The sequence below is a fragment of the Erinaceus europaeus genome, chromosome 1 (genome assembly GCF_950295315.1).
Source record: "Erinaceus europaeus chromosome 1, mEriEur2.1, whole genome shotgun sequence".
NCBI classification, from domain to species: Eukaryota; Metazoa; Chordata; class Mammalia; order Eulipotyphla; family Erinaceidae; genus Erinaceus; species Erinaceus europaeus.
Window position 1 is genome coordinate 117,587,999 of NC_080162.1, and position 139,226 is coordinate 117,727,224.

Sequence of the window (139,226 nt, forward strand, 5' to 3'; positions counted from 1 at the left end):
GCAATCTCCACCTGCTTCTCCTCCACAGAGCCAGGCCTGGGTGTGATATGTGGCTGAAGGTCCCCTCGCCCTTCCTCATGGGTAGGGAAGCAGACACTGTTGAGACTACTGGAGTCTCAACTCCATGTATGGGGCCACCAGGGGCCTTCCCATGCAAGGTGAGGGGGAGCCTAGTCACGCTCATTGAACTTTCTCCTGGCTTCCACCTACCCTTGGGCTCTGGGCAATAAACCTCTCTAGGAGGCTGCCAGGGCTAAGGGCAGCAGAGTGAGGAAACTCGTCACTGAGTTAATGAGTGGCAAGGCCTAACCACCCAGCCAGTCTGTGTGGGGGGAAGGCTCGTCTGCATGCTAGTGCAGGTTCAAGGACAGCCATGGGAATTGGGGGTCCCCAGACACAGCCAGCCTCTTGTCCCCCAGTCAGCATGTCTCTCTAGCAGGGCTGAGCTGTGAGGGGCTCAGGTCTGTGGGCAGCCACAGCCCCTGGCCAGCAGGTACAACCCAGTTCCTAGCTCTGTCCCACAGAAGGCAAGCCTGCTCTCCCCTGGCAGCCCAATCTCTCACCTCCAGGTCTCAGCTTCTGCCCAGCCCTCCACTCATGTTCTCTTTTCTTTTAGATGCATTTATTAGTGAGAGAGAGAAAGAAAAAGGAGGAGGAGGAGGAAGAGAGAGAGGGAGAATGGGACATAGTAAGAGAGAAGGGACCAGGTGGTAGTGCACCTGGTTAAGTGCTGACATTACAGTGCTCAAGGACCCAGGTTCAAGCCTCTGGTCCCCACCTGCAGGAGGAAAGCTTTGCAAGTGGTAAAGTAGGGCTGCAGGTGTCTCTCTGTCTCTCTCCCTCTCTATCTCCCTCCCCTCTCAATTTCTATCTCTATCCAATAATAAAAAAATAGATTAAAATTTTTATTTTTTTAATTATTTATTTTCCTTTCTTGTTGCTTTTGTTATTGTTGTTGTAGTTATTATTGTTGTTGTTATTGATGTCGTCGTTGTTAGGACAGAGAGAAATGGAGAGAGGAGGGGAAGACAGAGAGGGGGAGAGAAAGATAGACACCTGCAGACCTGCTTCACTGCCTGTGAAGTGACTCCCCTGCAGGTGGGGAGCCAGGGGCTCAAACTGGGATCCTTCTGCCAGTTCTTGCGCTTTGTACCACCTGCGCTTAACCTGCTGCGCTACTGCCTGACTCCCGATAAAAAAAAAATTTTAAAGGAGGAAGAGGAAGAGAGGAAGGGAAGGAGGGAGAGAGATGCACATAACAATGCCCAGGATCAAACCTGTAACCTCATGCATGAGAAGTCAATGTTTTATCCACTGTACCACCTCCTGAGATGCCCCACTAATATATACATATATATGTATATATATGTACATGTATACATATATATATATGTGTGTGTGTGTGTGTGTGTGTGTGTGTGTTTTAAGGAGTGATACAAAAAGAGACCAGAGAACTGCATAGCTCTGGTTTATGGGGATTGAACCTGGGATCTCAAAGCCTCAGGCATGAAAGTTTTTATGCTTAACCATTAAGCTATCTGCCCATTCCCAATCCCCCCCTTTTAACTGTCACCATGGTTATCTCTGGGACTTGGTGCTTGCATGACAAATACACCACTCCCAGTAGTTATACGCATATTTTTTCTTTCTTTTTCTTTCTTTTTTGGGTAAAAACAGAAAAAAATAGAGAGCAGAGGGAGAGACACCTGCACATGGCTTCGCCATTCACGCTGGTGGAGACTGGGGCTTGAACCTGGTCTTTGCACCTTATAACATGTGTGTTCTACTGCATGTACCACTGATGGGCCCCTCTGCTACTGACCCTCTCTGAAGTTGACCTCAGAGACTCAAAACCAGCCCCATTCCTGCCTCTCCCACATCTCTGCAGCCTCCTCTAGACCCACTGCAGGCCCAGAACATCCCCTCCCTCTCCTGTATTCCATCTTCTTCATACCTGTGACCTCAGGACTCGCTGCCATTGAACCCCACATCTACCATCCCTGCCATAACCTGCTACTCACTGCAAAAACTTTGCTCCACTAGCCTATCATTAATCTCACAGGACAAGAAGCTCACAGTCCCTCTGCCAGGCACCCCTATGGGCACTCACATCCTATCTGCTGTGAGTGAAGCAAACCCAGAATCTCTCTCCCCTACCCTCCTAGCTGCCTGCCTGTTTGGGGGTGGGGGGGGGGGAGTAATTCACTGCTGAATTTCAGAGAGAGCACAGTCTCTGGGTCACACAGCTGGGCTCCAGCAGAACAGGGGACAGGACCTAAGGCTCTTGTGTCAGTAGTATTTTAATTATGGGGTGGGAGTGGGGGGGGGGTATGGTTAACGAGGCTCTAGGGATCAGCAGCACCAGATGCTGGAGGTCCCAATGGAGCAGGTGAGTCAGCAGGAACAGGGGATCTAAGGGCTGGCAGAGCACCACACTCTCCCCTCCCTCTCTGCTCCCAGAGGAAAGGGTTGAGTGAGTAAATGATGGAGGGTTCTGACTCTTTCCAATGGCCTGGACCAATGTTGCCAGAGAATAGGGTCGACAACCACACACCCAGCCTCTCTCCCACTTTCTCTCCCTCCCTCCCTCCCTCCCTCATACACACAGCTACCTGGGGACATAGGCCCCTGGTGACTGTCACACCATCTCCTCTCTAGGCCCAGCCTGGATCCAGACCATGTTCTCCTTCCACATGATTTGCTGGGGAGGCCCCAAGGCACCCAGAGTCCTAACTAGCCTCCAGGGTGCAATGAAACCCACACACTGGGGGAGGGAACCCTAACCTCCAGAGGGGCCAACAGCACTCTGCCAGGCTCCTGTGTGGAATCTGGGCAGCACTGCCCAGGTGAAGGCCCAGGGGTGAGAAAGCATGGGGTGTGGCAGTCAAGGGGGTTCCACAGAAGGCAAGCAGGTATCTGGGGACTATGCAGGGATGGTCTAGACTGAGGAGGAGGAGGATGGGTTGGCCACAGGGTTAGGGGGCAGCCTCAGATTTCCTGATCCATCTGCTCCTTCCCCCAGACCCAGTGTGTTCAGCATTGCTGGGTTCTTGGTGACTTGACCTGTACCTGAGGGAACCCCTACAGGTGAGCAGGGAACAGAGACCCACTTCAATACCACTGTGGGGGTGCTGCAGTGCTACCTGCTGGAGTGGAGATGTCAAGGAAGCCTGCACAAAAGAGGTGAGTACAAGCTGCCAGATAATGGAGGGTGGGTCATTCCAGGCAGGAGAGTCACTTCTTTGTTTGCTTGTTTTTCTTTTATTTTCTTTTATTTATTTATTTTTTTTAGAAGAGTCACTTCTGCCTAGGCCCAGAGGAGTGAAGAAGGTTAGAGGAGCTAAAAGGAGACAAGGCTGTGGGGGCCAGAGGGGTTAACAGTTCACCCAATAAAATGCACACTTTACCTCACACCAGGTTCCAGTGCCCTCACCACTGCATAAGGAGGCAGTGTGGTGATGTCTCTCTCCCTAGCTCTCATTCTACCTTAGAAAAAATAAGTGGGGGGGGGGACACAAAGGATGGTACACCAGGTCAAGCATATGTGTGTGGACCTGGGTTCAAGCTCTTGGCTTCCACCCACAGGAGGAAGCTTCACTAGCTCACAGTGGAGCAGTGCTGCAAATGTCTCTCTCTCCCACCCCCATACCTCCCTCTATTTGTTTGTTTATTTATTCATTTATTTGTTATTGGATAGAGACAGAGAAATTGAGAGGGAGAGAGACACCTGTAAACCTGCTTCACCACTTATGAAGCTTTCCTCTTGCAGCTGGAGACCAGGGGCTTGAACCTGGGTTCTTGTGCACTGTAATATGTGCACTTAACCTGTTGTACCACCGCCTCACTCCAATTTGTCTCTACAAGAAAAAGAAATAAAATAGGAAGAAAAACAGGCACAGGGGTGCAGTGGAGTCATCTATCCTGAAAGCTCTGAGCACCAGAGATCATCCTAATGGGGAAAAACAAAACAAAAACCTGCTATGAGTGGTGGGATCCAGCAGGTAGAGTCCTAGTAATAACCCCTGCGGTAAAAATAAATAAATAGGGGCTAGGTGATTAGCGCAGTGGGTTAAGCACACATGGCGCAAAGCGCTGGGACCCGCATAGGGATCCCAATTAGAGCCCCCGTTCCCCACCTGCATGGGCGTCGCCTTACAAGCAGTGAAGCAGGTCTGCAGGTGTCTCCCCCCACCCCCGTCTTCCCCTCCTCTCTTTCTGTCCTATCCAACAACAGTGACAGCAATAACAACAATAATAACAATGATACAAAACATGGGCAACAAAAGAGAAAAAAAATGGCCTCCAGGAGCAGTGGATTTGTAGTGCAGGCAATAACCCAGCCCCAGCAATAACCCTGGAGGAAAAAAAAAAAAAGAATAAATAGTGGTCTGAGAGGTGGCATAGTGGATAAAGCATTGGACATTCAAGCGTGAGGTCCAGAGTTCAATCCCCGGCAGCACATATACCAGAGTGATGACTGGTTCTTTCTCTCCTCTTATCTTTCTCATTAGTAAATAAATAAAATCTTTAAAAATAAATAGAGAAGACTGGCAGCCGCCTTGGGTCCAGACACCCCTGGGGACACAAGCACCAGTGGAGGCGGTGCCCACCCCAAAGTGAAGCCGTGCACCGCGGGTGCACAGAGGGCAGGGGCTCTGGGCAGTGGCTCCGTGGCTGTGATGGGGATGCAGCTGGGACACAGGCCGTGCACCCCCGGACCCTCCGCCAAGCCCCACGCCGGGCCCCGCATACGCATGCCCGAGGCCTCTCCCACTGGGAGCTCCAGGCCCCGATGTTACCCGCCGGGGTTCCCCGGGCCCCAGGCGCGATCCCCCGGGACCCAGCTGGTTCCCACAGCCGCCCTCCCCGGCGGGCTGTAGCTAGGCTACGGTCCGGCGTCCCGAGCAGCGCGGCCCCGGCCCCCGGCGGCGGCAGCAGCCACTCGCGGCGCGGATGGCTACGGAGCCCGGGCGCCCGTGGGTGCAAGCGCGCGGCGCGTACGGGGCGAGCGAGGCGCTGAAGCGCGCGGCGGGCCGGCGGCGGGACCCGGGGCCGCAGCCCAATGGGCCGGGCCCGGAAGAAGCGCGCGGTCCGGGCCGCCTGGCCCGCCTGCGGGGTCAGCTCCGGGCCGAGGCGGCGGCGCGGGCCGAAGCGCCGCGGCTGCTGCGAGTGGTGGAGCGCGCGGGGGCCGGCGCGGGGCCCGGGGAGCGAGCAAGCGCACGCAGCGGCGGCTCGGTGTGCTCGGTGTGTGGGGAGCCTCGCGGGGGCGCCACCTACCCGGCGGGCGTCCTGGAGGTGAGCGAGCGGCGGCTGCAGGAGGGACTGGCGGCCGTGCGCGCAGAGTTAGGCGCAGGGCTGGAGGCGCTGCGGGCCGAGCTGCGGGCCGAGCTGGTCGCCCTGCGCGCCCTGCTCCCGCCGTCGCCGCCACTGCAGCCGCCCGCACGCCGCGAGCCCCGCGCCCCGCGCCCCGCGCCCCGCGCCCAGGCCCTGCTACGCACCCTCGGCTCCGTGCATGCCCTGGCCGCCACCTCTAGGCCCACCGAGCCCGCCCCCGACGACCCGGCCCGCAAGAACTTCAAGAAAACGCCAGTGCCGCCTGGGACCCTGCAGGGCAGCGGGGACTGAAGGGGGCCCGGCCTGGGGAAAGCGCGCGGGTGGACAGACAGCCGGGCCCTTGCGGAGCGCGTCCTGGAGAGGACGGAGACAGAGCTTGGGGGCTGCCCCATCCCGCTGACTGTCGCGGCTGGACAGGCTGAGCTGGTGAGGGGGTGCCCTCGGGGAGGGCATGGGCCAGGCTGCTGTATATGTTTAAGGTCCTGGGGTGGGGGGCGGGCAGGACTCTGTGTGACCCACACACATGCCGCAGACACCAGGGGCATGTGGACTGTTGGGGCAACAAAATGGGAAACAAAAATGGGGAATAATGGCCTCCAGGAGCAGTGAATTCGTAGTGCAGGCACCAAGCCCCAGCAATAACCCTGGGTTCTCCATGGGACACTGCCACTCAGTGTATGTCATTCAGGAGTGTCTCCGTGACATGGGGACATCATCACAGATGGCGGCCCAACCGGTTCCACTCTGCTCGTCTGTGTCCTTGGACTCATAAGACAGTGAGTAACATCAGCCAAGGACACCCGGCCCTGCACGTAGCCACCTCAAGCACAGTGTCTCTGCAGCAAATGTCAGCCTGGTCTCAAGACTGCACAGCCTAACTTCCCAGAGGATCACTGGAGTTGTTTCGTCTGGAACAGACAGCCCATTACCAGCTGTCCTAGTCACTGGGAGGGACCCACCAGCCAGCACAGCCTGCAACAGGGCTTGGAACCAACAGCCTTTCTGTCTGACCTCTGGTTGGAAGAGAAGCCAGCTGGTGTCATCATATAATTAGTGTCCTGAGGCAAGCTTAGTATTTTTTAAATAAAATATTTCATCTTGGGCTTTACCAGGTGGTATTTACCTTTTTTCTTTTTTTTTCCCCTCCAGGGTTATCCCTGGGGCTTGGTGCCAGCACTATGATTCCACTGCTCCTGGAGGCCATTTATTCCATTTTATTGGATAGAACAGAGATATTGGAGAGGGAGATAGAGCTAGAGACCTGCAGACCTGTAAAGCATTGCCCCTGCAGGTGGGGAGCTCAAACCTGGATCCTTACAGGTGTGGGTCTTTGCACTTAGTACCATGTGCACTTAACTGGGTGCACCACCTCCTGCCCCCCCCCCCCCAGGTGGTGTTCCTAAGATCTGACCGAGACATTTGGACATAACTAAGGTGGAAGTGGGAGCATCTTCTTCCTCTGGGAAGAACCTGGAGATTTTGGATCAGTGTATGAAGCTGGATGTGGAAGTACTTGGGTGTGACAGACACACTGAGCTCTTGATTCTTGCTTCAGTGGGAAAGGCACCATGCCCAGTCATGCCCACCTTTCCCTCAAGCCACAAGAGGCCAAGGTCAGTGTCCTTTATTGTGGGAGAAAGAAATCAGTCTGGATCCTAGGGTCCCTGCTGGAGCACCAGGCAGAGCCTCAGGCCCAGCAGAGCTCCACTGGCATAGGCATAGACCAGTGGGGGGGCAGGGATTGAGCCTGCTGCACGGATGGAAGCAGCTGGGGAAGCAGAGACTCTGCGTCCACCCAGAGGCTGCTGTGGGCGGAAGTTCTCGGTGAGCGGCTCAAGCCGGGAACCCAGGGGGCTGGCCCGGGGCACAGTCTGGAACTGGACCACCTGAGGGTGTGGGCAAAGGCGGCTCAGGAGAAGGGCAGGGAGTGGGAGAAGGAAGGAAGGGCAGACTTCCAGGGAAGGAAGGGGGAGTGGTTGCACCTGTGCTCGTCCTATAGGCACCGTGTCCTGGAAAACTGTCCAGAGCACTGCAGGCTCACAGCCAGGTGTGGTCAGCGACCCCGAGTAGCGGTAGTATCGACGGAGGCCAGAGGCACCCGGCAGCAGTGAGGCCAGCGGGAAGGTGGATGCTAGGGTCACGGAGAGCCCTGAGCAGGGGAGGAGAAGTGGGACTGGCACTGGTCTCCCACTGCTCAGAGTGACCCCCCCACACACACACACTGGGATTTCCCTCCAGCCTCTCACCAGGTGCAGACACATTCTTTAAGCTGGACACAAGTGTGGAGAAGTTGGCATTGTCTGAGTCCTGCTCCTGGGGTGGAGGTGGGGGGCACCAGGTGAAAAGAGCTGAGCAAGGGATGGCCACAGGGTGGGGTGAGGGAGGAACTTGAAGGAGGGTCTAGGGAAACTTCATTGAAAAGAGGGTCTGGGAGGTAGGTTAGGGGTCCATGACTCCACACTGGTCCCCCCTTCTTTTTTAGGTTATCATTATTGTAATTATTATATATTTTCATCTCTAGGGTTATCTCTGGGGCTTAGTGCTTACATGATGAATCCACCCGTGGTCTTCTCCCCCTATTTGTTTATTTACTTTTTTTTATATAGAGACAAATTGATAGAGGAGACACTTGAAGCACTGTCCCACCACTTGTGAAGCTTTCCCTCTGCAAGTGGGAACCAGGGGCTTGAACCCTGGTGCTTGTGCATGGTAACAAGTGCTTGTGCACTCTACCTGATGCCCCCTCCCACGTTCAATGCTATAACCCACAGACCCCTCAGCTGCCCCCTCCACCCCAGAGACCTCCATGGACCCCTTTCTGAGTATAGCCCATCACATCACTTCTGCTCCCCTGCTGGAAGTTGCATGCCACCCTCTTACCGCCAGCAGCACGGCCAGCACTGCCAGTCCATCAGGGTGGCCCCGTGCCTCCCCCACACTCTGGTACCGCGTGTTCATGTGGACCACATGCATCTGGAGGGGGACACAGGCCAAAAGAGGTGTCCATTACCCTTCCCATGCCTCCCCCTGGGCATGCTGATGCCCTCCCATCCAGCCCCATGCCCTAGCCCACCTCCATGGGGTGGCGATGCCCATCCAGACTATGCTCTGAGCCTTCTCTTCCAGGTCGCCCCCAGTGGAAGTGCAGCTGCAGTGCGCGGTAGGCAGGCAGTGGCAGCCCAGCGCCCCGCATCTCCAGATGGCTCTGTGGACCAGTGTCCACGTGGAGTAGTACTGAGGGCAGGGGACACACCCTCACTCTCCACCCACCTGGCCACCCTATGTCATTCCAGCACAGATGATGGCTGTTGGGCCTCCAGGAAGCCAGAGGTGTCCAGACCTTGCTGCTGCCAATGGGCACGGGACTTCACAGACTACAATGGAAGCCACTGCCCTGCAAGGGGGAGTGAGGGCAGCCCTCTGCCTGCTGGAGTCCTCACCCCAAACCCTGTGTGGTGGTGGCTCAGGGCCACTTGGTGCTGTGGGGGTTCTGATATACCACCTGGCCTGATTCCTAGTCCTCTTGATCTGTGTATGGAGCCATTTGGGGAGATGTCAATTTTTATGGGGATCGCCCATCCTCAGAGATTCCTAGCTATTTCTGGGCATGCAGGTCATTTGCAGAACCATTACACTATCTCCCTAGTCCAGAGGCTGTGGTTTTTGACAGCAGCTCCAGCTCCAGGTCCCCAGGGGCCTGCCTATCTTTCTCTTCTTGTATCTGTGAGTTTTCTTACAGTAACTCTTTATGTGAGGGTTCCTCTCCCCTCTGTGGTGTCTTATGGCCTTTGGGAAAACCTGGTGTGTGTGTGTGTGTGTGTGTGTGTGTGTGTGTGTGTGTGTGTGTGTGTGTGTATTTCTAACACTTGCTTGGGGTTCCTGCCCTTATCTGGTGGGGAATTCTGGTGGTCACAGGATACTGACCTGTATGTCCATCATTTTCCAGGGTCCATGGGCCTGGAGGTGCTAAATCATAGCCTTGGAAGATGAAGGGTCTGAGGGTGGGGTCCCGCTGGACCAGGTGAAGGTCAATATTGATGGGGGACTGGGCTGGGCCTCCACAGGCAGGGGCCATCTCCTTCCAGTGAGTGGGGCCTGAAGGAATAAACTCTAGGGTTTGTAGGGGGCTGAGGAGGCTACGTGGGGTATACAGAGGTAGGTGGTCCTGCACATACAAGAGAAGTACCCAGCCTCAGAAAGCTCCTCCCTGCTGTCCCCACATATTTGGAGAGGTCAAACTGCCACTCACCCCCTCTGCTTCAGTCTGGCCTGGTCAACACAGACAGATGCCACCTGAGGCCACATGGACCCACAGTCATCTGCAGGCAGACTTCCCACAGGGAAGGAGGTAGGAGGGGTCTCCTGGCACATGGTCACAGACACCACACCTGGGATCTCCTACTATCTTATACCTGGGCTCACCACACCAGTAGGCTTTTAGGCCCCACCTGATATGAGCAGCTAGAGACCACAGCAGCCAGAGACTCAGACACACTCAGAGGGACAGCCACATGTATACCCAGCCACCACAACCAAAAACCTGCAGAGACCACAGGGGAGCAGCATGCAGAACCCCGACCACAGAACAGACTGACCCCTCCCGGCCTCACATGACACTGTCCTCACCACACTTAGGGTCCTGGGAGTCGTAGCACCAGGTACCTGTGGACAGTGGGTGGGGGGGGGGTGAGTTAAGACTACTGTCCAGACCCCCTCTTCAGTCCAGCCAGAGTCCAAGCCTTTGATCCTCCTTTGTTGCCAGGACGTCACCATCTTCCCAAAGGAAACGTCCCAGTGGCAGGATTGAGGGGGAGTTGGGGAGCAGCCAGGAAGGGCAGATGGCAGAGTCTCAACACTTACCCTCTGGGTCTGCACACACCAGCAGCAGCACAGACAGGAAGATCAGTACCAGCTCTAAGGACCTCATGGTGTGGTGCTGGCCGTGACTTGGGAGGACTGGAAAGTGGCAGGGCAAAGCAGGCAGCTGCCGGCTATTTGTTGGTGGGGTGGGCTAGGGGTGTGGCTAAGTCCTGTGGGCTCACAGGCTGGCCACATGGAAGGGGGTGGAGGGGTGGCACACCGTCAGGCCACCGGCAGGGAAGACAGATCCAGACTCATTAGACACATGCCCTGATCCCAGGGCTGTGTGCCAGCACTGACCACTGGCATTTACCCAAGCTGAGTGCTTTATACAGACTTCCCCAATTAGTCACGGGGAGGGCAATTACTATGCCCATTTGAGATGAGGAAATGGAGATTAGTACCCAGGACTGACTGCCAAAACCACTAACAAGGATGGAACTTCATGCGGGGGTTAGAAGGGGTAGGTAGGGGTAGGCGCTTGTATTCCTGAACCCTTGGCTTGGTGAAGCTCAGGTGGGGAGGCCATCTGTCCTCTCCATTGTCCATTGTGGGCCTGGGATTCCCAAGACCACAGCCTCCTCTCCACTGGTGCCACCACCTCCCTCTTAGCTGAGGAAAGATGGGATGAGAACAGGTTTTTTTTTTTTTTTTTTTTTTTAAGATTTTATTTATTTATTAATGAGATAGGAGAGAAAGAACCAGATGTCACTCTGGTATATGTGCTGATGGGGATTGAACTCAGGACCTCATGCTTGAGAGTCTAGTGCCTTAGCCACTGTACCATCTCCTGGACCACGAGAACAGTTTTTGAGGTGCCCTCTTTCAGCGGGCCAGTCCAGCAAAGGGTCCCAGGAAGCCACAGCTGACTGCCTCCATCCCATCCTGGTGGGGGCTCTGGCCTTCCAAGATCCCAGGCTTTAGCCAGAGCCCGTCTGCTCTCCTAGAAACTGGGGTTCTGACTTTTCTGCCTCCATGTAGCCAAGAGAGGCTTGTGTGTGTGTATGGGGGGGGGGGGGTGTGTGAGCAGTTTCGACCCCGTCTTCCTTCAATTTCCAAGACTGGACTCTTCCCACTATAGGGAAAGGGAGGTGGTCTCTAGGTGGTGGTGGGGCTGTCTATGATGTTGATGGTGTCTGGTAGGTAGCCCAAGGATAAACCCCACAGGTGTTTACAGATGAGGGGGGTGTCTCCTAGAAGCCCAAGGACTCACTGATTCTGAGGTCAGACCCTTTGCCTATCTAGCTGTAGAGAATTTACCTGGGAGGCTGGGTTAGGATGGTGAGCTTGTGGGCTCAGCCAAAGGCCTAAGCCAGACCTTGGGCCAGGAGTAGATAGCAGAATAGTTATGCAAAGAGACTCTCATGCTTGAAGTTCTTAAGTCCTAGGTTCAGTCCTCTGCACCACCATAAGCCAGAGCTGATAAGTGCTCTAGTAAAAAAAAAAAGGGGGGGGCGGGTGGTAGCACACCTGGTTGAGTGCACATGTTACAATGCACAAGGATCCATGTTTAAGCCCCCAGTCCCCACCTGTAAGGGGAAAGCTTCACAAGCGGTGAAGCAGAGCTACAGGTGTCTCTGTCTCTCTCCCTATCAACCCCTTCCCTCTTTTGGCTGTCTCTATCCAATAAACAAAGACAATAAAAAAAAAAAAAAAAAGACTAAGAGAGTCTGGCGGTAGCGCAGCGGGTTAAGCGCACGTGGTGCAAAGTACAAGGACCGGCATAAGGATCCTGGTTCTAGCCCCCGGCTCCCCACCTGCCGGAGGGGTCACTTAACAAGCGGTGAAGCAGGTCTGCAGGTGTCTGTCTTTCTCTCCCCCTGTCATCCCTTCCTCTCTCCATTTCTCTCTGTCCTATCCAACAATGACAACATGAATAACAACAACAATAATAACTACAACAATAAAACAACAAGGGCAACAAAAGGGAATAAAAATAAATTTTTTAAAAATTTAAAAATAACAAAGGCCTTCAAGTGGGAGATTATTTAAAAGATCTCTGTTGGAGACAAGATAGGAGTAGGCTAACTCCATCTACTCATTTCTGCCCTGGGCCTGGGCCCCAGCTGATATGGCACCAAAAACTGATCACACTCTTCCAGAACACAAATTTATTTGGCATTTGGATGAAATGATTCTCACAACATCTTAAGAAAAGGATTAGTGTCAACCCGACCAAAAATAAACCCAAACTAAAAACCCTCAGTGAAAGGAAAACATAAAAACAGGCATCAAGGCAATGTACAGTACTTGCTTCCACCTCCCCCCAGGCAGGTGCTGGGGCCCAGGGCTCATGGGGCAAGTAGGGCCTGTCTCTCACAAGTGCACACGTCTCTGCCAGGACTTTCACAGTGCCCCTTGTTGGACCACAGAATACAGCTGATCTCATGAAGGGGAATTGGGCTGGAGGACCACAGCTGGGCAAACACCCACCTCCCTCCCAAACACCCTTCAGCAGAGCTTGGGTCTAGGGGTACCAACTCCTGCAGACACAGCAGGTACAGGTGCAAGGCAGTGCTACCCACAGGCCTTCTGCTTGGTAGGCTGCACACCCTTACCAGAAACCTGGGCGGGTAAGCAGGCCCACCCTTTACAGCCCCTATGGGCTGCTTCAGACCACCCCTCCATCGCCAGTCCCTCTAACATGCCCAACTGGGCCCAGCAGTCATGTGTTCCCCAAAGTTCCCCAGTGCCACACATCTTGTGCCAGCTACCTTGCCCCATACATTTCTGAGACCTGAGCCAGAGACGCTGGGGCTGGGAGGGAACATGAGCTATTGGTCAGGTCCAGAGTTCCAAAACTGTCATGCCCAGGGCCCTCCCCCATACACCAGCAAGGGCCATGACCTGCTCTGCCACCTTAGCCCTAACAAGTCAGCTTCCTGCTTTGTCTTCAGCAGCAGCTCAGAGCACACATTCCCAGGATGCCGTTCTCAAAGAAGTGCCAGCTTGTCAGCAAGGGGAATGTGGGCCCACTTGGCCGAGTCCCCCGAAGCATGTGGCCTGCTGTCAGACAAGTCACACCTCTGGCCAAACCTGGGAACAAAAGTGGGGCAACTCCAGGGCCCCCTTCCACATGGGAGAAAAGGGCCTCACACCCATGTGAGAACATGCCTGAAGCTGGACCAGGTCACTAAGGTCTGTCATCACAAAGCACCAGAAGCACCCGCTTCCAGTCGGCCCCAGCCCCAATGCAGCTGGCCTTGGAAAGGCTGTAAGGGGGAGCAGGGCTCTGCACTCAGTTAAGTCCTTGCCTTAATCCCACCCCAGCATCCACGTACCACTATCATCTGCAAACACTTGGAGACACACACACGCGCACGCACACACACACACACACACACACACACACACACACACACACACAGAGAGATAGAAGATGCAGACATTCAACATAGAAAAGATATGGATGTGCTAAAAATCGCACAGAACCCGCTTAATCTCCAAACCTCAGAAATGCTCAAAGCCCTATGCTGGGAGATAAAAACCACAGCAAAGGAGCCGGTCCCTCAGTCAAAAGGCCCCCAGGCAGGGCCCGATTGCCCCCGAGCTGCTGGGGATGACGAAGAGGTGGCATGCGGCCACTGGGCATGAAGCGCCAATGGGGATGGTGGTGTGTAAGAAGTGGACTTTGGGGGGATGGACACAGCCCAGGATTTAAGCCACCCCTTCCCTCCCCCCAGAAAAACCCTCTATGGCACAAACAAAGTGGGGCAGGCCTAGGGGTAAGTTCAACAGGAGGTGGGCTGCAGAGGCTAGCAGAGCTGAGACACTCATGCACTCATGCCCCACCCCTGAGCCACTTGTCTGGTGGGGCCTGGGAGCCATGCACAGCAATGCCAGGAGAAAACTGGTGAGGAGAGTAATGCTCCTCCTGCAGCCCTGGGCTTCACAGAGCCCAGCAGGAACAGTAAGAGTAGAGCTCAACCTCCTTCCAAGCTACCTGGCCAGAAGTGCAGGCCAACCCCAGCCAGCACAGGCTCATCCCTGATGTTCACAGCAGGAGCTGGGGAGGTACCCAGAGCAGCTAACAGAGCAGACCCACTGCCTACACAATACTGACAGTCTACAGACACACTGGCACAGGATGCCACTCCTGCACAGTGGCGGGAGAAACAGGCTGTGGCAGCTCTGTATACTAGCTGCTCAGGGAGTATGTAGCAGATGACTCTGGATGATGGGCTCCACAGAGCAGCTACCAACATCCCTACCCATGGTCACAGCACCTTATTTTTGTTCCCTACTTCTGAAACATATGGTCTGAACAAACTTCGTCATTCTTCTGCCATTTTAAAAAGAAAGAGACAGTGACCCAAAGCTAGGCATGTTTGTGAAGGCCTCGGGGAGACTTGGTGAGGTGCTCGTTCTCACGGGAGGCCAAGCAGGTCTCTCATCCCACCCGTGCCCTCAGTGGGCAGGCGCAGTGCGGGTGGATCTGGGCTCACACGGGCCCTCAAGTCTCCCTTGGGGAATCAGTGTTTTCTCCATCGCAAACAGGTGCTCCTTGCCCAATGGGGCCGAGGGTCAGGGCAGCCTCTACACCACGGTGTTGAGGGAACTGCGGCTGTGGCAGCCTCCCCCGGGCAGGGCCTCTGTGGCTGGGGTGCTCCCGTTCTGGGTGGAGTCAGGGGGCACAAGCAGGGTACTGCTGCTATCAGTTGAATCTTCCAGGTCTGTCAGAGAGGCACCTGGGGGCAGAGGCTGCTCCAGGCGCTGAGACAATGCACCTTCACCACCACCGTCCCCTGGAGGGCCAGCCTGTGCTGGCTCAAAGGCATCATTATCTGCAGGAGACAGAAGGGTGTCAGACCACACAGTGTGCACACAGATGTGAAGCAGAGAACTCAGGAGCTGGGGTCACAGCAAGAGGTCCTGCAGATGACCTGGGGCTCTGTAGAGCTTGAAGAAGGGAGGCTCTATGGTGGTTCCCTTATACCACAGTGTCTGCTCCTCACCACTACAGGTTTTCTGAAAGCTCCAGGGCATGAAGACCCATTCCCTACACTCCCTGCCTCCTGGTCCCCAGAGGTGGTTGGCACCTGCTCTCCCTCCCACCCCCACTCCCCCAGTGGCACCCTTACAAAAAGTTTATTCTATCCCAGTCCCCCTAACAGCAGTTTTGTGACATCTGTGTTCTGAGGTAGGGACCAAGTCCAAGTCTTTTCTACCCCACAAATACAGGAGTGGTACTAGCTATTCAACTGAACAAAGACAAATACAAAAGGGTGGCCTTCCATGCCCATCCAGCCAAGGTAGCCAGTGACCTTAGATTAAGGCACTGCCCACACAGGGAGGTGTGTGTGTGTGTGTGTGTGTGTGTGTGTGTGTGTGTGAGAGAGAGAGAGAGAGAGAGAGAGAGAGCGGGGGGGAAGAAAGAGAGAGGGGAAGAAGGAGGAGAAGAGAGGATGCAGGGAGAGAGGGAGAGGAAGAGAGAGAGAGAGAGAGAATGAGAACATGTATAACACACAGGGAGGGAGACATGGCACTTATATGCTTACATCTAAGCCAGATGAGGCACCTGACATGCCTCCACAGTCCAGGAAGGAAGGACTCACCACAGTATCACAAGCAATAGACTCTAGGAAGTGGCCACACAGTACAGAACCACCACTTGCAGCTCAGAGCTGAAGCTGCACAGAGCATACCAAGAGGCAGTTGGCTCTGGGTGGACCTGCACCTGCAGCTCTGGGCTAGAGTCTGTTGCCCAGCTCTACAGAAGCAGGTGGGGACTTTGAGGACACTCACTAAAAGGAGAAGAGAGGAAGAGTGTAGCCAGATAGTGGTCATTTGCATGTATAACTAGGGTCCTGAAGAGCCTACCTGACACTCGGTGGGTCACAGGAAACAAAGAGAAGCCAGAGAGCAGTGGGGATGCACAGTCCAGTGGCCTGGGGAAGACCACGGGCTTGGTTACCATGTGGTGAGCAAGCGGGTGTGAGGGGCTGCTCTCTCCCATGGGGAGTACCTGTGGGGTCGTAGAACACACTGTCCGGGTTGATGGAGGCCTCGTAGGGTGGTGGTGGGTCATCTGGCTGGTCGAGATCAGGGTATTTGTAGGCAGTGTAGGGGGGTGGAGGGTCATGGAAGTGGAAAGTCCCACCTTCTCCATCATCAGAGAGATGTAGTGGGGTGAGGCCCGTGCCAAACCCATCGGGGCCATAATCAAAGCCAGGGATCCTCCGGCCAAGGTTGAAGTGGTGCACTGGACAGTCAAAGCAAGAAGCAAACAACAGAGCTATCACTCAGAGATGTGCTGTCTGGCTGCAGAGTCAGCTAACCTCAACCTGCTGACTGAGTTGACTGGGCTTCAAGCTCAAACATATTTTATTTCTCTCTCTCTTCCTCTAGGATTATCACTGGGGCTCGGTGCCTGCACTACAAATCCACTCCCAGCAGCCTTCCCCCCCCCCCCCCCCATTTTATTGGATAGGACAGAGAGACTGAGAGAGAAGGGGGAGATATAGAAAGGAAGAGAGAAAGACACTTTCAGACTTGCTTCCCCACTTGCTTCCCCACTTGTCCCCTCTGCAGGTGGGGAGCAGGGACCTGAACCCGGATCCTTGCACTTCATACTATGTGCACTTAATCAGGTGCACCACTGCCCGGCACCCTCCAATGCATTTCTGGGTGTATCACCACGATGGTCTTGGGCTTTGGCCCACCTGCTGCAGCTCAGCAAGAGTTCTCCTGGCCTAGATACAATACAGTGACTTAGGGCCTTCAGACCTTAGCTGGGAGGTGCCAGATACCCCAAGAGTAGCAGACATGAATCCTCAGCATTGTGAGCTCTCTGGTCTTCACTGGCCCAACCCTCCCCATAAGGGACCAGGCACTGAATACCTGACCCACTAACAGAGATGAGAGGTGACTTCAGAAGCTCTGTTAAGGGCTGGGTCATTGCAAAGGGGCTTTGTGGCAGGCTAAACACAATCACAACTCTTCTGGGGAGGGGTTAGCCACGATCTAAGGTTGACTAGTGGTCACAGGAATTTGCTGGCCCTTCTCTGACAGGTGGCCCATATCTAGAACATGGGCCACCATCTGAGCATGTAACAGCCATCCTTCCTGCTTAGAGGGCCAGCAAAAGGGCAGGAAAACCAGGGAATCCACTCATCCCTCCACAACTCTACAGTCAGACAGCCCCTCCAGGAGTGTGCTCAGTTCAAGCAGGTGAGCAGCTGAGGCAGAGACACCTTCCTTCACACCTCACATCCTGAGGTGAGCCTCCATGCTGGCTGCCAAAAGCAAGGTGAGCACTCACGGTTTGCTCCAATCAGGGACTCGATGCGCTCCCGGCGCCTCTGACGTAGCCGGTGGACCATAAAAAGCAGCAGCGACAGGATGAGGAAGGAGGAGATGCAGCTGACAATCAGACGCATCCCACTGGCCATGGAGTCAAACAGGCTGTTGCCATCTGTCACAAGAAGAGGAAGGGAACCCGTTGCTTTTAGAAAAGGAGATGAAGAGCCCAAGGTGCTTAGTACTGCAAAGCTGCCGTGGCCCTTCACTGCCAGGTGTGGGCAGGGCACACCTGCACCCTTCACAGTCTGGCCCTTGCACTAATCAATATCTAGGATAGATGGCAGAAACAGAGTTCAGATCTAGAGTGTGATGTGTGGTAATATCCAAAGGGGAGAAGTAAGAGCCAGAGGGTGCATAAAGAAGTATTTCCTGGGCAGTAGAGATAGCATAATGGCTATGCAAAGAGACTCTTGTGCCTGAGGCTTTGAACTCCCAGGTTCAATCCTCTGTACCACTAATAGCCAGAGCTGAGTAGTGCTCTGGTTTAAAAAAAAAAAAAAAAAGGGAAAAAAGAAATGTTTCCTGAAAAAAGCCCCCTATGAGGTGCCCTCTGCCCTGCTTCCTGGCTCATCTGTGCTGGGTGACTGCTGGGCATCTGGGCATCTGAGCTCTAGGCCTTGGACAACTATCATGTGTAATATGTGTAATGTCCATAACCCCAAGAGAGTAAGGGATCAAGGAAACCATCCTCTAATGATCCACATTTTTCTCTCTCTCTTTCTTGTTATCTTTATTTATTGGACAGAGACATCCAGAAATAGAGGGAAGGGGGTGATAGAGAAGGAGAGAGACAGAGACACCTACAGCACTGTTTCACCACTCGTGAAGCTTCCCCCATGCAGGTGGGGATCGGGGGCTCGAACCCAGGTCCTTGTGCACTGTAACATGTGCACTCAACCAGGTGCGCCACCACCCCACATTTTTCTTTTTAAAAGGATTATTATGTTGTTGTTTTAACTGTTTATTTATGCAAGAGAAAGGGAGAGAGAACCAGAGCACCACTCTGGAACACATGATGCTGGGGATCAAGACCTCCTATTTGAGTCTAGTGCTTTACTCACTGAGCCAACTCCCAGGCCACTATCATCTAAACATTTAAGACAAAAAAAAAAAAAGCACAAGCAGGAGGGCATGACCTGCAGAAGCCAAATATCCCTCCCCCAGCTGAGCACACACCTAACCTGTTCAGTGAGGCATTTCTGAACACTGGGGACACAAGCTGAGGACATGTGCTGCTGGGGACTGAACTCAGGACCTCATGCTTGAGAATCCAATGATTTATCCACTGTGCCACCTTCTGGACCTCCCTCCTTCTTCTGAAAAGTAAGCTTTATATCAGGTAATATGGATTCTCCAACTTTTTTTTTTCCCAAACTGTTTTTAGCTATTCTAATTCCTCTGCCTTTTGACATGAATTTTAGCCATTTAATAAATGGCTACAAAAGAAGTCTGATGACTGATGTCTATGACAGATAAAATAAGATTGATACTTAAAGGGACCAGACGGTGACGCTCCTGGTTGAGTGCATGTTATAATGTGCAAGGGCCCAGGTTTGAGCCCCTGGTCCCTACCTGCAGGGGGAAAGCTTTGCCAAGTGGTTAAAGCAGGGCTGCAGGTGTCCCTCTGTCTCTCTTTTTCTTTATCTCCCCCTTCCATCTCCATTTTTGTCTCTATCCAATAAATAAATAAAGATAAAAAAAAAAAAAAGAAGAAAAGGGCAGGGGTAGATATTATAATGGTTATGCAAAGAAGGGCCAGGCAGTAGTACAGCAGGTTAAATGCACATGATTATGCAAAGAGACTATCATACCTGAGGCTCCAAAGTCCCCTGCATCATCATAAGCCAGAGCTGAGCAGTATTCTGGTGTTTTTCTGTCTCTCTCTCTCTCTCTGCATCTCTCAAAAATAAAATAAAAATCAGGGCCAGGTGGTGGCGCATCTGGTTGAGCGTACATGTTACAGTGCACAAGGACCCAGGTTCAAGTCCCTAGTCCCCACCCGCAGGAGGAAAGCTTCACAAGTGGTGAAGCAGGACTGCAGGTGTCTCTCTGTCTCCCTCTCTCCCCCTTCCTCTCAATTTCTGGCTATCTCTATCCAAAAAATAAAGATTAAAAAAAATAAAAATGAAATATTTTTAAAAAAATAAAAAATATTCATACTTAAAGTTTCACATTTTTGTTGTTATTGTAAATGGTTGTTTTTTTTTTTTCCAATTTCCAATTGCCCCCAGTAAGCATGTAAACAAGTGAATTGTTGTACATTAACCTTGTTGGAAGCATTTGCTAAACACAGTTATTAGGAGTTCTACTTTCTTGTAGATTCTCTAGAATATTCTTTTTTTCCTAGACAGTTATGAGTGAGAGAGGGAGGGAACCAAAGCATCATTTGGGCACATAGGATGCTGGGAATTGAACTCAGGATCTCATGCTTGAGAGTATGATGCTTTATCACTGCATCATTTCTTGGGCCCCTAGAATTTTCTATGAAATCAAATGATGGTCTTTCTTTCTTTTTCTTTCTCTCTTTTAAAATTTAAGATAGAGGCAGACAGAGTGGGGAGAGAGAAACAGAAAAACAGCACTCACTGCTCATGATGCTCCTGTGTAGTTCTGAGACCTGAGGCTTTTAAATAGAATAAAGTGTGTGCTATACCAACCAAGTGAGCTATCTTCCCCAGCCTCTAATCTCTCTAACGAAGACCAGACCACCGCTCCACACTATTTATGATTTCTATCAGTTTTGATTTTTTTGTTGTTGGTGAGGATATGGTGCTGTCGATTAAACCCAGGAGCTCATGCAGGCAAGGTATGCACTCTACTCCTCTGCCATTTATTTAACTTTTTTTTTTTTCCTCCAGAACTTTGCTCAGCTCTGGCTTATGGTGGTGCCGTAGACTGAATCTGTGACTTTGGAGCCAGGCATGAAAGTCTTTTTGCATAATCATTATGCTAATCCCCAGTCCTCCCCAAAAATCTTTTAAGATTCTAACAAAACTGATGATGGGAAGTTTTCACCACCCTCCACCTTACCATACTTACAAAATAGAAAAGAGTTCAAATGGGAAGGTAAGTAGCTCTGGCTTTCATAAAAGGAAAGAGAGCATCTCCAGATGTGGCATAGCACGTAGAGGCCCAACTTATAAGCATGAAGCCCCAAGTTCAATCCCCAGTATTGCATATGCCAAAGTGATATGCTGGTTCTCTCTCATGAATAAATAAATGTTTGAAATCATCAGAGTTGATATGTAAAAATGCTGTCCTACTCAAGGCTTCGCCAGTGAAAGAAACTGACTACTAGAGAACTGCAATGAGGCAATTTCAGAGGGGCATTTAAAGGAGGTCATATGAGACAAAGATGGTCCACCAGAGGTCATCAAAACCAGCAGTGCATCGCATGCAGTGAGCTCTCGTGAGTAAGGAAGCAAACAGATGTCTAGGCTTCAACCATAAATGAGGGAAGCTGACTTGTAACCCACCGTCAGTCTTACCCGGGTCCAGACACATGAACTTGCAGCATTCCTTGGGGTCCTTGCGGTACTGCTGGCAGCCCTGGGGCCGCTCACAGAGGGCAGCCACACACATCTCAGGCTCTCCTCCATGGCAGGTGCAGCTCAGGCAGGGGTCATCTCCTTTGGGGGTGAAGTAGAATCCTTCATCCACTACATTGTCCTTGATGTCCACGCATGTTTGACCTACAGCAGGCACATGCACATATGTATCTGTTACTAACAAAACCTGGGCCTGGGACAAAAGGTGGCAGTGCCTAACAGCCCTCCTAGTCGGAAGTGCTATGGATCTGCCCTGTGGCCACAGGGAGCAACTGGCTATGAAAGGCCATCACAGCACACTGTTCTTACAGAGCTCATCAAGTAAGGACAAATCTGGGAATGACCATAAATGGTCTGAGGCGAGAGAGTGCCAGATTCCAGGAGAAACACGTGGAGATGTATTTGCTTTGCTTTTAAGTTGTCTAAACAGTTCACATAAAAGATTCTAAGGGGAGTCAGGCAGTAGCACAGCGGGTTAAGCGCAGGTGGCGCAAAGCACAAGGACTGGCGTGAGGATCCCCGTTCAAGCCCCCGGCTCCCCACCTGCAGGGGAGTCACTTCACAGGCGCTGAAGCAGGTCTGCAGGTGTCTGTCTTTCTCTCCCCCTCTCTGTCTTCCCCTCCTTTCTCCATTTCTCTCTGTCCTATCCAACAACAATGACATCAATAACCACAACAATGTTAAAAAACAAGGGCAACAAAAGGGAAAATAAATTTTAAAAATAAAAAAAATAATAAAAGATTATAAGATATCACTGTTGCACATGAGAACCATTTACAAATCAGACTGTCACAAAGGCATGTCCCAAGAGCTGCTGCTTCCATCTAAAAAGACAGTTCACAGACTACCTTAGTTTACCAAAGGTGGATGGCCAAGAAGCGGAGGAAGAAAGAAGTTTGTCTCACACTCTGAACAGAATAGGAATGTCAAGAATATTTTCGGGGGAGTTGGGCGGTAGCGCAGCGGGTTAAGCACATGTGGCGCGAAGAGCAAGGAACGGCATAAGGATCCTGGTTTGAGCCCCCGGCTCCCCACCTGCAGAGGAGTCGCTTCACAGATGGAAGAAGCAGGTCTACAGGTGTCTCTTTCTCTCCCCCTCTGTCTTACCTTCATTTCCATTTCTCTGTCCTATCTAACAACGATGACATCAATAACAACAATTAAAAAAAAAACAAGGGCAACAAAAGGGAAAATAAATAAATAAATAAATAAATATAAAAAATAGGGGGTCAGGCAGTAGCACAGTGGGTTAAGCACACGTGGCGCAAAGCACAAGGACTGGTGTGGGGATCCCGGTTTGAGCCCCCAGCTACCCACCTGCAGGGGAGTTGCTTCACAGGCAGTGGGGCAGGTCTGCAGGTGTCTTATCTTTCTCTCCCCCTCTGTCTTACCCTCCTCTCTCCATTTCTCTCTGTCCTATCCAACAACAACAACATCAATAACAATGATAATAATAACCACAACAATGGTAAAAAGCAACCAGGGTAGTAACAAAAGGGAAAATAAAATAAAATATTTTTTTAAAAGATTTTTTTCAGAAATTCCACAACCTTAGGTCTGTATCTTTTTATTTATTTGTTTGTTTATTTGTTTATTCCTTTTTGTTGCCCTTGTTTGTGGGATTATGTGAGAGCATGGTAGAGCATAGGGGAACTCCCCCATCCTTGAGATGGAGGTCTAAAAAGAAATCCCACCTGTCAGTCTCTCCCTTTCAGGGATAGAGCTTGGCGGGAAATGCTTTCCTGACTTGAATTCCCTTTTGTCAGCCTCCCAGCCTTCACAGAGACCTGCAACTTCTAACACTTAGCTCATCCCCCTGCTACAAATCAAATGGTTGCCTGCTTGAATACTCCATCACACTGCCTTACCAGTAACATAACAATGAGACCCCCACACACCTCTTCCCGGTTCTTTGATCATCATGACTTACATCAATACTCTGCCATTCTCTGCTTTATCTCACTCTGCTGTTTTAACAACCATGTTTCTCTTAACACCTTTAGATAATTAACATTTCTTACCTCACGGAAACTAATTGTTTTGACCTTTTGTATCTCATTAATTCCCATCATTCCTTAGCCCTCCACACCATAGAGGTACTGACCTTTTGAAAACCTATGATTACTGACATATGTGAAAAATGTTCTTTGTTCTACTTGCTATATAAGCTTTGTCCTCCTCTGAATAAATTGGAAGTTCATACCTGAATTTCTCCTGGCTGTTGTTTGCATCACGCAATCACTAGAATCGGTGACAGGAAAGCCAGTGGCTACTTCGGTTGTGAGGCCACCCATGTGAGCACCAGCACTTGTTGATTTATTGTTGTAGTTATTATTGTTGTTGTTACTGACATTGTCGTTGTTGGATAAGACAGAGAGAAATGGAAAGAGGAGGGGAAGACAGAGAGGGGGAGAGAAAGATAGACACCTGCAGACCTGCTTCACCACTTGTAAAACGACTCCCCTGCAGGTGGGGAGCCAGGGACTCCAACTGGGATCCTTACGCTGGTCCTTGTGCTTTGCACCACCTGCACTTAACCTGCTGAGCTACTGCCCGACTCCCAGGTCTATATCTTTTAACTTAAGTGGTCACAAACTTGCAGGGCAAGAGACATACATAAAAATATTCTCTGCAAAAAAAAAAAAAAAAAAAAAAAAATTCTCTGCAAGGTTGAGAAATGGCCTGCCTGGTAGAGTATATACTTTATTTACTATGTGTGAGGAGCCAGGCTAAAGCCACCACAAGGGAACGTCATGCAAAAAGGTAGCTTTACACGTGGTGAAGTGGTCCTATGATGTCTCTCCTTCTTTTTGTATTTCTCTATCTCTGTCTCTCTTTATTATTAAAGAAAAAAGCCACAACCAGGCCATCCCATCACCTGGGGCCCTAGTCAGGGAGCCCTGGGGTTCCCACACAGACATGATGGGCCTAGACCTCTAACACGTTCCTCTATCCACAGTCACTGGTCATCTCCATCAGGAAAAACAAAATGCACCCCTCTGTGGGCCCCCATAGGACCTTGCCCTCAATGTGGATCAATAATGGTAGGGAATGTTCCATTCTCCAAAGGGAGGTTGGACAACATACTCTTCCTATTACCTGAGGATGATGGGTCCTGAAATTAGTGCAGCCTGGAATGTTCCTAGCCATGACCACAGAATGTGAGCTCAGACCTACAGGGATGCAGATGTTACATAGGCTTCTGTGCTGAATATGGGCCCCAGAGCAAACTTGTGGGGATTACACTTAATAATATTTACATACTTTCCCATATTTGGGAGCTACTCTCTTCCCTGATCCAGCTTTCTATTCCTTTTTCCAACTATGACACAATCTCCCCAAACAATAACCTGGATCTACCTGCATATTAAATGTCAGGCTCAGACAAAAACTACTAAAGTCATGGGCCCCCTGGAATATACTTAAAACAGACCTACTAGCTTTTTCCAAAACAGAGACCCAAATCTTCATCTGCAATATTCATTCCTTTAGGTCCATGATTAGTCAACAATTTGTTCTGCATTATTCTTTAACTCTTTTTCACCTGCCAGGTTCCATATGATACCATGATACCAACCTGACTTCCTTGGGCAGAGGATCCCAGCACATGTCCTGGAAGCCCATATCCCCCAGATCCCTGCCCCACTAGGAAAAGAAAGAGACAGGCTGGGAGTATGGATCGACCTGTCAATGCCCATGTTCAGTGGAGAAGTAGTTACAGAAGACAGACCTTCCACCTTCTGCACCCCATAATGACCCTGTGTCCATACTCCAAGAGGGATAAAGAATAGGAAAACTTTCAAGGGAGGGGATTGAATATGGAGCTCTGGGGGTGGGCAATGTGTGGAGATGTACCCCTCTTATCCTATTGTTTTGTCAATGTTTCCATTTTATAAATGAAGAAAATAAAATAAATAAAAATATTGAAGAAAAAAATTCCACCAGAAGTAGCATGAAGCCCCATTGAAAACTCTAACAGAAAAACAAATTATTCTTGAGATGGGGTGGTGGTGTACTCAGTGGAGCACACATATTACATGCATGAGGACCCTGGCTCAGGCCCCCAGCTTCCACCTGCAGTGGGGAAGCAGTACTGCAGGGTCTCTCTCAATCCCTCGCTCCCTCTCTACCCTCCCCATTTCTCTCTCTTTATCCAAAATAATATTAATAATATGGAAAGTAAATAAACAATTCTCTGCTAGAACAGAGAGAAAAATGAACAAAAATGAGTAGGGCCCTCAAAGCAATGTATTTATACATATACATACCAACACAGATATAAGTGTATCAGCATCTATTACATATGAGATTCATAAGAGAAGAAGAGAAAATATCTAAAGAATAGCTGGAAAGTGCCCACATTCATTCAAAAACAAAGCCGAAACATTTTGGAAGTTCAACAAATCCCAAATAGGATAAATGTAAAAAAGATCTACAGAACATCATGCTACAAATGTTAAGAGTTCAAAGACAAGATGAGAATCACACAAAAGAGCAAATACAAAATGACTCCTTACTTATAGGGAAATCCTGGTAGAATTAATAGCTGATCCTCAGCTAAAGGAAAAGACGAGACCAGAAAGTGGTGAAATAACATCCAAGTGCTCATGAGAAACAACTGGCAGGCAAGAAATCTATGAATCAGCAGTCTCACTTTCTTTTGTCATTGCTAGGGCCTTAACCATTCCAGTCCTACTCTTTCAGATATACAAAGTGATACAGAGACACAGAGGGAAAAGTTTCTTCCAACTCAGTGGAACCAGGTCCGAACGTGAGTCACATGCATGACAGATCAAGCGTACTATTCAGGAGAGCTCACCACTGACTAGAAGAGTCTACTAAAGGTATCTTACTTTTTAAAAAATTCTTTAATATTTATTTATTTATTTATTTATCCCTTGCGTTGCCCTTGTTTTATTGTTGTAGTTATTATTATTGTTGTTACTGATGTCATTGTTGTTAGATAGAACAGGGAGAAATGGAGAAGAAAGGGGAAGATGAGGGGGAGAAAAAGACAGACACCTGCAGACCTGCTTTACCACTTGTGAAGTAACTCACCCTGCAGGTGGGGAGCCAAGGGCTCAAACCAGGATCCTTACGCCACCTTTGTGCCACCTGCGCTTAACCTGCTGCACTACTGCCCAACTCCCTAGGTATCTTTTAAAAAATTTATTTTGGAGGTGAAGCAGGTCTGCAGGTGTCTATCTTTCTCTCCCCGTCTTCCCCTCCTCTCTCCATTTCTCTCTGTCCTGTCTAACAACAACATCAATAATAATAATAATAACCATAACAACAATAAAAAATAGCAAGGGCAACAAAAAAGGGGAAAAAAAATACCCTTCAGGAGCAGTGGATTCGTGGTCCAGGCACCAAGCCCCAGCAATAACCTTGGAGGCCAAAAAAAAAAAAAAAAAATTATTTTATTATCTTTATTATTGTATAGAGACAGCCAGAAATCAAGAGGGAAGGGGATGATAAAGAGGGAGAGAGACAAAGAGACACCTGCAGACTTGCTTCACCATTCACAAAGCTTTCCCCCTGCAGGTGGGGGCCGAGGTCCTTATGCACTGTAATATGTGTGTTCAACCAGGTGCACCACTACCCAGTCCCAAGGCAACTTACTTCTTTTACACAGAAATGAAGACTTCTCATAGCAGTTCTCGGCGTGCCAGCTGTGCAGGTCATGGTGGCGGAGTGTGGGGAAGTGGAAACACTGGAGCTGTGCACAGAACACGTTGTCGCTCTCAGATATGGCCGAGGCAAAAATGGGGTCTGGGGGCAGAAACACCTCTGAGGAACCTGGGCCAGGAACACAAAGGGGCTGGTTATTACCACGTAACACCAACACAGAAATCATGTGGCATCCAAACGTGGGCCAAGGCCCCTCTAAACTGAACCATTAGCTGAAGAGCTATGGCTCGCTGAATGTTAGTTGTTACTGCAGTTACAGCGCTGATTCATGTGCAACCTCTCTTGGTCCTCTAAGCACAGCTCTGGGCACTAGGCATGACAGGGAAGCAAGAACCAAAACCAGTGATACTGGGCAGAGGGCCAGAGAGGATCATGCTTCACTGACAAATTTTAAAAGCAAAGTAACACAGATCAGGGAGGTACAAAACAGTCTATTGACAGACTGGGTGGTCTGCTTGGCATCATCATAAGCCAGTGCTCTGAAAAAAATAAATAAATAAAAGAGGAAGGAGGAAGAAGAGGAGGGGTAGTAGTAAATGGGTAATAATACAGTGAATTAAAATGAAAACGCATGTGTTTATATGAACTAAGTGAGCCAGAGAAAGATAGGGGATAGCTCAACCTTACAACTGAATATCAGCTGACAAATTAAGCAGCTGTCACTCCCATTAAGAGCATCAGGGGCTGGGTGGGCTCCTAGAAAGTACTATGTCCCTGGGATGCCAGGTCTGGGGATAATCTGTCACCCATTTAGTTCTTTTCTTCCAGACTAGAGATTAGGCTATGAGAAATATCTATCCAGAGGAGGCCAGGCGGTGGCGCACCAGGTTAAGTGCATGTAGTACAAAGCATAAGGATCCGTGCAAAGATCCTGGTTGGAGACCCCAGCTCCCCACCTGTGTGTGTGTGTGTGTGGGGGGGGGTCACTTCACAAATAGTGAAACAGGTCTGCAGGTGTCTATCTTTCTCTGTCCCTCTCTCTCTCTCTTTTTTTTTTTTTGCCTCCAGGGTTACTGCTGGGGCTTAGTGCCTGCACCACGAATCCTCTGCTCCTGGAGGCCTTTTTCCCATTTTTGTTGCCCTTGTTCTTGTTTTTATTGTTATAGGATAGGACAGAGAGAAATGGAGAGAGGAGGGGAAGACAGAGAGGGGGAGAGAAAGATAGACACCTGCAGACCTGCTTCACCACTTGTGAAGCGACTCCCCTGCAGGTGGGGAGCCGGGGGCTCGAACCAGGATCCTTACACAGGTTCTTGCACTTTGCACCATGTGTGCTTAACTGCTTAATCCACTGCGCTACCACCTGCCCGCCCCCCCCCAACTTCCTTTTCTTTTCTTTTCTTTTCTTTTTTTTTAATCAGAGCACTGCTCAGCTCTAGTTTAGTGCAGGGGTTTAAACCTGGGACCTTGGAGCCTCAGGCATGAGAATCTCTTTGCATAACCTTTATGCTATCTATCCCTACCCCTCTCTATCTTCCCCTCCCATCTCCATTTCTCTCTGTCCTATCAAAAAAAGGAAGGAAGGAAGGAAGGAAGGAAGGAAGGAAGGAAGGAAGGAAGGAAGGAAATGGCCACAGGAACAGTGGACTTGTAGTGCAGGCACCGAGCCCCAGTGAAGAAAAAGAAATATCTACCCAGACAGTTCAAGGTGAGAGAGAGGGAGGGAGAGGGAGAGGGAGGGGGAGAGGGGGAGGGGAGGGGGAGGGGAGGGGGAGGGGAGGGGGAGGGAGAGAGAGAGAGTGTGAGTGTGTGTGTGTGTGTGTGTGTGTGTGTGTGTGTGTGTGTGTGTGTTGGGCGTGGTGGTGGTGAGAAGGATTGGGACTATGAGCTCTTAAATCAGTCTTCAGTCATATCCCAGGAGATGGGGTTCCAGCTTCACCCAGGCTCCAGCACAGCCAGCCCTCACAGCACACTCACTCACCTTCGACAGAAGCTCTCTGTGTTCTTTGAGGCTAATCTAAACACAGATCACTGCACACACCCTCACTGTACTAAGGTGTCTGTGCAGTGTTTATGTTAGCAGGATCACCTTTTAAATTCTATTTTTCCCAATGGTAAAATTTGAAGAGCTGGCAGATTTGGAGGCAGAACCTCACTCCAGGCACTAGGAACATGCCCAATTGTCTCTGTGACAATGGCAAGAAACTGTGCTTTTGGGAAAGCGCTAAGGGTCAAAAGGCCAGTCCTAGGCTGACAGGGACAGCAAGAGGCACTCAGCCCCTTTCTAGGGAGAGTGGAGCCCCAGGGGTGTTTGGAATATCTGCTCTTAGCATCTGGGTGCCCTATACCCACTGCTGAGAGTGAGCACTGCTGTGAATACCCTAAACTCCACTCTCCATTGCTTTTCCTCCAGGTGCCTAGTTTTCCAACAAGGTCTGATGCAGGGCCTCCTTAAGACACTCCTCCATCTGAGATTCTTGGAGAAACAGCTCACTTGGGGCTGCTCTGCCATGTGCACAAACCACATTCTAGCCTGGCCCAGGGCCAGGCAGTGGCGCACCTGGTTAACTGCACACACTACAGTGCACAAGGACCCAGGTTCAAGCCCCTGGTCCCCACCTGCAGGGAGAAAGCTTCACAAGTGGTGAAGCAGGGCTGCAAGTGTCTCTGTCTCTAACCCTCTCTATCTCATCCTCCTCTCTGTCTCTATCCAATAATAAATAAATAATTAAACAAACAAACAAACCCAGCCCTACCACACTGGAGGAAGCTGTGGTCTATTTAAACTCTTACCTAAAAAACAGTCTTTGCTGACTTCACAGGCTCAAAACAAAGACATTCTTACAGTCTTTTTAAAAAATACAGATAAAAGTAAGTCTTTGATCCAGACTCTTATTGCCAGCCCAAAGCACCTATGAACAATTCTAGTCCATCGCTACAAAGGTTCAAAGGTTGGGCCAAGGCCATATCTGACCTCTCAGGCCAGAGTCCTGCAATGCATGCTTCTGTGTCCCCATCCCCCCAACTGCACCCCCTCCCCGTGGCCTGGACCAGCCAGAGTCACAAGAGGGTGAGTATCTACAGATGATGTGGGGTACAGTGTGGGGCTAGGCCTTACTCTCCCACAAGCAAACTGAGTGCACAGTGGGGAATCGGAGGCCTTCTCCCAGTGCTTGCACCTACACCAGCCCTGGGTGTTCCTCATGTGCTGCTGGTCAATTTCTTGAAATAAATGATTCTGAAAATCACTTCTTCTCCACCAAACTGGAAGCCCTCATTTTATTGCTCTCCCCATGACACTACAAGCTGTATTTTCTTAAGGATTTCCCCATTCTTTCTTGCCAGCATCTACATGTAGCTAGTCCCCGGCAAGCATAGTCTTCTTCAATTCGCTTAAAATTCATGTCACATGTCAAATGGCTATGGGAAGTCAGAACAGAGACTGGAGACTTTCACAAGCCAGAAGGCCTGGAACCACTAAGAGCTGGAAGTAGGTGGCAGCACACCTGATAGAGCTCACACATTACCATATACAAGGACCAGGACTCAAGCCCCAGGACCCCACCTCTAGCAAGAAGTTTCATGAGTATAAAGTAATGCTGCAGGTATTTCTCCTCTCACTTACTCTATAAGTAAAAGAAAGAGTGTAGTCTGGGAGATGGTGCAATGGATAAAGCATTAGTCTCTCAAGAGTGAGTCCCTGAGTTCAATCCTGGGTAGTACACATACCAAAATTATGTCTGATTCTTTCTCTATCTCCGCCTATCATTCTTCATGAATAAATAAATAAAATCTTTAGAAAAAAAAGAGAATAAAAAGAAGAAAGGAAAGAAAAGAAGGGAAATAACAACTGGGAGAAATGAATTTGTCTTCCATTAAGAGCTAGCAAAAGGATCTCTCCTGTACCCTTCAAAAAGAATGTAGCCAATATATTGACTTTGAATTTCTGTCTTACGTACTGTGAGAAAGATGACTAGGGGAAAAATCAGACTTGCATGCCTGAGGTTTCTGGCACTGAATGTACCAGAGAGGAGTTCTGGCTTGTCTTTCTCTGTCTCACGTGAAACTTCTATTTCTCCTAAGTAATAATAAAAATAAATAAATATGGGGCCGGATGGTAGCACAGTGGGTTGTGCATATGGCATGAAGCGCAAGGATCCTGCTTTGAGCCCCTGGCTCCCCACTTGCAGGAAGTCGCTTCACAGGTGGTGAAGCAGGTTTGCAGGTGTCTTTCTCTCCCCCTCTTGCCTTCCCCTCCTCTCTCGATTTCTCTCTGCCCTATCCAACAACGACAGCAATAACAACAACGATAAACAACAAGGGCAACAAAAAGGGGAAAAAATAACCTCCAGGAGCAGTGGATTTGTAGTGCAGGCACCGAGCCCCAGTGATAACCCTGGAGGCAAAAATAAACAAACAAACAAACTTTGGGAAAGTAAATGGGTGGTATCCTTAGCCACCAAGACTGTGGAACTCTACGAGTTCACACACATTACCAGAAACCTCACACAATTTCCTAAATATTTTCCATTGCTGATTTAACTAACCCGACAGGCTTCCAATCATGTAAACACCAACTGGCGTACACTGTGCATGACAGCCAGCTATTTACAAGGGGAGCATATAGGATAGTGACAGGTAATGGACAAGGGACCTAAGCAGTGAAGGTCAAAGCTACAACAGGAAACACCAGGAGCATAGAGACAAAGGCGAACAATGCCATGGAAGCAGAGATTGAGGGAAAGAGGAGGGGTGAGGTGGCATCTCTGACACTGTCCACATCAAGGTCCCCACACCCACAGGCTTGCAGCTTAGTCAGTACTCAAGGGGTCCAACGTGTAGCCCCAGTCACTACTGAGATTTATTACAGCTAGAAACACCAGTGACAAATTGAGGGGGCAGTGCAGGCAGAATCTGGGGGAATTCAGGCTGGGCCTCCAAAGCATTCTCTCCCTGCAGAAGAATCTTACATAGCATGCCTTTCACCAGAAGGTTACATCACAATGTGCACTGCTTCTGCCTAGAAGAGCTTGGATGCCAACCCCTATCCACTTCTAATTTTAACTTCACTGAGAGAAGCAGGCATCACTTATAAATCCCATGATTGGTATGGTCCAGGCAGCCTGGCCTAGCAGGCACCATGAATTCCAAAGCAGCACCAGACATGTCAGGATAGCTTTGGTACCTTTTCCTGCTCCTGAGTGAGCCCTAAGCCTGGGGAAAAGCATGGGGGGGAGGGGGAGCACAGAGGTGGTATAGGAAGAGCCAGAGCCCTATGGTAGGAGGGCAGGACTAAAGATAATGAAAGATTAAGGGTAGTGAGGGATTGGGTATCACGGGGGGGCGGGGGCGGCACATACCAGGTGATGGCACACCTGGTTGAATGCACCTGTTACACTGTGCAAGACCCGGGTTCAAGCCCCTGGTCCCTACCTGCAGGGGGAAAATTTCATGAGTGGTGAAGCAGGGTTGCAGGTGTCTCTCTATCTCTCTCCATATCTCCCCCTTCCTTTCAACTTCTGGCTGTCTCTATCCAGTAAATAAGTAAATACTTTTTTAAAGTTTAAGAGAGAGATAAAGATACCACACTACTGAATTTTCCTCCAACCTGGATTATGCACATGCATGCACTATCCAAATGAGCTATTTTCCCCTTTATTTCTCTTTTAGGACTTTCCACAAGTACAACACCATGGCTTATTATTATACCCTGAACAACTTTTCAGATAAAGAAAGAGGAAAGACATCATAGCACTGAACTTCCTCCAGTGTAGTGGGGGCCAGGCTCAAAGCTGGGTCCTCAAAATGGTAAAGTATGTGCTCTACCAAGTGAGCTATTTCCTGCCCCCCCCCCCCAGGGTTCAAATCCTTCTCAACACTTACCCTTTCTGTCCACTCCCACCTCTGTGTGGAAACAAGTTACCCATGGCACAGGAGGAGGCAGGCCAGAGGCCAGAACTCAGCTACCCACACCAGATGCCTTTCCTTTACTTAACTGGGCAGAATACACAGTCACACACATTCTCAGATGCACACAGACACCCTCCCTCACATTCACTATCACACAATCTATTTTAATTTTGTCTGATAAGCTCCCTTCAAGTTCTGGATTCTAATTATGACTGCTCTGTCCTTAAAAGTCTAGTCCTTTCTTCTCTGCCTGACCCATGTTGGTTACATAGTTTTTGTTTTCATTTTTTATGCTCCAATTAAAGTTCTGAACTTTATGGGCAGGGAGATGTACTGTACTGACAACTGTCTTGGTAAAATGTAGAAATGAGCCCCTGTGGTAACAAAAACTGTAAACCAACATTTCAATCTAGGTGAAGTGATGATATTGAAGTTGGAACAAAATAAAAATGACATCAAGTCCTTAACTCTAGATGGGAGATGGATAGTCTGGAAACCTGGGCAAATGAGATGTACTCTTGGTTCCAGAGAAGTTTTAGTCTTGCACTGGGCCTGGAGGTGGGGTCTGCCCAGGAGACTAGCCAGGATCCACACTCACTAACACAACCCTGCCACAATCTGCAGCCATCCTTGTCCATGCTCCCCTGCAGTCGGCATCTCCAAAGCTCAGGGATCAGTGGTGAGAAGGCAGAGAAGAGACCACAGTAATAGTCCAGCAAGCATAGTGATGACTCCCCCCACTGCCAATTTCTTTTTTCTTTCCAAGACTTTACTTATTTATTCATGAGAAAGATAGGAGGAAAGAGAAAGAACCAGACATGATTCTGGTACATGTACTGCCAGGGACTGAACTAGGAACCTCATGCTTGAGAGTCGAATGCTTTATCCACTGTGCCACCTCTGGCCTACTCCACTATCAATTTCAAACTCAATAACTCTTCTGAAAGATCAAGAGAGCTTACCTTTGATGTGTGCTACCTCCCAGTGACCTTCTAAGGAGCGATTCCGGCCAGTGATGACATACTGATAGCCAACCCACAACCTGTAGGAGGACAGAAATACACACAGGGAACTCAGTATGGCAGCAGTCAAGCAGAGAGTAAGAGAGCAAGCAAACAAGAGAGAGAGAGAGAGAGTTATTAGCTATACTGATCTTTGAAATTCTAGTTTTTTATATTTTTTTATTTAAAAAACCATTTATGAAGATTTTTCTCCCCTGCAGATGGGGACTAAGGGGCTTAAACCTGGGTCCTCGTGCACTGTGTGCACTCTACCAGGTGCGCCACCACTCGGCCTCAAATACTGAATTTTGAGAGCATTAATGATTTCAAGAAAAATTTAAAGTTTTGATTTAAATAAGACTAATATTTTATTATTATTATTATTATTATTATTTACTTTTACACCAGAGCACTGCTCAGCTCTGGTTTACGGTAGTGCTGGAGACTGACCCTGGAACCTCAGAGCCTCAGGCATGGGAATCTTTTGCAGAACAATTATGTTGTGTCCCCAGCACAATAAGACTAATATTTTAAACAGAAATTTCACATGTCAGAGTTTTATCTGGGGTAATTCCTGTCAAAACTACTCTGTTTTCCCCAGCATCAGGGTCTTAATGCACACTTTTCCTGGGCTGAATTTTTCACTCCTTTTTACTTAAGAGAGGAGAGACAACAAAGCACCATTCCATCAATTGTCGATGCCAACAGCACAGGATGCAGTGTGACTCCCCTGTGGTGCTAACCCCCCCCCCCCAAGTCTGGGGCTTCAGACATCGTAAAGAGCCCAGTCTACTGGGTGATATGTCTCCCAGCCCCAAGACTTTTTTTTTTTTTTTTTTTTTAAGACAGATTGAAATCAAGAAGGGAGAGGGAGATAGAGAAAAAGACACTCACTCGCAGATCTACTTCATTGCTTGGGAAACTTCCCACCTACAGGTGGAAGCCATGGGTTCAAGCCTGAGTTCCATGGCTTAGGGACTGCAACTAACTAAGTGTACATGTTACAATGTGCAAGGACCACATCCGAACCCCCAGTCCCCACCTGCAGGGGGAAAGTTTTATGAGTGGTGAAGCAGTGTTGCAAATGTCTCTCTCCCTCTCTATCTTCCCCTCCCCTCTTGATTTCTGGCTGTCTCTATCCAATAAATAAATAAATAATAAAAATTGTTAACATAGTAACAATAAATAAATGTATGTGATTACCCAGCTATACCAACACCTGGCCCCAAGACTTTTTTTAATGGAGACAGAAAAATGAGAGAAAAGGGGGAGACTGCAATTGCAACAATGCTTCACCACTTGCAAATCCTTCTTCCTACAATTAAGGACTCGGGGGCTTGAATCTGGTTCTTTGTACACGGTAACATGTGCACTCAACAAGGTGCAATGCCACCTGGTCCCTTTTTAAAACTTTTAAAAAACATTTTCCCAAGACATTATTCTTGAGACTATATTCTAAGCATGACCGACCTTATTCTTGGTAAACATACAATCCTATGAACACAACCACAGAATCATACATTCAAAAGGGGTAAGTCTGATGGTAGTTGAATTACATCTCTGTTAAAAGCACACAAATGCTAAAGTGACTAGGCAGTGGCAAACCTGATTGAGGGCACACATTACGATGAACAAAGACCTGGGTTCAAACCCCTAATCCCCACCTGCAGGGGGAAGCTTCATGGGTGGTGTCTCTTTCTCTCTCCCCCTTCCCTCTCAATTCCTGCCTCTATTCAAACACACACACACACACACACACACACACACACACACACACACTGCTGTGCAAGGCCTCCTGCAGGCGTCTCACTCCAAGCAGGCCTCTGCAGACCTAGAGAGTGCTCCTGAGCATATTCCTCACAGCATAGGGGGGCAGACACATTCACCTGGCTCCCTGCCACAAACACCTGAGAGTGTGCTCTTCCCCCGCAACCACCCCAACAATCCTGGAGCTGCCTATCAGCACAGCACAACCACTGTGGGAGCCCTGACGTGATGCCACTGTGCCCCTCCAGCCCCCTGCCAAGCAAGACCTACCCAGAGGTGGCAGGGTGCTTCCATGACCCGTGGTCTATGTCCTCTCATTTCTCTGTGGAATCACAGCAACCCTGTGACTGAGGAGTCATTTTTCTCACTTTGTAGTTGCAGAAGGCAAGAAACAGAGTCTAATATGTCTACACTATGGGCTACATCTGTGGAGTCCAGACCCAGCCCTTACTCCACCTGACACAGCTCATCAAGCTCTTGAGACAGAATGGCAGCCAACACTCTCACAAGGAGGAAGCAGCCGCCATCTGGCAGCCTTCACAGTGTGTGGGGAGCAGCACACCATAGGCTCCTCCTGTGCTGAGTCTGGGGAATACCATGGTTTCCACACTTTCTCCTTGTGCTGCTGAGTCTAAGGGCCAGAGCCAGGTGGCCTGGCTTGAAAGCTGGGCATGCCACAGTCAGCTCTGCCTGTGGTCATGTGCTCACCCACAGAAATCAGAGCCTGGCAAGAGCCACTTTCTCAGAAAGAACAATTGCCCAGCTATAACCCCCTCTTGCAGCCCATAACCCCCCACCAAACAATCTTTCCTGACACAGGCCCAAGCACTGCCTGCTGCTCAGAAGACGCAGATAAACCCACAGAGGGGAACCAACCCAAGATGGCAGCATGATCCTGCTGGCCTTATTCTGTCTCCATGCCCACTCTGAACCCCAAAGCAGCAGTCATGCACCACTTAATGATGGGCATCTGGTCTGAGAATGCTTGGCTAGGTGACTAAACTGATTTGTGACGGTGACAAAAGGAACTCACAAAGACCTAGATAGTATGAACTACAAGATGCTTGTGCTACAAGGGTAGTCTGAGGACCACAATCATACATGGGGCCCCTCATTGACCAGAAACTCACTGGGTACTTCCAGTGGTAAAGGCTGCTCTTCCCCAGATGCCAGCTGCTTTGCCCTAGAAGCACCAGAGGCTCAACAGGCACCGGGTCCCACTCCTACTCACTTGTGCTGGTCCTGCCAAGCAAAGCTCCGCTCAGGTTGATCCCATTCCTGGGCCAGAACAAAACGCAGCTCCTGGTCAGTGGAGAAGGTGGCAAGGGAGCCATTCACACGCTGGCAGGTCTGTGCGGCATCCCAGTAGTTCTCTCCACTTGGGTAGACCCTGTAGCAGCTGGCTGTGCCCTCATAGTGGTGCCATCCTGTTGGGCACTTTCCTAGGAAACATGAAGGACAGAAGGGGAGTTGTCCCCCAAATTAGGATCCTCATTCCAAAACAAGATGGCATATGCTGCACTAGGTAGAGCACATGTGAGAAATCGCCAGGCGAAATCAAGGCTCGAGGGACATTATGCTGCTAGGATCGTAGCCACAGAGATTCAACCTAACACATGCAGCTGTTTGGTAGCTTGTCACTTTGCATTAGCCAAGCAGGAAAGGCTAGCTGCTGAACTCAGTTCTGTCAAGTGAATTTCATTCTCTGAGTTAGTCTGGTGGGTAGACGCCAGAACTGTCCACACAGGCTCACTACTAGCCTGGAGGAATGAGAAGGAAATCTCCCTATAGTGGCCTCGACGTGCCAGCACCTGGCTCTCAAGCCACTTAACTAGCAACCAACCCTTCTTAGGCTGACTTCTCCTCCCTACAAGGTGCTGGTTGGCTTTTCCATGAATCAGAAAGAAGCTCAGGAGACCAGAGCCGAAAGGGACATTGAGACTGGGGGACCAACCTGACCTGCAGGTAAGAAAACAAAATGTAGGGCAGAAGGGGAGTTAAATGGATTAAAAGCCAAGTGGCCGTTGAAGCCACTGTCTACACAAGAAAGGCTGAGCCAGGTATCTTCTCTCCAGGTCAACTAGGCCATCAAGTCAAGAAGCAATGACCAGCTGGTTCAACATGATCTATGACTTTCTTTTCATTAATTTTCACCAGAGCACTTAGTGCTCCGGCATTTAAAACTGGGGCTTTGGAGCCTTGGGCATGCAAGCCTTTTTACACGTTTACTATGCTATCTCTTCTGCCCAGGATCTATGATTTTCAAATGCTGGGGGTCCCTATCTCCTAAGAGTTCACTAATGAAGACTAACAATTTCTTTTTCTTTATTTGTTTCTTTTCTTTAAACCAGAGCACCGCTCAGTTCTAGCTTGTGGTGGTATGGGGAATTGATTGAATCTGGGACTCCCAGGCATGAGAGACTCTTTGCATAACCATTACTCTATCTCCCCTACCCACAGATTAAGAATTTCTAGCAAAATCAGTTGTTTTTACTAATTTTTTTAGTATCTATCCATATGCAGTGGATGTGGGTTATCTTTTAAAAAAATATTTCTATTTACTTATTATTGGACAGAGACAGAGAAATTTAGGGGGGAGATAGGGGAGATACCTGCAGCCCTGCTTCACCACTTGTGAAGCTTCTTCCCTACAGGTGGGCGCCTGGGGCTTGAGCCTGGGTTCTTGTGCACTGTAATGTGAATGCTTAACCAGGTGAAAAGTCATTTATTTTTAAAAAGCTATTTTTAAATGCATTTACATTCTGTAGAACTAATACAACTTTTTTTGGTTATATTGCTGGGTTTCAGTGCCAGCACTTCAAATCCACTGCTGCTGGTGGACAGGACAGAAAGAAATTGAGAGGAGAGCGGGAGATAGAGAGAATGAGAAAGAGATACCTGCAGACTTACTTGTGAAGCTTGCCCCCTGCAGATGGGAGGTGGCTCAAACCCGGATCCTCATGCAGGTCCCTGAGATTAGCACTATGTGCACTTAACCAGGTGCACCACCGCCAGGCTCCTGAACTATTAAAACTTAAAGACAAATGCCTGTTTCTAATTACCTGGCATCTGGGTTTAATTTACTAACAAAAGGTACAGAGTTTACAGAAGAAATGGCAGCTCTGGTTCCTGAGTCAATGAGGCAAACCATGGCATCACTGCAGTGCAGCTGGTGTAACAGTGCCACCTACCCATCAGCTAGGGCCGAAACTTGTGGAAGCTCTTTGCTGTAGACCTGGAACCTGTACTCAAAAGTCACCACTCAGGGAACAGAGGTATGCCCAGTAAGGGTGTGGCATGGGCTTATTTCCTAACCCCCAGAATGAGTCATTCAACCCAACATTCCATGCAGGTAGGCTCCACCTTATTCCAGGTCTGAGGTAGGGACACAGGTATGAGGAGGCCAAGCGTCTTAGCTTGAGAACGACATTGTGTGTCACTTCCTCCTGTCTCAGCCTGATACAGGTCATCATACCTACACCATTATCATGCCGCCCATGGAGCAGTCAGCTGCGGGATTGTTGCCTTTCACCCTCCCCCTTTTAATCTTAACATGCTTCCTGAGAGCAGGACTCTCATCAAATAACTAGTCACTTACATTAAACAGAGACAAGACCTTCACATCCCTCCCAGCTGTGCTAAACTCTTCCAGCCTGGTTTTCCATCTACAAAGGGGCAACACAGAACAGCCCCCCAAAGGTGGTCATTTGTTAAAACAGCCAGCCTGGGTCCAGAGCCTGTGCTGATCATGGCTTCACCACTCAAGGGCTATGTCACCCAGGGAGAGTTACCACATAGCCTGGCTCTCCCAATCATTCTGAAAGAGACACACCCCTCACACAGCTGGGTGGCCACCAGCTGGTGGCTCAGGTCACCCTCAGGGCAGGTCTGCAACTTACTGCTGAATCGAACAGGCTGAGCCACATTCACTGCTTGAAAGTGCGTCGGGTCACCGCCCCGGGTTCGACCCTGCCTCGGATCCATAGCCTCCTTCCCATGGTAAGAACTTGTCTCCCCCGTCACTTCTGGAAGCAAAACAGAAGGGAGCTGTAAGCACTGCTCACACACCATCAAGATGTGTAGTTCTGAGCAGCTCTCTGGTGCACAAGCTGAGGAGGTACAACACAGAACAGTTAAACACTGAGGGGCTAGAGGTTGGACAAGTATGGGGGCAGTCTATAAAGCTTTACTGTTTCCATTCAAACAGGTTACATGTGACTTTTTTTTTTTTTTTTGCCTCCAGGGTTATTGCTGGGGCTTGGTGCAATTCATTGCTCCTAGAGGCTATTTTTTCCCTTTTGTTGTCCTTGTTTTATCATTGTTCTGGTTATTATTATTGTTATTGATATCATCGTTGTTGGATAGGACAGAGAGGGGGAGAGAAAGATAGACACCTGCAGACCTGCTTCATCACCTGTGAAGCAACTCCCCTGCAGGTGGGGAGCCAGGGGCTCAAACCAAGATCTATACACTGGTCCTTGCACTTTCCATCACCTGCACTTAACCTGCTGCATTACCACTGGGCCCCATATGACTTTTTTTTTTTTTGCCTTTTGGGTTATTGCTGGGGCTCGGTGCCTGCACCATGAATCCACTGCTCCTGGAGGCCATTTTTTCCCTTTCGTTGCCCTTGTTGTTTATCATTGTTATTGTTACTATTATTGTTACTGCTGTCGTTGTTGGATAGGACAGAGAGAAGTCGAGAGAGATGGGAAAAGCGGTTGGGGGGGGGGGGAAGATAGACACCTGCAGACCTACTTCACCACTTGTGAATCGACTCCCCTGCAGGTGGGGAACCAGGATCCTTATACCAGTCCTTGAGCTTTACCTGCGCTACAGCCCGACTCCCAACAATTTTTTTTTAGATTTTTTTTTTATTTATTTATTTTCCCTTTTTGTTGCCCTTCTTGTTTTTCATTGTTGTTGTAGTTATTGTTGATGTCATCATTGTTAGACAGGACAGAGAGAAATGAAGAGAGGAGGGGAAGACAGAGAGGGGGAAAGAAAGATAGACACCTGCAGACCTGCTTCACCGCCTGTGAAGCAAGTCTCCTGCAGGTGGGGAGCCGGGGGATGGAACTGGGATCCTTACACCCCACGTGCCCTTAACCCGCTGTGCTACCACCCCGATTCCCAACAATTTGCTTTCTATCTTATTGCTTTTCAGCCACAAAGTTGCAAATGCTACTTAGCATGCCATTCTGACCTTCCCTGGCAGACAACCTCACCAATGTGTCCTGGAACCTCACCCCTCCAGAGCCCTATCCCACTAGGGAAAGATAGAAACAGGCTGGGAGTATAGATCTACCTGTGGCCAGACCTTCCACCTTCTGCACCCCAAAAAGAATTTTGGTCCATATTACCAGTGGGATAAAGAGTTGGGGACCTTCCAATGGAGGGGATGGGACAAAGAACTCTGGTGATGGGAATTATATGGAATTGTACCCATTATCTTACACTATTTTTAATCATTATTAAACCACTAATAAATCACTGAGCAGGCTTATTATTATTATTACTATTACGATACGGTCTAATATTAGGAGAGTGCTCCTATACCACATTTTCATTTTCTTTTCTTTCTCTCCCCTCCCCACTTCGCCACCAGGGTTATTGCTGAGCCTCAGTTCTTGTATGACTCCATTAATCCTGATGGTCACATCTTTTTTTCTTTTGAAAGAAAGTGTGGTGGTCTGGGAGGTGGCATAGTGGATAAAGAATTGGATTTTCAACCATGAGATCCTGAGTTCAATCCCAGACAGTACATGTACCAGAGCGATGTCTGGTTCTTTCTTTCTCTACCCCCAACCCCGCTATCTTTCTCATGAATAAATAAGAAATTAAAGAAAGAAAGGAAGAAAAAGAGAGAGAGAGAGAGAGAAAGAGAGAAAGAGTGGGGGGGCAAGCTGCAGCATCGTTTCACCACTTGTGAAATCATGGTAGAGATCAGGGACTTGAACATGGTAAAGTGTATGCTCTACCAAGTGCACCACCACGAGGGCCCTCACTACATTTTCTAACAGGTTCCTCCTGCTGACACTGCATCAGTCATTCATGCTGAAAATCTTTCAGCAGTTCCTTCCAGGGTACACCCCCCCCCCCAACTGCCTGTCCACATGAAGGAGACCTGCTGTGTGGCCCTCCTCTGCTCCACTGTCTACCCGCCTTTGGACCTTCTGACACCCGCAGGGTTGGGGCTTCTAATATTCCTGCCTGGCACAGACTCTCTGGGCCTAACTGGAAGGCTGGGTGTGTGGACAGGAAACTGAAGATGAGAAAGAGTTCCAACTGTGAGCATGGTGGCCTAACAGTAAGTTGTCAGTAGTTATTTCTTCTATGGTCACTCTTTAGTATTCTGCAGCCCCCTATGAGGGAAGACCTCTTCAGACTTTTGCATGAAGGGACTTTTGCTGAGAGAGATGAAGTGGGGGTTTTTTTGTTTTGTTTTTATTTTTTTATTTTTATTTATAAAAAGGAAACACTGACCAAAACCATAGGATAAGAGCGGTATAGCTCCACACAGTTCTCACCACCAGAACTCCGCAGCCCATCCCTGATAGCTTTCCTATTCTTTATTCTGGGAGTATGGACTCAGGGTCACCATGGGGTGCAGAAGGTGGAAGGTCTGGCTTCTGTAATTGCTTCTCCATTTAACATGGGTGTTGACAGGTCGATCCATACTCTCTCTTTCCCTAGTAGCGCAGGGTTCTGGGGAAGTGGGGCTCCAGGACTCATTGATGGGGTCGTCTGTCCAGGGAAGTCCAGCTGGCATCGTGTTAGCATCTGGAACCTGGTGGCTGAAAAAAGAGTTAACATATATAGAACCAAACAAACAGTTGATTAATCATGAACCTAAAGTAGGAGTAGTTCATATGAAGAGTTGGGGGGGGGTCTCCATTTTGTAAATACTTAGTAGCCCTATTTCAGTTATAATCCAAAGAGCCCATGACTATACTAGTTTTTGTTTTGGCTTTTTTTTTTTTTATACCCTGAGCCTGACATCTGATATGCAGGTGGATCCAAGTTATTGTCTGGGGAGATGATGTCATGGCTGGAAAAAGAACCAGAAAGCTGGATCAAGGAAGAGAATAGCTCCCAAATATAGGAAAGGAGTATAAATATTGTTGACTGTAAACCCCATCGATTTGATCTGATCTGGACCCATATTCAGCTTAGGAGCCTATGTGACCTCTACATTCCTGTAGATCTGAGCTCACATTCTATGGTCATGAGTAGGAATGTTCCAAGCTGCCCCAATTTCAGAACCCATCTTCCTCAGGTGGAAGATAGAGTATGTTGTCCAGCCTCCCTTCTGAGGATGGAACATTCTCTGCCATTGTTAATCCACATTGAGGGCAAGGTCCTATGGGGTCTATCTATTGTGTTGTTCCTGACAGAGATGACCAGTAACAATGGAAAGAGGGATCTATTCGAGTTCTAGGCCCATCATGTCTGTCTGGGAATCTTAAGACTCCCCGACGATGGCCTCAGCTGACAGGGTGGCCTGATAGTGACTAACTAAAGAGTCACTGTATAAAAAAAAAATTAAAATTAAAAAAAAGAGTCATTGTTAAATTATGCCAGTCACTTGCCCTTATTCAGCTTTTGCAGTCCTTACTTTGATACGGTTAGCTTTGGAGTGAGTGAGGGAAGGATAATAGGAAGCAAGTGAGAGTGGTTTAACCAAGCAGAAAAGCAAGTCAGAGGGACATCCCTACAGGACCACTTCACTGTGCAGTCTGTCTAGGAGCAGAGTATGAGACACCTGGTTTGAGGTCAGGGTGGACAACAGAGAGCAGGTCTACTCTGTCTCTAGGTGGTGCCATTCCTGGTGACCTCAGTAACTTCAGGCCTGGAACAGAAAATGAAGAGGCAGGAGCATGGCACAACAGCCCCTGTAAACCAGGCCCCCCAGGCTACAGACCTGTAATCAAACTCATTTGATAGAATCTCCAGTCATCTAGTTCTACTCTGTGTGTCACTGACTCTTGACACTGTTCTATTTATTTATTCGTTCATGTATATTATTTTGGTGGAGTCTGAGTCTCAATGTATGCTTTATTTCACCATTCCAGGGCCACTTTTGCATTCAGGTTGAGAGTCTGATACCACACAATACTGGAGCTCCTCCCCCCCCAGTGCCATGGGGGCCACCATATGAACCTGGGCTGCACACATGATAAGACATGCATCCTACCAGTGAGCTCTCTCTCTGGTCCTCTGGCATTTTTTCTTTTAAACAAGAGTTCTAATTTCTTCTGATTGTAAAATGGCAAATAATGAATGTGAAGAATCTGAGAAACACAAAAGTTAGAAAAAACAGAATAAACCATTACAATTTTTGCAATTCACCTGCCCACTCTCTTTTTTCTAATAAAATCCTTAAAAACATGGAGACTAGGACTGGCAAGATAGTGTACCTGTAAGTGTTCCTGCTTTACATGAGCATGAGCCAACTTAAAGCCCAGACCCCACCTCACTGGGGAAGTTGGTGCTGTGGTGTCTTGTCCTCTCTCTCTCTCTCTCTCTCTCTACCTGAAAAAGTCAGTTTGGAGCAGTGAAGCCTAAGCAACAAATATCTTGGGATCATTTCAAACACTCTATTCATGATTTAATCTTAAGTTTAGTGCTTTCCATATTTTAAAATATTTATTTTTGCTTATTATATATTGGAGAGACTTTCACATGAGGCAAGAGAGGGAGAAGTGTCAGGGAGGGAACCTCAAGACATGAGACAGTCCCGATGCTGTACCAGTTCAGTCATTTTCCCAGCAGATCCATATTCTCTGTTTGCTTGCCATTTGGGCTTTGTTCTTTGAACTCTTTTCCTTTTAATTACACACAGAGAGAAGAGAGAAACCACAGAACTACTGCACTGTACAGGAAGCTTCTCTTGTGCATGGTACACCCATGTGGTGCTGGGGGCTTGAACCTGAGTCCTTGCATATAGTGTGTGATCTACCATGTGAGCTATCTCCCAGCAACCCCATATTCTTGAGAGCTTGTTTGGAGGTTCTAGCAGGGGAGAACAGCTACTCATATACCCTCGACCGAAGACCAGTCCGTCTCTATTCGGGGAAGGCCGTCCTCTTCGACCGAGCATGCAGCTTCGGGAGGGACACACATGGAGCGGTGAGGGAAGGGGACACCCGCCTAGTCAGCCAGATCAGCCGAATCAACCCTGGCGATCAATGGGGTGACAGATGTCGCAGCCAGATCGCCCTCACATCCACAACCCCATATTCTTATAAAGGCCTAAGCACATTACTTTTGTTTGTTTTTAAAGAATTTATTTATTTATTAATGAGAAATATAGGAGGAGAGAGATAGAGCCAGACATCACTCTGGTACATGTACTGCCAGGGATTGAACTCAGGACCTCACGCTTGAGAGTCCAATGCTTTATCCACTGTGCCACCTCCCAGACCACATTTGTTTGTTTTTAATGAAAGTGATATACAGAGAGAAAGAGAGAGACCAGAGCACTGCTCAGCTCTGACTTATGGTGGTGCTTAGGGTTGAACCTGAGGCCTCAAGCATAAGAGCCTTTTGCATAACCATTATGCTGTCTCTCCAGCCCCAGCACATTAGTTTTAATGCCTGCAGAATGTTCTATGACTAAATTTTTTTAATAACCAGAACCCCCTGTTGGATCAAAGTTGAGGCTGTCTGCATTTTTTTCACTTCCATAGGGTTACACTGAACACTTACACAGCAACATCTGTGTTCATCATTTCCTAAGATGCCAGGCAAGTCACAAGTGCTAAACAGCTTTGGTTCTTGCTCCCACTGAATAGTCTATAAAGGGAATTGGCATAGTTTCTTGTTCATTTGATGGGGATCAGGCACATTTGATTGCCAATCACACTTAAGTTACAACATCTGCTACCGATGTCAAAGGTAAGCTCAACACAAGGCAAAGAGTGCCATGGAAATGTAATGGGGGGGGGGGGTACACGATGTGGTCCAGGAGGTGGTGCAGTGGACAAAGCATTGGACTCTCAAGCATGACATCTTGAGTTCAATCTCCAGCAGCACATGTACCAGAGTGCTGTCTGGTTCTCTCTCCTTCTATCCTTCTCATTAATAAATAAATATATATTTTTTAAATTTTATATTTATTTTCCCTTTTGTTGCCCTTGTTTATTTTTAGTTGTTGTAGTTATTAATATCATCATCATTAGGACAGGGAGAAATGGAGAGGGGAGGGGAAGACAAAGAGTCAGATAAAGATAAACACCTGCAGGCTTGCTTCACCACCTGTGAAGGGACTCCCCTACAGGTGGGGAGTCGGGGGCTTGAACCAGGATCCTTACGCCGGTCCATGTGCTTCACGCCATGTGCGCTTATCCCACTGCACTACCAGACTCATATATATATATATATATATATAGTAATCTGGGGGGCCAAGCTGTGGTGCACCCAGTTAAGTGCACATAGTATGAAGTGCAAGGACACAGGTTCAAGCTACATACCGCCACTCCCTACCTGCAGGGGGGACACTTCACAAGTGGTGAAATAGGACTGCAAGTCAGTCTCTCTCTCTCTCTCTCTCTCTCTCTCTCCCTATCTCCCCCTCCCCTCTCAATTTCTGTCTTATGTAATAAAATGGAAAAAATAGCCACCAGGAGCAGTGGGTTCACAGTGATAGCTCCGAGCTCCAGTGATAACCCTGGAGAGAGAGAGAGAGAGAGAAAGGAAGGAAGGGAGGAGGGAGGAAGAAAGGAAAAAAAAAAGGAAAAAAGGAGGGAGGGAGGGAGGGAGGGAAAGAAGGAAGGGGGGAGGAAGGAAGGGAAAGATGGAAGGAAAAGGAAGTCGGGCAGTAGCACAGTGCGTAAAACGCAGGTGGCACAAAGCGCAAGGACCACCTCTGTGGAGAACAGTCTGGCGAACTCTCAGAAGGCTAGAAATGGACCTACCTTATGACCCTGCAATTCCCCTCCTGGGGATATATCCTAAGGAACCCAACACACCCATCCAAAAAGATCTGTGTACACATATGTTCTTAGCAGCACAATTTGTAATAGCCAAAACCTGGAAGCAACCCAGGTGTCCAACAACAGATGAGTGGCTGAGCAAATTGTGGTATATATACACAATGGAAATACTACTCAGCTATGAAAAATGGTGACTTCACCATTTTCAGCCAATCTTGGATGGACCTTGAAAAATTCATGTTAAGTGAAATAAGTCAGAAACAGAAGGATGAATATGGATGATCTCACTCTCAGGCAGAAGTTGAAAAACAAAATCAGAAGAGAAAACACAAGTAGAACCCGAACTGGAATTGGTGTATTGCACCAAAGTGAAAGATTCTGGAATGGGTGAGGGGGAGAATACAGGTCCAAAAAGGATGACAGATGATCTAGTGGAGGTTGTATTGTTATGGAAAACTGGGAAATGTTATGCATGTACAAACTACTGAATTTACTGTCGAATGTAAAACATTAATTTAAAAAAGTTGTAGTTAAAAAAAAAAGTGCAAAGACTGGTGTAAGGATCCTGGTTCGGGCCCTGGCTCCCCACCTGCAGGGAAATCACTTCACAAACGGTGAATCAGGTCTGCAGCTGTTTATCTCCCTCTCTGTCTTCCCCTCCTCTCTCCATTTCTCTCTGTCCTATCCAACAACAACGACACATAAATAACAACAATAACTACAACAATAAAACAACAATGGCAACAAAGGGGAATAAATAATTTTTTTTTTAAAAAAAGGAAGGAAGGAAGGAAGGAAGGAAGGAAGGAAGGAAGGAAGGAAGGAAGGAAGGAAGGAATTGAAGGCCCTGTCAGACCTCCCCACCAACCTCACTGTTGCTGTTGCAGCTGTGCTCTTCAAATAGCTAACCCCTGGGAACAGTGGAGCTCACCTTCTAGGACTGAATACCACTGCTACCAGGAGGAAGCAGGCAACTTTGACAAGGGCAGTGCAGGGAAGCATCTTCTAGCTTGGAGACATGCAGGAGAAACATGAAGACACATGCTGGGCTGCTGGGGGTGAAAGACCTTGGAGCGAAATAAGGACGGAGGGACCAGAAGGGCCTTGAGCACAATCAGAGGTAGGCATAGCTGGCAATGGCTTGAGGACAAGCTCATATGTGGCTAGAACATGTTTTCCTTCACCTAACTTTGCTGTCTCCCTTCCAATGAGCGAGACTTGGGATTTCACTGTCTGGGTCTCTTCTCCAGACAGCAATGGTACCTGGCATCTGGCAGGCTAAACCATCTGTCAGAGGAATCTAGAGCAGAGGGTGGCCAGAAAGGGAAGACTACTGGCTTGGTTAGCTAAATGCCAGGGACCCTGGGTGCTGGCTGTGGGAGTTAAGCCATCTGCAGCCTAGGGTGGAGGGGGGTAGCCAGGGAAAGTCAGGAGAGCAACTCCAAAGCTATGTGGTGATGTAGTTATTTGTGCTCAGCAGGTTGTAAGTGGCAATTCTGAGTCTTTCTCTTCCCCACCATTTCTCTCACCCAATGGCCCCAAATCTGTCACTCGCCAACCATTTACTCAGTGCACACTGCATGGCAGTTCCACAGAGCCTACAGTAAAGGGAGGGAGGTCTTGGCCAGGGAGAAGATTCTGAAAAAGGTCAGGGGTGGGAAGGAGTGGCAGCTGGTGGTACACCAGTTAAGTGCACATGTACAAAGCACAAGGACCAACTCAAGGCTCCACACCTGCAGGGAGGAATGCTTCACAAGTGGTGAAGCAGGGGAGTCGAGCTGTAGCGCAGCAGGTAAAGCGTACATGGCGCAAAGCGCAAGGACTGGAGCAACAATCCCAGTTCAAGCTCCCAGCTCCCCACCTGCAGGGGAGTCATTTCACAAGCGGTGAAGCAGGTCTGCAGGTGTCTATCTTTCTCTCCCTCTCTGTCTTCTCCTCCTCTCTCCACTTCTCTCTGTCCTATCCAACAACGATGACACATCAATAACAACAATAAAACAAGGGCAATAAAAGGGAATAAATATTTTTTAAAAACAAGTGGTAAAGCAGGTCTGCAGGTGTCTATCTTTCTCCCCCTCTCTTGTCTTCCCCTCCTCTCTCCATTTCTCTCTGTTCTATCCAACAACGACAACACAACAGTAACAACAATAAAACAATAAAAGAGAATAAATAAATATTTTAAAAAAAAACAAGTGGTGAAGCAGGTCTGCAGGTATCTCCCTCTTTATCTCCCCTTCCTCTCTCAATTTCTCTGTCCTATCCAAAAAAAAAGGAAAAACAGCTGCCAGGAGTGATGGATTCATAGTGCAGGCATCAATCCCCAACACTAATCCTGGAGGTAAAAAAAAAAAGTTCAAAAAGGTCTCCAGGGAGAGAGCCTGGAGGTGGAGGCAGCTGGGTAGAGGCAGAAGCAAAGTTCAGGAGGAACACCTGGCAAACCTTTGACCATAAAGAAAGAACTTTCTCTGGGATCTGCAAACAGCAGTTCCCCCTCAGGGCCAGTGGGTGGGAATGTGAACTGATCCTTGTGCAGTCAGTCCTAGCACCGATTTCATACACCCTGAAGTATCTTCCCTTCCCTCTAGCCCTCTTTCAGTCTCAAGATGCCAGACGCTACCCAAGACGTAGGAAAGATGCAGTGAACAAAATGAGGGAGAGGGTTTCATCTGGATCCCCTCAATGAAAGGTCACACTTTCCTGGGCTTTCCTTTTCCATTCAGCAACTGCCCCTTACCCAGATGGCTAAGTCCAAGGGCCTACCTAGCCTAACCATAAGTTAGGCATCTTGAAAATGGGCTAGTGGGGTCAGGCAGTAACATAGTGGGTTAAGCGCAGGTGGAGAAAATGGGCTAGTGTTGGTGCCCTCCACTCCACAGCTATCCCCCCAGCACCTCCAGCAGCCAAAGTCAAAGCAATATTACCCATGGAAGGAAATGTGAAGCAAGAAGTCAGCATGACTGACCTGCTACTGAAACGGGGGAACGGGAAATTTTTACAGATGGGAAAGTAGGTCCCCTAGTGTTGCAGACTTACTTCTGGACATGTGAGTTTTATAGCTTTTTTGGTTTTTTTGGGGGGGTCAGGGTTCCTGCACAATTCTATCTCACTGATAAGACTCCTTCCTTTAATTTATAAAGAAAAAAAAACTTAATCAAAAGATTCCGACAGAGGGAGTCGGGCGGTAGCGCATGTGGCACAAAGCGCAAGGACCATCCTAAGGATCCCGGTTCAAGCCCCCGGCTCCCCACCTGCAAGGGAGTCGCTTCACAGGCGGTGAAGCAGGTCTGCAGGTGTCTGTCTTTCTCTCCCCCCTCTCTGTCTTCCCCTCCTCTCTCCATTTCTCTCTGTCCTATTCAACACCAATGACATCAATAACAACAACAATAATAACTACAACAATAAAACAACAATGGCAACAAAAGGGAATGAATAAATAAATAAATATTAAAAAACAAAGATTCAGACAGAGACAGTGAGAGAGAAAGGAGACACACCACAGTATTGCTCTACCATTCATGTTTTCCCTGGTGCTGTGCATATTGCTTCCACGTGGGGCCAGGGGCTTGAACCCAGGTCCTCGAACCCAGGTCCTCGTGCATGATAAATAGTTCACCCTGCAGAGTGTGCTATATCTCTTGGCCCTAGACTACAACTCTGATCTTTAAGAATTTTCTAGGTAGGACACTTTGCCATGCACAAGGACAAGGCTTTAAGCCCTCAAGTTTTTCTTTCTTCTTATTTATGTAGTTAGTTCTAACACTGGTGGTAGGTATATGTAATTGTTAGGGTTTTTTATATGCAAAACCATGTCACCCATAAACAGAGACAATTTTACATATTTTTCCCCAGAAGAGAGCAAACTTTCGCCTCTCATAAGTGGACTAGTCCCATTCTTGAGGGTAGTTTAAAAACTCCTTTTCTAACCACTTCATAGCTTCAGGCATCAGTCTTTGTGTAACCATTATGCTATCTCCCCCATACTTTGGGGATTAAAATTTTTTTTAATTTAATTCATGAGAGAGAAAACAGAGCAGGGGTGGTGGCATGCCTTGTTGAACACAATGTGCAAGGACCCAGGTTCAAGGCCCTGTTCCTCACATCAGGGAGAATGCTTCATGAATGGTGAAGCAGGGCTGCAAGCCTCTCCCCCCCCCTCCCTCTCTCTCTCTCTCTCTCTCCATCTCCCCCTTCTGTTTCTGTCTCTACCCCAAAAATGAATAAAGAATTAAAGAGAGAAGAGTGAACAGAGCATAACTCTAGTATATGCAATGCCAAGGAGTGAACTCAGAACTTTGGGCTTACAAGTCTAACACTCTACACTGCACCACCTCCCAGGTCACACTCATGTCTTTTTTAGTCTAGTTATTCTAGTTAGAATTTCCAATACAAAGTTTATTATTAGTAGTAGTAGAATTCGGGAATCAGGCAGTAGCGCAGTGGGTTAAGCTCCTGTGGCGCAAAGCGCAAGGACCGGCATAAGGATCCCGGTTCCAACCCCCGGCTCCCCACCTGCAGGAGAGTCACTTCACAGGTGGTGAAGCACGTCTGGAGGTGTTTATCTTTCCCCCCTCTGTCTTCCCCTCCTCTCTTCATTTCTCTCTGTCCTGTCTAACAACAACGACATTAATAACAACAACAATAACTACAACAATTAAAAAAAAAAAAAAGGGCAACAAAAGGGAAAATAAAAAAATATTAAAAAAGTAGAATTCTTGTCATGTTCCTGAACTTAGAGAAAAAAATTTCAATCTTTTTTTTTAATTGCCATCAGAGTCAGTACCTGCACAATGCACCCACCTTTCCCCATCACCATTTTTTTCCTTTCATAGGACAGACAGAAATTGAGGGGGGGTGTTGAGAGGAAGAGAGACAGAGAGACACCTGCTTACTTGCTTCATCACTCATGAAGCTTCCCTACTGTAGGTGGAGGGTAGGGGCTTGAACCTCAGTGTTTTTATTTTTTGGTGCCTCCAGGGTTTTCACTGGGGCTTGGTTCCTGCACTACAAATCCACTCCTCCTAGAGGCCATTTATTCCCCTTTGTTGCCCTTGTTGTTTATTGTTGTTGTAGTTATTGTTGTTGTCGTCACTGTTGGATAGGACAGAGAGAAATGGAGAGAGGGGGAGAGAAAGATAAGATACCTGCAGACCTGCTTCACCGCTTCTAAAGCGACTCCCCTGCAGGTGGGGAACCGGGGGCTCGAACCAGGATCCCTATGCGGGTCCTTGCGCTTTGCGCCATGTGCGCTTAACCCGCTGCGCTAATGCCTGGCCCCCTGAACCTCAGTTCTTAAGAATGGTAGCATGTTAGGAGTCGGGCTGTAGCGCAGCGGGTTAAGCGCAGGTGGCGCAAAGCACAAGGACCGGCACAAGGACCGGCATAAGGATCCCGGTTCGAGCCCTGGCTCCCCACCTGCAGGTGAGTCACTTCACAAGTGGTGAAACAAGTATGCTGGTGTCTATCTTTCTCTCCCCCTCTCTGTCTACCTCCTCCTCTCTCCATTTCTCTCTGTCCTATCCAACAACAATGACAACAATATAACTACAATAATAAAACAACAAGGGCAACAAAAGGGAATAAATAAAATAAATATTAAAAAAATGGTAGCATGTATGCTTAGCCAAGTGTACCACTGCTCAGCTCTGGCTTACAGTGGTGCCTTGGACTTCTATTTCTAGTTTAGAAGAGCGAGTGATTTGATTATAAAAGAAATGTTTAATTACGCTAAGTGCTTTTCCTGCACTAAAATGAACCCCCCCCCACTCCAGTTCTGTCAGTGGTATATTACCTGATTGGTTTCAGTTTGCTGAGTCATGCTTGCATTCCAAAAGCAAATACATTTGGTCATAATATATAACCTTTTTAATATGTTATTAAATTTTATCTGTAATATATTGTTAAGGATTCTTGCTTCACTAGCAGCCTGGAAGGTGGCAGAATAGATAAAGCAGTGGATTCTCAAGCATGATGTTTGGAATCTGTCCCTGGCATCACCAACCCCCCCCCCCACGTGGCAAAGTGATACTAAGATTCCCCCCATTAATAAATCTTTTTAAAGTATATAATGCAAGTCATACTTTGACAAGAGATGGAGTTACTTTCAACAATTGAACCTGAAACATTCAAAATACTAACACTGTGGATAAAGCACTGAACTCTCAAGCATCATTTTAATACATAATCAATGTATAAATATTGTTGAGGCATTTTTCTCTCTTCTTTTTTTTTTTGGTATTAAGTTTTTTTACTTTTAACTTGTATTTTACATTTGGAGCACAGCTTCACTCAGAACTGCCCATGTTTCAAGTGTTCAATGGCCATGACCTCAAATTTGAAAAAAAAATTATTTTTAATTATCTTTATTTATTTATTTGGATAGAGACAGCCAGAAATCAAGAGAGAAGAGTGGGAGTCAGGCTGTAGCACAGCGGGTTAAGCGCAGGTGGCGCTAAGCACAAGGACCCGCATAAGGATCCTGGTTCAAGCCCTGGCTCCCCACCTGCAGGGGTGCCGCTTCACAAGCAGTGAAACAGGTCTGCAGGTGTCTATCTTTCTCTCCCTCTCTCTGTCTTCCCCCTCCCCTCTCCATTTCTCTCTGTCCTATCCAACAACAATGACAACAATAACTACAACAATAAAACAACAAGGGCAACAAAAGGGAATAAATAAAAAAAAATAAATTTAAAAAAAAAGAGAGAGAGAGAAGAGGGTGATAGGGAGAAAGACAGAGAGACATCTACAGCCCTGCTTCACCACATGTGAAGCTTTCCCTCTGCAGGTGGGGGCCAGGACCTCAAACCCAGGTCCTTAAGCACTATAACCTGTGCGCTCAATCAGGTGTGCCACCACCCAGCCTCATGACTTCATATTTGAACAGTTTATGTCTAGAAAATAAAGCTCTTTCTTGTTGGTAACAGAGAGTCATCTAGTTATGCTGAGTGAAGATGGAAGTAGGGTAGTGAAAGTTCCACCAAGCCCCATCCATTCCCATGCCAGATGCTCACAGTCCTCGGTTCTAAGAGCCTTCAGGCCTTTGTGGAGTATTCTAGGCAAACAGGCCCACTCACTCGTTGTTCTCTCTCTCAAGCAGGTCCATGGGTGGACCTTCTCTGCTATATGAGGTCACTCTGCAGTACCCTCCTACTGGCTTTTCTTAGCAAACTAGCAATAAAAGATTATCAGCTATCTGAAATATTCCAAAGAAGTACAGTTTATGTAACACCTATGTAAGACATAAAGTCTAATAAAATATTAGGTGAACACCCACCTCAATTATACCTAGGATTTTAAAGCACCAGCTATAGGCTTAGACTTACACGTTTGCTTCCCCTACTGTTATATCTCTGTCTCCTTAACAGGGAAGAACCAAGAGTCCAAATTTGGGATGTTGCTGTTTTGACCCTTTTCTTATTTAAGTGTACCACACATACACATTTACTGTAAATAACAGTCAGTTTGCTTGGTCTTTGTGGTGCTATGTGAACTTCTTGGCAACTCCTTGTGACTACCTACATCCTAGTTTTAAGAATCATCCATGTTGCTGCATGAACCTAATACCCAACCATGTGAGCACAGACATTTGGAATGTTCCCAAGATATTTATTAGTACAAACAGCACTAATTTCTCTAGTTTCCCCTAAAGAAAACCCTGTTTGGTAGAATGGAAATATGAAAATTATGGCTTTACACCAAAGTGCCTATCTTCCAAAGTGGGTCAATCAATGTTTTCTTCCCAATAGAAGCAGACAAGATTTTCAAATCATAGTCTCTTAGACATCAGTTTGTCAGATGCCTTAATTTTTGCTAACAATCTAAATATTTGTAAAATGGTATTTCACTGTAGACTTAAAATACTATTAAAATGGAGTATCTTCCTATGTACCATTCTTGCTATTTTTTCTGTAAAATGTCTTTTATCCATCTAAAGGCCTTTTTAAAATTAATTTTTAAATTATCTTTATTTATTGGATAGACTGTCAGAAATCGAAAGGGGAGGAGATAGAGAGAGAAAGAGACAGAGAGATACCTACAGTCCTGCTTTACCACTTGTGAAGCTTTTCCCCTGCAAGTGGGGACCGGAGCCGTGAACCTGGGTCCTTGCGCACTATAGTGTGTGCACTTAACCAGGTGCACCCCGCCACCAGCCCCTTTAGGCCTTCTTTATATACATGTTGGATTATAATCATTTACAGGATGTAAGTGTTACAAATATCTTCCCACTTTGTTCACAATCTTTATTGGTGTTTTCTGATAAAGGACAGGCCTTAGTTTTAATCTGATAAATTTGGTCATTTTAATTTTAGAATTGACATTATTTACTTTAAAAAAAAAAATTATAGAGGCCAGGAGATAGCTCACCAGGTAGACTGTGCACTTACCAGACATAAAGCCCTGTGTTCAAACCCCAGAACTATATGGAAGCAGATCAGCACCTGGGGAAACTCCACAGATGGAGCAGTGACAAGGAATGTCTCTGGTTCTTTCTCTCTATATATGAAATAAAAAATAAATAAATAAAAAATAAAAATAAAACATTGGCCTAGAAGTGGTGGATCACATATGCACAAGGCATTGGTGCCAGGAAAGAACAAGCTTCAGGGAGCCAGGCTATAGTAGACAGGATGTTTGCCACTGAGTGTGAGGGCCCAGGTTCAAATCCCAGACTATGGAGGAACATCATAGCACTGAGGGAAATTCCACAGATCTTGGAAAGGTGCTGTGGTATCTCTCTACCTCTACCCCAAATATATGTTTGAAATCAAAAGAATGAAAAAGTAGGCCCAGGTGCAATGGAATTACACATCAAGTTCATAAAGATGCTCTCCTATGTTGTCTTCTAGAAGCTTTTTACCTAAAAATTATTGTTCTTTTTTAAACTTTATTGAGGAAAATTGAGACCACCCATATATTGAAGTACACGTGGGCCATGGGGGGGGGGGGTGGAGGGAGCCATCTACTCACATGTTGGCAGGCCTACCTCTGCAGAGAGAGAGCTGAAAGTGATTTTTTTGTATGTCATACATTAGATCTGATTTCATTTTTTAAATTATTTTTATTTATTTTAATAACAAATCAGAAAGAAAGGGGGGAGGGAGGGAAGGAGGGAGGGAGGGAGGGAGGGAGGGAGGGAGGGAGGGAGGGAAAGAGGAAGGGAGGGAAGGAAAGAGGAAGGGAGGGAGATACCAGAGCCCTGCTTAACTCTGGCTTATGGTGGTGTTTGGGGGTTGAACCTGGAACTTTTGGTGCCTCAGGTATGAGTCTTCTGCAGAGCTATTATGCTGTCTCCACAGCCCTCATTCTTTTTCTTATAGGTATGTTTATTTATCCAGAGAAAGAAGACAGACAGGAGAGACAGAGACAGACAGAAAGATAGGAAACAGAGAACCAGAGCATCATATACATAATGTCAGAACTTCATGCTTGAGAGTCTAATACTGTCTACTCTATTTCATTTTTTTCTTTTTTAAAAATATTTTTATTAATTTATTATTAGACAGACAGACAGAAATTGAGAGGGGAAAGGGAGATATATAGAGAGACAGACAGACATCTGCAGCCCTGCTTCACCACTCATGAAGCCTTCCCCCTGCAGATGGGGACCAGGGGCTTGAACCTGGGTCCTTGTGCACTGCAGTGTGTGCACTTAACCAGGTGCACCACTGCCTGGGCCCCCTTTTTTTTTCCCTATCATAACACTATCCTTTGTCCAGTGATATGTAATCCCATTTTCATCATATATTAAGAGTTTTTTGAACCAGTTTCTGGCAGCTCTTCTATCCAACTGGCGAATTTGTGTTTCTCTAAGATAATTGTAAAACAAGCCTAAACAAGGTTAAGTACCAGGGAATGAATCCAAGGCTTTATGCAACAGCAATAGGGAGGCCCACCCCTTCATTATTTCAGGGAGAGACACCACTCTACCATCTGTGGAACATCCCTGATGTCAACCACGGTGCTTCCACGTTCATAATGCTTCACACGCAGCAGAAGTGTGTGCACTTCACCAGGTGAATTATCTCCCGACCCCTAGTCATCTTGAGCTTTAGGCTTATAAAGTATTAAGTGGGGAGTCTGGCAGTAGGGCAGCGGGTTAAGCGCACGTCTCAAAGCTCAAGGACCGGCGTAAGGATCCCGGTTTGAGCACCCGGCTCTCCACCTGCAGGGGAGTCGCTTCTCAGGAGGTGAAGCAGATCTGCAGGTGTCTATCTTTCTCTCCTCCTCTCTGTCTTCCCCTCCTCTCTCCATTTCTCTCTGTCCTATCCAACAACGACATTAATAACAACAATAACTACAACAATAAAACAAGGGCAACAAAAGGGAATTATATATATTATACATACAACTGTGCCTCTGTCTGGCTCCTGCTTGATTAATTCTGTCAAAATAAAGACCTTTATAAAAAAAATTTTTTAAAGTATTAAGTTCTGGGAGTAGGGCGGTAGCGCAGAGCATTAACCGCAAGTGGCGCTGAAAGATCCGAGTTCAAGGACCCCCCCCACACACAGGGGAGTCCTTTCACAAGCAGTGAAGCAGATCTGCAGGTGTCTCTTTCTCTCCCCGCCTTCCCCCTCCTCTCTCCATTTCTCTCTGTCCTATCCAACAATGACGACATGAATAGCTACAACAATAAAATATCAAGGGCAACAAAAGGGAATGAATAAATAAATAAATAAAATACATTTTTAAAAAGTATTAGGTCCTAAATCTGATCCCAGCATTGTATGTGCCAAAGTGGTGCTCCAGTTCTCCTCTTCTTCTCTCATTCCATAAATCAATTAAAATATCTTGCTTTACATAGTATTTGTTAGTTCTCACATCAGAGATAATCTAGTCAGAAAAATAGAAATGATGCTAGGTATATTAAAGCATATACCAGGCTTAATACAGGAACTAGGCGCTTTCCAGTCAACTGAAAAGGCCAGAATATGAGACAAAAAAAAAAGTATGCAGGTCACTCTCATTGACAATTTTAGCTCTGAAGCTGCACGAAGAGTCAGAAGCTTCTCTTAGCATCCACAGCTGAAACCACAGAGAGCGCAGCTGTCTCTCACAGCTGCTTTTCAGTCTCATAGTCTGGCAGCTAGGGGAGGTGGAAGCCACAGCAAGCATGCCCTTGTCTAAGCCCATTACACAATGCCTGCAGACAGAGTCTATCTCCTTCCAGTCCTTCTAAGTTTCCTGGGACTGGTCTCATGGGCATCGAGAAGCCAAGGGTAGGGAGGGTTTGTTTTAGAGTTCCAGTCTTCCAGCCCCTGAGAGGCAGGGAACAGTTCTGAATGCAAAGATTAACAAGCATTCCACCCATTTTCTACTTTCCAAAAACATGCTAAAATTATTGAGCTCCTTGGTTTGTTGCTATTTGTTTTCTTGTTACCAGTGCCCTCCTCTGCTCTGGTTTACGGTGCTGCCAGGGATTGGACCTGGGGCTTTTGGTGCTTCAGACAGGCTTTCTGCATAGTCATTATGCTATCTCCCCAGCTCTACTTAACTACTTTTCACATTATCTTTGTCCCTATGATTTTATAGCTCTTAGAATCTTTTTCCTTTTTATCCTTATTTATTGGATAGAGACAGTCAGAATGTAGAGGGAATCTAGGGGAGATAGAGAGACACCTGCACCCCTGCTTCACCACTTGTGACACTTTCCCCCTGCAGGTGGGTACTGGGGGCTCAAACCCAGGTCCTTGTGCACTGTAACATGTGTGCTCAACCAGGTGCACCACCACCCAGCCCTGCTCTTAGGTTCTTTTTTTTTTTTTTTTAATGATTATTATTTTACCAGAGCACTGTTCAGCTCTAGCTTATGATGACACAGGGGATTGAACCTGGGACTTTGGAACCTCAGGCATGAGAGTCTCTTTGCATAATCATTATGCTACCTACCCCTGCCCCGATCTTAGATTCTTCTGCTGTACTTTTAGTAGACTTTAGCAAGACAGTGAAATACTCTTTTATGGTCACTCCAGAAGTACAGAATTCCATGTTCAAAATCAACCTGATGACGTATGGCTAAGGTTTCTCACAAGTTTAAACTCTCCCCACATATATGAAGGCCTCGAAGGTGCTTCAACATGAAGGCCCTCTCTGCACTCTCTTCCAGTACACGAGGCTTTTGTTGTCACTGTTGATGGGTGGGAGTGTTAATAAAGACCTACCTAGTTCAGTGGGAGGTGATGCAGAGGAATAAGTGTCGGACTCTCAAGCATGAGTTCAACCTCTGGTTGTGCATATACCAGATTGATGCTCTAGTTCTCTCTGTCTCTCTCTCATTAATAACTAAATAAAATCTTTAAAAAAAAAAAAAAAAGACATGGGGGCTGGCTGGTGGCGCACCTGTTTTAGTGTACTCCTTACCAAGTGCAAGAATCTGAGTATAAGGGGGCCGGGCAGTAGTGCAGCAGGTTAAGCGCACACAGCTCAAGGCACAGGAATCAGTGTAGGGATCCTGGTTCAAGCCCCCACCTCCTCACCTGCAGGAGGGTCTCTTCACAAGCAGTGAAGCAGGTCTGCAAATGTCTATCTTTCTCTCCCCCTCTGTCTTTCCCTCCTCTCTAGATTTCTCTCTATCCTATCCAACAACAGCAGCAGCAATGGCAACAACAAGGACAATAAAATGGGAGCAGTGGATTCGTAGTGCAGGCACCAAGCCCCAGGAATAATCCTGGAGGTTAAATAAATAATCTGAGTTCAAGCCCCCAGTTCTCACCTATAGGTGAGAAGTTTCATGAGTGGTGAAGCAGTGCTACAGGTATCTCTCCCTCTCCCTCTCCCCCTATCTCTCTCTCTCTCTCCGACTCTAGCTCCCCCTCTCAATGTTTCTCTGTCCTATCAAATAAGTATTAAAAAAAAAAAACTTAGTCGACCAGGAGATGGCACAGTTGGACTCTCAAGCACTGGACTCTCAAGGATGAGGTCCTGAATTCAATGCCCCGCAGCACATGTGTCAAAGTGCTATCTGGTTCTTTCTCTCTCTCCTCCCATCATTTCTCATGAATAGATAAATCTTAAATAATAATAATAATTTATTCCAAAAAGACCCAAACTATAGTTTTTTTTTTTTTTTTCCTCAGAATACTGCTCAGCTCTGGTTTATGGTGGTGCAGGAGACTGAACCTGAGACTTTGGAGTCTCAGGCATGAGCATCTCTTTGCATAACCATTATGCTATCTACCCCCACCCTATAGCTATTCTTTTAAAATACACTAAAAATAGGGAAACAGGCCTGCAGGTGTGTCTTTCTTTCCCCCTCTGTCTTCCCTTCTTCTCTCCATGTCTCTCTGTCCTAGCCAACAATGACATCAATAACAACAACAAAAAAAAACAACAAGGGCAACAAAAGGGAATAAATAAATAATTTTTTAAAAATACTTAAAAAAGGGAAAAAACTATAATTACAATAAAAAAGATTTACAAAAAGTCTAAAAAAATACACTAAAAATAAAACTAAAAACAAATATGACAAAATTTCAGTAGTTATTCAGAACACACACACAAATTTTAACAACTTAAATTTCTCAAAAATCCCGGTTTTAAGAAAAGTCAATCAAGCTGCTTATGCCTCCTGCATCATACCATGGCACACAAGATGGGCACAATAACAGGAGTCAAGGAAAGTCACAGGAGGGAGTCACATGGCCCCACAGGGTCTAAGTCTTCTCTCATCTCAAAGCACACACTTCCATGTCATCCCCTCCATGCTTGGGTGCTACAGCATTCTATCCACTCAGAATTCTGGCTTCCTTTAGGACAGACTGTTTCTGTCCAGGGAGGAAATACAGCAGCCTAGAGAACATCAAGTCAACAAACAAGCAATGAGCAAAGATTGCCTTTGTGCTGGATAATATGAGCTAAAGAAAAATCTGGTACAGTCCCTGGTTCCAATAAGTCCACAGCATGTGGACAGATGAACAGCTGAAGCATGAGTGATCAGCACTATCTACAGAATTTACAGTAGGACGGTTAGTAAAAACAGGGCAGCAAGGCAAATAAATGCTTCCAGCTTAGCAAATTCAGAACCATTTGGTTCTTTGTTCAGAGGCTGTCCATAAAGGCACACCCCATGAGTCAGAACAGGGGAGCTCCCAGACTTGATCATAGGTCAGAGCCAGCAATGAGCATCTGCACTCCAAGCACTTCAAAGTTCACTCTCTGGTCCGTGACTCAAGCAATGATCAGGTAGGTCCCAAACACAGGGCTGTCCCAAAGGTTCTTGGCCAGTTGCCAACATTCGAACTTTTTATTATTATTATCATTATTATTATTATTTTGTTATTGGATAGAGACAGAGAAAATTGAGAGAGAAGGGGGAGATAGAGAGGAAGAGAGACAGAGAGACGCCTGCAGACCTGCTTCACCCCAACTGGTCCTTGCGCTTTGTGCCATGTGCACTTAACCCACTGTGCTACCGCCCAACTCCAGCATTAAACCTCTTGTCTGGAAAGTCAGACCAACCAGAGACATGCACAATCCAATCACAGGACACGCTTAAGGGGTAACTACAAACCATCATTAGGATTAGGATTAGGAAAAGCTATCTTTACAACTACAATCTGGTCAAACCATCTCTGTGTCTTATGTTAGAACCCCTGTCACACCCCAGGTTCAAGTATCATCTTCTATTTGACACTTCCCACCTGAGCCTCCTGGTTAGAGCCAATCATTAGTGCTGAGGTACCTGACCTACAGGAATTACTACACTCCTTTCATTTACTGAATGATGATAAAGATTCCCATCATAGGCCAGGTTCTCTGAAGGAGAAAACAGATCTTCTGATCTCAGAGGCCACAGTCTGGAAGAAAGATCACGCTTGGATATACATAATGTGAGAATTAACAGCAGTTGAGGTGCTGGTAGAAGTAAGCCTAACGCGATAAGGCCCAGAGACAACCTCTGAACTGCCATCTGAGTCAATCCTTGGAAGACAATCCACACAGTAACAGAATGATGGGAGTCCAGAAAAATCAAAAGGCATAAACAAAATATGTGGTGCAGAAAGCCTAAGTGGGTGGGCCCAGAAACGAGTCCAACTAAGCTGAACTGAGCCACTAATGAGTAAGTAAATAGTGAGGCATCAGTTTAGCACAACAAAGCCAAACTGTGAAAAAATTTGAATGTCAGGCCAAAGAGTTTGGGTCTGTAATTCTCCAGCTAGAGTAAGACACACCTTGCTCTTAGGGACAAATCTACAACATACTTCCCACCCTAACCCAAACTGAGGACCAGAGATATAATGAACACTGCCACTCCTGAGGGTGTTGGGGCAGAAATGAGGCAAAGTCTCAATGATTTTGGCTTTCTGCAAAGTGTGCATATATTTTTTAATTTTTTTATATTTATTTATTTTCCCTTTTGTTGCCCTTGTTTTTCATTATTGTAGTTATTATTGTTATTGATATCGTTGTTAGATAGGACAGAGAAAAATGGAGAGAGGACAGGAAGACAGAGAGGGGGAGAAAAAGACAGACACCTGCAGACCTGCTTCACCGCCTGTGACGGGACTCCCCCTGCAGGTGGGGAGCTGGGGGCTCGAACTGGGATCCCTACGCTGGTCCTTGCGCTTTGCACCATGTGCGCTTAACCCGCTGCGCTACCACCCGACTCCCTATTTTTAGTGTATTTTAAAAGAATAGCTATAGGGTGGGTTTAGATAGCATAATGGTTATGCAAATATGCCCAACTCCCTAAGTGTGCAAATTTTTTGAGGAGTCCATGCATCCCCAGAAGAAAAGCACTGAGGAGGTTTCTAGTAACTGAGCAAGGGAGGGTAAGCAAGGCAAGTCTAATCTCAATGACTCTCACAGAAATCTCAACCCAAGGGGCCGGGTGGTGGCACACCTGGTTGAGCGCATGTATTACAATGCGCAAGGATGCAGGTCCGAGCTCCCGGTCCCCACCTGCAGAGGGAAAGCTTTGCAAGTGGTGAAGCAGTGCTGCAGGTGTCTCCCTCTCTATCATCCCCTTTCCTCTTGATTTCTGGCTGTTCTTATCCAATAAATAAATATTTTTTAAAAATGCAAATAAAAAAAAGAAATCTCAACCCATTTTTATAAGTAAAAAAAAAATTTTTTTTAAAGTGTGACTAAGGGCCCAGGCAGTGGCACACCTGATTAAGTGCTCACATTACAGAGCACAAAGACCCAGGTTCAAGCCCCTGGTCCCCACCTGCAGGGGAAAGCTTCACTATCGGTGAAGCAGGGTTGCAGGTGTCTATCTCCCTTCCCTCTCAATTTCTCTGTGTTTACCCAATAATAATTAAATAAAATAATATTTAGGAGTTGGGCAGTATCGCAGCGGGCTAAGCGCACATGGCACAAAGCATAATGACCCGCATAAGGATCCCGGTTCGAGCTCCCGGCTCCCCACCTACAGGGGAGTCACTTTACAGGTGGTGAAGCAGGTGTGCAGTGTCTATCTTTCTCTCCCCCCTCTGTCTTCCCCTCCTCTATTTCTCTCTGTCCTACCTAACCAACAACGACATCAATAACAACAATAATAACTACAACAATAATAAAAACAAGGGCAACAAAAGGGAAAATAAATGTAATAAAAAAATTAAAGTCTTTTTTTTTTTCATAGCCATTATGCTATCTATCCCACCCTTGTAAAATAATGTAAAATCAGTTTTTCAAAAATATCCTTCCAGGGAGTCGTAGCACAGTGGGTTAAGCGCACATGACGCAAGCGCAAGGACAGGCATAAGGATCCCAGTTTGAGCCCCTGGCTCCCCACCTGCAGGGGAGTCACTTTACAGAGATAAAGCGGTAAAGCAGGTCTGCAGGTGTCTTTCTCGCCCCCTTTGTCTTCCCCTCCTCTCTCCATTTCTTTCTGTCCTATCCAACGACGACGACATCAATAACAACAATAACTACAACAACAATAAAAAGACAACAAGGGCAACAAAAAGGAAAATAAATAAATAAAATTTTTTAAAAGTATCCTTCCAGGCTCAACAAATGACTTTAATAAAAAATAAACAAATAAATAAATAATAACATATTAAAAAAAGAAATCTCAACCCAATCTCAAAAACTGCTGCCACCAGAACTGAACAAGGAGGGAGGCACAAGGCCCAAAGGTTCCACACCTGAGGAGGTGCTCACAACCAGCGCCAGCAGTGCCCCCTAAACATGGCATTGCAGGCATCACTCTTGGCTCGACAGAGCCGGGAATCTGTCATTTAGCAAGTTCTGGGAACTAGCTACCAATGTCAGACATCTACATTTTCAAAAGCACTAAGCGAGGCAAGGAGGGCAGCTCAAGAACAAGTCTGCATTGTTTGGCTATAGCAGATCACTAGGAAACGTCATCTCTCCCCTCACAGGAAGCACAATCACCCACTACAACAAAGAGGCAGAGACTGCATGGATACATCTACCAAACACACTCACCTGGACAGTCGGCTTCATCGCTCTCATCCTCACAAGTCACCCAGCCATCACACTGCCAGGGGAGGGGAATGCACTGAATGGCGCCACTACGACAGGCAAACTGGCCAGGGTTACACCGGAGCTCTGTGGAACCAAACAGCAACAGGTTACTGAGGAAGTGGCAGTAGCAATAAGCCCGGGAGTGACCAGGCCTCCCATGCTCAGTCCCCATGAACATGCGACAGACCCGGGAGTGACCAGGCCTCCCATGCTCAGTCCCCATGAACATGCGACAGAGGCTAGGCTGCCTGCCCACAGTCTGCATGACAGACATGCTTATGTACCCTGAGGAGGAGCCAAGAGGTAGTAACACCATCACAAGTTCCCAGAACAAAGCATTCCTTGATCTCTACAAGTCCCGCTGAATATTTTCAAGATATTAGAGCAAATGCTAGAAAGTTTATCTGGACTCAAAGTACAGAGAACCACCAAAGCAATTCTGAAAAAAGAAAAAAAAAAAAAAACATGAATAGGGGAATCACACCTCCTGATTTCCAAAATTACAGTATGACAGTAATCAAAACTGATTGGTACTAGAAGAAAACAGACACACAGATCAATGCAACAGAACTGACAGCCCCTCAGAAATAAACCCTCACATCTATGGATAGTAACTGTATGACAAGGGAGCCCTAAACATTGAATGGGGAAAGGAGAATCTTTTCAATAAATGGTGCAAGGGGAGTCGGGTGGTAGCTCAGTGGGTTAAGCGCACACGGCGCAAAGCGCAAGGGCCGACATAAGGATCTTGGTTTGAGCCCCCAGCTCCCAACCTGCAGGGGAGTCACTTCATAGGTGGTGAAGCAGGTCTGCAGGTGTCTATCTTTCTCTCCCCTGTCTTCCCCTCCTCTCACCATTTCTCTCTGTCCTATCCAGCAATGACGACATCAATATCAACAATAATAATAACTACAACAATAAAACAAGGGCAACAAAAGGGAATAAATATTTTTTAAATGGTGCTGGGGAAATTAGGTTGAAACATGCAGAAGAATGAAACAGAACCACCATTTATTACCATGTATAAAAGAACACTAGTGGGTCAAAGAAATGGACATCAGACCAGAAATTATCAAATATATAGGCAAAAGCATTGGCAAAACATTCCACTATGTTTGCTCTGGAAACACTTTCAGAAACTCAAATCCAACAGTAAAGCAGACAAAATGAAACATCAAGTCATGAAACTACATCAGAATGAAAAGTTTCTGCACAAGCAAAGGAATGATCACCAGGAAGACAACCTACTGAATGGGAGAAGATCTTTACAAGCCATACATCAAACTAATAACCAGAAACACATAAGGAATTCACAAAACTCAATAACAATAACAAAAAACAAAAATGTGGAGACGTGACCCAGGAGGTGGTGAAATGCCTGGAGCTCTGGACATATCAGCACGGGGTCTTGAGTTCAATTCCTGGCACTGCTTGTACCAGCATGATGTTCTGATTCTCCTTCTCTCCTCTCCTAATACATATCTTTTCAGAAAGAGGGAGAAGATAGGAACAGCCTCTATACCAAAGATAAGCAGATTATCGGAAGGCATATGGAGAAGTGCTCCAAGTCACTGATGATCAAATAAATGAAAATCAATGCCACTACACACCTATGAGACTGCTGAAAAAGGTGACAAAGTAGACTTCATCAAAATTCAGAGCATACTTTAAAAGACACTGTTAAGGAAATGAACAAGCCACATATTTGAATAAAAACCTTTGAAATACATGTATCTGATAAGGGCCTTACATTCTGAATATTTAAATAACTTTTAAACTTCAGTAATAAGGGGACCAGGAGAGAGCTCAGAGAAGAGCAACTGCCTTCCTATGCTCGAGGCCTAAGTCTGAGCCTTGGCACCACAAGGGGTGCTATAGTGTCAGAGGAAACTCAGTGCTGCGCATATTATCTCTGCCTCTGCTTATCAGAATGAAAGACAAAGGCAGTCCAGAGCAGTGAAATAGCATCTATACCAAACCAGGGGTCTGGGCAAAAAGTAAAAGGAGTAGATTGAAAGGGGCTACAGACAGTTCATCAGGGAAGGCCTTGCCAGGCTTGTAACCCAGCATCAAGTCCTGGCACTACCTGAGCACCAGAGCAAGTCCCAGTGGTATGGTATCTCTTCCTCTGTCTGCAACTATCTGAATGAAAAAGTCAGCCTAGGAGTGGTGAAACACGTATCAGCAAGGTCCCAGCTCCTCAAAAAAATAAAAAGGAGGGAGGGGAGTAGACAGCATAATGGCTATGCAAAGAGACTCTCACTTTTTTTTTAATTTTTTATTTATAAAAAGGAAACACTGACTAAACCATAGGATAAGAGGGGTACAACTCCACACAATTCCCACCACCAGAACTCTGTATCCTACCCCCACCCCTCCCCTGATAGCTTTCCTATTCTTTAACCCTCTGGGAGTATGGACCCAAGGTCATGTGGGATGCAGAAAGTTGAAGGTCTGGCTTCTGTAACTGCTTCCCCGCTGAACATGGGCATTGACAGGTATCGATCCATACTCCCAGCCTGAGAGACTCTCACTTCTGAGGCTCTGAGGTCCCAACACCACCATAAACCAGAGCTGAGCAGTGCTCTGGTCTGTCTCTCCCTCTCTCTACCTGTCTCTCTCTTTCTCTCTTATGAAAATGAAATAAAATATTTTTTAATTATTTATTCATTTACTAACAAGAAAGTGATAATAAGAGATTCACTCTGGCACATGTAATGTCAGAGATCAAACTCTGAGCCCCATTCTTTTAAATCCAATACTTCATATACTGTACCACTGGGTAAAGATTCAATGGACTGGACATTTAACAAAAACAAAAAAACAAACCCAGAGATAGAAAGTAAGCATGCAAAAAAAAAAAAAAGTTCAACATTTAGTGATCAAATGCAGAGTAAATCATGAAATCATCACATGCTTAGCGGAAGGGCTGAAACTGTAAAGCATGATGGTAGCAAATGTTGACAAGTATATACAGTAATTTTTCATAAGAAATATTTTGGGGGGTCGGGCGGTAGTGCAGCCGGTTAAGTGCACGTGGCACAAAACACAAGGACCGGCGTAAGGATCCCAGTTCAAGCCCCAAGCTCCCCACCTGCAGGGGAGTCACTTCACAGGTGGTGAAGCAAGTCTGCTAGTGTCTATCTTGCTCTCCTCCTCTCTGTCTTCTCTTCTCTCCATTTCTCTCTGTCCTATCCAACAATGACATCAATAACAACAACAATAATAACTATAATAATAAAACAAGAGCAACAAGAGAAAAAAATTAAAAAAATAAATTTTAAAAATCTTTAAAAATTTTTTATTTATAGGGCAAGATTAGATAGCATAATGGTTATGCAAAGAGACTCTCATGCCTAAGTCTCCAAAGTCCTAGGTTCAGTCCCCCTACACCACCATAAGCCAGAGCTAAGCAGTGCTCTGGTTAAAAAATTATTTATTTATGTATTTTTTAATATGAGAGATAGAAGGATACAAACAAAAAAATATGGGGGCTGGGTTGCCAAGGGAGATAGTGTAGAGGTAGACTCTCATGCCTGAGACCCCAGGCATTGCAGATTCAACTCCTGGCACCACACACCAGAGCTAAGAAGCAGAAGCACTCCAGTCTCTCTTATAAATATGTAAGATTTAAAATAAATAAATAAATAAATGGTTTCCAGATAAGCTGAACAGTGCATCTACTTTGCCATGAGCACAACCCATGTTCGAACCAGGGTCCCACCATTCTAGGGAAAGTCTCGATATTGTGGTGTCTTTCTCTCCTCTCTGTCTCTTTCTCTCTGAAAAAGTCATCCTGGAGCAGCAAAGTTTTGGTGGAAAAAAAGGGGGGAGGGGTCAGGAAGATGACTGAGCAGCAAAGTGTGTGCATGAGACCCCAAGTCTGAGCCCTAGTATCACAAGAATGAGAGAGAGAGACATGGAGGAAAAGAGGAAGTCCATCTACCCCATGTCCTCCCACTGCTCCCAGCACATCCCAGTGTTCTTCACCAGCGAACTGTGATCCTTGGATACAGCCCTCTGCACTGTGTCGGAGCACCTGCCCGTGACCCACTTTCCAGACAGGCTGACTACTGTTGGCTGGCTCAGACATTTTCCTTGAAAAGCATTAACTGCTGCTTCCCACCAAGCTCTCCCCAAAGTTCTTATTCCACCTCCTACACAAGGCAGCACCACACTCAGAACCAGGGCCAGAGAAGACTTGAGAATAAAGGCTGTCTCAGCCCTATCTCACAAGTGACTGTGACAGTTTTAGCAGAATGACCCCCGCAGGACCCTGGGATCTGTCCAGCATCATGAAACTTGAGACAGCCATCATCTCTACTGACATCTTCAAGAGGGGAGAGACCAGTGGTCAGCAACCCAAAACAGAAGATGGGCATCTTGTGCCCTGAAGTAAGAAGAGACTACAGGGCAGGAACAAAGTCACAGGATGGGCAGGCAGCACGGGAGTCTATGAGGCCACAGTGCAGGCTGTGTTCTCCAGAAAGGAGCGTTTTACTTGGCTGAGGCCAAGTGGAAGATAAAACCAAAAGTTACTTCATGATCAGATGGCTTCACAGCACATGTTATGGCTCCAGAACAGATTCAGCTGTGGAGGACAGTGATATTAATTTTGTTTGTTTGTTTTAACCAGAGCACTGATCAGCTCTGGTTTATGGTGGTGCAGGGGATTGAACCTGGGACTTCAAAGCCTCAGGCATGACAGCCTGTTTGCATAACCATTCTGCTATTTACCCCTGCCCGGACAGTGATGTTAGAACACAATTTAGCAGCAAGGCAGAGGATGGACCTGGAGGGCAGAACTGGGAGATGAGGAAAAGCAATACCAAGCATTTGCAAGAGTCCACAGAACACTGTAGACCTAACTATGACTGCACTGTTTTGGGGGGGTTTTGTTTGTTTGTTTGTTTTTTAATTTTATTTATTTATTAATGAGAAAGATAGGAGGATAGGAGGAGAGAGAAAGAACCAGACATCACTCTGGTACATGTGCTGCCGGGGGTTGAACTCGGGACCTCATGCTTGAGAATTCGATGCTTTACTACTGTGCCACCCCCTCGGACCACATGACTGCACTGTTTATTCCAGCCTCCTCTAAAGTGTTCTCAGTGCCACTGTCCTAAGTCAAAGGGCCACTGCCAGGCTTCCCCCAATGTCCTGTTCTACTCAGAGTCTTGGATCCCTCAGTTCAGCAGTCTCTGCAATCCCCGCCTCTGGCCCTTTCCCAGTCACTGTCCCTTCATAGCACTGGCAGGTCTGTCTGTAAGCTCCCTGCCCCTAAGCATCCATGATGAAATCAGTCTTGAGAGTCCCTGGAGATCTTACCTAAGATGAATCACTGGCCTGAGCTCCTGGACTGCAGAGAAGTCATGTCATTCACACCTACTAAGCTCACTAGGCATCATTCCTTCATCTGTGAGACATGGAAGCAATCACCCTTGTCCTGTTGTTATTGTTCTTCTTCTTCTTATTTTAACCAGAGCACTGCTCAACGCTGGCTTATAATGTGCTGAGATTATTAATGAAAGAGAGAGAACATCAGAGCATGGGGGTTGGGCAGTGGCACAGCAGGTTAAGCACACATAGTATGAAGCACAAAGACCTGAGCAAGGATCCAGGTTTGAGCCCCATTTCCCCCCTGCCCCTGCAGGGGGGTTGCTTCACAAATAATGAAACAGGTCTGCAGGTGTCTTTCTTTTTCCCTCTCTTTCCCCATCCCCTCAATTTCTCTCTGTCCTATCTAATAAAAACGAAAAAAGGCTGCCAGGAGCAGTGGAGCATCGAGCCCCAGCAATAACCCTGGAGACGAAAAGAAAAGGAAAAAAAAAAAGACATCAGAGTATCACCCTGGCGCATGTAATACCTGGAATTTTAACTTAGGATTTCATGCTTGAGAGTCCAATGCTTTATTCACTGTGCCACTTCCCAGACAGTGTCACTCGGCCCTGTCCTGTCTTTGCCTACCTTTCAGGGTGGTCATAAGACACAAAGCATTTGGTTGTACAGCATTTGGTTGTACAGCTTCATGTGTCCTGTCCTTTAAAATCACCCTTGAGGCCTTCTGAAGAGGCCACACAGAAAAGGGAAGATGGGAAGATGGGAGACTAGGAGCTGGGGCCAGAGACTCTGGAGAGCATGACCACTGCATCTCAGCAGAGAAAGCCAAAGAAGGCTTCTGTAACCAGAGGCCTGGGCACTGCTCCTCTCTGACAGGGGGCAGGTGGCAGCAGGAAGTACGCCAGCAACTGAACTTCAAGGAGTTGGCAAGGAGTTCTGAGAGCAGCTAGCTCCATGACCTTCATGGAGCAAAGACCAAAGGAGTGTGTGTGAGTGCTCTCAAGCAAGGTTGGTCCTGTGTGATGATCCCAGGGAAGCTCAAGTCATGATCTTGTGAAGGGAGCAGTCTGGTAGGACCATCAGAAAGGCAGCCCACTCCCTTACTCAAAGGCTTCCTAGGCCCCAGCTCCTAAGTCCTCTCCACTCCAGGCAGATGAATGGAAGACAGGAAGAATCCTTTTTTTCTTTCTTTCTTTTTTCTTTTTCTATTTTAGATAGACGCAGAGAGAGGGTGAAAGAGACTCAAACTCAAACCTGGGTCACACACAGAGAGCAGTGTACTCTATCCAGGTGAGCTATTTCACCAGCAGGAATCCACATATGAAAAGTGCTCACCTGGGAGTCAGGCGGTAACGCAGCGGGTTAAGCGCACGTGGCGCAAAACGCAAGGACCAGTGTAAGGATCCCAGTTCGAGCCCCCGGCTCCCCACCTGCAGAGGAGTCACTTCACAGACAGTGAAACAGTTCTGCAGGTGTCTTTCTCTCCATCTGTCTTCCCCTCCTCTCTCCATTTCTCTCTGTCTTACCCAACAATGACAACATCGATAACAACAATAAAAAAACAAGGGCAACAAAAGGGAATAATAAAAATAAAATTTTTTAAAAAGTGCCACCTATCACCCCTAGACCAGCTCACATCTGCAGGCACAACCGCCCCCCGCCCCCAGTGTGAGGCCCAGGCAGTCTGACAGCATCCCCAGAGCCATTTCTGCAGGCAGCCACAAGGCCCTCGTCTAAGCCATTTCCACCAGGGGCAGCTGTGAGTCCTACTAGCTAAGAGAGCTGCTGCTTTTTATGTCAAAATGGTCATTTGTGCATTTGTTGAGCAATTAATTTCTGAGTGCCCATTCCATGTCAGATCAGGCCTTTGTCATACAGAATCAACATGACAAAGAGCAAAACATGCCAGGATGAACAAGCCTAGCCCTGTCCAGAGTGCTGTGGCTGTTCTGGGAGCTCTCAGCAAGTCACACACTCCCTCTCACAGCATCAGAATGGCTAAACTCATTATCACTCACAGGGAGTCAGACACTGCTCAAAGCCACTTTGATGCCTCTCAGGGAAGATCCTCTTCTAAGTAGCAGGCCCTTGTGCACAGGCTCATGCATGCATGCTTATGCTCACTCGCTCTCGTGCTCCCCCCCTCCCTCTCTCTCTCTATATATATTGCTTATAGTTTCAGGGGAAGTCCCAAACTCTGAAATTCATTCATGTATAACACTAACAGGTGGGTGATTTTTCTTTTGTTTTTAGATACAGAGAAGTCGGGGGGGGGGGGTGGCAGGTGATGGTACACCTGGTTAAGTGCTCACATTACAGTGCACAAGGTTGCAGGTCCAAGCTCCTGGTCCCTACCTGCAGGAGGAAAACTTCACAAATGGTGAAGCAGTGCTGCAGGTGTCTCTCTTCCTCTCTACTTTTCCCCTCCCCTCCCCTCGCAGTTTCTGTCTATCCAATAATAAATAAATGAATAATTTTTAGAAGTTGAGAGGGAAGGGGAAGATAGAGAGGGAGAGGCCTGCATCACTGCCTCACCACCCATAAAGCTTTCCTCCTACAGGTGAGAATCGGGGGCTTGAATCTGGGTCCTTGTGCATTGTGACATGTGCACCCAACCACCACCTGACCTCCTAACAGCTGGCTTTTATGAAACATCAGCCCACTGCAATTCTCACAGCATCTCTGGGAAGTCAATTATATTACATCCATGTTGTAAATGAAAGAACTGATGCACACAGAAACAACTGGGTGGGGGTGAGTATTGTAGGGAGAGCAGAGCCAAACTGACCTGGGAAGTGGGGTTCTCGAGGTCTTGCTCTTAAAACACAAGAAAGGTTTTGCTATGTCTCGCCATAATCCATCTGAAGCAGAGTCAGACCTGAGCATCCCCCCTCCCAGGTCAGTGACCAGAAGTCGTAGCATACACTGGGTCTCTGGACCACTACATACCAACCATATCCCACAGCCACTCCCCCCCTCCTGCCAAAGCCAACCATCCACATTAACAGTCCACACTGTACAGCTTTAGGCAGCAGGACAAAAGATTCAGCTGGCTTTCACTAAACATCCCAAGTAAGTTGGCACGTTGTCCAGAAATAAAAATACAGCTATTCACAGTAACCATGCTGCAAGCTCACTTATCACTCTGCTTGGACAATGACTGGCCCCAAGATTACCTACCAGTCTGCACCAAAAGCTGGAATGGAAAGGGGTGGCTCACCAGCCCCTCAGCACTCCTAATACAACAGCACATGAGGGAGAAGTTATTGAGCAGCAAACCAAGCTAAAGTATGCAATTCCCTCTTGTGGGTTGGAGGAAACAGCACAGTGGTTATGCAAAAAACTTTCACCACCTTAAACCAGAGCTCAGCAATGATCTGGAGAAAAAGAAAGAAAAAACAATTCCTCCCAGGGAGTCAGGTGGTAGTCCAGTGGGTTAAGTGCACAAGGCGCAAAGTGCAAGGACCGGCAGAAGGATTTGAGCCCCCAGCTCCCCACCTGCAGGGGAGTCGCTTCACAAGCAGTGAAGCAGGTCTGCAGGTGTCTATCTTTCTCTCCCCCTCTCTGTCTTCCCCTCCTTTCTCCATTTCTCTCTGTCCTATCTCACAACAATAATAACTACAACAACAACAACAACAAATCCAAGGGCAACGAAAGGGAAAATAAATACAAAAAAAAATTCCTCCCTGGCAACCAACTAGGTCCTGCAATATTGTCGTTGATAAATTTCACTTAAGAGTCAGGAAACTTATGTGTTTCCCTACATCATGTACTAAGGAAGGAAGAGGGGTAAGATACTATCAGTGCAGGGAACCCAACAACTCCATCACCTCCTAACTGCTAAGAGGCCAAATGCATTGAATGTGCAGTGTGGGAAGCAGGACCAGGGAAGGGGGAAGGCTGGAGGCAAGGGCTGTCTGGGCCCAGCAGAAAAAGCACTGCCTAGTGGTAACAATAAGGGGCAGAGGCACTCAAAAAGTTCAACAGCAACATTTTCTTCACTCCTAAGACCACAAGTACCAACTGAAAGGTTTCTGCCACCTGGTGATCTGTAACTTTAATCTCAGTACTTCCCGTGCCCTCAAAACCTCCTGTAGTGACACAGTACCAGCACATAGCAGGTATTAGTGACAGTCAATCAGATGGGGGTAGAATCTCCCTTTCATCTCCCAGGGACACCAAGTCCCAGGTGACTCCTCGTGTTCTTCAGGAATGAAAGGTCAGGTTGTATGCATTACTCCCAAATGATTCCCAAAGAAAATGTGTGCATTCATTATGTATGCATGAAGCAAACACGAGATAAAATGCTGACAATAATCAAGTCTGGGTGGAGGATAAGTATTCTTCACTCTTGCAATTTTTCTGTAAGTTTTAAATTACTGTCCCCCCAAAAAAAGAAGTATCTTTATACATACAAACACACAATTCATTAGTGAGACTGAGAAGTTTATTACACCGGGCCAATAAACAGCTCCTTGGATAGTGTGCAGCTTTGATGTGGAAGACCCAGATTTGGGCCCAACCATCAACGCATAGGAAGAAGCCTCAGTGCTATGGTCTCTTTCACACACTCTCTGCCTCTTTGCTTATCTCTCTCTCTCTGAAAAGGTGGCATACCTGGTTAAATGTACACATAGCCATGTGTGAGGATGCAGGTTCAATCCCCAACTCCCCACCTGAGTGGGTTGGTTCTCAATTTCTCTCTGTCCTATCAAATAAAAAAAAGAAAGGAAGAAAGAAAAAGAAGAAAGATAAAGGAAAAAATAGTCTCCAGGAGAAGTAGATTCATTGTGCAGGCACCAAGCTCCAACAATAATCTTGGTGGCAATAATAATAATAAAAAAATTTTTTAAGTCATCCTGGAATGGTGAAGCCCCAATGACAGAAAAAAAAAAAAAAAAAAAAAGGCCAGGTGGTTCACCTGGTTGAGTGCACATTACAATGCGTAAGGATCCAGGTTTGAGCCCCTGGTCCCCACCTGCAGGGGAAAAACTTCGCAAGTGGTGAAGCAGGGCTGCAGGTGCCTCTGTCTCTCTCCCTATCTCCCCCTACCCTCTCGATATCCTGCTGTCTCTAGCCAATAAATAAAAAATAAAATATCTACATTCTTATTCACTAACCCATGTGCTGCTCCACAGGCACACTGTTGTAGGCTCACTAGAAATTTACTTGTCCAGCAGTCAGCAGGTCCCTCCAGGTGCCTAATGGAAAACAGGAAAGAGCCCTAAACTAGGATCCAGTCCACCCAGATTTGTATCCCACTTACACTGCTCGTCCTCTTTATAGCAAGTCATGTTTCTTCCAGTTAGCTTTCACAAGAAAGAGCTTCCAGTACTGCTGGATGACAGCTGAACACAAACCTCCTGAAAGGTAGGGACCTCTGACATGGCCTAGACAGCACTCACTCAATGCAGACAAACATACTCTGTTAAATAGGATGGGTACCGCTGGGCTGAGGCTGCAACCACAGCAAGATTTTCTGTTTTTTCCCTCCAGGGTTACAACTGGGGCTCATCCATTGCTCCTGTGGCCATTTTTTACTTTTTTTTTTTTAATAGGACAGAGAGAAATTGAGAGGGGAGTAGTAGTCAGGGAGAGAAGCAACCCCCCTGCAGGTGGGGATTTTCTTTTATAATTAGAGTCAGAAACAAGAATCAACAATTAATGGCTGCAATTAATGGCTGCACTCCCTGCGCAGACAAAGGGTCAAAGAAACAAAACTGCAGGTCAGTGGATTTCAAAATGTTTGTCAATCTTAGCAGAGGTTCCCAACCTTTCTTATGACACCCCAGTAGCTATAATCTACATCATCACTGGACATTATGGACAAGCACACAGTGGAGGACTAGTTCTAGCCATCAGACCAGAATTTTTTTAAATATGTGCACTTTTTTTTTTTTAGTGCAGGCTCGGTGCCTGCACTACGAATCCACTGCTCCTGGAGGCCATTTTTTCCCGCTTTGTTGCTCCTGTTGTCATTATTATTATCATTGCTGATGTTGTTGTTGTTGGATAGGACAGAGAGAAATTGAGAGAGGAGGGGAGACTGAGAGGGGGGAGAGAAAGATAAGACACCTGCAGACCTGCTTCACCGCCCATGAAGCGACCCTCCTGCAGGTGGGGAGCCAGGGACTCGAACCGGGATCCTCCCGCTGGTCCTTGTGCTTTGCGCCATGTGTGCCCAACCTGCTGCGCCACCAACCGACCCCCTATATGTGCACTATTTTTATTGATTTATTAATGAGCAAGAGAAAGGGAAAGAGAACCAGAGAATCACTCTAGTATATGTGATGATGGGAGCTGAATGAGGACTTTATGCTTGCAAGTCTAAACTTCCCAGATTGCAGACCAAGCTTTTTTTTTTAATTTTAATTTATTTATAAAAAGAAAACATTGACAAAACCATAGGGTAAGAGAGGTACAACTCCACACAATTCCTACCACCAGAACTCTGTATCCCATTCCCTCCCCTGATAGCTTTCCTATTTTTTAATCCTCTGGGAATATGGACCCAAGGTCATTGTGGGATGCAGAAGGTGGAAGGTCTGGCTTCTGTAATTGCTTCCCCGCTGAACATGGGCATTGACAGGTCGATCCATACTCCCAGCCTGCCTCTCTCTTTCTCTAGTGGGGGGGGGGGGGGGGCTCTGGGGAATCGGAGCTCCAGGACACATTGGTGGGGTTGTCTGTCCAGGGAAGTCCGGTAGGCATAGAGCTTTCTATTCAAATGAAAAACAGTCCTGTTCCCCATCCTGGAAAGTCGCTGAGTGAGTCCGGGAGAGGCAACCTGGGGTGTCACAGCTGAGGAAAGGATGGTTAAATCAGGACATAAATAGCTGGGATGGATAGAGCCTTCGCCAAAGGTGCATGATGGGGAACAGAGTGGGCTTCTAGGACTGAAATTTTACCTCAGACACTTAGATCTGAGCTCTCTGTATTTCAATTTTCCCATCTGTAAAAACTGGGCTAATAATAATATCTACTATATAGGAAACACCTGGGTTAAATGAATAAATATACTTCAGAGATAGGAAGACAGCATAATGGTTATTCAAAAGACTCTCGTGCCTGAGGCTCTGAGGTTCCAGGTTCTATCCCCAGCACCACCATAAACAAGAGCTGATAACTGCTCTGGTTTGGCTATCTCTCTTTCATTAAAAAGTAAATAAAATTATATTACTTAAAAATAAATATACTTTAGTTTAGAATAGTGCCTGGCAAGTAAGATATCCTCAACCTATGAAGGTAAAACATGCATTTAACTGGGGAAGCTTTTGGCGGCTGGAAAGATGATGCAGTGGTCAAATATAGGAACTGCAAGTGTGAGGTTCCAAGTTCAATGCCTGGCATGGAATTTCTCTACCAGAGCTGCCTCCCTGCCCTAATGCAGGCTTAGCTGTGAAGCCTCCTGTGATGACCTCCTGCTTCATAGGCATAGTTGGGCACCTCTGACATCTGCCTCAGGACCCCCACACTGGGTCCTATGTGCACTGGAGCATCCCCAGTTATAAATGGGAAGTAGGCACTTGACAATCTTACTGAGTTACTGCTGGGTAGTTCGCAGGGTACATGGACTGACAGGACATCAATTATCTCCATCATTCGGGCAGGGGTCTGGGCCTGTAACTTAAGACAGGCACAATGTGTGGATGTGTGACTTTAGTGCTCAGAGTCCAGTGACTTAGTGAGCAAAATGGGGACCAGTAGCTAGAAGAGGATGTCTCACCTCTCTACAGGTATAGATGTGTTTCCTAGGGAACTCAATCACCTGAACTCACAAGTGGGTTAGTTCAGGTTGTTATAGGATTGTCAAGCAAAGAGACAGGACACACTGAAGTGTTAATGTACGAAACAGTGACAGTGTTTTAGTTTTATTTTTTTGTCTTATTTATTGAACAGAGACAGCCAGAAATCAAGAGAGAAAGGGGAGATAGAGAGGGAGAGAGACAGAGAGGTACCTGCAGCCCTGCTTCACCACTCACAAAACTTTCCCCCTGCAGGTGGGGAACCTGGACTCAAACCCGGGTCCTTGTGCACTGTATCCTGTGCACTTAACAAGGTGCGCCACCACCTGGCCCCCAAAGCAGTGTTTATGATGCCAACAGACCCAGATGGACTTGTGTTCATAAAAGAATAAGCCCAGATGGCGCTGGTCCTTTTATACAGTTATCAACTCTCCATAATAACTCACTGCTACAAGCTTAACACTATTTTCCCTTTAGTGTATACAGACAGTACAACTTGTTTGAGTTCTCCACAGACCTTTTAAGGCCACCAACCAAGGCCACTTGGACCACAGCAGTAGAAAGCCTGGGAGCAGGGGGAAGATTGCTACCAACTGTATTTTTCTTTAACCAATAATTTAACCCTTGCTTTTCTCTTTAAAAGTTAACTCTTGCTTGCCTCAAGGTCCTCAAGAATCCATAGACTCAATCAGTCACTGACGGGTAGCATTTTCCCTGGATTCTGTTTCTACAAAGGCCACCCCCAAAACCTGTCACCCTCCTGCCCAGAGAACAGCAAAAGCAGTGAGCAGCCAGGTATACTCAGGGAGCACAAAGAAGCATCACTGAAGAGACTGGGAGTGTGGGAACTCAGGACCTTGGCCACCATGGAGCTGTTGGGGAGGAAGAAGGCTTCCAAGCAGACAACAAAGACACAAAGCCAAGAGGCACCAGGTGTCTGGGGTGGGAATCAGGTTAAGGCTGTACAGAGAGGCAACCACAACTGATCTCAAGTCTGTCTTTACACACGAAAGAGGTCACAGAAGATGGCCTGGGCTCTTCTGCCTCCATGGGTCTCTTTCTCTACTAAAAAAAAAAAAAAAAAAATTCTAGGGGGTCAGGTGGTGGGGCACCTGGTTAAACACACGTTACAGTGTGCAAGGACTCAGGTTAAAGCACCCGCTCCCCACCTGCAAGAGAAAAACTTCATGAGTGGTGAAGCAGGGATGTGGGTGTCTGTCTCTCTTCCTTTTCTATCTCCCGACCCCTCTCGATTTCTGGCTGTCTCTATCAAATAAATAAAGATAATAAAATTTTAATTATACTTTTCAACTGCACTAGCATAAAGATGTGTTTATGTAAACATTACATTTTCCTCGACCTAAAAGTTCATTTTTCCTTGCTGACTGAATGAAGTAAAACATTTCACAGGTCCAGGAAAGCAAACCCCAGCACCTGGACTCCTAATTCCTGATGGGAGAAATCAACCCTGGGGCTAGAGAGACACCGTAATAATTACGTAGACTTTCAAGCGTAAGGCTCTAAGGTCTCAGGTTCAATCCCCAGCACCACCACATGCCAGAGCTGAGCAGTGCTCTGGTCTCTCTCCCCTCCGTATATCTCATTAAAATAAATATTTGAGAGAGAGAGAGAGAGGAATCAACCCTGAATTCTGAAGACCTGATTCCCTTGGCGTTCAAGGGGGTGGAGGGAGGTACACCCGCAACCGGCAGCAAGAGAAATCTGGCTTCTTCTGATTGCCAAGGTGCGGATTCTCCACAAGTTGACTTATACAGACCCAAGTTCCAAGGGGAGTTCCCAAGGCAAGCAATCACCGCGTTACAGGGAGCAGCAGCCCGTCCCGAGCGCCCGGCCCTGCCCAGGCTCGGAAGGCGGCAGCACAGCCGCGGGCAGCGCCCCGACTCGGGCCCAGGAAACCTATTTGCCGTGCACGGTGCTGGACGACCTCCGGTGCCTCCTCGGTGGGTCGGGGCTGAGCGCAGTTGCAGCGCAGCACCGCGCGGGGAGGCCGCAGGTGACCGGAGCTTCCCAGGGCCGGGATGCAGGCAGCACGCAGGCAGCTCCAGGAGCTGCTCTTCTTCCCGGCACAACAGCCCGCCCCGGGGTGGCGGCCAGACCCCCCCACCCAAGTTAGGTCGAGCCCTGCACCGTCGCTCTCCCTTCCTGTCACTAGCAAAGCACCGGAGTTCCTCCGATGTAGGTACAAAAAAATAAGAAGAAAGAAAGAAGAAGGCAACACCCCTGGGAAGCAAAACTGCGTGATGGGCAAGGCTCTCCCAGCCCCGGGCCTCCGGGGAGCCTCTCCCCACCGGGTCAGGTCCCGGGCAGCCCCGCCCCAGCCCCCCTGCCCCCCCACCGCGCACCTGGCCGCAGCGGCTCGGTGACAGTCAACACGAGCAGGAAGAGCAGCAGGAAGGCACCGCTGTCTGCCTTGGGCACCATTTATCCTCCGTTCATCGTCCCCGGGAATGGCCGCGTGACCCCGCGGGGAGGCCGGACCAGGCCGGGCTGATGCTGAGAGGGCCGGAGCCCAGAGCAGACAGGCGGCGGGAGAGGGTTCCAGCCGGGCCGCGGCTAGGCGGGGCCGCGGGCTCGCGGACACACCACTGCAGCCTGCGGCTCCGAGTCCGACTCAGCCTCCGCTCAAGATGGCGGCCGTCCCTCTCAGCTCCGCGCTCTGCGCCCCACCTCCCGCCTCCCACAACGCTTGCGCTGGCCCGAGAGCTTGGAGGCGGCGGGCGGGGCCTGAGCGCTCCCAGCTGCGTGCCGACCAGTGACCGGCGAGGGGCGGAGCCTGGCGGCCGTAGCCTGAAGGGGCGGGGCCGCAGGGAGCTCTGGTAGAGGGCGGGGACGGAGGGGCGGGCCCAGTGGGGGGGCGGGACTTGAAGGACTGAGATGCGTGCCATTGGCTAAACGGAGAGGTGTGGCATGGGGGCGGAGCCTAGACGTAGGGCTTGACTAGGGCCTAGGCTGTCCAGCACTGGACTAAGCAGTGGAGGAGGGGCTGTGAGCACAAAATGACGGGGACAGAAAGGGGCGGGGCACCGTGGCCCTGGCTAGGGAGAGGAGGGCTGAGGGTAAAGAGAGGAGGTATGTGGAGGGAGGAGAAACAGGAGGGACACAGAACTGTCTTCACATCTTGCACAACGACACACCCAAGGCTGGTGCACCCGACAGTGGTCTTTTGAAGGTTGAACCTACGCGGGAGAAGAAATGAGGAACTGGAGTGTTTTTTGAGAAAGGAAGATCTAACCTGTAGGGAGCTGGCAGATGTGACTTCATCGATACACACACTACTGAGAATGTTTCAAATAGATGGGAAGACAGCCTTTAAGAGTGTCTTCTGGGTGGAAGGTAGATAGCACAATGATTATGCAAACAGACTCTCATGCCTGAGGCTCCAAAGTCCCAGGTTCAATCCCCTGCACCACCGTAAGCCAGAGCTGAACAGTGTACTGGCAAAATATAATAAAATAGTTTCTTCCAAGGAGGTCCTTGCGAAGTTGTGCAGCAGAAGCAGGCCTCTGGGGGAAAGTCCCTGTCGCGCACAACAGTGAGGTAGGGTCAAGAATGCTGAGCAGAGCTGAAGTCACATCAGGCCACCTCTGTATGAAGCAAGAGTCACTGGCTTCTTGCTCAAGTGCTGGACTCATGCCTGCTAGGCACAAAGTGTCTGTGGAAGGGGAGACAGCAGATCCAGTGTCCTCAGCAGGAAAGAGGATCAAGGGAAAGGGGTTGAGGATTGGAGCAAAGAAAAGTGGGAAGGGCCAAAGGCAAGTAGGGATGCCCACCTTCAGCCCTACCAACTCATTCTTCTAGTTTTCCCAAATCCCTTCAGGCAGGTGACATTCAGGACATCTTAAAGGTATCAACCAAGGTCAAACAAGAGACTAAGCAAGACCAGCTTGCTCCAGTTGCCTAAGGCGTAGCCACAGCTTCTGCAGGTGTTAGACAAAGAGTTCATCAAAGCACAGGGAACCCACTGATGAAAGAAATAATGATCCCTGACAAGCATTGTGCTGGACACTTGCATCAACATCAGGGGGCATTTCCAGAGAACAGCTGCTGACAGGAGCAGGATCCAAGTCCAGCCTTCTGTCCCTAAGCTTCAGATGTACCCTGGGAATACTTCCAGGTTTTCCGGCAGAGCAAGCCTCCCCTGTGCCCACCCCAGAGGAACTCACAACCAAGAGCAGAAATGCTGGCCGGTTGTCCTCCCATGCAGCTACTGTGAGAGAAACAGGTCTGTAAAGACTCAAATGAGGAAAAAAACAGCAAAGGGAAGTGGACTGCCCAGATACACTATGCAGGGAGTAGACAGCACCCTGGCTTCCTCAACTGCCGTGACCAGTGGACCTAGCCTGATCTACCAACCACTACCTTCCCATCTAGTCTTGCTTAATGGCCTGTGGGATTCCTGTATGGACACTATTTGGGGCTCCTGGGGTTATAGGGAAGAAAGAAAGGTCAGGAATGATTTTCCCCAATACACTCTCTATGGAGTCATCACCTTTCTCAAGGTGGCTCTAGCTATACTTCCCAGGTTCCAGTGGCCATGCTTCCTGCTTTCCAGGGTTCTGTTACTATCCTTAGATTCCACAGACTATATTCCCACCTTTAGCATCCCTTTATTAAGCCCTGTTCAAGCTGATCTAACCTGATTGTGTCTTCCGTTTCTTGCTAGGTCTTGACCTAAAACAATTTCCTATCCCAAATCTGCTGGAGTGTAATAATCAGCCCACTGTTCCATAATCCATTCTTTAAAAAAAAAAAAAAAAAGATTTATTTAATGAGAGAGAGAAAGCCAGAGCATTACTCCAGCACATGTTATGCCAGGGATTAATCTCAGGACCTCATGCTTTAGAGCCCAATGTTTTATCTACTGTGCCACCTCCTGGGCCACCTAGAAGCCATTCTAACCCCAGGTTCAGAAGCAAGGTTCAGACTGTTTGTTGTGTTCCCTACAGCCCTTTCCTACCTCAGATCCTAGCCAAGTGCAAGGACTGCTGTCTTCTGGTCTTTGGTCTGCTCCAGCCCTCGAGAGTTGGAGTCAAATGGCTTAGGCTCATTCCCCCAAGGCACTCCTTTATGACTTCACACACTGAAGTCACCTGGGAGACAATGCTGAATGTTCCATACCAGAGACTCGACCTCTGGGAGGCAGGGACAGCAGGCCCAGCCAGCCCAGAGGACTCTCTGTCCACAGTGTAAATGAAGACGCCGCTGGCCCATGTCCCGCAGGGATGTAGAGAGCAGCCTCAGAGGCACTGGGCACTCCCGGCACCATGGATGATGCTGCTGTCCTCAAGCGGCGAGGCTACATCATGGGAATAAATTTGGGAGAGGGCTCGTACGCAAAAGTTAAATCGGCTTACTCTGAGCGCCTGAAGTTCAACGTGGCGGTCAAGATCATCGACCGCAAGAAAGCCCCCACAGACTTCTTGGAGAAATTCCTTCCCCGGGAAATTGAGATTCTGGCCATGCTAAACCACCGCTCCATCGTCAAGACCTACGAGATCTTTGAGACATCAGATGGCAAAGTCTACATCGTCATGGAGCTTGGGGTCCAGGGGGACCTCCTGGAGTTCATCAAAACCCGGGGAGCCCTGCATGAAGATGATGCTCGCAAGAAGTTCCACCAGCTCTCCTCAGCCATCAAGTACTGCCATGACCTGGATGTTGTCCACCGAGACCTCAAATGTGAGAACCTTCTCCTCGACAAGGACTTCAACATCAAGCTGTCCGACTTCGGTTTCTCAAAGCGCTGTCTGCGGGACGACGGTGGGCGCATCATCCTCAGCAAGACCTTCTGTGGGTCAGCGGCCTATGCTGCCCCAGAAGTACTGCAGGGCATCCCCTACCAGCCCAAAGTGTATGACATCTGGAGCCTGGGCGTGATCCTCTACATCATGGTCTGTGGCTCCATGCCCTATGACGACTCCAACATCAAGAAGATGCTGCGCATCCAGAAGGAGCACCGAGTCAATTTCCCCCGCTCCAAGCACCTGACGGGAGAGTGCAAGGACCTCATCTACCGCATGCTGCAACCAGATGTCAACCGGCGGCTGCACATCGATGAGATCCTCAGCCACTGCTGGGTGCAGCCCAAGACACGGGGCCTGTCCTCTGGAGCCGTCAACAGAGAGGGTGAGAGCTCTCGAAGCATTGAACCCTCCTCCATCTCTGAGCACGTATCTGAGAAGAAGTCCATCAGCAAGTTAGAGCCCCAGGAACAGTCTAGGTCCCAGGCACTGTCAGACACAAAACCCGAAGAAGAGACAGTGCAAATGCAAGTGTCTCATCATTCAGATGCCGAAGGTCTTGCTGAGCAGTCGCTGAACAAGGAGGCAGAGGAAGGGGACCCCCCTAAGTCTCCAGAGATGCAGACCTAGCACACCTAGTGACCTTCAGTGGCCCAGGGGGCCAGGAGGCAATGCAGCATAACTCAGGGCTCTGAGCCTGACTTCTGAAGATTCCAAGAAACCAGCCAGAGAAGGTAGATAGTCCGGGATGAGCCATTATTTTCGTCAGTTTCCTCTCCCTCCCTTTGAACTTGGTAACCCCCATGTTGAAAGAAGCAATAAATGACTATATTAATGCAGATCCCAAGGTAAATGTCTTTGCCTGGCTGGCTATGCTCACTTATCTAGGGAGATAAAGGGATCCTGAACCACCACCATCACCACCACCACCACCACCACCACCACCACCACCACACACACACACACACCACACACACCACACACACCACACACACCAGAGCAGAGAGACCCCTGAGAGCAGTGCTAGACTGGGAAGGAGCAAGGAGAGAACCAGGAATCAGGAGATATGGCTCCCTGCAGAGCTGCATGGAGTTACCCCACCACCACCATCCCCACATACACAGGGAAGGAGAACAGATTCCTTCTGTAATTGGGACTGAGGGTCTGGATTCTAACATCCCAGTGCCTGCAGCCTCCCACAAAGCAGAGGAATGGTTCTGCACTGCAGAGGGTAAACAGACTGACCTTTCACCCTGGTGAGTAACTCATTAGCTTTGTCTACCAGGGGCTCCCCCATATCTATCTGGCACTCAGTTCTCAATGGAACTCAGAGTCATGCCACCTTGTAATCATTCCTCTGACCCAGGAGAAAGCAGGGGCTTCCACTGGAGGATCCAACCATTACCCAGCCTTGGATATGTCATACACACACACTGTGTGACCTTGACAATATTTCATTCTCCTGGACTCGCAGTCCCTAGAGGTAACACTCCTAACCACAGCTGAGCCCGTAGCACTACAGGCAGGGAAAGAGACAGGCATTCTCACAGCTGGTGCCTGGCCTTCCACAACTATTCTGCAGAGGGGTCAGTCTGCCTTTAGCACCACTAGCTACAGCATGCTGCTCGGCTGAACTCACCTGGTCCTGTGAGCTCCTTTCTCTTCCCGTTTTTCACTCTAAACAGTCTCAGGCAGACATGCAGGTTGACCACACACAAAGAATAAGAACCTTCAGACTTAACTCTTCCCATCCACATCTCTGCCTTGGAGAGATCCCAGCTCCCAGATTCCTGGGAGAAGTGAGTTGTATGCAGACCTTTCTCCACAGCCACCTTCACACCATCCATGACACACGTGTGTTAGGCCACAGTCACCACCAAGGCCTCCATCCCTACCCTCCACTGGCTCCCACAGGGACAAGAGCCCCCTGCCAGCACTCCAGTCTCATTCCCACTACACAGGAGTGCATGTCTGACTTTTGCGGTCCTCACACATTTGCCATCTTCCTGCCTTCCTAGCCCCTTTCCTCAGTCCCCTCCTCCCCAGCATCAAGGCTATATTCATGCCAGTGAATGCAATCTACAGATCTGCCAGTCTCCAGGTTCAGTCAGGGGGCTGCAATCTTCACAAAATCTTCTGGGTGGCCAGGGAGGCAGTTCAGCGGATAAAGCACTGCACTCTCAAGCATGAGGTTCTGAGTTTGATCCCTAGCATCTTGTATGCCAGGGTGTTGCTCTGATTCTTCTTTTCCCTGCCCCCCTCTGCTAACAGGGACATCACTGGGGCTCAGTGCCAACACTACAAATCCACCATGCCCAACGGTGGTGGTGGTCCTCCTCATCCACCTCCCCGACCCCCTCCTCTGTACCTCCTCCTCCTTTTGCTTTTCTATTTTTTTAATTCTTTAATATTTATTTTCCCTTTTGTTGCCTTTGTTTTTCATTGTTTTCGTAGTTATTGTTACTGATGGTGTTGTTGTTGGATAGAACAGAGAGAAATGGAGAGAGGAAGGGAAGACAGAGGGGGAGAGAAAGATAGACACCTGCAGACCTGCTCCACTGCCTGTGAAGCGACTCCCCTGTAGGTAGGGAGCCAGGGGCTCAAACCAGGATCATTTAGCCAGTCCTTGTGCTTTGTGCCACGTGTGCTTAACCTGCAGTGCTACTGCCTGACTCCCGCTTTTCTATTTTTTTTATTTTATTTATTTTCCCTTTTGTTGCCTTTGTTTTTCATTGTTTTGTAGTTATTGTTACTGATGTTGTTGTTGTTGGATAGGACAGAGAGAAATGGAGAGAGGAGGCAAAGACAGAGGGACACCTGCAGACCTGCTTCACCACTTGTGAAGCAACTTCCCTGCAGGTGGGGAGTCGGGGGGGGGGGGCGGCCTTGAACAGTGATCCTTATGCTGGTCCTTGCAGTTTGCACCGTGTGCACTTAATCTGCTGCGCTACCGACAACTCCCTGCTTTTCTTTCTTTATTTTTTTTATTGGATAGGACAGAGAAATTGAGAGGGAAGGGAAGATAGATTTTAAGAGGGGGCCAGGTAGTGGCACACCTGGTTGAGTGCTCACATTACAATGTGCAAGGACCCAGGTTCAATCCTCTGGTCCCTACCTCCAGGGGGGAAGCTTCATGAGTGGTGAAGCAGAGCTGTAGGTGTCTATCTGTCCTTTTCTATCTTACCCTCCCCTCTCAATTTTTCTGTCTGTATCCAATAATAAATAAATGAAAATTAAGGAGAGAGAGAGAGAGGGAGGGAGGGAGGGAGGAGAGGAAGGAGGGAGGGAGAGATACCTGCATACCTACTTTACTGCTTGTAAAGTGTTTCCCCTGCATGTGGGGAGCAGAGGCTCAAACCTGGGTATGTGCTGAACTGAGTGTGCCACCATCCAGACCCCATCCTCTCCCCTTCCCCCTTTCTAATAAATGTCTTTTTAGTGGTCTGGGAGGTGGCACAGTGGTAAAGCTTTGGACTCTCAAGAATGAGGTCCCGGGTTGGATTCCCAGCAGTACATGTGCCAGAGTGATGTCTGGTTCTTTCTCTCTCCTATCTTTCTCATAAATAAATAAAATTAAAAAAATTAATTAATTAATTTTTTTTTTTAAAAAAAAAGCAGGGAGTTGGGTGGTAGTGCAGTGGCACAAAGCGCAGGTGGCGCAAAGGCAGGGACCAGCGTTAGGATCCCGGTTTGAGCCCCCGGCTCCCCACCTGCAGGGGAGTCGCTTCACAAGCAGTGAAGCAGGTCTGCAGGTGTCTGTCTTTCTCCCCCCACGCCCCCCCCGTCTTCCCCTCCTCTCTACATTTCTCTCTGTCCTATCCAACAATGAGGACATCAATAACAACAACTACAACAATTAAAAAAAAAACAAGGGCAACAAAAGGGAATAAATAAATGAATAAATAAGCAAGAAAATGGGAGACAGCACAATGGTTATGCAAAAGACTTTCATGCCTGTGGCTCTGAGGTCACAGGTTCAATCCCCAAACCCACCATAAGCCAGAGCTGAGTAGTGCTCTAGTTTTTCTGTGTGTCTTTCTCTCTGTATCTTTCACTCATTAAAATAAGATCTTTTTTTAAAAAATGATAAAGAAGGAAGAAAAAAATAAGTTGGAGGGGCAGGCAGTGGCACACCCAGTAGGACATGCATGTTATAGTGCACTAGGACGTGGGTTCAAACTCTCCACTCTCATGTGCAAGGGGAAAGCTTCATGAGTGGCAAAGCAGTGCTTCAGGTTTATCTCTCTTCTCTTACTCTCTCTTGTTCTGTATCATCCCCTTATCTCTCAATTTCTGTCTTTATCCAAAATAAATAAACCGCAAACATTTGTTTAAGTTGGAGTTGGGTGGTGGCTTACTCGGTAGAGTGTACTCTCTCCCACGGACCAACGTTCAAGGTCCCAGTGCCCACCTGCAGGGGGAAGCTTCAGGAGTGGTGAAAGTGCTGCAGGTGACTTTCTTTTTTCTTTTCTTTCTTTTTTCTTTTTCTCTTCTCTTCTCTCTCTCTTTTTTTTTTTTGCCTATAGGATTATTGCTGGGACTCAGTGCCTGCACAACAAGTCCACTGCTTCTGGGGGCTAATTTTTCCCCTTTTGTGGCCCTTGCTGTTTATTGTTGTTGTTATTATTGTTGTTGTTGTTTGTTATTCCTGTCATTGTTGTTGGATAGGACAAATAAATTGAGACAGGAGGGGAAGACAGAGAGGGGGAAAGATATACACCTGCAAACCTGTTTGGTCACTTGTGAAGTGACCCCCCTGCAGATGGGGAGCTGGGGGCTCAAACCAGGATCCTTATGCTAGTTCTTTTGCTTTGTGCCATGTGCACTTAACCCACTGTGCCTGACTCCTAGGTGACTTCCTTTTTTCTGTTTCTCTGCCCCCTCTCTCTCCTCTCCCTTCCTCATTCTCTATGGGGCTGATGGGGGTGGGGGTGGGATGAGGAGATAGTAAAATGGCTATTCAAAGAGACTTTCATACCTGAAGCTCTGAGGTCCCAGGTTCAATCATCCAAACCAGACCTGAACAGTAATCTGGTAAAAACAAACACCACCACCAGGAGCAGTGAAGTTGTGGAGCCACCAGGTCCCAGTGATAACTCTGGTAGCAAAATAAGTACCTTAAATTTTAAGAGGGGTGGGCAGGCTTGTGGAACACCTAGCTGAACTCATATGTAACCATGCATAAGGACCCAGGTTCAAGCCCCTGGTTGTCAGCTGCAGGAGGGACACTTCCTGCGTGGTGAAGCAGGTCTGCAGGTGTCTCTCTATCTCCCCCTCCTCTCTCCATTTCTCTGTCCTATCCAATAAAATAGAAAATAAAATGGTCCCTGGGAGCAGTGGATTTATAGTGCAGGCACCAAGCCCCAGCGATAACTCAGGTAGCAATAAACACGCATACACACACACACACACACACACACACACACACACACACACACACACACACCTCTTCTGTGTCTCTAATGGCACTGGGAGCTCCACTAAGGCTGGCTAGTGTGTGCCCAGGCTCCAGGTACAGAAAAAACCCTGAGTAATCCCATGGGAACCAAATCTTCAGTGAAGAACTGAGGCCTCACCTGGTACCAGGTGAAGCAGAGTTCCTAAGCATACTGGACCAGCGTTACTAGACGGGTTCTAAGGAGAGGCTTAGACACTGCCTCTCCTTGCTCATGTTTGCAGGAGGGTATGCTACAGTGGGTGACAAGAAGGCCAGAGAGCCTGGGTGGTAGGAGCCCTAGGAAGGAGAAATTGTGTGTGCTTATGGATAGGGAAACTGCTCAGAGAGGGTAGGTGACTGCCTGAGGTCACACAGCCCAGGTGACTGGAATGCACTTCCTTCCTGATTTCACACATCAGCTCACCTCTGTGAGCGATTCAGCACAAGACCTTGTCGCTGGCTAAGACCCCCTTCAGTGGCCCTTAGGGTTAACCTGCATGTAACCTCTGCAGCCCACTTTGCATCTCTCATGGAAACACCCACCTCATGCTCTCACCACATTGTCCTTTAGTTCCTGACATCTACAAGTTGTCCTTGTCTTCATGTGGCTGATGACTCAGACTTCAGCCTTCTAGCCTGCCTTGGTACAGCTCCAGCTCTGTCCACACAGGTCTATGCTCTTCTGTCCTGTACAGTCACCTGGACATTCATAGGGGAAGAGAGGGTATCCTAGATAGGAGAAAGGGGGTGTCACCAAACAGGACCCTGGTCTGCAAATCTCAGCAGCCATTCCCTTCTGGAATGCGAAGGAATGTGAAGAAATGAAGTTCTGGTTATTGTGGACTTAAGAATCTCAAGGGAGGGAGGCCAGGCAGTGGTGCACCTGGTTAAGCTCATGTAGTACTAAGCACAAGGACCCACACAAAGATCCAGTTCAAGCCCTCTGTTCCCTACCTGCAGGGGGGTCGCTTCACATGCAGTAAAGCAGGGCTTCAGGTACGTCTCTCTTTCTCGGTCTCTATCTTCCCCTCCCCTCTCAATTTCTCTCTGTCTTATCCAATAAAATGGAAAAAATGGCCTCCAGAACAGTGGGTTCATAGTGCCAGCATCAAGCACCAGCAATAACCCTAGAGGAGAAAAAAAAATCTCCAGGAAAGAAGGAAGGCATCAAACCATTAAAAGAGCAAGCTGGGTTGGGAGCGTGCTTCAAGGAGAGACCACAGTTGCTGGTAGGTAGTCTATAAGTGCCTCCCCTCCTGGACCAGTCATTTCCTTGTGGCACCTGGACTCAGTGGTCCTGTCTTAGCAATCTCCTTCACAGATCTCCAGGGCACAGAACTCTGAGTGCTCTCCAAGTGTGTCTACATGACCATACTCTTGTCAAGCTGTTACACCTAGGCAGACTGCTTACCTAGCATAGTGGCTCTGCACAAAGGCCTTCATGCTCAAGGCAGCAGTGCTTCAGGTTCAAACTCCAGTATCACCAGAGGTACACACCTCTGGTAAAGTAATAATAATTTGGTTACAGCAATAACTATCGATTGCCTTCTTAAGCCCTTAGACAGCAGGAACCTCCCCTCTACTCTACAAAACCCATATTTCTCCCAGTCCTGGAACCTCTAGGGTGGGGCTCACTTTCCTGCATGCTTCTCCCAATTCACACCAACTGATACTCCATCTGCTGATCCTAACCTAATCAGTGCAACCAGTACCACCTCGGCTTGTTTCACTTTGGACTGTGTCCAGAGACATCAGGCATGGAATGTCAACCCTCCACCTTTATTACTCTGATGAGACCTTTCCTAGCTCATAGGGCTCCTAATTCCATTTCAGGTGGTGCACATCCAAACAAAGTCTCAAAACCTAGATATAGACCAGGGCCCATGAGATAGGGCATATGTACATGTATCTTTATTTATTTATTGGATAGAGACAGAAATGGAGAGGGAAGGGAGAGATAAAGAAAGAGAAAAACAGAGGGACACCTGCAGCCCTGCTTTACCACTTTGCACCTGGGCTCCATAGCTCCCTCCCTAGCCACCCACATAGAAACAAGTCTTCTTCCTCACTGGCTCTGAACACCAAACACTGGGCAGCCCTGTTATGGTAAGTCCTATAGGCCTAGCATGCCCATGGAGGGCAACAAAGGAACAGCAGCTCAGAGCAGACTTTCCAGAGGACCTCTCCAGGCACATGCTGGATGCCCTATTTTCTTTTCATTTATTCTTTTTTGTTTTATTGTAACTGCCTTTAGGGTTATCACTGAATCCATCACTCCCAGCAGCCATCTCCCCTTTTTTCTTACTAATTTTTTAAATTTTTTATTTTTATTCATTGGGTAGAGACAGCCAGAAATCGGGGGGAGGGGGGGAAATAGGAGATAGTGAGGGAGAGAGACAGATACCTGCAGCTTTGCTTCATCACTTGTGAATCCACAGCTACTGGTGGCTTTTTTTAATTTTTAATTTTTTTCGGATAGACAGAGAGAAATTGAGAGGGAAGTGGGAGACAGATACCTGCAGACCTACTTTACTGTTTGAGAAGTGTCCCTACTGCAGGTGGGGAGCGGGGGCTTGAACTTGGGTTCTTATGCAGATCCCTGTGCTTAGTACTATGTGTGCTTATACGAGTGTGCCACCAGCCCCAATAGTGGACTGCTTTTCCATGTACATAACCCTAGTTCAAGCCTGGCCCCTAAGAATTGAAGGAAACTAGCACTGTGGTCTCTTTCACTTTTCTCTACTATTCTGCCTATATTAAAATAATAATAATAATAATAATAAATAAAGCATAAATCACTAGTCATGACAATTCTATTCTCCAAACACTGTTAGAAACCAACTTAAGTGGTCCAGGAGATGGCGTAGTGGATAAAGCATTGGACTCTCAAGCATGAGGTCCTGAGTTCAATCACTAGCAGCACATTTACCAAAGTGATGTCTGGTTCTTTCTCTCTCTCCTTTTATCTTTCTCATTAATAAATAAAGAACATCTTTAAAAAATAAAAACCAACTTAAAAGGAGACTTTAGTTATGGCTCCTCTTGCCCAGGGCCTTGCCAGAAGTACCTGTCACTCAAGGAAAAGTTACCACTCCAGCACCTCACTATTGACTGTGGGGTTCAGCCAAAGCAAGCCCTTTCCCCTCCCAGACAGGTCACTTCCTGGAAACCTCACACCCTTTGCTTCCTGACTCAAGCAGGGTCCATCCTCCAGGCCAGCCCTGCCTGCCTTCCTGTCTCAGTGCACCCTCACCCTCCCAGCTCTCCAATGCAGACAAGAGCTCTTCTCCATTAGGGCTGGAACCCCTGCTCGGATGGCCAGATCAGACATAACCCTCCCAGGCACCACTGATTCTAAGAGGAGACTCTGTCCACACCCTAGACAGGCTGCAGGATGGATCCCCTTGGAACAGGAACTAATGCAGGGTGAGTCCCACTGCCAGGAGGAACCAGCACGGGGCTGGTTCTCTGGCTGGAGATGGGTAACCCATCACCTCGGACCTGATTGATGATAGAGAAGTCACTGCAAGGAGGAGGAGCAGGGAGGGTTACCATAGTCCTGGGTGCTAACTTTCTTCCTAGGTGCGGTGGTGCAGGAGCTGGCACTTCTGCCAAGCCAGCCTGGCTTCCAGGGTTCTAGGGCCCCTGTTCCCTGCCCCCCACCCCAGCCCAGTCCCCGCTCCTGGCAGCCTGGCTTTATGACTTCATGCGCTGAAGTCATGCAGAGACAATGCCAAGCGTTCCACCCGTCCGAGTCCAGCCCCGACCCAGCCAGACGGCTCCCTGCACTGTAAATGAGGATGATGCCTGCTGGCTCACGTGGGGAGGGGATGTAGAGCGCAGCGGCACCTGCCGCTCCTGGCACCATGGACGATGCCGCTGTCCTAAGGAAGAAGGGTTACATCGTGGGCATCAACCTGGGCAAGGGCTCCTATGCAAAAGTCAAATCCGCCTACTCCGAGCGCCTCAAGTTCAATGTAGCAGTCAAGATTATCGACCGCAAGAAGACGCCCACTGACTTCGTGGAGAGGTTCCTTCCTCGGGAGATGGACATCCTGGCGACAGTCAACCACCGTTCCATCATCAAGACCTATGAGATCTTCGAGACGTCAGATGGGCGTATCTACATCGTCATGGAGCTTGGGGTCCAGGGGGACCTCCTGGAGTTCATCAAGTGTCGGGGAGCCCTGCACGAGGACGTGGCGCGCAAGATGTTCCGCCAGCTCTCCTCGGCCGTCAAGTACTGCCATGACCTGGATGTTGTCCACCGAGACCTCAAATGTGAGAACCTTCTCCTCGACAAGGACTTCAACATCAAGCTGTCTGACTTCGGCTTCTCAAAGCGCTGTCTGCGGGACGGCAGTGGGCGCATCATCCTCAGCAAGACCTTCTGTGGGTCAGCGGCCTATGCTGCCCCAGAAGTACTGCAGGGCATCCCCTACCAGCCCAAAGTGTATGACATCTGGAGCCTGGGCGTGATCCTCTACATCATGGTCTGTGGCTCCATGCCCTATGACGACTCTGACATCAAGAAGATGCTGCGCATCCAGAAGGAGCACCGAGTGGACTTCCCCCGTTCCAAGAACCTGACGGGAGAGTGCAAGGACCTCATCTACCGCATCCTGCAGCCAGATGTCAACCGGCGGCTGCACATAGATGAGATCCTCAGCCATGCATGGCTGCAGCCACCCAAGCCCAAAGCCATGTCTTCGGCCTCCTTCAAGAGGGAGGGTGAGGGCAAATACCGGGCTGAGTGCAAACTGGACACCCGGCCTGGCTCGAGGCCTGAGCACCGGCCTGACCACAAGCTGGGAGCAAAAACCCAGCACCGGCTGCTGGTGGGGCCTGAGAACGAGGACCGAATGGAGGAAAGGCTGGCCGAGACCTCCAGGGCGAAAGACCATCATCTCCCCGGATCTGAGGTGGGGAAAGCCAGTACCTAGGGTGCTGAGGGCCTGGGGGTGTGGCGCACGGTATGCACCCACATAAACTAAGTAGGCAGGTAGGAGCTGAAGAAGGCACAGGTGCAAGGAACAAGTAAAGTCCGTCAATTAAACCGCTATTTTGATTACGTTCTATTAGCTTTCTTCTCCTTCGTAGCAAAGCCATTAATTACTGACCACCAAATAAACCACAAAGTGTATACAAGCATTGAGAGTGCCCCTTGACGAGTGTTTTTCTCTAGGACTCAGCCAAGCACCCTCCCTACGGCGCGGGAGTCTCCAATGGAGCGTCCAGGGTCAGGTGCTCGAGCATAGGCAGACTCACAGTGAAGCCTTGTGGGCACAAGACAGAAGCAGTGGCTGCCCACCAGGCCCCACATTGGCCTACCACTGACCTGCCCCGTGCTCACTCCCCAGGTACAAGACGCGTTCTCAAGGTGGTCAGTATCTGGCCTTAGGTGGCCTTTCCTGGATAGTATCCCTATCCCCTGTGCATCTCATTGAAGCCCACTCTAACTTCTGATTCCCCACTTCCTAAGGCATCTCTTAGCTTCAAGCCCACCCTTCTCAGAGTCACATATACTAACCCTGGGCAACCCCACCTTTGGGCCCAAACCTGCCTGCTAAGTCCAGGCCAGCTTTCTTGGTGCACAGGGCACAGTCCAGGAATGCCCTCCCCTGTCTAAGTTTTACAGGAACACAGGCTAGTAGTGGCCCAGGCACACCTGGTTAAGCGCACACATTACAGTGCAAGGATCCAGGTTCAAGCCTGGAAGCTTCATGAGCAGTGAAGCAGGGCTATAGGTGTCTGTCTGTTTCTCTAGCTCCCCCTCAATTTCTGTCTCTATCCAATAATAAAAGAATACTGGGACTCAAGCTGACACAGGACAGAGGCCTCACTCAGGGATAAGGAGCTCAAGCAGGAAGGACTCTGTGGCGCTCGAATACTTAAGCTGCATAAGCCCCCACTGGTCCTACCAGAGGCCTGCAAAAACCAGTTAGGGAACCAGCTGTGTGTGAAACAGCTATGTCTAAGCCTCCCAGTGTCAGCACCTGTGCTTCCAATGCCAGCTGGCCTTCCTTGTATTCTTGGGGGTGTCTGGAGCCTGGCCCCAAGTGCTTTGACACTGCATCAGGTTTACTGTCATCTGGGGACCACACTACTGGGAGTGAGGCTGGTGATGGAGCAGTATGGCAGACAGAGTCTAGGGTCCTGAGGGGAAGGTAGGAGGCATGTAGAAACAGCCTACTCTGAGTTGGTAGCTGGGTAACTGCAGGTAACAGTGAGGCCCTGGGGAGGTGCCTCAAGTAAGGATGCAGCTCAATATGATGGATCCATGCAAGCCTGTCACTGCAGTGGCCAGGCTTGGGAGGCTGCAGCCCTGGGCCCCCACTGGTCTTGAAGAGCATAACTTTCCAGAGCTCGACCCTTCCGCAGAGAAGCAGAAAGAGCTGGGGTGGAGATAGGAGAGGGATGCCAAGGTGCTCTATATTCCATTCAGATGACAGGTCCCAAGGCTGCCATCCTCCCCCACTCACTGCAGCTTCTTTCCTGAGAGGCCTGGTCCTGAGGCTGAGGGCAACTGGAGGCAGCCTCAGGGCTGTGTGGGCGTCAAGATAGAGAGCAGCCCTGCCAAACTGCACGAGAGCTTTTTAATGACAGTTAAATAAAAATAGACAGGAGTTCAATAGAAAGCAGTATCAGCAAGGCCTTGGGATGCATGCCCAGAACTGTGTGAGCCGGTGAGCCCTGTGCCAGCCTGGCCAGTGCAGCACCTTTCTTCTATGGCTCCTCGGGCAGTCGACACTTTTGGCCCGGACCTGGGTTCCCAGGAAGCTGGAGTCCTCTGCTGGGTGAACACCTGTCCCGCAGGCTCCACAAAACTCCCCTAAGCCCAGTCTAGGCCTGGTCCTAGAAGAAGTCTGAGGCTTTGCGCCGGGCAGGGAGCTGCAACAGATTGTCTGTGATGGAGGCAGGGTCCTGGCTAAGTGGGGTGCGTGTAGCAGAGCCAGGAGCTGGTGTGCTTGTGGGGGTCTGGGGTCCACCAGCCGGGGTCTTCAGGTGGGTGGAACGTGCTGGGGATGGTGTGTAGCTGGCCCGCAGAGCCCGATCTGTGTACTTGCTGGCTGTCCTGCTCACAAGGCGCTGGAGGGCTGGGGACATGGCTGGGCTCAGGCCTTTGGGGGTGAGGCTGGGAGGGAGGCAAGAAAGCATAGTTAGTGGGTCAGGTCAAGCACATAGCACATACATTACCATGGGTTCAAGGCCCTGGCACTACACAGGCGCACCACATACAGAGTATAAGTTGTGGAACAGTGCTCCATCTCTGTCTCTACTTGATAGTAAAGTAAAAGGGAAAAAAAAAGAGTATACTTGGAGTGATAGAACTGTACAGGAGCCAGGCAAGGGGTAGATAGCATAATGGCTATGCAAAAAGACTCTCATTTCTGAGTCTCCAAAGTCCCAGGTTCAATCCCCTATACCTCCATAAGCCAGAGAAGAGTAGTGTTCTGGTAAAAAAAAAAAAGGGGGGGGGGTTATAGCACAGCAGGTTAAGCACACATGGTGCGAAGCACAAGGACCAGCTGAAGGATCCCGGTTTGAGCCCCTGGCTCCCCACCTGCAGGGGAGTCACTTCACAAGTGGTGAAGCAGGTCTACAGGTGTCTATATCTTTCTCTCCCCATCTGTCATCCTCTCAGTTTCTCTCTCCTATCCAACAACAGCAGCAATAATAACAACAAGGGCGATAAAATGGGAAAAATGGCCTTGAGAAGCAGTGGATCAGTAGGGCAGGCACCGAACCTCAGCGATACCCCTGCAGGCAAAAAGAGAAAAAAAAATTGTACAGGAGCAAAATGTCCTGCACAAAATGGCAAGAAAGAAAGCAGGATTAAAACAAAGGGGAAAAAAGCACATTAAAAAAGAAAGAAAGAAAGAAAGAAAGAGAAAGAAAGAAAGAAAGAAAGAAAGAAAGAAAGAAAGAAAGAAAAGCAGGATTAAAATTAGGCCAGGAGAGAGCTCACCTAGGAAAGTACACACTATCCTCAACACCTGGCTTTGAGATCCAGGCCAGAGCATGGGAATACCACACAAAGGGGAGGGAGGCTGCATGCATGATGAAGCAGTACTACAAGGTCTTTCCTCCTGCTCTCCCTGGTCTCTCCTCTGCCTTTCACGGGCTATCTGAAAATAAAAGTGAGAAGTCCACAAGGAGCAGTAGAATTGTGCAGGAATTTAAAGACCAGAGTATCTCCAGAAAACCGCCAAGTATCTCCAAGAGTAGTAAGACTTGTCTGCACAGGGATGGCAGGAATTCACAGTGAGACAATTTGCCTCTCAGAGACATGCCAAGGTGGAAGCTGAAGAAAGAAGAGACAGAGAAGGGCTCTGTCCTGCTGTACATGGGGCTATCCCCTGGGTCAGAGGAGGTGTCACAGAACCCGTCAGTCCTGCCCTGGACTCTAGTCAGCAGACTCATCTGCGTGCCCACAATCTGGGGAGTAACAGGGAAAGAGCCCCATGCATTCAGGTCAGGCTGTCCCTTACCTGGCCAGGTTCTCTGTCACTCTCCGCAGGGCCTCCTGCTTCTTGGCCCGGTTCTTGGCAGCAGCCTCATTAGCCATCTTCAACCCCAGCCGCTCCCTGCGGCCCGGCTCCAAGATCTGTAAGGCAGCAGGCATGCAGGGGGTGTTCGCCATGCCAGACAGCTCCTCACTGCTAGGAGTGCCCATCTTTGTCTCCACAACCCCTTTTGTTCTATTTACAACCCCCCTTGCAAAGCCCTAACCAGCTCACTTGACATGACACTGTCAAGAGGCTGGACCTCCAACCTGTCCTCAAGGACTGTCAAATTAGTAGTTTCTGATACTTTTAGGAGGCAAGGTATTTTAATTGCCTCTGATTACCAGAGCAAACATCTTCCTGTCTTTACAGACCTTCTATATTTAAGAACTTCCTAAAGGGCCAGCAAGACAGCTCACCTGGGTAGTGTGTCTGCACTGTCCTGTGTGTGACCCAGGTCTGAGCCTGGTTCCCCACCACATTGGGGGAAGTTCTGTTGCTTGGTACCTTCCTCTTTTAAGTCTTTATTTTTATTTATTGGAGACAGAGAGAGAAATTGAGAGGGGAGGGAGAGATAGAGAAGGAGAGACAGAGGCACACCTGCAGCCCTGCTTCACCACTCATGAAGCTTCCCTCTGCAGGTGGGGAACAGGGGCTTGAACTTGGGTCCTTGCACACTGTCATGTGAATGCTTAACCAGGTGCTCCACTGCCTGGCCCACGGTATCTCTCTGTTTGTGCCTCTTTCTATCCAAAAAAGCCAAGTTAGAGCAGGTGACCAAAAATGACCAAACAAAAACTTCCCCAAATGAGTCCAAGGCATCAAGCCACCAAAAGCATCTGCAGAATTCCCTGGGCATGGTTTCTGCTCTGAGCTACCTGGGATGGGGTGAATGGGGCTATGAGCAGGGGCAAAGCCTGTACCCCGGGGCACAATTAGGAAACAGGTGATCTCCTTATATACACCTGTGATTTCCAAACAAGAGAAAATATTTCCTAGTCATTCTGAATTTCTGTGTCTACAGGGGCTGGTAATCTGTTTCTGTGCAGTTTAAATGGAACCTTGCAGTGTTCTAGTGTTCTGGCCCAGTCCCCTCAGCAGAAACACATTAACCCTGGACTCCATGCCAGATTTTGGGGGGCCTTCAAAGCAGATGATGGACTCACTCCTCTAACACTTGGTTTTTGCATCAATACCAACTCAGTGTTCTGGTAAAATAAATAATCAGCCTAAAAAAAAAAAAAAGTTGGGTTCAGGCAGTGGTGCATCTGGTTAAGCACACACTTACAGTGAGCAAGGAGCCAGGTTCAAGCCCCTGGTCCCCACCTGCAGGCAGGGGGAAAGGTTCGCGAGTGGTGAAGCAGGGCTGTAGGTGTCTCTTTGTCTCTATCTCCCCCTACCCTCTCAATTTCTCTGTCTCTATCCAATAAAATAAATTTTTTTTTAAAAAAAAGTATATAGTGTTTCTCTGTCTTTCTCTCTATCCCACTTCCCTCTAAGCTATTTTCCCCCTTTGTTGCCCTTGTTGTTTATTGTCATCACTGTTGTTGTTATTATTATTGTAGAGGACAGAGAGAAATCAAGAGAGGAGAGGAAGACAGAGAGGGGGAGAGAAAGATAGACACCTGCTTCACTGCTTGTGAAGCGACCCTCCTGCAGGTGCGGGGCCAGGGACTTGAACCAGGATCCCTGCACTGGTCCTTGTGCTTCACACCATGTGCACTTAACCCACTGCACTATCGCCAGACCCCCTCTTTTTTCTTTTATTGTTTTTTAAAAATATTTATTTATCCCCTTTTGTTGCCCTTTTTTTATTGTTGTAGTTATCATTGTCATTATTATTGATGCCGTTGTTGTTGGATACGACAGAGAGAAATGGAGAGGAGGGGAAGACAGAGAGGGGGAGAGAAAGATAGACACCTGCAGACCTGCTTCACCGCCTCTGAAAAAACTCCCCTGCAGGTGGGGAGCTGGGGGCTTGAACCGGGATCTTTACACCGGTCCTTGCACTTTTGTTGCCCTTGTTGTTTATTGTTGTTGTTACTGATGTTGTCATTGTTGGATAGGACAGAGAGAAATGGAGAAAGGAGGGGGAGACAGAGAGAGGGAGAGAAAGAAAGACACCTGCAGACCTGTTTCACTGTTTGTGAAGTGAACCCCCTGCAGGTGGGGAGACGGAGGCTCGAACCGGGATTCTTTTATTTTATTTTATTTTTTAATTGGAGAATTAATGTTTTACATTCAACAGTAAGTACAATAGTTTGTACATGCATAACATTCTCCAGATTCCCATATAACAATACAACCCCCACTAGGTCCTCTGAATCCTTCTTGGACCTGTATTCTCCCCACCCACCCCAGAGTCTTTTACTTTGGTGCACTACACCAATTTCAGTTCAGGTTCTACTTGTGTTTTCTTTTCTGATTTTGTTCTTCTTGATGGAACCAGGATTCTTAAGCCAGTCCTTGCACTTCGCGCCTTGCACGCTTAACCTGCTGCGCCACCACCGGCTCCCCAGGAGATGGAACTTTAGTGATGGGAATTGTGTGGAGTTGTACCTGTCTTATCCTATGCTTTTTGTCAGTGTGTTTCCTTTTTATAAATAAAAATTAAAAAAAAAAGAATAGGAAAGCTTGAAGGGGGATGGGATGCGGAACTCTGGTGGTGGGAATTGTGTAGAACCCCTCTTACCCTACTGATCATTATTAATTAAAAAAAAAAAACCAGCACCAATACAGGTGTGTGCAATCTGGCATGCAGCTTGGCCCAGGGGTCAGCTCTGCTTTGACCAATGCCGGTGGGCTAACCCTTGTACAAGGCACAAGAGCTCAGAAGCCATGGGTCTGCTCTGGCTCCCAGGTGCTTTCCTCACAGGACTCACCTTAAAAGCTGGCCCTGGTGTCCTATCCACGTAGGGGGTTTCCGATCCTTCCACTCTCAAGGGTGTGTTTTCGACCTCCCCCCAGGTCATAAGAGGAGATTCACTGACACCTATAGATGAAGAGGCCACAACCACCTTAGGTCAGCAGACTGGGGGGTGGGGCACAGCCCAGGCCCTCCCTTCCCCGAAGTGCAGCTCAGCAAAACACCAAAGTCCCAGGCTCTCTCTTCTCCCCTGAGACTCCTAGAACCCTGCCACCCCTGCCTTGAGGGAGAGGCCAATGCCATGCTGTACCAAGTCAGGTCCATAGTCCTACAGCAGCAGGGCTTGTCTGAGAGTGGAAAGCTGGGCTGGCCGGGGTGGGTGAAGACCCCCCTCTAGCACAGGGCCAGGGAACTCCCCAGGCACTAATGGCAGATCAGATCATACCAACAGGGGAGACAAAAGGGAACTTCAAGGCCTCCTCCACCTCCAGGACCTTGGATAGACCCGAGGTGCCTACATGGGCCCTGGTCAGCGTCACAGCAGTCAGCAGCCCAGAGTACAGAAGGCAGTATGCAGTGGTGAAAGCAACACCATGTACACCATGAGCCATCCCCAAGTGTCTCTCTTTTTTGCAGTTGCTGGGGCTCAGTCCCGGCACTATGAATCCACCGCTTCCAGGGGGAGACAGAGGGAGGGAAAAATAGACACTTGCAGACCTGCTTCACTGCTTATGAAGAGACCCTCCTGCAGTAGGTGGGGAGCAGGCTTCCCCAAGTCTCATGCACCTCCTAAATGAGTAGACACAAGTTTGGGGGCCAGTGAGCACAGCTGACAGTGCCCCCAGGATTTGAGAGAGAAGATCCAGAGTCAGGGAACACTAACCCAGAACTGACTAGGACACCTAGGACAGAAAAGAGGGCAGTAGCCTGAGGAGCAGCCTCGGGACGCCTTCAGGTCCACTCAGCCTTAGACTGTGGCTGGAGGCTTCGAGCCTCCAGACTGTGGCAGGGTTTCCATTGGTATCTCCTATATCAGAATACAGTGCCTGGCAGCCCACTGGACTCCACTGGTCCTGGGTTGACCTCGCTATAGGCCTCAGCACACACATCCTGCCCATTGTATCCAGCAGAGCCCAGCAGCCCTGTTTTCTGCAAGCCCAGTCTGTCCTGCTGAACTTAGGGTAAGGCTGGGAAGCCATCAGCTAAATGGGACAGGCCTGCATGTCTCAGGTAAGATCTGCCTGAGAGTCTAGCATGCCCACAGCTCTGTCTTGCCCCATCACTGCACAGATGGGGCAGGGTCTCCATGAGTCATACAAAGTGTGGGGCAGACTTGCAGGAACACCAAAAGTGGCTGAGGCTAACTGATCAGTGCAACTCCCCCCAGGCAGCCCCAACGGTGGTGGGATCAGCTTGCCAAAGGGCGCGTTTCTTACCAGGAGCAGGAGAAGGGGTGGCAACAAATCCAAATCCACCCACTCGAGGGGACTCTTGTGGTATCAGCTCCTTGCCATCAGGGCCCACCTTGCCCTGTTTATGCTGGAACATGCAGAGAGGTTAATATCAAGAGGTGATCTGAGAGGTGGCACGGTGGGTAAAGCATTAAGACTCTCAAGCATGAGGTTCCAAGTTCAATCCTCAGTATTACATGTACCAGAGTGCTGTTTGAGCCCCCCCCCCTCTCTCTCTTATCCTTCTCATTAATAAATTATTTATTTAACCAGAGTAGTACTCAGCTTTGGTTTATGGTGGTGGTGGGGACTGAAGCTGGGATGTCACAGCCTCAGGCAAGAAAGTCTTTTAGTATAACCATTAAGCTATCTCCCCAGTCCAAAATAAATAAATTTTTGTTTACCAGAGCATTGCTCAGCTCTGGCTTATGGTGGTACTGGGAACTGAACCAAGAACCTAGGCACCTCCAGCATGAGAGTCTGTTTGCATAACCATTATTCTATCTCCCCCACCCATTAATAAAATCTTAAAAGAAAAAAAAAGTCAAGGGGAAAGAGCTGGTTAATGTCAAGGAACATTCTAGCAACACTTTATTTCAAGAGGGGCAGAGCCAGGACTCAGGGATTGACAGCATCCTTGGGCTATGAAGACTGAGTAGTCATAGTGAGGGAAACTCCCCACATCTCCCATTCAAGATCTTCCCTCAGCAATGGGCCACACCCCACACAGGTAACTTTCAGGTCCTTGTAGGGAGTAAATTAACAGGAGCCTGTGCTCTGATCTCCTCCCCACAAGGCACTCCTCAGGACCTTCCAGTCTTCTTACCTCTTACTTCCCACTTTTCAATACTATGACCCCTGTCACTGTCCCACAGGAACCATAACATTTTTCTGCTCTTTGCCACACCAGCCAACTCCAGCCACTACCATATGGTGCCCTGCCAGTGTGGGTCTGTCTGGCAAAACTGAGCAGGCTCTTAGCACCCTCTCAGTTCTCGTGCCTTTGCCACAAATCTGAACCCACAGGATGTGTCTGACAGTGCCCCCATGGAAGCCCACCTGGGTCAAGGAAAGCGCCGGCCATTCCAGAGGGTCACAAACACTTTCACACTGCTAAGCCCCATCAAGTCCATGAACGAACCTAGTCTAAGAAGGGCGACCATGATCAGGAGGTGATGCCTGCCCATAGATAGCTCCCGGCCACTTACCTGCGCATTGAGGGCAGCAGCCTGCTGTAGCTGTGACCTGCTCAGAGCTTGGCTGAAAGGGTCCCTGAGGAAGCGAGTATTCTTATGCACCACCTGCCGGGGTTTTTTAAAGAGCTGCTCTTCATCAGGGACACCTGGAAAATCATTCCGAGATGGAGACGGATGTCAGAAAGGTGGACAGACCCACCTTAGCCCTAAGTTGCTTCATGCTGAACAGAAGCACAGAACTTAGTAGTCTCTGTGGAACCAAAGAAAGCCAGGAGCTTTCCCTTTCCCACTGACTTTATACACAGGCCTCCCTGACCAAAACAGACCAGGACCTTCACGAGGCCCAGGGATGAAAGGGAACATAGACATACACACCCTAAAGACCCTATGCAACCACACAGCCCCACACCATGCCTCCCCACTCACCCTCTGGGTAGTACATAAGGGAGTTCTTGGCCTTATACTTCCAGGTCTCCACACCAGCCTGGCTGCTCTTAATGGCTTGGTGCTCTGCAGATGGGCGTGCGAGATTATCTTTCTGCCTCTGCATCACAGGGGGGTGGGTGGGTGGGAAAGAAAGGGTCAGAGAGGCCTCCAAGCACTCTCCTGTCCCAGGACTCCCCACCACCTGACAGAGGCTGCCTACACCCCTTCACCCAGTCACACCTTCTCAAACTCCTCTTCAGCTTGGTAGAGCCAGGCATGGCGAGCGCGGCTCTTCTCTTTGGCCACTTCCATGATCTCCTGGAAGGAGGCATTGTCCTCGCTTGTATACCGGCTCAGGAAGACATCTAGGCTGGGGAGAGGCTCCTTCTCCTCCTCTGCAGCTTCTCCTGCTCAAGGGTACAAACAGGGTAACAGTACCATAAACGGCACAAATACCACTTTGCAGTCACCCCTTCTCCAAAGTCTATCTGCCAAATAACTCCCCAACTAAGGAGAACCAGTCCCCCAAAAGATAGGAGTCCTTGGTGGTTCTTATCTCGGCTGCTGGATCCCAAGTGAACTGTGTGATCTGATTCAGGCTGGGTATCTGAGCACTACAGCAAGAGCAGGTAATCACAGTAAGTTTTCCTCCACCCAGACCACATCAGTCCTATAGGGCTTGCCTCCAAAAGCTGGACTCTACCTCTGTCCCTGGGTTTCCTTACCTTTCCCGGCACCTGTGCCACAGGTGAGCTGTTATTGCTTAAGCCTCCCAAACTGATAGTGGGCCCTGAAAGAATAGTTCCTATACTATACAGTGCTCCAGATGGGGCCTCTGTACACTGAGCCTCAAACCCAGCAGCCTTTGCTCTATCTGCAACTACAGAAAGTGGCACCTCAACTGAGGTAGTGAAGGCACATTATCCACATTCAAACTGGGATCCTTATGCCGGTCCCTGCGCTTTGCGCCACCTGGGCTTAACCCACTGCGCCACCGCCCGACCCCTAAGAGTTGAATTTTTGAGGCAGAAAACACCAAATATGGGAGTCGGGTGGTAGCGCAGCAGGTTAAGCGCATGCAGCAGAAGTACAAGGATCAGTGTAAGGATCCCGGTTCGAGCCCCCAGCTCCCCACCTGCAGGGGAGTTGCTTCACAGGTGGTGAAGCAGGTCTGCAGGTGTCTATCTTTCTCTCCCCCCTCTGTCTTCTCCTCCTCTCACCATTTCTCTTTGTCCTATTCAACGTCAACATCAATATCAACAACAATAATAACTACAATAATAAAACAAGGGCCAGAAAAGGGAATAAATATTATAAAAATAAATAAATAAAAAACACCAAATGTGTATGAGTACACAGGGCATGTGTTTTTAGAACACCATATACTAGAAGCTAGCTGTAAAGGGCATGTTAGGCATCTGTGTGTGCTTATGTTCTACTACTGACAAAGATACTGACTATGAGGAAACCCTGTAGCAAGTAGAACACTTCTGCTCCACAGGACACACAAGGTTATTTTCTAGGAAAATTCCCTGCAAGCTTGTAATGTTTTTTTTAATACTTCTCAGCTTATGTGTTAAGATAACTCACTTGTGGAGTCAAACAGTGGAACACTTGGTTGAGCACACATGTTATGGTGGGCAAGGACCTGGGTTCAAGCCCCTGGTCCCCACCTGCAGGGGGGGAAGCTTCCTGAGTGGTGAAGCAGGGCTGCAGGTGTCACTGTTTCTCTCCCTCCCCCTCTCAATTTCTCTCTGTTCTATCAAATTAAATAAAGTTTAGGGTGGGGATAGGTAGCATAATGGCTATGCAAAGATACTCTGATGGCTCAGGTTCTGAGGTCACAGATTCAATCCCCCACATCACCATAAGCCAGAGCTGAGCAGTATTCTAGTACTAAAAAAAAAAAAAGTTTAAAATTAAGTTATTAAGGCAGTACCGCAATGGGTTAAGTGCACATAGTGCAAAGCGTAGGGATCCCTGCTTGAGCCCCCAGCTTCCCACCTGCAGGGGGGGAGTCACTTCACAGGCGGTGAAGCAGGTCTGCAGGTGTCTATCTTTCTCTCCCCCCGTCTTCCCCTCCTCTCTCAATTTCTCTCTGTCCTATTCAACAACAACAATAGCAATGACAACAATAATAATGATAACAAGGGTAACAACAAGAGCAAAAACATGGGGAAAATGGCCTCCAGGAGCAGTAGAGTTGTAGTGCAGGCACCAAGCCCCAGCAATAACCCTGGAGGCAAAAAAAAAAAAAAAAAAAGGCAGTGTGATGAGAAAGGCAACAAGATTCCCAAGAGTATGGAGGCTCCGAGGACTATCTTGTGTGTAGATTCAAATATTCTTCTTTCTAGACCAGTACTCTCTTTAACAGAAGGACATCCTTCCGGGACAATATGTGATGTGCCAGGCTGCTCTAGTTTCCAAAGGTAACAGGAAGGGCACTCACCCTCACCTTCCTCCAGCCCTCGGCCCTGGGGACGAGGCTTGCTGCCTACCACTCCTGAGCCTGTGTGCACCTCAGGGGTTTCAAATGTGGCTGGAGTCACATCTGAAAGTGAGAGAAGGGGATGAGAGTGATGCTGAGGCAGTTTAGCAGGTATTCTTCTCTTTGCCACCCACAGGGATTCTTACAGGGTGGCGGAGGCTCTCGTGACATCTTGCCCAGGGAAGAGCCAAACTTAATGGCAATTTGCCGCATTCGTTCCAGGTCTCCATTCTCCTCAGCCTCTAGATAATCCTTCTGTGCTTGCAACTTCTCCACATCAGGAAAGAAGTCCCTCTGGATGACTGTCTGGAGGCCCTGTCAGGAGGGATCAGAATAAAAGTTCAAGCTGCCATTTAGGCAGCCCTGCTTCACTCTAATGTATGTGCCAAGGTCCTTGCCAGTCCCCTCAAATACTGTCTCGACTCTCACGGTCCTCATAGCTACATATACTTTTGCTTCATACAAACACACACACATGCATAATGGTCATTCAAAGAGTCTTCCATGCCTAAGGAACCAAAAGTCCCAGGTTCAATCCCCAGTACCATCATCTAGTGCTCTGGTTAAAAAAATAATAAAAAATATATATACCTACACACACATACACATGGGCCCATACAGGCCATTTTTAATTTGTCTACAAGGTTCTAACATATAGTCTACACTGCACCCACCACCAAAATTCTGTGCCCCCACACTCCTGCTATGCACTACTCAGTTTTGATTTATAATGGTGGTAGTGTGGGGGGGTATGGGGTAGTTGGCCCTGACCCTGGGACTTTGGAGCCTCAGGTATGAGAGTCTTCTTTGCATAACCACGGTGCTATCTTCTCCATCCAGTACTTTTTATTTTATTTTATTTATTTATTCCCTTTTGTTGCCCTTGTTGTTTTATTGTAGTTATTATTGTTGTTGTCGTTGTTGGATAGGACAGAGAGAAATGGAGAGAGGAGGGGAAGACAGAAAGGAGGAGAGAAAGATAGACACCTGCAGACCTGCTTCACTGCCTGTGAAACAACTCCCCTGCAGGTGGGGAGCCGGGTTCGAACCGGGATCCTTATGCCGGTCCTTGTGCTTTGCGCCACCTGCGCTTAACCCGCTGCGCTACAGCCCGACTCCCCATCCAGTACTTTTTAACAAATATGAATACTCAGTGTTTTTGCGGAAATATTTAACATTACTAAATACTCCTCTGGCCTCCATGAAACCTCTCTCAGTGACTGGTCATTTTCATCCTCCTGACTCCACCTCCAACCAGCAGAAGCTATGGAGAGATTTCCATCTTCATTCTAGGGCTTTCTTTTTCCAAACCAAGCCTTTTTTTCTGGGTGACTTCATTCTCCACTCTCCCCCAGCACCAACCATGAGCCCCGTATCTTCTTCCCCATCAGCGGGGGTGGAGGCCGGCTGCCTGCCACTTCTGTATCTGTGTGTCCGGCACACACACATTTGCTCCCAGGAACCCGGGTCCTTGAGCACTGGAACATGAAAGCCACTTGTCTCCTCACCGTGCTTACGGGGTCTCTAGCTGCCTACAGCACCGTGTCAGGGGCTCCCTCGGGCTGCTCTCCCCCGGTGGGGGGACAGGCGGCCATAGCCCGAAAGGAAGGTCCAAGCAGAAAGCAAGTGGGGAAAAGAAAGTCCTAAGCGTCCACACCGAGGTCTTACCTCGATATACTCTTCCTCATCCAGAACCCGCTGCTTGCCTGTCGCAATTGCAGCTCCGGGCTCTCCCTCGGCACGTTTCTTCCGAGGCCTGGACGCCGCGGTGAGCAATAGCGCCCGTGCAGACTCCTCGGGGGTCTCCATCTCAATCACAGGACTATCCAGGATCGCATCACGTCACAAACTCAGAGGGGCCAAATGCGCAGGCGCCTCACACAATAAACCAATGGGGTTACTGCGCCTGTGAAAGGCCAGCAAGGCGCTTGGTGTGACGTCACGGATAGCCCTGGCTTTCTGGAAGTTGTAGTCTTTGCCCCGAGTTAGGCGTGCGTATCTGAGCTGTGACGCCAGAGGGCGTTGCGTTGTGGAGGCTACGAAGGGTGGCAGCACGCTAACGCCGAGAAATTCCAACACAAAGCCATTGAAAGGTCTTAACAATGTCACTTATTTGCAAATAATCACTGAGGTTGCTTCCATAACATTGATTAAACACACACACACACACACACACACACACACACATACACACACACACACACACTCTTTCTCCAGAAAATGTGGCTATGCACACGTTTCAAAGTTTTTATTCAAGGTAGGGGTAGATGGTATAATGGTTATGCAAAAAGACTGTCACACCTGAGGCGATGGAGTCCCAGGCTCAATCCCTGGCACCACCATAAGCCAGAGCTGATCGTGCTCTGGTAGAGAGAGAGAGAGAGAGAGAGGGAGGGACACGGAAAGTTTCATTCACATTTTATGCAAGAAAAGAGCCAAAAGACATTTTTTTTGTACGCTCATGCAGAAACTGTTTATTATTATTTCTTAAAAGAAAAAGTAGAGCCATAAAAACAGCTCATTCACATAGTGTACCTTTGTCATGGACATGCCCCAGGTTTGAGCTGAGTTCTCACTGTGCTGAAGGAAACTTTGGTGCTGTGGAGTGTTTCTATTTGAAAATGTAACCTTGGACAATAAGAAAGAAAATAAATGAAAAGAAAACCTCATCATAAAGCACTATGAAGAGGTTTCCAGGGCCGGGTGGTGGCACATCTGGTTAAGTGCATGCATTACCATGCACAAGGACCCAGGTTCAAGTCCCTGGGCCCCACCTGCAGGGGGGAAGCTTCAAGAGTGCTGAAGCAGGACTGCAGGTATCTCTCTCCCTTTCTCCCTTCCCCTTCCTCTCAATTTCTTTCTGTTCTATCAAATAAAAAAAAAATTTTTTTAAAGAGGTTTCCTTCCCTTACCTTAAGGGTATGTATATGTGTACAGAGTGTTGGGGAATGGGAGGTGTTGAAAAATAGTTGGGGAGTCAAATACAGGGAGTTGGGCAGTAGCACAGCGGGTTAAGTGAAGGTGGCGCAAAGCGCAAGGACCGGTGCAAAGGGAGTCAAATACAAGCTGTCAGAAAATTATTTTGTAACAGTTATCTAACAAAAGAAAAAAAATTACCATGATTCCATAAAGAAATGTCTGTTTGGGGGACCAGGAGATAATGTACCTAGTAAAGTGTGTTTCTTACCACACTTAACCATGCACAAGGCCCTGGGTTCAAATCCCCACAACACATGGAGCACCCTGCCACCAAGGATATCTCTATGAATTGTGGAGAGGTACTTGGTGTCTCTCTGAAATTAAAAAAAAAAGTAATAGCGTCTGGTTAAAAATCATCAGTGTTCCCGGAGGTGGCGCAGTGATGGAGCTTTGGACTCTCAAGCATGAGATCCCGAGTTTGATCCCCGGCAGCATATGTGCCGGAGTGATGTCTGGTTCTTTCTCTCTCCCTCTGTCTTTCTCATAAATAAATAAAATATTTTAAAAAAATCATCAGGTGTCTGAATACCAGAGTGTTTCCTACAGTAGCACTAACTCTCATTGAAGGGAGCCAGAAAACTGCCTATGCAATTTTCAGGAATGATCACTCTTCACCAGAAGAAATGTTTATATTATGCTACATAAGTCAGCTCTGCCCACAGAACTGTTTAGTACAAAATATAGTTAATCCTTCATTTATTGAGAATTCTGTGGCACTGGTTCTTGCTCTGTTATTGATCGTCAAATGGAGAAGACAGCCACTGTTAGCTAGGTCATCCCACTAGCAAATGTAAAACTGCATTGATAGGTGACAGAAAAGATTTTTAAAAAATATTTATTTATTCCCTTTTGTTGCATTTGTTGTTTTATTGTTGTAGTTATTATTGTTGTTTTTATTGATGCCATCGTTGTTGGATAGGACAGACAGGAATGGAGAGAGGAGGAGAAGACAGAGAGCAGTAGAAAAAGAGAGACACCGGCAGACCTGCTTCACCACTTGTGAAGCGACTCCCCTGCAAGTGGGGAGCCGGAGGCTGGTCCTTGCGCTTTGCGCCACCTGAGCTTAACCCACTGCACTACCGCCCAACTCCTAGAAAAGAGTTTTTATTTGAGTAAGTTTGCCTGGGAGCAAGTCAGGAGAAAAAATTCCAGGTAGGAAGTCATCACAGTTCCAAAAGGTAAGAAGTGTACTCAGGGCAGTGGTACAGTAGCTAAGGGATTGGACTCACAAGCAAGAGATCTTGAATTTGATCCCTAGCATCACTTGTGCCAGAGTGCTGCGGGTCTGGGTGGTGTTACACCTGATTAAGTGCACACTTGACAATGCTCAAGAAGCCGGGTTCATGCCCTTAGTGCCCAGCTACAGGGGGAAAGCTTCACTAACGGTGAAACAGTGCTGCAGGTATCTATCTTTCTTTCACTCCCTATCTCCCTTTTCCTTTTCAATATCTCATTGTCCTATCAAAGAAATAAATGTATATTATAAAAAATAAATCTTAAAAAATAAAATATAAGAATTATCACCACACGCAGAAGGCATAGATCAGCTGTGTACACAAAGGCCCATCAGTGGGAGGGAGAAGTTCTTTGGGTGAGGGATGAGCTGAAGCCAGAGGGGCAGGGTCAGACTGCACAGGGTCTGCTGGTGAGAATTAGAGGGTTTCAGGGGGCCATACAGTAGCACAGCAGGTTAAGCACACATGGTGCAAAGTGCAAGGACTGGCTAAGAATCGCAGTTCAAGCCCCCAACTCCCCACCTACAAGAGGGCGCCTTCACAAGCAGTGAAGCAGGTCTGCTGGTGTTTTCTTTTTTTCCCCCTTTTTGTCTTCCCCTCCTCTCTCAATTTATCTCTGTCCTATCCAACAACAGCAGCAATAATAACAAGGGCAACAAAATGGGGAAAATGGCCTCCAGGAGCAGTGGATTCATATTCATAGTGGAGGCAGTGAGCCCCAGAGATAACCCTGGAGGCAAAAAAAAAAAAAAATTAGAAGGTTTCTGAAGGTGGGGCAGTGGCGCAGCAGGTTAAGCATATGTGGCATGAAGCGCAAGGAGCGGCGTAAGGATCCCGGTTCAAGCCCCCGGCTCCCTACCTGCAGGGGAGTTGCTTCACAGGCGGTGAAGCAGGTCTGCAGGTATCTATCTTTCTCTCCCCCTCTCTGTCTTCCCCTCCTCTCTCCATTTCTCTCTGTCCTATCCAACAACGAAGGACATCAATAATAACCACAACAAGGCTACAAAAACAAGGGCAACAGAAGGAGGAAAAAATGGCCTCCAGGAGCAGTGGATTCATGGTGCAGGCACTGAGCCCCAGCAATAACCTTGGAAGCAAAAAAAAAAAAAAAAAAAAAAAAAAGAGGGTTTCTATCTGATTCACAAAAACTTGCCAAAAAAAAAAAATCCAAACAAAACAGAAGCAAGAAAATTATGAGAACAATGATGGCCATCTTTGGGAGATACCCAGCACCACTATAAGCCATAGCTTAGAATTAATCTGGCAGGGAGTCGGGTGGTAGTGTAGCAGGTTAAGCGCACGTGGCGCAAAGTGCAAATACCAGCTTAAGGATCCTGATTCAAGACCCCGGATCCCCACCTGTAGGGGAGTCGCTTCACAGGCGGTGAAGCTGGTCTATAGGTGTCTATCTTTCTCTCCCTCTCTGTCTTCCCCTCCTTTCTCTATTTCTCTCTGTCCTATCCAATGACGACATCAATAACAACAACAATAATAACCACAACAATAAAAAAACAACAATGACAACAAAAAGGGAAATAAATATATAAAAATAAAATAAAAAATAATAAAAAAGTGGTCTGGTAAAAATGGATAAATAATTTAGAGGATCTTTATTTTACTCTAGCAGCAATGAGAAGCACTTTGGAGAGCTCTAGACATGGGAAAGGCAGGTTCAGACTGACACCCTGGAACTTGCGGAAAGTGAATAAGGGGAATGATGATGAGTAGGAGTGAATAAGACAGAGAGGGACGGCAACAGGCCAGGGGAGAGGTGATAATTGTCCTCCACATGTTGGAACAGTTGAGAAGACAGATTATGGGATGTGCAGAGAAAAATAGCTTGCTATTGCCCCAGATGTGAGTGGTGATGGGAGGGAGAGGTCAGGTGACTAGCAGCTTTCTGATTCAGGCCCTGGGGGAGCAGGGGGAGAGACTGCTATGGACAAAGAAGAAGCCATGGACTCCTAGGTGGAGTGGTCACAGGGACTGTTGAGCAGAAATATTTAGCTCAGAAGGCTATATCTGAGATGCAAACGTAGCAGAGAAGTGGGAACCAAAGCATATGAAGGTGGAAGTGATAAGCCAGAGAGAGAATGGAGAGGAGGGTAGAGGTAGATAGCATAATAGTTATGCAAAGACTCTCATGCCTGAGGCTCTGAAGTCCTAGTAATTCAATCCCCCCATCACCACCATAAGCCAGAGTTGAGCAGTGCTCTGGTAAATATATACATATACATATACATATACATATACATATACATATACATATACATATACATATACATATACATATACATATACATATACATATACATATATATATTGGGGGCAGGCAGTGGTAACCCAGTTAAACTCACATAGTGCTAAGCACAAGGACCTGCACAAGAATCCAAGTTCAAGTCCTCATCTCCCCACTTACAGGGAGGAGGCTTCACAAATGGCGAAGCAGGTCTGCAGTTATCTTTCTCTCTCCTTATCTCCTTCTCCTCTCTCAATTTCTCTCTGGCCTGTTCAATAAAGAAAAAAATGGCCACCAGGAGCAGTGGATTGATAGTGCCAGCACTGAACCTCAGTTATAACGATGGAAACAAAAAGGGGGGAGGGGAGGGGGGTGAAAGGGAAGTACATGGTACTTGAACCCAAGAACATCTAAAGTTAATGGTCAGCTCTATGTGGGTGAGTCTGCCAAGGAGTAGCTAGAAACAGAGGAGGAAGACAAGGAGAGTAGGACAACTCTGGTCTCTACAAGGCAGAACTCTGAGGAAGATTTGCTACACTACGACAAATAGCTGCTCAATAAAGAAGGATGAGGGTCCTGGAGCCCAGGAAGATGAGTAAGGGTTTTCAGGGAAGTTCCACAGCCAAGGATCAGAGCAGCTTTGTGACAGTCAGAAGGGTGTGACCCAGGGATGGAGATGAAAAGCACTGTCCCAGAGGCCCAAGCAGACAGTGTTGGGGCCACCTGGTTATGCACACCCTGGCTGCTGGATGTATTCTGAGCTGGCTGGCCTTGGGAAGTCCCTGAAGCTATGGTCCTGCTTTCTGGATCTTTAATGTATGAACTGTTTCTCCTGCCAGATACACCCCTACTCTCCTCCAGGAACTATGAGTAGGCAGAATGGGGTCCCCAAGCCAGACTGTTAGATGCCTGAACCTTATAGCAGCCTGCTTGGGGATTCAAGGCCTTGAGCTCACATTGTTCTTCAGTATGGAGCCAAGATAGTGAGGGTGTTAGCCTTTTCCAAGACATCTTGAGGGATTTCTCCCTAGTAGACTCTCCTTTTGCCAGACATTACTGGGAGAGAGGACAATACATGTCAATCCCCAGAAGGAGAAAGAAAAGGACTCTCACCCATGAAATGCAGCACCAAGAAGCCAGGGTGGGTGCTAGCCGAGCCTGAGCTGGGCACCTGCTCTGCTGGGTGGACCTGGCACAGCAACAGACTCACTTGGCTAGTTCCCACTCCTTGGAAAGGGGGAGGGGGTGTCAGTGGGGGATGGAGCCATGGCAACACTTGGCATCTACACATGGTTCACAGGGTGGAGGATCCAGGGAGGAGGTTCCTGAAGGTGACCTCAGTCAACCTCCCTCCGCCCCCCCCCCCAGGGTTATTGCTGGGCTCGGTGCCTGCACCATGAATCCACTGCTCCTGGAGGCCATTTTTCCCCCTTTTTGTTGCCCTTGTTGTTGTAGCCTCCTTGTGGTTATTATTATTGCCATTGTTGATGTTGTTCATTGTTGGATAGGACAGAGAGAAATGGAGAGAGGAGGGGAAGACAGAGAGGGGGAGAGAAAGAGAGACACCTGCAGACCTGCTTCACCACCTGTGAAGCGACTCCCCTGCAGGTGGGGAACCTGGGGCTCGAACTGGGATCCTTATGCTGGTCCCTGCGCTTTGCGCCACATGCGCTTAACCCACTGTGCCACCGCCCAACCCCTCAGCCAACCTTCTTATATGACTGATCTGGACACCAGACCCAGGGCAAAGCTGGAAGGAAGTAGAAGCCTTGGTATATGCAGGTATATCATCATCCCTACCTCAGCAGGAGGGTGGCCAGGTCTCAGAGAAGGGAATGTGGAGACCAGCATGCTCACAGGGTCAGGAAATTCCACTAAGGAGCTCTTGATCCTGGTGTAGATAAGGGGTGGGGTCCTGACCAAGAGTGCCCTGGGGAATGGAGTTAACTCAGATGCTCAGTGCCCAGCACCCCTCCCACCTCAGGCAATCTCCTTCCCAGCCCTCCTTCCCACTGGCCACCAAGTTAGAGAAAGGGCCCCAACGTCTTGCAGAGGAGCTTTGTGTTGAGCATACAGAGGCCAGAGTTCTATCCTCACATTTCTATCCTCTTTCTGAGCCAGCCCCAAAGCACAGGCCAGATTCAGGAATGCACCACCAGGCCTTCAGCAGTTCTCCTTAGGGGACTTCTTGACTCCGTGCAGGAGTCTGGTGGACGCAGCACGCTTCTGATGTCGCCACTTGGCCCGACGGTTCTTGAACCAGACCTGCAGGGAAGGATAGCTCAGGTCCAGTGGATTGGGGGCTGGGCGCTTCCATGCTGGGACGGTAGACTAAGGTTGCGGAGCCTGAGTCTGGTGGCGGTTTCTTTCTTTCCTTTGGTATTATCTTTTATTGGATAGAGACAGCCAGACATCAAGTGGGAAGGGGGTGACAGAGAGGGAGAGAGACGGAGACACCTACAACCCTGCTTCACCACTGCAGGCGGGGACTGGGGAGCTTGAACCCTGGTCTTTGAGCATTGTAATATGTGCGCTCAACCGGGTGTGCACCCTCCCGGTTTTTCCCCCTCCAGGGATATTGCTGGGGCTGGATGCTAGCACTGTGAATTCACTGCTCCTGGTGGCCACTTTTTCCATTTTTATTGAATAGGCCTGAGAGAAACTGAGAGGAGGGGGAGATAGGGTGAGAGATAGACACTTGCTTCCTCACTTGTAAATCATCCACCCTGCAGGCGGGAGCAGGTACTCGAACCCGGGTTTTTGCGCTTCCTATTATGGGCGCTTAACTAGGTGCACCACAAGTTTCTGTGCACTGCCCGGTGACCGCTGCACGGGGGTGAAGGGCCGGTTGGCTTCTAGCCTGGTTCTCCTGGAACCCAGTTCCCAGCCACCTATACCCTCCACCCCTGGGAGGTGCCAAAAGCACCAACCGGTCTCTCTGCACTCTCCCAGACGCCCCAAGTCCTGGTCTCCACGCCCAAGTCATGCAATTGGGGGATAGCGGGGGTTGGACACCAACGTCCCTGCGCGCCCAAGGCGCCCATCGGCGAAGATGGGGCCGGGCAGCGCGGCAGGTAGGGCACCCACCTCCACGCGCTCCTCGCGCAGGCGGATGCGGCCGGCCAGGCGTTCGCGGGTGCCCACGTCGGGGTACTGGTTCTGCAGGAAGAGCGCCTCCAGAGCCTGCAGCTGCTCCTCACTGAAGATGGTGCGGTGGCGCCGCGTGCGCCGCTGTGGCCCGGGGCCGCCCTCGCTGGGTAGCGGCCCGGAGCCTCCAGCCTGCGCCGCCAGAGGCATGGGCAGGGGCGAGGGCGCGGCGGGTCCCAGCTTCAGTGGCCACGGCAGCCGCGAGCCTGCGGGCGAGGGCGCGGTGAGGCGCGGGCCCGAGGACGCGCTCTGAATCCCGGGGTCCCTGAGCCCGCGCCCGGGCCCTGCACTCACCCAGCGCGGCCGCCGGCTGCGGGGGGCCCCGGGGCACGGCGCGGGGTGCGCAACAGCAGCAGCAGGCGCAGGGCGCGGCGTCGGGCGCCCCAGGCTCGCCGGGCTGCGCAGGGCTCGAGGGCCTGGGGGGTTGCAGCGGGAGGGTGGCCCGGGCCGGGGGGCTCCGCTCGGGCGCGCTTGACAGGATGTGCTCGATGGAGAAGGGGCAGGGCCGCTCGGAGCCCCTACGGCTCGCCGTGCCCCCCGCCACCGCCATGCCGGGCTGCCCCGCGCCGCAGCCGCGGCCGGATATATACGTCGGGGAGCGCGGTAATCCCCGACCCGCAGCCCGCGCTAATCCCGCCCGCGCTAATCCCCGCTGCGGCCGAGCTGGGCCCGCGCACCCGGCCCAGGGAGGGGGCGCCCGCGGGCGGAGGCAACGCGGGGCAGGGGCAGGGGCAGGGGCGAGGGCGCCCCGTTCTATCCGCAGGGCAGCGGCAGCAGGACTGACAGACTGTGAGGCCTGGGCGCTCCTAGTCCCTCGGGGGGTGGGGTGGGTGGAGGGGAGGTGAACCGGTCTGGAGAATCCCACCCAAACTGCAGTGCCTGCCTCAGATCCTAGGGCTCCAGCCTCAAATGGAGACCATTGCGTAGGTAAGCACGCCATCCCTCCTCTGCACTTTACCCCCATCCTGCCACCCGACTCAGAGTCTCAGGCTTCTGGAAGAAGCCGGGACACGCAGGAAGCTTGGCCCCTCTTGGGGCCTAACAAATGGTCCAGGAGGTGGTGCGCTGGATGAAGCATTAGACTCTCAAGCATGAGGTCCTGATATCAGCTCCTGGCAGCGGGCAGCACGTGTACCAGAGTGATGTCTAGTTCTTTCTCTCTCTCCTCCTTTCTCAGTAATAAAATCTTAAAGAAAAGAAAGAAAGAAAGAAAGAAAGAAAGAAAGGAAGAAAGGAAGAAAGGAAGAAAGGAAGAAAGGAAGAAAGGAAGAAAGAAAGAAAGAAATTGATTCTGAGGGCCAGGAGGTAGCAGTGGGTTAAGCGAACATGGCGGAAAGCTCAACAACTGGCATAAAGATACCGGTTCGAGCTCCCGGCTCGCCACCTGCAAGAAGGTCGCTTCACAAGCGGTGAAGCAGGTCTACAGGTGTCTTTCTCTCCCCCTCTCTGTCTTCCCCACCTCTCCCTCTCTCGATTTCTCTCTGTTCTATCCAACAACAATGGCAGCAATAATGATAATGACAAGGGCAACAAAAATGGGAAAAAATAGCCTCCAGGAGCAGTGGATTTGTAGTGCAGGCACTGAGCCTTAGCGATAATCCTGGAGGGAAAAAAATCCCGTGTGGGACTTTTGAGTTCCTTTTTAAATAGGGTGTTGAGGCTGAGGGTGCTATCCATGAATGATAGGTAGTGTATCCGCAGAGCAACACAATCCCACGCCCATCCTTGTCCTGCTTTAGTAGCCCTCCTCCGGGCTCTTTTGCCGTCTCTACTCTGGTATCAGACCTCACTTATGTATACACTTTGTGACAGGACTTTTAGTCCCCATATAGGATGTTCTGGATTTGCTCGGCTGGAGTTACAGCCTGCCTCATGGTCAAAGGATGGCTGCTATTACCCCAGCCTTCCAGTCTCTTTCCACTGGTGCCATTGGAATGGCACCAGTGGAAATGGCACCAGTTAGGAATCCTCATCCAGTTGATCTCTCTCATCTCATAGAATCACATGCTTATCACAAGACCAGAGAGGCACAGGGAGCTTGACTTGTCAAAGTTAGAGAGTCACTAGGATTGGGCTATAGTCAGTGGTCAGGGAGTCTGTCTGGTTTCCTCTAGCCCTGGCCTTTCCTTCATACTTCCACCTTTCTCATCCTCTTCCTTCTCCTCCTTTTAATCTTTTTTTCTTTTTATTTATTTATTATTGGACAGAGACAGAGAGAAACTGAGAGGGGAGAGGGTAATAGAGAGGGAATTGGCAGAGAGACACCTACAACCCTGCTTTATCACTTGTGAAGCTTCCCCCCTGCAGGTGAGGACTGGGGGGCTTGAACCTGAGTTCTTGTGCACTGTAATGTGTGTGCTTAGCCAGGGGAGCCACCGCCTGGCCCCCCACCTTTCTCATTCTTGACCAGTTTCAACCTTTAGGCCTGTTCCTACTTCATGTTTCCATTTAATTTTTTTCCCTTTTGTTGCCCTTGTTTTGTCGTTCTTGTGGTTATTATTATTGTTGTTATTGCTGTCATTGTTGGATAGGACAGAGAGAAATCAAGAAGGAGAGGAGCTCTCCCTCTCTGTCTTCCCCTTCTCTCTCCATTTCTCTGTCCTATCCAACAACAGCTGTAACAACAATAACAATAACAACCACAACAAGGGCAACAAAATGGGGAAAATGGCCTCTAGGAGCACAACGACATCAATAATAACTACAACAATAAAGCAGCAAGGGCAACAAAAAGGAATAAGTAAATAAATAAATAAAAACTGTGCTCCTGTGTATTCAGCCAGCTATCCTGGGGCTTTCCAAAGCTGCTGTGTGGTGGCTCCATCCCCAGGCCCCCAAGATGAAGCCAGCTGACATTCCCAGCAGCAGCAAGCTCTTGTAGAGCACTGAAGGGGTCTGGGCAAAGCCCCAGTGGCCCCCACCTCTGTGTCCATTCATCCTGCTTGATGGAGTGACTTCCCACTTAGTCACCTAGGTATATCCACACCTTGGTGAATGCGTACCTATCTACAGGTATGCATACCTATCTACAGGTAAATGATCCATCCACTTGTCTGCCTCTCTTAGTGCTGCCCCAGTTTCAAGCCCTCCCCACTCTCTCTGCACCCTCCACAGGGCTGGTCCCCCCACCCCCAATCTCCTTGACTAGTTTTTCTTTTTCTTTTTGCCTCTAGGGTTATTGCTGGGGTTCAGTGCTAGCACTATGAATCCATTGCTCCCGGAGGCTATTTTCCCCAATTTGTTGCCTTTGGTGTTGCCCTTGTTGTGGTTGTTATTGTTATAGCTGTTGTTGTTGAACTGGACAGAGAGAAATAGAGAGAGGAAGGGAAGACAGAGAGGGGGAGAGAAAAAAAAGACCCCTGCAGACCTGCTTCACCACTTGCAAAGTGACCCCCCTGCAGGTGGAGAGCTGGAGGCTCAAACCAGGATCTTTGTGTCGATCCTTGCGCTTTGTGCCACCTGTGCTTACCCCGCTGCACTACCACCCATCCCCCTCTCCTTGACTGGTTCTACCTGGCATGTCTGGCCCTTCACCTCACCCCCATCTCAGCAGGGATCACAAGTGCCTGCAGGCGCCCTGGCTCTCTCTCTCATCCCTTGCTCCCTGGCCTGACCTTGTTCCCCAGGGAGCCCACACACAGAGGTTGCAGTGGCAAATCCAGGGGTGGTGCTCCTGTTAAGTACTCAGGGGAGAAGAGGGCCAGGTGTCAGACTGTACTTCTCTTCTACATGTCCCAGAAAGCTCAGCTTTCCTCTGCCAGCTGCCAGACGCTCCTCCCATGAGCTCAGTGCTCAGCCTGTGCCCAGTGCAGTGCCTGCTCTTGCCAGCCGTGTTCAGAACACCTGAGGTCTCAACACCCCGCCACTGCACAGACTTCCTCCTGGCTGGCTCTGAACACCTGCACTTCTGTTTCCTGACCCAAGACACACCTGCCTGTTTCTGGGACTGGGCAAAGCTGGTCAGTGTAAGATGAGAGGGGCAGGCTGAGGTCCAAGGGCCTGCTGGAGCACTGGGGCTCTTGGAGTGGCAGGAGTCCTGAGAGGTCACCGGCTTTGGACAGCGAAAGGCCCAGAGTACAAGGCAGGTTCTGTGTGGGTCTGAGGGGCAGGTGTGTGGTCCCTTGGGTCCAGGAGAAGTGGCAGTGGGGTGGAGGTGGGGAGATGGTCTTGGGCGCATCTGGGATGGAGGTGGGGAGCCAGGCTCAGTACACCCCTGGGTGAAGTCTCCCCCTTCTACACTCTCAGCAAGGCCATCAGGATCCCCCTGATTGCTTTCTTTCATACCAGTGCCTTTCTTTGCTGCAGACGCCCGTTAATGCCTTCTTTATCACAGAGTTAGGAGATTTAGGGCCGATGGCACAAAGAGGCCCTCGATAGAGGCGGAAATCAAACGCCAATCGGCTGGATCTCGAGGCGGCCAGGGGAAGCGAGTGAGCACCGGGGATTAGCTCCGACCAGTGGGACTGGCAGATAGCATCGGCAGGGCTGAGGGCTGAAGCTGCGGGAGGGCCAGGGAAAAAGGCCAGAGAAAGGCCGGCTTAGCCACTCGGCTCCGCGGATTCTGAAGCCATTAGGGGGGATTAGCACCCCGGTTAATCTGCTTTGGCCGCTCAATTGTCAGCAGGGACCACTGTTGATGCTGGACCCGGTGGACCTCAAGGCCTCTGCAGCCCCGGGGCTGGGGTCTGTTTCCCCAGTCTCACACGGTACAGCTCAGCCCTTTCCCAGGCCCAGGCAGAGGGACCGTGCAACTCATTTTTTTAAAATATGTATTTATTAAATATTATTTTTGTTGCCCTTGTTTTATTGTTGTTGTTATTGATGTCGCCGTCGTTGTTGGATAGGACAGAGAGAAATGGAGAGAGGAGGGGAAGACAGAGACGGAGAGAGAAAGATAGACACCTGCAGACCTGCTTCACCACCTGTGAAGTGACTCTCCTGCAGGTTGGGAGCCCGGGGCCAAACCGGGATCCTTACGCCGCTCCTTGCACTTCATGCCATGTATGCTTAACCCACTGCACTACCGCCCGATGACCAACTTTCTTAAACTTATTTAACAAATTTTTTAAAGATATTTTTATTTATTTATTGGATAGGAACAGCCAGAAATTGAGAAGGAAGGGAGAATTAGAGAGGGAGTGAGACAGATGGGGCCCAGTGCTAGCACAGCAGGATAAGAGCACATGGCACAAAACACAAAAACCTGCACGGGTGATCCTAGTTTGAGCCCCAGCTCCCCACCTGCAGGGGGTTGCTTCACAAGTGGTGAAGCAAGTCTGAAGGTATCTATCTTTCTCTCCCCCTTTCAGTCTCCCCCTCCTCTCTCGATTTCTCTTTGTCATATCCAACAACAGCAACAGCAGCAATAACAATGACAGCAACAAAATAGAAAAAAATGGCTTTCAGGTGCAGTGGATTTGCAGTACCGGCACCGAGCCCCAGTGATAATCCTGGAGAATATAATAAATAAAATAAAACTTTAAAAAATATTTATCTATTTATTTATTCCCTTTTGTTGCCCTTGTTTTATTGTTGTAGTTATTATAGTTGTTGTTATTGATGTCGTCATTGTGGATAGGACAGAGAGAAATCAAGAAAGGAGGGGAAGACAGAGACGGGGAGAGAAAGATAGACACCTGTAGACCTGCTTGTGAAATGACTCCTTTGCAGGTGGGGAGCCAGTGGTTTGAACTGGGATCCATACACCAGCCCTTACGCTTAACCCGCTGTGCTACCACCTGCCTCCCCAAATAAAACTTTTTTAAAAAAACTCTTTTCCGCATAAATTTTAAAGACATTTTCAATGAAACGAATCCAATTACAAAGAAGACTAAGGCAAGTATAAACCTGTGGGACTACATCAAATTAAAAAGCTTCTTATCGCACCAAAGTAAAAAAGACACTGGGGTGGGTGGGTGGGGAGAATACATGTACATGAAGGATGATAGATGACATAGTGAGGGTTGTATTGTTAAATGGGAAACTGGGGAATGTTATGCATGTACAAACTATTGTATTTACTATTGAATGTAAAACATTAATTCCCCAATAAAGAAATAAAAAAAGATCTTTAAACAACAAAAAAAATTAAAAAGCTTCTTCACAGCAAAAGAAACCACTACCCAAACCAAGAGACCCCTCACAGAATGGGAGAAGATCTTTACAGGCCATATATCAGATAAGAGTTTAATAACCAACATATATAAAGAGCTTGCCAGACTCAACAAGATAACAAATAACCCCATCCAAAAATGGGGGAAGGACATGGACAGAATATTCACCGCAGAAGAGATCCAAAAGGCCGAGAAACATATGAAAAAATGCTCCAAGTCTCTGATTGTCAGAGAAATGCAAATCAAGACAACAATGAGATATCACTTCACTCCTGTGAGAATGTCGTACATCAGAAAAGATAACAGCAGCAAATGCTGGAGAGGGTGGGGGGGGGGGCCAAAGGAACCCTCCTACACTGCTGGTGAGAATGTCAATTGGTCCAACCTCTGTGAAGAACAGTCTGGAGAACTCTCAGAAGGCTAGAAATGGACCTACCCTAAAACCCTGTAATTTCTCTCCTGGGGATATATCCTAAGGAACCCAACACATCCATCCAAAAAGATCTGTGTACACATATGTTCTTGGCAGCACAATTTGTAATAGCCAAAACCTGGAAGCAACCCAGGTGTCCAACAACAGATGAGTGGCTGAGCAAGTTGTGGTCTATATACACAATGGAATACTACTCAGCTGTAAAAATGGTGACTTCAAAAAAAAATTTTAAAAATGGTGACTTCACCGTTTTCAGCCGATCTTGGATGGACCTTGAAAAATTCATGTTAAGGGGAGTCAGGCGGTAGCGCAATGGGTTAAGCGCAGGTGGCGTGAAGCGCAAGGACCGACTTAAGGATCCCGGTTCGAGCCCCTGGCTCCCCACCTGCAGGGGAGTCGCTTCACAAGTGGTGAAGCAGATCTGCAGGTGTCTGTCTTTCTCTCCTCCTCTCTGTCTTCCCCTCCTCTCTCCATTTCTCTCTGTCCTATCCAACAACAATGACATCAATAACAACAATAATAACTATAACAAAAACAACAAGAGCAACAAAAGGGAATAAGTAAATAAGGAAATAAATATAAAAAAATTTTAAAAAAAAGAAAAATTCATGTTAAGTGAAATAAGTCAGAAACAGAAGGATGAATATGGGATGATCTCACTCTCAGGCAGAAGTTGAAAAACAAGATCAGAAAAGAAAACACAAGTAGAACCTTAACTGGAATTGGCATATCGCACCAAAGTAAAAGACTTTGGGGTGGGTGGGTGGGGAGAATACAGGTCCATGAAAGATGATAAATGACATAATGGGGGTTGTATTGTTAAATGGGAAACTGGGGAATGTTATGCATGTGCAAACTATTGTATTTACTGTTGAATGTAAAACATCAATTCCCCAATAAAGAAATAAATTAAATTTTAAAAAAGTGGGATTTGGGCGGTAGTGCAGCAGGTTAAGAGCACATGGCGCGAAGCACAAGGACCGGTAAGGATCCCGGTTAAAGCCCCCGGCTCCCCACCTGCAGGGGAGCCGCTTCACAAGTGGTAAAGCAAGTCTGCAGGTGTCTTTCTCTCCCCCTCTCTGTCTTTCCCTCCTCTCTCCATTTCTCTGTCCTATCCAACAAGGATGACATCAATAACTACAACAATAAAACAACAAGGGCAACAAAAGGAAACAAATAAAAACAATAAAAAAAAAATTAAGTGGTCTGGGAGGTGGCGCAGTTGTAAAGCTCTGGACTCTCAAGCATGAGGTCCCGAGTTTGATCCCCAGCAGCACATGTGCCAGAGTGATGTCTGGTTCTTTCTCTCTCCTCCTGTCTTTCTCATAAATAAATAAAATCTTAAAAAAAAAAATTTTTTTTTTTAAAGTGAGACAGAGATACCTGCAGCTCTGCTTCACCACTCACAAAGCTTTCTCCCTGCAGGTGGGGACTGGAGTCTTAAACCCGGGTCCTTGGGCATTGTAACATGTGCACTCAACCAGGTGCACCACCATCCGGCCCCTCAATGTGCATAGATTATCTGTCATGTCAGTGGGCCAATTTTCAGACCCAGTCCATCAGATATGAGTGGAGTCTGGGTGGATGCTGGCCTCAGACCTTGCTGGAAACCAGGGCAAAGCCATCCCCTCCACCTTTGGGGACACCCTCCTCTTCACCTGGCTACCCTTTCCTCATCCTCTACCTCTGTGGCTCTGGATACCAATTTCCCCGTGAGCTTGGGCTCCTCAACAAGGCTTAGGCCCCTTCTCATCACTCAGTTAAGGGAGCTGGCTGAGGACTGAAACAGTGGGTGAGGAGATCTGACAAGTCACCACTGGAGTCACCACTGACCCATCCTCCATCTTTCCCTGGGGGGAGGTCCTCTTTCTCAAGCGAAAAGTGTAGGAACCCTCTGCTCCCCAGAGGCCATGCTTAATTGATGGACTAAAACTTACTACCCAGGGGAGTCAAACGGTAGCGCAGGTGGCCCGAAGCACAAGGACTGGCATAAGGATCCCAGTTCAAGCCCCCAGCTCCCCACCTGCAGGGGAGTTGTTTCACAGGTGGTGAAGCAGGTCTGCAGGTGTCTATCTTTCTCTCCCTCTCTTTGTCTTCCCCTTCTCTCTCCATTTCTCTCTGTCCTATCCAACAACAACATCAATAACTGCAACAATAAAAAAAGGGCAACAAAAGGGAATAAATAAAATTCTTTTTTAAAAAAAAACAACTTACTATGCAGGCTAGTATGATATGGCCTGCTCCTCCCCCCACCTCTCATAGGGTAGGGTGGAGCTGTGCAGGCCTTGACCTCCACAGTTCTCAGATAGGTTCTTTATTTCTGGCTGTTTCCCTGAGAAATGCTGCAGGCAGGGGCTTGAACCCAGGTCCTTGCGCATAGTACTATGTGTCCTTAACAGGGTGTGCCACTGCCCAGTCTCCTGGACCAAAATTCTTTATGGGATACAGAAGGTGGGAGGGAGTTCAGGCTTCTGTAATTGCTACTCCATTGGACATGGGTATTGGCAGGTCAATTCATCCACCCAGCCAGTTTCTTCTTTTTTTTTTTAATATTTATTTCCTTTTGTTGCCCTTGTTTTATTGTTGTAGTTCTTATTGTTGTTGTTATTGATGTTGTCAGAGAGAACTGGATAGAGGAGGGGAAGACAGAGAGGGGAGAGACAGACACATGCTCATGAAGCGACTCCCCTGCAGGTGGGGAGCCAGGGGGTTCAAATTGGTATCATTCAGCTGTTCCTTGCACTTTGCTTCACCTACGCTTAACCTACTGTGCTATCGCCCGACTCCCCCTCCCAGCCAGTTTCTATCTTTCTGTAGTGGGGCAGGGCTCTGGGGAGGTAAGCTTCCAGGACACACTGGTGAGATTGCCTGCCTGAGCTGTTAACAGCCTCCAAAGTGTGTGTATTTGTGTGTGTGTGGGGGGGGCAACAGATGTGCCTGGTCAGGGTTAATGACAAATTTTGGAACTTCTCCTTGTCTTCAATTAGCAGTGACCAAGGTTCTGTGGAAGGGACACAGGAGTCAGCCTCAGGTGTAGGCTCTGTCCACTGTGAGATGGGCCTGAAATTGCCAGGAGGTGATGTGAGGGAGAGGAATTTTTTCCCCCACCTCTTTCAGTTCTTTTCCAGATGGTCTATTACTCAAATTAACACTAGGCAGATTAGCAGAGAACAACAATTTTATAAACACACAGAAGAGCCCATATAGAAAAGAAGGACCAAAGACAGCAAGAAGAGTGAGGTATAGTCTTTTTTTAATTTAATTTTTTATTACTACCAGTGTTATCACTGGGGCTCAGTACCAGCACGGCGAATCCACTGATCCTAGCATGGAACTTTTTCCTTTGTATTTTGGCAGAACAGAGAGAAATTGAGAAGAAAGTGGGAGATAGAAAAGAGAGACACCTGCAGACCTGCTTCACTGTTCATGAAGCGTCCCCTGCAGGTGGGGAGTGGGCCAAGGCAGATCTTTACTCAGGGTAGTGTGTGTCACTGTGTGGCTGAGAGGTATCATCTTTGCTAATAAGCCGCTGGCCCACAGGAACCAACTTCTGCCTTATATAGGGTTTATCCTTGATGAAGTTATGCATTGTGCCAACCTGAGCTACTCAAGTGTGATGAGGACCTGGTACTTGTGATTTGGGGGAGGAGGTGGGTAGTCATGTCAAAAAGAAGAGCTGTTCAGGCATTAGATGCTTGTGCTGCTGTACAGTTACAGCTTAGTTTTCCCCCAAGTTTGCATCATTTATTTCACTCAGTAGCTTCCATATTTAAAAAAATTTTTTTCCATAGCCTACAGTGCTATATTTTTTTAAAAGATTTTAGTTATGAGAAAGATAGGAGAGAGAAAGAACCAGACATCACTCTGGTACATGTGCTGCCGGGGATCGAACTCAGGACCTCATGCTTTACAAAAAAGCTTTACCAAAGCTTTACAACTGCACCATCTCCCAGACTACGGTTTCCATATTTCAAGCAGGAAATAGGAAATCACCATAAGCCTTTATTTATTCATTTTTAAAATTGTTGTTGTAGATAGCTTACTTTTGGTGATAACTCTCCTAGGTTGCTATAGAACTACAAAGACTTTTCATGTATTTATTTTGCCTCCAGGGTTGTTGCTGGGGCTTGGTACCTGCACTGCTCCTGGAGGCCATTTTACCCATTTTGTTGCCCTTGTGGTTGTTGTTATTGCTGCTGTTGGACAGGACAGAGAAATCGAGAGAGAAGTGGAAGACAGAGAGGGGGAAAGAAAGATAAGACACCTGCTTCACCGCCCGTGAAGCGACCCACCTGCAGGTTGGGGGGGCTACAAGCGGGATCCTTATGTCAGTCCTTGTGCTTAGCGCCTTGTGCTTTGCACCGTGTGCTTAAACCGCTGTGCTACCGCCCTGCACCCGTATTATTATTATTTTTTTTATTGCTTCTAGGGTTATCACTGGGGCTTGGTGCCAACACCAGGAATCCACCGCTCCTGGAGGTCATTTTTTAAATTAATTAATCTTCTAATTTTTACTAGATAGGACAGAGAAATTGAGAGAGGACGGGGAGATACACGGAGAGAAAGCCACCTGCAGACCTGCTTCACCGCTTGCAAAGTGTTCCCTCTGCAGGTGAGGAGCAGGGACTGGAGCTTGGGTCCTTATGCTCGGTAAGATGTGCGCTTACTGGCCCCCATTCTTTTTCCTAATTTTTATTAGATATGCCAGAGAGAAATTGAGAGGAGGGGGAGAGGAAAGCAAGACAAGACACCTGCAGACCTGCTTGACGGCTCGTAAAGGTGGGGAGCCAAGGGTACTACATGCGCCCCAGCCCCAGCTCGCAGTCATGCACTAGGCTCGGCCGCACCCTGGGGAGACTAGTTCTGACCCCCTGCAGCGTCCCGGCGCGGGAATCCAAAAGGGCCTAACCCGTGGGTTAAGAGCAAGGCCAGGGCTGTCCCCTCCAGGTACGGCGGCCAGTTTCCGCGGGTCGGGCAGTGCTCGGCTCCTTGGAGCACCAGGGGAGCTAGCGGGATAGCTGCGATGAAACCCGAGGCACAGGGACTGCTGCTGACCAGGACCGCGTCTGTCCTACGCCTCTTGGTTCTCCAACCTGGGCAGACCAGGCCCTGACTTCCGCGCAAGCGCAGACTCCGGTGCCTGCGGTGACGTCAACAAGCGCCACCGGACTTCCGCGTGGTATCGTCACTCGCAGCGGCGCCTTCTAGAGCGCCTGTCAGCCAGCGGCCGTGCTGCCTGTTCACTACGCCACCTAGTCTCTCCTTCAGAAATGGACCTTAGGAACCTTGTTTACCTTCCTCAGAAACCTGGGGGCTGATGGTGTCTAGGCACCGCGGCCAGGCGTGCAGCTTCAGGTCGGGTAGTGGGCATGCAGGAGGGGCTCGGCTCGGGTGCGACCAGCCTGTGGGGAACTGGCGGGACCTCAGTAGCTACCCCAGCGTGCTGTACAGCGAGGGTTTCAGGCTAGATGAGTGGGGTTTGGGGAAAGGGTGGGAGGGCTTATGCGTGAGGTCATTTCAGGGGGAAGACACTCCTGGCCAGAAGGACCGGGAGAGGGGTGGGTGGGGTTAGGGCCTGCCACCCCGAGCGGAGGACGCTATCAGGATTTGTCAGGTGGATGTAGTTGGGGGTAAGTTACAAGGCCACAGCAAAAGCCATCATGTTTTCCATGGACCGACCCCCAGGGATTATTGGCCTATTCCTAGGCCACATATATCCATGACCCTGAGTGTTCCCTGCTGTCTTCCCACTCTCCTTTCTGGCTAGTTCTCCACTGTCGGTGTCCTAACCCTTACACCAGCGTGCCTGGTCTCTGTTAACAGGTTGTGGTGAGACTGGCTCTTCTCAGACCCGTTCTGTGCCCTTTACCAAATACCACTAACAGTGAATTGATGAAGAAACGTAGCAAAATATTCTGACCTCTTCAACTGAAACTGTGTTTTGAGGGCTGATGGGACAACTGGAAACACAGAATCATTTTCATTGACTGAAAGGAAACAGACTCATGGGTGGGACTGGACTGGTGGTTCCGTGGTAGAGATATACCTTGCATGTCTAAGGCCCTGGCTTTCATTCCTTAGCACATGACAGCAACAAAGACAATGGATCGCTGCCCTGAGGATGGTGAAGCAGGGCCTTGTGCCCTTTTTGTCACACTCTCTCAAAAAGAAATGAAATAAAAAATCAAGCCATAGGGAGTCGGGCAGTAGTGCAGCAGGTTAACCGCACCTGGCATGAAGTGCAAGGACCTGGCGTAAGGATCCCTGGTTCAAGCACCCAGCTCCCCACCTACAGGGTTATCGCTTCACAGGCAATAAAGCAGGTCTGCAGGTGTCTATCTTTCTCCCCCCCTGTCTTCCCCCTCTTCTCTTCTCTGTTCTAGCCAACGACGACATCAGTAACTACAACAATAAGACAACAAGGGCAACAAAAGGGAATAAATATTTTTTAAAAGTCAAGGGGGGGTGTCAGGCAGTAGCACAGCAGGTCTGCAGGTATCTTTTTCTCCCCTTCTGTCTTCCCTCCTTTCTGGAGTCCTCTCTGTCCTATGCAACAACAACATCAGTGGCAACAATAATAATAACAAGGCCAACAAAATGGAAAAAATGGCCTCCAGGAGCAGTGGGTTCCTACTGTAGGCACCAAGCCCCAGCAATAACCCTGGAGGCAAAAAAAAATAAGTCAAGCCAAGGAGTCTGCCATTTACACAGCCCAAGTTCAAGCCTGGCCCCCACCACATTAAAAGAAGCTTCAACAGTGTGGTCTCATTCAGTCTAAAATCAAGACAGAATAGGAAACCTCCCAATGGAGGGGATGGATATGGCACTCAGGTGGTGGGAATTGTATGAACTGTACCCCTTTTATCCCACAAACTTGTCAATAATTACTAAATCACTAATACTAATAATAAAAGTTGAAAAATAGGAGTCGGGTGGTAGCCCAGCTGGTTAAGCACAGGTGGCACAAAGCGCAAGGACCAGCGTAAGGATCCCAGTTCAAACTGCAGGCTCCCTACCTGCAGGAAGTCGCTTCACAGGCAGTGAAGCAGCTCTGCAGGTGTCTATCTTTCTCTCCCCCTCTGTCTTCCCCATCTCTCTCCATTTCTCGCTGTCCTATCCAACAACAACAACAACAATAAAACAAGGGTAACAAAAGGGAATAAATAAATATTTAAAAAAATTGAAAAATAAGAAACCACAAAGCAGAACTTGAACTGGATTTGGGGTATTGCACCAAAGTAAAAGACTCTGGGGTGGGATGCAGGTTGGTTTAATATATATAAATCAATCAATGTGATCCACCACATCAACAAAAGCAAGACCAAAAACCACATGGTCATATCAATAGATGCAGAGAAAGCCTTTGACAAAATACAACATCCCTTTATGATCAAAACACTACAAAAAATGGGAATAGATGGAAAATTCCTCAAGATAGTGGAGTCTATATATAGCAAACCTACAGCCAACATCATACTCAATGGTGAAAAAATGGAAGCATTTCTCCTCAGATCAGGTACTTGACAGGGCTGCCCACTATCACCATTACTATTCAACATAGTGTTGGAAGTTCTTGCCATAGCGATCAGGCAGGAGCAAGGAATTAAAGGGATACAGATTGGAAGAGAAGAAGTCAAACTTTCCGTATTTGCAGATGACATGATAGTATACATAGAAAAACCTAAGGAATCCAGCAAGAAGTTTTTGGATATCATCAGGCAATACAGTAAGGTATCAGGCTACAAAATTAACATTCAAAAGTCAGTGGCATGTCTCCATGCAAACACTAAGTTAGAAGAAGATGAAATCCATTCCTTTTACTATAGCAACAAAAACAATAAAATATCTAGGAGTAAACCTAACCAAAGAAGTGATAAACTTGTATACTGAAAACTGTGAGTCACTACTCAAGGAAATTGTAAAAGACACAAAGAAGTGTAAAGATATTTCATGTTCATGGATTGGAAGAATTAATAACATCATTAAAATGAATATACTACCCAGAGCCATATACAAATTTAATGCTATCCCCATCAAGATCCCAAGTGCACTTTTAGGAGAATAGAACAAATGCTACAAATGTTTATCTGGAACCAGAAAAGACCTAGAATTGCCAAAACAATCTTGAGAAGAAAGAACAGAACCGGAGGCATCACACTCCCAGATCTCAAACTGTATTATAGGGCCATTATCATCAAAACTGCTTGGTACTGGAACACGAATAGACACCCTGACCAGTGGAATAGAACTGAGAGCCCAGAAGTAAGCCCCCACACCTATGGACACCTAATCTTTGACAAAGGTGCCCAGACTATTAAATGGGGAAAGCAGCGTCTCTTCAACAAATGGTGTTGGAAAAAATGGGTTGAAACATGCAGAAGAATGAAACTGAACCACCATATTTCATCAAACAAAAAAGTAAATTCCAAGTGGATCAAGGACTTGGATGTTAGACCAGAAACTATTCAGATACTTAGAGGAAAATATTGGCAGAACTCTTTTCCGCATAAATTTTAAAGACATCTTCAATGAAATGAATTCAATTACAAAGAAGACTAGCAGGGGACGGGTGGTGGAGCACCTGGTTGAGCACATATGTTGCAATGTGTAAGGAACCAGGTTTGGGCCCCGGTCCCCACCTGCAAGAGGAAAGCTTTGCGAGTGGTAAAGCAGGGGTGCAGGTGTCTTTCTGTCTCTTTCCCTGTCTTTCCCTTCCTCTCGATTTCTGACTCTCTATCCAGTAAATAAATAAAGATAATAAAAAAATTAAAAAACAAAACAAAAAGACGACTAAGGCAAGTATAAACCTTGGGACTACATCAAATTAAAAAGCTGCTGCACAGGGCAGAAGGTAGATAGCATAATGGTTATGCAAACACTCTCATGCCTGAGGCTCCAAAGTCCCAAATTCAACCCCCTGCACCACCATAAGCCAGAGCTGAACAGTGCTCTGGTTAAAAAATTAAAAAAAAAAAAAAAAAAAAAACCTTCTGCACAGCAAAAGAAACTGATATCCAAATCAAGAGACCCCTCACAGAATGGGAGATCTTTACATGCCATACATCAGACAAGAGGCTAATAACCAGAATATATAAAGAGCTTGCCAAACTCAACAACAAGAAAACAAATAACCCCCTCCAAAAATGGGGGGAGGACATGGACAGAATATTCACCACAGAAGAGATCCAAAAGGCCAAGAAACATGAAAAAATGCTCCAAGTCTTTGTCAGAGAAATGCAAATAAAGACAACAATGGGATACCACTTCACTCCTGTCATACATCAGAAAAGGTAGCAGCAACAAATGCTGGAGAGGTTGTGGGGTCAAAGGAACCCTTCTTCACTGCTGGTGGGAATGTCAATTGGTCCAACCTCTGTGGAGAGCAGTCTGGAGAACTCTCAGAAGGCTAGAAATGGACCTACCCTATGATCCTGCAATTCCTCTCCTGGGGATATATCCTAAGGAACCCAACACACCCATCCAAAAAGATCTGTGTACACATATGTTCTTAGTAGCACAATTTGTAATAGCCAAAACCTGGAAGCAACCCAGGTGTCCAACAACAGATGAGTGGCTGAGCAAGTTGTGGTCTATATACACAATGGAATACTACTTAGCTATTAAAAATGGTGATTTTACTGTTTTCAGCCCATCTTGGATGGAAGTTGAAGAAATCATGTTAAGTGAAGTAAGTCAGAAACAGAATGATACAAAAGACTCTGGGGTGTGTGTGTGTGTGAGAGTACAGGTCCAAAAAGGATGACGGAGGACATAGTGGGGATTGTATTATGTGGAAAACTGAGAAATGTTATGCATGTACAAACTATTGTATTTATTGTCAAATGTAAAACATTAATCCCCCAATAAAAAAAAATGACTCTGGGGTGTGGATGGGGGTGTTCAGCTTGGATCATGATGGCAGAGGACCTAGAGGGGGTTGAACTGTTATGTGAAAAACTGAGAAATGTTATACATGTACCAATTACTGTATTTTACAGATGACTGTAAACCATTAATTCCCCCAATAAAGAAAAGAAAATCAAGACAGACCCTTAGGGGCTGGGGAGACATCATAGTGGTTATGCAAAGACTTTCATGCCTGAGGCTATGAGGTCCCAGGTTGAATCGCCAGTATCACCATAAATCAGAGCTGAGCTGAGCACTGCTCTGGTCTTTTACTGTCTTTTTTTTGTCTCCAGAGTTTATCACTGTGTGGGGCTCAGTGCCTGCCACTATGACTCCACTGTTCCTGTGGCCATTTTTTTTTTTTTTGATAGGACAAAGTAATTGAGAGGGGAGGGTAAGATAGGGAAAAAGATAAGACACCTGAAGATCTGCTTCACTGCTTGTGAGGCGACCCCCCCCACCCCTGCAGGTGGTGAGCCGGCGGCTTTATACTATGTGCATTTAAGCCAATGTGCCACCAGCCAGACCCTTTTTTATTTCTCTATCATTAAAATTAAGTAGGGGGCTAGGTGGTAGTGCAGCAGGTTAAGCATAAATGGCACAAAGCGCAAGGATCAGTGTAAGGATCCTAGTTCCTCACCTGCAAGGTCACTTCACAGTTTGTGAAAAAGGTCTGCAGTTGTCTTTCTCTCCCCGTCTTCCCCTCCTCTCTCAATTTCTTTCTGTCCTATCCAACAACAGCAGCAATGGCAACAATAAGGGCAACAAAATGGGAAAAATGGCCTCCAGGAGCAGTGCATTTGTAGTGCAGGCACTGAGCCCCAGCGATAACCCTAGAGGCAAATAAACAAATTTATTAAAATAAATCTAATTCTTGGACTGGAAGCTGGCCAACCCTGTCCCAGGAGTGGGTACCTCACTCTACTGTTTTATATCATGTCTGTGCCCATGTTCTCTCCTGAGCACATTCCGTGATAATCCCAGGTTCACTCTGGGCCAGAGGGTGAAGGCTGCCTGAGGCCAGTGGAAGCCAGCTGACTTTCAGCTGGCATAGGTGAGGTTGTCCTCAATGTAACTTGCCAGGTAGTGTGGTATGAGGGAAGTATTGATAACAGTGGCCTTTCAATTGGTGGGGTGTGGAGGCCAGGCTGAAAGCTGACTCTGTTACCTATTTGGAAGACCTGCCTACATGTTTTATAAAGTCAGACCAAGTGGCTCTCTCTTCAGTGGCCTGTGGCTGTGTTGAGGCCGTCACAGGCCTCCTCTTTGTGGACTGTGATGTACTGATTAGATGCAGCTGCACACCCTCAGCCCTTGCCTGTTTCTCTATCCACGCTGCCTGCTGATAGCCCTCTAGCCTTGTTGGCGTTCCCTCAGCCCAGAGACTAGGCAAGTTCTTTCCTGCACATTGGAGGCACTTTTCTCAGCCCTCTGTTCGTAGAACTGAAGCTGCTCCCAGGATATGAACAAAGGGGAAAATTCCACAAGGGCCACTGACTGTTCCCTGCTTACAACCTTAGGGGACTCAACCAACATACTGGTGGGCCTCGACACCCATGCTGTGTGGCTCTTGAGCTGTGGTCGAGTGGCTGAGGCCTTTAGAGAGGAATGGGGTAGATGGCTCTGGGGGTGTGAATTTCCAAGCCCAGTCTCACCTCAATGTGGTGACTGACTCTGTACTCCAATGTCTTTCAAGTTCTGTGCCTGCAAGTGAGAACTGATGATGGGGCCAGGCAGGACTCAACAGTGACTGGCATACCTGGAGGCTAATATCCAGAGGCCAGTTATGGGCTTTTTATGCTTTAGTAACTACCTGGAAATTGAGACTACCTCTCTCTGCAGCCTAAAAAATCATCAGCAACCATGTGTGGGGCCAGATGACGGTGTATCCCACACAACACACACATCACCATGCACAAAGACCCAGGTTCAAGCCCCCAGTCCCCACCTGCAGGGAAGAAGCCTTATGAGTGGTGGGGCACTGCTGCAGGTATCTTTCTATCATAAGAGAGAGAAAGGGGCTGTCAGAAATGGTGACATCATCACACATCAAGTTCCAGCAAGACACCAAGCCTCAGTATTAACTCTGGTGGTGAGCCACCCTGTGTGATGATAGCACTGCTCTAAGCACCTTACTTGGATGGCATTACTTCATTCTCACAGCCCAGTGAGGAGGGCTGCATCACTCCACATTATACACAAAGGCATTTTTAGGCTACTTGCTCAGGGTCATACAGTGAGTAAATGAAGTTCTGTCCCCTGCCCACTGCTGCAGCCCGGTGGGCAGGCACCAGGGGAACCATGCACCTCTCTGGCCCCAATGGCCTGTGTTGCTCATGACCCATTTTCACTCCCACAATAAATCTTTTAAGTGCCAGAGGCCTGGGGTCAGGGTGTTTGTGTGGTCTGGGCCCTATCATATCCACTGTGACAAAGGCTGGTTGTCTGTGAGTACCAAGAGTCCACAGTCCAGTTGCTCTCATAAAGCTGTGAGAAGCATGTTTTTCTTCCACCCCCAACGCCCACACTTGGCCCTCGGATCTACCTTAGAATGCCTGTACACTAATTCCAGAGATCTGGGTGCTATGCGAGGTAGTCAGGCTGGACTCTCCCTCCAAAGGAGCAGCTTCACGGCCTGACCCGTGGCATATTTCTGTTGGCAAGTTACTCCCCATTCAGAGCCAAACCTTTAAAGGACTTACATCCAGCCAACTGAACAGGAAAGTACTTTCTGCCCCCATATAGCATGGGGCACAGGATGAGCCCATACTGCCCATGGTTCCCCACTGGGCTCAAGAGTTCCCAGTCCCTGATCTCAGGTGTGTGTGTGGGGTAGATTACAGGAGGCATACGAGGAGACCTAGGCCACAAGCACCTGTCCTCCAATACCAAGACTGGTTCCCCTAAGGTTCAGGCTGTGGAGTGAGGTACCCAGCAGTCCTGTAAGTCCAGCAAAGATAGCTCTACATATTTCTGCCCCAGGGTAGTAGCTTCTCAACCTGGGTAAAGGAGGATTTCCCTTCCTGCACTATTGAGAGCCTCAGGGAACCAGAATCTGGCTACTCCACCTCAGTTTTACAGCCCCAAGCAATTCCCTGAAAGCTAACCAAGAAGTATGGTGGGCAAGGCCATAGGCTTCCAGGCAGTGCTGTCTACTCAGTGCTGGTCCTGCAGGATCTTCCCCACAGGTCACAGAGAAGGTCCAAATAGAGCCTACACCCCAGCACCCAACTCCCCCCAAGTCTGATGCTAGGACTCTTGGGGGTGTGTGTGTGAGGGCTGACATTGTCACCACAGTTGGTTCACCCACCTGAGTCTGCTGCCCTATCCCCTTGCCAGTGCACTCAAATGAAGTCTTTACCACTTTTTTGAGAAAGCCGGGCCCTCACAGTACATCCATGGATGGGCTCACAAAGGTACAGCAGGCTGTGACAGGATCTGGTTTATTCTGCCTTGGGAGGGTGGTCCTGAGAGTGGCAAATGCCACCCTGTCCTAGGTGGAGGGAGGGCCCGAGGGCCAGTTAAGGCCAGTGGCAGGAGAAGCAGGGGGCACGTGGCCCCTGGAATGCAGTGAGGCCAGGCTGAGGCCCAGAGGCAGCTGTGGTAGGCTGGGGCAGGGAGCCCTGCTGACAAGGGTGGAAGGCACCGGGCTGGGACCGGGCTATGACTATAGGGCCGTAGACCCAGGCCACAGGGTCATATGAACACACAACATGAAACACAGGCACACAGCTCATGAATAAGCACATGGACAAGTGGCCACAGATTCATAGGTCAGAGGAGATACCTAGCCTAGCCTCAGTTAACACATGGACACAACGGTGGTGACATACAGACCACAGGACACAGCACTATAGGACACATGGACTCAGAGGCTATAGGGGCATGCCCAGGCCACAAGTGCAAGGGCTAGGATTAGAGAGCCTTTTGGCACAACTGCACTGGAATTGTGAGAAGAGGACGGAGGCCTATGCAAGCCCTCCGGGTTCAGTCTGTCTTCCATACTTTGTTGAGCAGCTTTACCACTTCATCGTAGATGATGAACACAATGGCGACATCCAGGCAGACCCGGCCCAGGCGGGGAATAGTACCCTTGTAGAATCTAGGGGTGCAGGGTGGAGAGGACACAAGAGATGAGGAATATGAAAGACATTGCTCCTGGGAAGGGAGGGAGGATCCAAAGGTGAGACCTCCCTGGCAGATGGGTTGGAGAGCAAGAGGTAAGGACAGGAAAGCCTAGGGTGGGAACAACAGCCCTTCTACTCCCCACTCACGCCTTGAGCCCTTCATTCCTCAGAATCTGTAAGCCACAGTCCAATGTATTACGGTATTTGTGTGCCTCCAGGCCCTGCAGGACAACAGCATGCCACAATGCTCAGTGGCTACCCTCAGCCCCAAGTTGCTCCCATCCATCCCACTTTCAGAAACCATCCCCACCTGCATCCGAGTCTTGATCACGTCCAGAGGGGTGTTCCCGAAGACACTGGCTGCACCTGCAATAGCTCCGAACACTCCAGTGATCAGTGGGTTCATGGGCTTCTGGGGGTTATCTCCTGGATACAGGTGGGGGTTAGGGTTACATGGAGATAGAAAGGTAAAGGGACTCTGAGGGGCTGGGGGAGCCTAGATTAGGATCTATAAAAATGGGGGGCTTTTACAGGATGGGGTCTTAGAACCTGCAGACTTACCCTGGTACCAGTTGCGCAGGGAGGTCATTACATAGAATCGGATAGCTTGGTTGGATCCCTGCTTCAGCACAGTAGCTGTGAGGCCTTGGTATGTCCCCTTCAGACCTGGGCAGGCAGGCCTGGGGGTCACATTGGTGCCTCCCAAGCCTCAGTCATGGACTAGGGAAAGTCATACACTTGAGCACCAAGGCAGGAACAGAAAGTTTAGGCCAGAAGAGGTAGGCCAAGTGACTTACCTTGTTCTCGAACAATCTCCCTGACCCCATGGAAAAACCCTCTGTACTTGGGGTTAGGGGAAGTCTGGTCATGAATGAACTTCACCTGGGAGAAAGGGAAGCGGATCCAAAGATCACTAAGGTCAGGTGCAGGCTGCAAGTGTGGGTGTAGATAGCATAATCATTATGCAGAGACTCTCATGCCTGAGCTTCCAAAATCCCAGGTTCAATCCCCACACCATTATAAACCAGAGCTGAGCAGTGCTCTGGTGAAATAATAATAATAACGATAGTAGTAATAATAATGACCATAATCAAATAATGAAGACTGCATGTGCATTTCTTCACCTGGAAACAGGTCTAGCCACCCAAAGTACTGTAGACCTTATGAAAGAATCTTTAAGTTTACTATTTCCTACAGTTTAGGCAGTAGTCCTGCTTTATCTCTTCTGTTTATAAGTGTTTTTCAGGGGCTGGGTGGTGGCACCAGATTGAATGCACATGCTCATTTTACTATGGCCAAGGACCTGGGTTTGAGCCCCTAGTCAACACCTGCAGGAGGAAGCAGGACAACAGGTGTCTCTTTCTCTCTTCCTATCTCCTCCTACCCTCTCTACTTCTGGCTATCTCTAGCCAATAAATAAAAGATAATTTTTTTAAAAAGTTAACTAAAAAAGTAAAGTGTTTTTTAAAATCACCTTGCTTAACATCTTACCACTACATTTCACAGAGTGCTCTCCAGGCAGTCCCCGCTGCAGCCTTGCCTCCCCTTCTCCCAGCTAGAACCCTCCCCACCTTGATGGTCTCCATGGGACACACAACCACCACTGCCTCGGCCACGCCGGCGCCCAGGCCGCACAGCAGTCCGCGAGTGCTCTCCAGCCGACCCTGGGAATCCCGCATGTAGTTGCTGAGGAACTCGAAGGTGCCGAACCTGTGGGCAGGCGGCAGTGGTATAAGCAAGGTGCTGTCCCTACCCAGGACTTTCTCCCGGGTCACTTCAGTCCAGTTCGTCTCACCTGACAGCCGCCTTGGGAATAGAGCCGTAGAGGAGGGAGCTGAGACCTCGATACAAGCCCAGGACGCCATGGCTGCTGACCGTCTGGCGCACACAGTCTCCTGCGGGGTGGGGGGGAAGAGTCAGCGCCCCCAGGGCCCCGCCCCACTCCCTGCAGCTCCCGCCCACCACCCCGCCTCAGGGACCGCCCTCCTCTCCCTCGCTGGCCGCCCCAGACTCACCTATGCCCCGGTACCTCGGCGGGTGCGCTCGTTCGTCCAGCTGGAGCTGCGTCTTCACGTACTCAGTGGGAAAGGTGATGCAGATTTCGATGCCGCCCGCCAGGCCGCCTGCAGGAAGCCGGAGCCGTGCTGAGACCCGAACTCCCGTCCCGCCCCTCCCCCCGCCCCGCACTTTGCCTTGCGCCTGTGCGGAGGGGAGAGTCAGCCAGATCCCCACAGGGGCCCCACGTTGCACAAACCCCGGTGTCCACCAGACCTGGGCCGCGCCCCCGCCACACCCGGAAGTGAGAGGCGGGGCCTAGCAGCCCCGGGGGGGTATTCTCCCTGGAAGCAAGCGCGGTAGGGCGCGTGGGCTGGGGGTCGCGCTCCACAGCACCCACCTGCCAGGATTGCCTTGCCGGGGTGTGTCAGTTTGGCCTTCCCAGACGAGGGCGCGGCGGCCGCCAGTGTGCGAGGCGCGGCCATGGCGGGCGGGCAGGCGGGGCTCTCGGCGATGACCATGGGTCCGAACACTGGTCTCGGGTCCGAGCCTCCTGCGCCGCGCCGCGCCGCGCCGTGCAGTCCGCAGCCAGTTATGGTCCGGGAGGCGGGGCGGCCGCGTCAGCTCCCAGCTCCACCCCGCGTGGTCCGAGCCGGGCCCCGCCTCCGGCCCGCCTCGAGCCGGCCGGGAAACTGAGGCCAGGGCGGGGCGTGTCAAGCGGGTGTGGGCGGGTCCGGCAGTCCGGCCAATGGTCGGTGTGGGTCCGCGAAGGCCCTGAAGGGGAGGGGGGCTGCACTGCCGGGTTGGGGGGCGCTGCGTCGGGGCTGGACCCCCGGAGGTGGTGTGGGCAAAGGGGCAGGCGCGTCCATCGGTTAAGTGGGGTTTGCTCACCTGGTGGGTCACCACTCCCCTAGGGGATTTAGCGCTCAGTGCAATGTGCATGGGGCAAGACCTCAAATACAGTGGCACTCCCCCTTCTGGGCCGACGCAGGTCCCCCACCCCCAAAGTGGTGCCCAAGGATCTTTTGTCCCCTCCTTTTCAAACCAGCACTAAGCAGGGAAGCTTTGCCTTGATAAACCGACTTTTATTATTCATGATAGGTAGGAGGCTCTGAGCCAGGTTATAAGTAAGGTCTGCTCAGCTGTCTACAAAGCGGCCAAGAGGGGGCAGCTCAGCCAGTGTGGACAGGGCAGCCTCCGCCAAGCACCAGGCATCACCACAGACAACAGCTCCTGAGGCAGGCCGGCAGCTGGAGCTGTCCTGGTGCAAGCAGTGGCTCCCCCTAGCCTCCCCAGGCCTTGGGGCCAGAGGCAGCCATCATCAGCATTACCAGCAAAAAAATTTCCACCACCCGCCAGGGTGTTCTCTGCATCCGGGGGGAGGCAAATAATTCAGTGTGTGTGTGTAAGGGGAGGTGGGTGATGCTGCTGCGTCCACTATGAGCTGAAGCCATATGCGGGAGGCGGGGTGAGAGCAGGAGTGGCTGTGTATCCATAGGGGAAGTTGGCAGGGGCTGGGCCTGCAGCAGGGCTTGCTGTCAGCATCAGCTGCTGGCCTGTGAGGGAGAAAGCCAGGGTAAAAGAACTCCCGATGTACCCTGCCCCCACACCCTAAGGAGCAGGGTCAAACACCACCCTGAGGCTACCGCAACCCTTAGCAGAAGCCTGGAAGCAGGGTTGTGGGAACTGCTATTGTGTGGTGCTTAGCAGCAGGCCAGTCACACTAGAGGGCAAACTATTCCCAAAATGAGACACTTACTCAGCTCAACTGACTGGATCTCATTCATGCCCATCAAAATCTAAATAAAAGACCAGATTGGCATTAATGGTGGGTGGGCACAGTGACCCAGAGAAGAGCACATTTAATGGGAAGCTTCAGCCAGGCTCACTCACACCCTTAGGCCTGTTAGCCTCGCAAGGTACTCCAGGAGTCAACAGCCTCTCTGTTCACTGACACAACCCATTCATCTTCTCAACAACCTGGCCATTCAGGCAGGCTCTTAAATGCAATGCCAGCAAGAGTCCTGTTGTTTGAAGGCCTGGCACCTGGCAAACAGAAGCAGCCTGCAGCTGGGCAGCAAGGCAGGGGCACTCTCACCAGAAAGCAGGTGCTCTCA

The 139,226-nt window shown here is 48.6% G+C and overlaps 9 protein-coding genes across 21 annotated transcripts in view; 3 read left to right on the forward strand and 6 right to left on the reverse strand.

The window, feature by feature from the left end:
* The first annotated feature begins 4,845 nt into the window (after positions 1-4,845).
* On the forward strand, positions 4,846-6,442 carry LOC132539481 (protein FAM246A-like). The gene is made up of 3 exons (XM_060195029.1): positions 4,846-5,760; positions 6,023-6,146; positions 6,177-6,442. The coding sequence occupies exon 1, from the start codon at positions 4,954-4,956 to the stop codon at positions 5,623-5,625; it is 672 nt and encodes a 223-aa protein (XP_060051012.1). The 5' UTR covers positions 4,846-4,953; the 3' UTR covers positions 5,626-5,760; positions 6,023-6,146; positions 6,177-6,442.
* A 501-nt stretch (positions 6,443-6,943) lies between these two features.
* LOC103111529 (carbonic anhydrase 15-like) lies at positions 6,944-12,145 on the reverse strand. 2 transcript variants are annotated; one of them, XM_016187143.2, is made up of 9 exons: positions 10,214-10,244; positions 9,961-9,996; positions 9,783-9,874; positions 9,259-9,429; positions 8,408-8,568; positions 8,215-8,307; positions 7,581-7,647; positions 7,317-7,483; positions 6,944-7,220 (listed from the first exon to the last, which is right to left on the reverse strand). In XM_016187143.2, the coding sequence occupies exons 4-9, from the start codon at positions 9,407-9,409 to the stop codon at positions 6,990-6,992; spliced, it is 870 nt and encodes a 289-aa protein (XP_016042629.1). In that variant the 5' UTR covers positions 9,410-9,429; positions 9,783-9,874; positions 9,961-9,996; positions 10,214-10,244; the 3' UTR covers positions 6,944-6,989. The 2 variants fall into 2 exon arrangements, with proteins under 2 accessions (XP_016042629.1, XP_007520877.1); XM_007520815.3 differs by lacking the exon at positions 9,783-9,874 and having other exon boundaries at positions 10,195-12,145.
* A 145-nt stretch (positions 12,146-12,290) lies between these two features.
* Positions 12,291-79,493, reverse strand: DGCR2 (DiGeorge syndrome critical region gene 2). 7 transcript variants are annotated; one of them, XM_060195012.1, is made up of 11 exons: positions 79,166-79,493; positions 63,679-63,801; positions 39,253-39,378; positions 36,585-36,795; positions 33,548-33,627; positions 26,667-26,843; positions 20,973-21,188; positions 17,456-17,608; positions 16,160-16,396; positions 16,015-16,082; positions 14,840-14,978 (listed from the first exon to the last, which is right to left on the reverse strand). In XM_060195012.1, the coding sequence occupies exons 1-10, from the start codon at positions 79,242-79,244 to the stop codon at positions 16,030-16,032; spliced, it is 1,455 nt and encodes a 484-aa protein (XP_060050995.1). In that variant the 5' UTR covers positions 79,245-79,493; the 3' UTR covers positions 14,840-14,978; positions 16,015-16,029. The 7 variants fall into 7 exon arrangements, with proteins under 7 accessions (XP_016042642.1, XP_007520830.1, XP_060050984.1 ...); XM_016187156.2 differs by lacking the exon at positions 16,015-16,082 and having other exon boundaries at positions 12,291-14,978; positions 79,166-79,491; XM_007520768.3 differs by lacking the exon at positions 16,015-16,082 and having other exon boundaries at positions 12,291-14,978; positions 20,985-21,188; positions 79,166-79,490.
* A 2,416-nt stretch (positions 79,494-81,909) lies between these two features.
* Positions 81,910-83,405, forward strand: TSSK1B (testis specific serine kinase 1B). The gene has a single exon (XM_007520816.2). It carries the CDS (start codon positions 82,088-82,090, stop codon positions 83,192-83,194), a length of 1,107 nt encoding a protein of 368 aa, XP_007520878.1. The 5' UTR covers positions 81,910-82,087; the 3' UTR covers positions 83,195-83,405.
* Positions 83,406-91,680: 8,275 nt separating this feature from the next.
* Positions 91,681-93,072, forward strand: TSSK2 (testis specific serine kinase 2). Its single transcript, XM_007520772.3, has one exon. It carries the CDS (start codon positions 91,868-91,870, stop codon positions 92,942-92,944), a length of 1,077 nt encoding a protein of 358 aa, XP_007520834.1. The 5' UTR covers positions 91,681-91,867; the 3' UTR covers positions 92,945-93,072.
* A 1,508-nt stretch (positions 93,073-94,580) lies between these two features.
* On the reverse strand, positions 94,581-106,772 carry ESS2 (ess-2 splicing factor homolog). Of its 2 annotated transcripts, none has more exons than XM_060195042.1 (10): positions 106,604-106,772; positions 105,082-105,250; positions 104,903-104,998; positions 102,688-102,854; positions 102,448-102,565; positions 102,034-102,167; positions 100,811-100,913; positions 99,391-99,500; positions 96,494-96,609; positions 94,581-95,136 (listed from the first exon to the last, which is right to left on the reverse strand). In XM_060195042.1, exons 1-10 carry the CDS (start codon positions 106,742-106,744, stop codon positions 94,857-94,859), a joined length of 1,434 nt encoding a protein of 477 aa, XP_060051025.1. In that variant the 5' UTR covers positions 106,745-106,772; the 3' UTR covers positions 94,581-94,856. The 2 variants fall into 2 exon arrangements, with proteins under 2 accessions (XP_060051025.1, XP_016042631.2); XM_016187145.2 differs by having other exon boundaries at positions 104,897-104,998.
* A 6,779-nt stretch (positions 106,773-113,551) lies between these two features.
* GSC2 (goosecoid homeobox 2) lies at positions 113,552-115,085 on the reverse strand. Its single transcript, XM_060203875.1, has 3 exons — positions 114,830-115,085; positions 114,476-114,741; positions 113,552-113,653 (listed from the first exon to the last, which is right to left on the reverse strand). Exons 1-3 carry the CDS (start codon positions 115,083-115,085, stop codon positions 113,552-113,554), a joined length of 624 nt encoding a protein of 207 aa, XP_060059858.1.
* Positions 115,086-134,414: 19,329 nt separating this feature from the next.
* On the reverse strand, positions 134,415-137,752 carry SLC25A1 (solute carrier family 25 member 1). Its single transcript, XM_007520775.3, has 9 exons — positions 137,510-137,752; positions 137,130-137,237; positions 136,910-137,009; positions 136,686-136,824; positions 135,912-135,996; positions 135,676-135,780; positions 135,425-135,540; positions 135,262-135,335; positions 134,415-135,089 (listed from the first exon to the last, which is right to left on the reverse strand). The coding sequence occupies exons 1-9, from the start codon at positions 137,628-137,630 to the stop codon at positions 134,975-134,977; spliced, it is 963 nt and encodes a 320-aa protein (XP_007520837.2). The 5' UTR covers positions 137,631-137,752; the 3' UTR covers positions 134,415-134,974.
* Positions 137,753-138,173: 421 nt separating this feature from the next.
* CLTCL1 (clathrin heavy chain like 1) overlaps positions 138,174-139,226 on the reverse strand; it is a 134,988-nt gene continuing 133,935 nt past the window's right edge. For 3 of the 5 annotated variants that reach the window (XM_060195272.1, XM_060195280.1, XM_060195261.1), the window contains one exon: positions 138,174-138,665. In XM_060195272.1, coding sequence (XP_060051255.1) covers positions 138,547-138,665 — 119 coding nt within the window. In that variant the 3' untranslated portion in view covers positions 138,174-138,546. Of the gene's footprint in view, positions 138,666-138,868; positions 138,909-139,226 lie in introns of all 5 variants that reach the window. The other 2 variants (XM_060195289.1, XM_007520776.2) reach the window with 1 other exon arrangement.

Bases quoted from the DNA above. Each gene is read 5' to 3' on its own strand.
- SLC25A1 (XM_007520775.3), bottom strand. From the start codon at position 137,630: ATGGTCATCGCCGAGAGCCCCGCCTGCCCGCCCGCCATGGCCGCGCCT. The intron at 137,010-137,129 runs GTGAGTCTGGGG...CCCACCCCGCAG, and splicing joins GCCGAGGTACCGGGGCATAG to GAGACTGTGTGCGCCAGACG. The intron at 135,997-136,685 runs GTGGGGAGGGTT...CCTTTCTCCCAG, and splicing joins GTCCCATGGAGACCATCAAG to GTGAAGTTCATTCATGACCA.
- LOC103111529 (XM_007520815.3), bottom strand. From the start codon at position 10,261: ATGAGGTCCTTAGAGCTGGTACTGATCTTCCTGTCTGTGCTGCTGCTG. The intron at 8,308-8,407 runs GTGGGCTAGGGC...GTCCCCCTCCAG, and splicing joins GGCATCGCCACCCCATGGAG to ATGCATGTGGTCCACATGAA. The intron at 7,221-7,316 runs GTGCAACCACTC...CCACACCCTCAG, and splicing joins TGCCTATAGGACGAGCACAG to GTGGTCCAGTTCCAGACTGT.
- GSC2 (XM_060203875.1), bottom strand. From the start codon at position 115,085: ATGGCGGTGGCGGGGGGCACGGCGAGCCGTAGGGGCTCCGAGCGGCCC. The intron at 114,742-114,829 runs GTGAGTGCAGGG...CCTCGCCCGCAG, and splicing joins GCAGCCGGCGGCCGCGCTGG to GCTCGCGGCTGCCGTGGCCA. The intron at 113,654-114,475 runs GTGGGTGCCCTA...CCTTCCCTGCAG, and splicing joins TGCGCGAGGAGCGCGTGGAG to GTCTGGTTCAAGAACCGTCG.
- TSSK2 (XM_007520772.3), top strand. From the start codon at position 91,868: ATGGACGATGCCGCTGTCCTAAGGAAGAAGGGTTACATCGTGGGCATC.
- DGCR2 (XM_016187156.2), bottom strand. From the start codon at position 79,244: ATGGTGCCCAAGGCAGACAGCGGTGCCTTCCTGCTGCTCTTCCTGCTC. The intron at 63,802-79,165 runs GTGCGCGGTGGG...TTGGTTCCACAG, and splicing joins CACCGAGCCGCTGCGGCCAG to AGCTCCGGTGTAACCCTGGC. The intron at 21,189-26,666 runs GTAAGTTGCCTT...TGCCTGCTGTAG, and splicing joins TTCATTTCTGTGTAAAAGAA to GTCAAACATGCGTGGACATC.
- TSSK1B (XM_007520816.2), top strand. From the start codon at position 82,088: ATGGATGATGCTGCTGTCCTCAAGCGGCGAGGCTACATCATGGGAATA.
- LOC132539481 (XM_060195029.1), top strand. From the start codon at position 4,954: ATGGCTACGGAGCCCGGGCGCCCGTGGGTGCAAGCGCGCGGCGCGTAC.
- ESS2 (XM_016187145.2), bottom strand. From the start codon at position 106,744: ATGGAGACCCCCGAGGAGTCTGCACGGGCGCTATTGCTCACCGCGGCG. The intron at 102,168-102,447 runs GTGAGTGGGGAG...ATGATTTTCCAG, and splicing joins CCTTATGTACTACCCAGAGG to GTGTCCCTGATGAAGAGCAG. The intron at 95,137-96,493 runs GTAAGGGACAGC...CCTCCCTCCCAG, and splicing joins GTGACAGAGAACCTGGCCAG to CCTCACCCCCAAAGGCCTGA.